The sequence below is a fragment of the Thermobia domestica genome, chromosome 14, assembly GCF_964235325.1.
Source record: "Thermobia domestica chromosome 14, izTheDome1.hap1.1, whole genome shotgun sequence".
Lineage (NCBI taxonomy): Eukaryota > Metazoa > Arthropoda > Insecta > Zygentoma > Lepismatidae > Thermobia > Thermobia domestica.
This window is the reverse complement of record NC_137467.1, coordinates 122328516-122472694: the sequence shown is the minus strand read 5'-3', so window position 1 is coordinate 122472694 and position 144179 is coordinate 122328516. Positions and strand designations below refer to the sequence as shown.

Below are 144179 nucleotides of genomic sequence, written 5' to 3'. Positions count from 1 at the left end.
ATTTGGGAGGGTGAAAAGAGGGTAAAAGAGAAAAAGAATGAATTTAGGATAGGTCAAATTCTACACAGCATGTGCCAGGAACATTCAGCGATGCCCCATCGGTGAATCTCTCAATGTATTATTGTTTTCCTTCAGGAACATGGAGTCTGGGCTCTGGACTACCAGACAGCGCAAACAGAAGCTTGGCCTAGAAGCAGCGAAAATAGAATAAACTTATAGGGCCTTATGCAGAGTCTTTCTGACGCGTGATTAGTATCATACTAAAGAGTCAACTAACATTAGTTTCCTGCGATAGTCAGACCTTTAGTATGATTCTAATCATACTTCAAAACGACTCTGCATAAGGCGGATAGTGTTCAATGGCACGGAGTATGGACACTGTCGAATAACAAAATCATTCTTGTCGTTGATGCAAGAATAAGAAAATATATACGTCATCCTTACAAATATGGATAATGTTTTATATTCCAAAATTAAGAATCGCGGAGTGTTCTTTGCTACATTGTCTACTTTGTCATTCGACGGGTCTTCATTCTAATTTTCTTCCAAGACGTCGGTCATGGAATTACTAGTTCAGTCAATCGAAGGCAGGCTGTTAAAGTGCAAAGTGTGTAGGCTAATGTCAGAAGAATGTAGACAAAGGAACAAGAGCTAACATAAAATAAAAATTCTTTTATGCCTGAACGTGCTAATAAATGATAAGTTGTTCTGAAATAAACGGAAATTAAAATATAATTTTAACATTAGACGTTAATTGGCATATGTATGTTCATATGAATATAGATAATAGAGACATCATAATATTCAATTATTGATATACAGTTCATATACAATGATATTTTAATTTTATTTACCAAATAAAAATTCCGAAATAACATATAATACAACACTGAATGATACATGAATATATATTGGAAAATGAAAATACAGTATATACATTCTATTATTTCTGCAAATGCTGGCAATCGAGAACATTGTTGAGATTCCATTATACATTGTTGAATCATTGTTTGGAATAGAACTTAAATATATGTCATTGTTCTTCGACGTTAAATATGAACACCATTGAATTTTTAAATTTAAATATGTAATTATAACGTCAAAAGAAAGAAAAACTATTGTCCAGGAACTATTATATATAAAACAATTCTTCTCAGAGTATAAACACCTCATCCATTTCCTTGCCAGGTGGTAAAGTGCCAAGGACCGACGAGACGTTACCACGTTGGATAGAAACGGATATGCGTTGTATTAGATAAGATGTGCAGCGGACTTCGCCGGAAACACAAGAAATGCGTCTCCCTACCTCCCTAATGAATTCAAGACTTCTTGCACCCCAAGCACCACTGGTTTCAATAGCGATTGGAGTGAAAACAAACTTTCCGAGAAGGTTGTTGTATTTTCTTTGCTTTTCAGCTTCTCTGCGATTAGCAACAGCTCCAGCGTTCATTACTGACAGAGAGAGACTTGAATGAGCGTATGTACCAGCGCGTGGGAAGTCCCACAATAAACATTTACCTCTTGTCCATGGAACCAGTGTCATCCCATCTGGTCGCTTTCCATCCGAACGACAGCAACCAGAAGGTTCCCGTATTGAAGAAAATCCAGCTGTGTTGAGGGCTCGTAGTATTATATCATTTACAGAGGAATGTCGGGCGAATCTACCAGCGCTCTTCATGCATGAAAGGCCATGCAGGCCACGTTGGTTAACCTTATCCCCACAAGCTGGACAGCGATGAGGCTCACAAACTGCTAAGGATAAACGTAAGGCTACAGCAATTCGAAAGCTTTCATTTGACAAATGAAGGCCTAAAGACGGAGAAGGTATTGCCATCAACCATGCACCCGCTTCGGGAGACGAGGCAGCAAGAAGCCTGGATTTATCTTTCGGAACAACAACAGATTGTAACAAATGATTATGTAACTGACATGCAATTGGTGTATGCCAAGATGACTGATAACACTTTTTGCTAATCTCTGGAAGGCTTGTGTCTGCTAAGTTTGCCCACTTATTAGAGCCTTCTTGAACTGAACCATCGGGGTCCAAACAATAACCCTGTGGAAGGAGAGCTTATATTAAACGCAGAGATCCGTGGTATGACGCTAAGAATATAGGAATCGCCATATCCACAGCTCGTCGAATACCAAGACCGCCCAAGCCAACAGGTAAACATGCTTGTGTCCAAGAGTCGTCATTTAAGGAGCAGTTCAGAATTGATTCAAGGCCAGTTTTCAGGACAGTATCATATTTTTCCAGCAAAGAACTCTCATGCCAAGATGGAAAGCATCGTAAAAAAATAGGTTAAGCGAGGGATTGATAAAGATGCTCGTAAAAGGAAAAAGGCTGAATGGGCTGAAATTGAGGGAAGTCGAGACAAGAACAATTCTAAAGTAGATATTTTATTCAATAGCACGTTAGTGAGTGCTTCCGACGTGAGAGCAGCACCTAGAAGACAAACACTCTGAATTGTTAGAGGGCGTATGCCTGGTGCAGCCTCATTAAATCTTCTAAATATTTCGTGGAATGCGGTTTCATCTGTTCCAAGACAACCAACCTCGCATTTAGAAAAGTTAAGACGCAAGCCAAGAAGTGATGCCTTCTTATTTATTTCTATTAAAGATGAAAGAACTATCTCGGGTTCACCACCAATTGTTCCATCGTCTAAGTACCAAATGTTTAATTCGGTATCCAGTGATTTAACTAAGGAGTGAATGGTTATAGCGAAAAATGCTGGACCCAGGGAATCACCTTGTTGTACACCTCTCTGAGAAGAAATAGTGTTTCCGTTGAAAAAAAGGTCACTTGGTTGATCATAAGATTGATAAACATATGGATAAATTGAAGGAAAATCATTCATCACTGTGGCAAGCATAGTATCCCGGCGAAGCTCATTAAATGCGTTACGAAAATCCAATTTTACAACCGCCTTAGTCGCACTGTGAGTAGAAGAGAAATAAACTCGGGCTGCGTAAACAGCTGCCTCGGCATCATTAGGAACACAAACACCAAGCTGATAGGGGGATAAAAAGTTCTTAACTGGCTCACGTATTCTAAAGCATACAATTTTTGCCGATATTCTGCGTCAAACATTCCGAACCGCTATGGGCCGAATACTACCATCCTTTTCTCTTAGCGCTGTAAGTTTGGCACCGAAAAACAGTGGGCGAACTTCCGTTGATACTTTTCCAGAAATAAATAAATTAAATAGATAACAATAAAATAAACAATGATATGTTAATTGTTGCTTTTCATATAATTTTAAATTTATAACATTAAGAATAAGCTATTGTTATAATCTACTGTTTCATTTAAAATTTTATATTAAAATGAATTATTGAACAAAATCGAAATGACATAATTACACTGAGTTTGCATTCATATAAATTACAATTTAAATATGTAGTTATAACATCAACAGAAAAAATTGTCCAGGGACTAATATTTACAAAACTATTCTTATTAGAGTACAAACACCTCATCCAGTTCCTTTCCAGGTGGTAAATTGCCAATGACCGACGAGACGTTACCACGTTGGATAGAAACAGATATGCGCTGTGTTAGATACATGTATCTGTTTTAGATACATTACAGATTTTAACATTGATCTGATAATGAAAATTCACTGTCCATAATCTATATATATAAAAGAGAACGTACAAATCCTTTGTTAGCTCATCACGCTAGTACGGCTGAACCAATTTCTTTCATTTTTGGGGGGTTATTAAGATTTGGACCCTAGATGGTTTTTATCATATCACTTTAATTTTCAATTACCAGTGTCTTGAGATAATTGACCATTCAAGTGTCCATAACGTACAAATCCTTTGTTAGCTCATCATAGCTAAATCTAACCGTATTTATATGCAACCCACATGACCGTGTCACTCGGCGGGTTAACATAAATGACAGGCGATATAATGTTAACATTTACTGCAATCTTCTATGGTTTTTATCATATCACTTGAAAGCGAAAAAGTAAAAATTATCTAAGTAACAAAGTTTATTGCGTTCCGGGGTGACCCCAGCGAAGCAGGGTGAACGCTGCTAGTTTCAAATAAATAGGTAATGTTTGTCGTTTTCACAGAATTTTAGTCCAAAATAGCACATGTCCAAAACATTATTTCACAACATTCGTCATCCTGGACACCATATCTTCACAGTATGAGAGTTTGGGTTAGGATAGAAATTTGGCCTATAATAGGTTGTTTTTTAAAGTAATTCTGAGAGTAAGAAAAATTGTTTTAAAGTCATTACGGATCCTACTCCTATAAGGACATTGTTTTTTTTTTTTTTTTACGTTTTGAAAACGAGAGTTGTTATGGGCCCCTGTTCGAGAAAAGCTGAGTGCATGGTTTGAATGGAAAGTGCATGATTTGACTTGGCCATGATAAATCTTTTACCTTGAAGTACTAGTTCGTGTTTGGACTAATAAAACCTTTTCTGCGGGATTTTTCTTTCTTTACCTAACATTGCTCCTTAAAGAGTAGACCAGGTTAGCTATAAAAGATGAAGCTAACCTTTCAAAATTAAAAGGTGTATGCTTGTCTTGTAAATGCACGAAAACTTTGTGGTGGACAAACACCATGCTCGTGGTTTTTTCGGGGTTCTCCCGTTTCCTCCCACCCAGACAGCACAATGCACGTACAGTACCCGTATAGCACATGTACAATTGCACGGATGAAACATGTGCATCATCTGTATAAATGCACGCCTGTACATGTGTTGCACATAAGCATTACAGGTCCTATTCAACATCTTCACGTGCGCAGTACATGTGCAATGCACGCGTCCTACACAAGTGATTTACACCTACCGCACAGTTGATTTACACGTAGCATGTATTCGATTTACATGTAGTGCACAGGTGATTTACATGTAGGACAGAGGTGATTTACACGTAGCACACAGGTGATTTACACGCAGTACCCAATGATTGACATTTAGGACAGAGATGATTTAGACGCAGTACCCACATGACTTACATGTAGGACACAGGTCATTTCCTTGTAGTGCAGAGGTGATATAAAAGCATATTCGAGATGCAACAAAAAAATAGCTTATATATTTGGTGCCTTACGCAGTAACACCATCTACAACACCCAGAATTTTTTTCGTTACAGGCTAGCCTGAAGGGCTAGCTGCCTTTCAGAGGGTTACGCCCTCTTTTAGGAACGACATTGGCGGTTAACAATGGAATGAGTATGTTGGATGGACTATAGCAGCAACATTTTGAAGGTGGAGACTTAAGGAACATTAATCCTTTACATTAGGTGCTGGTATAAACACAAAGGAGAAAAGAATACAGTATATTGATTTGAAGAAGTTAATTTATAATAAAGATTATAGACAGCCTTGTAAGAAAGTTGTATTTAGTTTGTATAAATAGACCTATAAAGAAATGTGGAAAATGATACGGCTCAGAAACTGGAATGAATTTGAGATCGATCCATGTAGACTTCGGACGAAAGTGAAGGTCACGAAGCTGTAAGGAAATATTTCCAAAATATGAGATCATTGAATATCAATTCTATTTAAGGCAATCTTGGTGAAGATAGGTTTAGGGAAACAAACACTTGTGTCGAAACTACTTGAATCCGCAATCTGAACTAGGTAAATACTATATATGATTTCACTTTAAAAATTTTTGCTTGTTAGATAATTACAAAATTACGAAAGTAAGCAAAGTCAATTCCTTTACGTCACTGCTTTCAATAACCGATAACAAATCATACCTATTATAAAGTGCCATTATTATTATTATCACTAGACTATAAATTAAATTAGCTTGGATAAGAAGTCATGAATTACCAAAAAAATCAAGGTTTTTTTTTTTTTTTAAATATACATTTACAGTGAAGTACTCGATGCATTTGCAGATTTGATATCAATGGCACCGGGACCGGACAATAAAGCTCTTTACTTTTCCGACTCGAAAATTACATCGAATAAACTAGCAGGTATGTAACATGTTTTTATTTTAATAATAAAATTGTGAAATTTTTTTTAAAAATTAAATTAAAACTTGAAACTACCTAGGAACTTGAAATTTGGCAGGAAGTAGGTGCTCACGAAGAAAATATTTTAGGGACGTGTAATAAAATTTATTTTACATATGGGCGGTGTTATGCAACAACCAGTCAACCCACAAAATGTAAAAAAAAAAAAAAATCAGTTAACCCTGCTGGAGGGTTCAAACATATGTAAGGAACATATTAAAAAATCCTGGTAACTCATTTGCGATCGATCTGCCATCTATGAAGAGAAAAGTCAACACACATACAGTGATATCTCATGGTGTCGAGAAACGTATCGTTGCGAGCGCGCTACGTATAGGGTACTCAAAGGTGTAACGAAAAATCGCTAACGGGGAGGTGATGTACTGTTCACGATAGAGGAACCGAAAAAAGGTGCAGGGGATAGTATGCGTAGCAGACAAGCTGCAGCTGAGTACTACAATTGCAATACGAAAAATAAGAATAAGAAACTGATCAGGTAAAGAGGTAAAGAAATGAAATGAAATGAAATCTCTGAGTTTTACGTCCCACGGTTATGCCAGCTAGGCTAAAGGAGACGGTGATGGTGAGAAATGAATGAAATGGTGGAATGAAGAATGTTGGAGGAAACGGGAGAACCCCGAAAAAAGTCACGAGCACGGTGTTTGTCCACCACAAAATCCAAAGAGCGCGAGCTGGGATCAAACCAGGGACCCCCAAGCACCGGAGGTGAACGCTCTACCATTGAGTCACCGCGCCCCCTAAAGAGATGAAGAGAGTCATACAGTATTGCATGATGCTGAAATGCACAAAAATGGGAACTCACTCTGTAACGACCCATCTTTCTGTTGGACCCTGGGACCCACGAATAATGGACTCGTCCAAGAATGTTGAAAAAAATAAAAAAAGGAAAAATATATGAAAAGAATAGTACTGTATTATTATTAAGGCTATTGTTGTTTAATGATATAATCGAACTTATTCTTTGTTTAATCTGTTTTTAAAATTATTCAATTTGTTGAGTCGGTTAAAAAAAAAAGGAAGAAAAATGTTAAAAAGAACGATTGAGTTGCTCAAAGGGTTGAACTGCTGGAGAAAGAAAAGAATTGTGCGGATGGGGACGTGGCTTCTCACGCGAGGAAGGCTACGTGTCAGCGGAGCTCTTGCTGCTCGCTGACTGTTGCCTTACGACCCGTCAGGAAAGGATCGGATTGTCTTGTTTTCTCTTCGTTTGTAGTTTCAATGTTCCTTATTAGTAGTGGTTCTAAATGGAACGTTATGAGTGTTTGGTTGTTAGTGCCAGTGACAATAGATAGTCTTGTCCCCATAGTATACCCCCGTAAAAATATCGAGGTCCAGAGAATTTGATTTTTGATTTGAGTTCTCGGATCATTATTGAATTAATTTAGCTTGGGTAGACGTTTCTAATCCGGGCCGATTAGATTCTAAACGTCATTTTAACCCTTTCGATACGGCGTGCTTTTTGATGTTTTCGTCCACGAAGTTATGCAGGTACTGCAGCTTCCCTAATTATCCTATTGAAACGTTCTATTGTGCGTTGTGTCGGCCAAAGACAAAAGTTTTCAGATGCTAGTATATTTGTTTCAATCTAGCTAATAAGAGGGAAATTATAGAGAGAAAAATGAGATTTTTTCCAAAATTTTCACCTAAAGTCGGGAATTAACATTTTTCATGGCTGGAAACACTGCTAGTAGATAGATGCAACTCATCTTAAAATAAACTTTGATACACCACTTATATATCCTAGAAATATCATGTCGATATCTAACAAATTAAGCATGCAATTAAAATAAATAACCATTTTCTGGACGTCATTTTTAAGAATGGCGAATATATTTTAATGATGACTTAATACTTCGTGAATCATGAGATCTACATTCAACATTCTTGTGTCAAAACGGTCACTATGAAGGTCAAATATCCTTATAAACACAGGAAATTACCTATCAGAGCAACCGTTTTGTCATTTTACAAAATAGCGAATATTATATAGGAAACTATAATAAAGATTGTTATTTTTTGGTTTGTTTTAGTTTAACGTGTTCGGTTATACCATAGTGGTTAAAGGAGATGTGGACCCATTGATTATAGACGAATCCAAACCACTTTTTAGTTCAACTGTACCCTACCGGGAATCGAACCCGGGACTATACACTCAAGGCATGCGTGCTAGCAACTAGACTAACTGTAGGTCCAATGGAAAGTTATGATGGAGGCTATAATAAAGAACGAATAGACATTTATTGAAATAAACTAAATATAAATAGGTTTCAATCCTTTTATTGTGATCGGCAAAGAATGTCTAACGTAAGATCAAGAATAGAAATAATGAATACAAGTAGATAAAATACAAAAGTTTGCCTATGTGTACACAAGTATACAAATTCAAATTATACAGAATACTCATTATAAGTAATGCATACGTGTATATAAATTTGTTTGATTTACATTTGTATGAAATACGTGTGACATTTTTCTTAAGCTATATTAATTCAATAATGATGCAAAATTACAAATCAAAAATGAAATTCTATGAAACATGATTTCTTTTTTTAGGCGTATATCGTGGAGCCTGGATTTAATTATGTCCATTTGCAATTACGCGTTTTTACAGTTTATTGCATTGCATTTGCAGTATGACGAACATTTCAGAAGAGCGTATCGACAGTAGCATCTTTTCGTTGTGCAACTTTTTGTAGTTATTTTCGTGTAAGTTCACTGGGTAGAGGCTTTAAAAAATTAATAGGTTTAAGAACACCATCAACGTTTTCCCATCCAAACTCACAGGGGTCTTTTGGAACATACGAACGAGTCAAAACATTTACACATCTTCCGAGTAAATAAAATGTTCTTTTAATGTGTCCATGCACGGACGATGACGTTGACGGTAGGTCACTTAGTGGGACCTATCTCTTGAACTCACTATAGCGAAGTTCATCAAAAGTGTCAACATCACACTTTGTTTTCTACACTCGCACAACATACTTTTCGACGTCTTTGAAATCACATTCGTCGTCATTCTCAGCAAAGTCTTTTAGAAACTTCACTGGTTCAGCGGCTAAAGCTCCCCGCTTACTTCCGATTTTGCTCATAATGTCATCACCTGTGAGAATATGGACCTTGATGAGAACATTCCAAATCTCTGAGTTGAGTCTATGGTACAAAATATGAAGAGGGATGAAGCGTCTTTTTTCACCTGTTCCATAACGTATCCATAATTCTTCCAATGCTTGACTTACAAAAAGTGCAACAAATCGAAGTAACAGAATAATTATATCTGTGTCATTCGATAGAACAATTATTCGCTTCAAACCTTTTCGAACTGCCCACTCTACAAGTGGAATGACACAAAGGTCAGCTTCCTCCAATTTGTGGTTCAGTTATTCCACAATATGGCCTGCACCGTTTGAATATATTTGTGCCGGCATCAATTCCTCATTAACAATTATTCCACTAGCAATAATTGGAAATTATGAGTTTGCTGAAGCATCAGCAATATTTCGCCGCATTATCATCTCCAGATTAATCTTGTTTGATGTAGATGACCATAAGTTTTTATGTTGAAAAGGTAGAGATGTAGAGTTTGTTATGCATGCAAGTTCAAGATAACTGTCAAATATGATATGCAGTACTTGCATACTGATTTTGATATTTGTAGAACTCTCTGAACAACCTCTCCGAAGTTTTTCATGGATGACAGCTTGACCGTTTGCAATTGGGACATATAATTCAGAATAACAGCAGTGTTTAGTACAGAGACTTTTTGAAATAAAAATCGTCAGGTGAAAGATATTTTTCTAATTCTTTAACGAGTATGTGTTTTACTGGTTTTGTCGCAGCATCTCCATGAAATAACGCGTTTGTTAGAAGAAGGTCGTGAGACAGAATGTTCTGGATAGATTCCCCCTTTCTCTTGCCACATCTGTCTTTCTGTGGTATTGGGAAAGAATTTTATTTGAGATCACCAGTGGAGCTTTTCTGGTTGCTGGTTCTGTTACACTGTTCGAATTAAAGCGTGGAATGTTAGCTTTATTGAGTACGTCAAACAACGATTTTACTTTCAATACAAACCTCTCATGCTTCAGCTGTGTATATAATTCTGATCCATGTGAAAAGATATCTAATAGACATGTCTTTTCATCATTATTCACATGTTGTTTTGTAACAAAGTTATGCGGCCGCACAGGCTCAATCATTTCAAACGGATTTCCTCGTTGCATAAAATGAACAAGGTTCTCAACATTTCTATTGAAAAGATCTCCTCTCTTTCCCATTAGCTCATGGTAAGGAACAGTTTCACGGTGATCCATTAATTTAGAATTAGTCACCTCTCTGAAATAGAAAGGACGTCGTGGTAAACTAGCTGCCGTTGAACAACATAGTCACTTTTACGTGTTTGACTGACAATTCTCTTGAAGCTTGTCTGTGATCTCTGAATGGTTTGTTCTAATTTCATATCAGGAGCTACAGCATTGAATCGTCCTTCTATGTCTTTGATCACGAAGTGTCCTTGAATAAATTTGTTGTGAAGATACTTGTTTTTTACTTCTAGATTTTTATTCTTTCCAAATATTAGGACCCATATCTCACATAATTTATACAATAGAATTCACGATACACAGGAATGAATGACTTTACTGTTTTCACGTGCAGCTCCCAGTCACCTTTTCTATCAGCATGTACTAGGTCCTTCACTAGACCGATTAAAATTACAACATTTCCCCAGTGCTTGCAAAGCTCTGACTTATCCTGACACTCTTTGATAAACTCTTCAAACTTGGCTTTTAAGGTTTGTGATATTGAACGAAGTGTAGTGAATGTTGCACGGTTTTTCATTATGTCCTTCAAATGAAGTGCGTCCTGTGCCTTGCACGCTCCTTACATAACATCTGGGAAATCTAATTTGTTATTCTTCCAGAAGGCCATCCAACGCAATGTTTCTATAGCCTTGGAGATGGTGAGCATACTCTGTAACGATCGAACATAATGAGTTCTGCTCAATATAGATTGCACAGTTTTGGCTCCAAAGATTTCAATTGCAATGAGTGCATCTTCTATGCCACATCCACTTAAGATAACTTCCTACACACAGCAGGGCAACCTTTATCATGTGAAAAATGTCCACCATTGGATAAAGATCACTAATTTTTTCTGGATTGCTTATACAGATCTCAGCGATAATACGGAAGACACCTTAGTCACAGTATATTGGGAGGATTGGTTTATCTTCAAGCTGAGCACGCACATTTTGGAAAATTTTAGAGCTGTATATACTGATGCGTAGTTTGTGACAGGAGATGGTATTACTGGTAAAAAGCCAACCTTTTTCAATGAGACGGTACTCTGACAGATTAGAGCATGAATTCCATCCCATGGAGGAACTAGCTTGTGCTAATCTTTCAGTCCACACCGAATAAGAGTAATAACAAATTCAGTTTCCTTGGTTTTACAGACTGCAGTATCGGGGACTACGTGATGCATATCCTCAGCCACTTTGAAACTTTCTGGTAAACTGGAACTTGTTTTTGGATTGCAGAGTTTTGCATACACTGACAAGGTAACTGTGTTGTAAGTTTACAACTTCGTTTCTGTATATTTAATGCTGACACTGATTGCTTCCCTGCATCTAACTCATTGGCACGGTCTTGAAAAAGCACCATTTGCCGTATCATGTGTGCAATATGTGACAGATGCAATATGTGACAGACAAAGAAGAGCTGTCTTCAAAATCAACCTTATCAAAGGCTGCAATTCTAAATGCTTTGTTAGAAAAGTGACTGGGGAGTGACGTGCTGTTAATTTCACATGATTTCACAGCTTAAGCTGCTAACAAGTTCCTGCTCCGTATTATGTCTTTATAAGTTGTTGATACACCTATCCTATTCATTGAAGTGATAAGCTCTTTACTTTTGCACTTGTTATACATCGCTTGAGCGGTCACCATGTGTAGTTAAGTTTTCTTCCTTCCGTGATGTAGGTAATAAAACATAATTTGATAAATACAGTACATTTGTACAGCCAGTCGATTCGTGGGAATGTTCTGCCTTTCTTCGCTTATATCATCAAATCCAGCATCAGGTTGTTGACATCTGTTCCTAAGTCAAGGGAATTTGCTTGTAATAGTTTTCCTTTACTGATATTAAACAAAACGAAAAAAATTTCAAGAAAACGTAAGGCATTCTTGTTGACTCCCATGATTTGCGGAGCTCCGATGCATAACAAAATTTGTCCGTAAGTACAAAATCTATGTCTTTCAGGCTTCTCTTAAAATTCTTCCTGCTGATTTCACTGCATCCTGCGATCTTATTTTGGCTCTTAAGGAGTCAGACGGACAAAAACGAATTTTGTTACCATACACTCTCACTAGAAACATTTTAATATCATTGTTATACATACTTACTGTTTCATCAATGTTGGTTATTAATTCCCTGATATCACTGAGTGCGAATCCGTACCCAACACTCAAGAGTAGTTCTAAAACCTCATTTGCTTTTTCAAAAACCGCGAACTTATCAGACGCCTGGAAGCAATGCTTCTGTTGCTGGAAGCTCACGGCACGTTCGTACCTTCGAATATATGCACGCTTACAATTCCCGTGGGCATACAAATCTGTTGGAAATGACGTCCAGAAAATGGCGATTTTTTAAAAGATAGAATGATATGTTTTTTTTTAAATTGCATGCTTAGTTTGTTAGATATCGACATCATATTTCTAGGATGTATTAGTGGTATATCAAAGTTTATTTTAAGATGAGTTGCACCTATCTACTGGCAGTGTTTCCAGCCATGAAAAATTTTAATTCCCGACTTCAGGTGAAAATTCTGGTAAAAATCCCGTTTTTCTCTCTATAATTTCCCTCTTATTAGCTAGATTGAAACCAATATATCAGCATCTGAAAACCTTATCTTTGGCCGACACAACGCACAATAGAAAGTTTCAATAGGATAATTAGGAAAGCTGCAGCACCTGCATAACTTCGTCGACGAAAACATCAAAAAGCACACCGAATCTAAAGGGTTAAAACGACGTTCAGAACCTAATCGGCTCAGATTGGAAACGTCTACTCAAGCTAAATTAATTCAATAATGATCCGAGAACACAAATCAAAAATCAAATTGTCTGGACCTCGAATTTTTTACGGAGGTATACTATGGGCCCTGGACTATAGAAGAGAAGTTTAATAAGAGCGTGTTTTACAAGAAGTTATGCTTCGCTTTTGTGGTTAAGTTTCGTAAAGTAAATTTGTTTGAAGGGCATTCTCCAAGACTGAGATCAGACCTGGACCGGGGAGCTTTTAGTGGGCCTATTTTATGCCCGCAAAAAGTTGAATTTAGAGCTATTAAAAGTGGATATATTGGTTGCTTACGTCTATTTGAATATATTTTATGCTTGTAATATTAGCTGTGTTGTACGTTTAATGCCCGCAGTGAAAAATGAATGTGTGAGCTCTATAAATGCTTTGCTATTTTGACCAGTGTGAATGGGATCTCATTGCCTTTTCTGGAGGGATTTCGTTAAATACGACAAGTTCTATAAAAATTCTTTTCTTGCGATTTAATTTTGGTTGCAAGCAGTTTTTCTGCATTGTGAAAGCTGGTCGAATTACGGGGAAACTTCCGTCTGGCATTAAACAACCAAATTGACTCGTTGTATAGAATTGGAAGGTTCAGATAAAAGAGGCCAGATTGGAAATACGACCGCTACGTTACAAAGGTAATAAAATTCATAAAATTCACGATATTAATTGAGGTGAGTTAAATTTAAATTTTCTTGAATTAAAAGTAGTTGTGTTACGTTCAACTATATGTTTGTGGGGTTGTGTTTTTTGCCTCTCGCTTTGCTGGTTAGGTTCTTTTTTAAAAGTAATTTATAGTTATTATTGTTCTAATTGATACTTTCTTGACTTCCAATTTAACGGAATTAACTTGGATGAATTTTTGGCGTCAATTATTTCAATTCCCGATCGTTGGAGTTTATATGGAAAGATCCAATATTTCTGATAACCTTTTCTTTGCAGAAATTTTTTGGTTGTATTAATTTTGATGTGCCGTGAAGCTTGGTCTCGTAAAATTGTGCTAGTTAAATCTTTTTATTCTCCAGCAGTCAGTTCCTTAGTTGCTAAAAATATTGAATCTTGAAAGAGGCTTACTCAAATGTTTACAGAAGAATTAAGTACAGAATTTTACGAAAGAATTAATTCAAATTGCAACTTATACAGTTTGTTTAGGAATTTTTTGTAGTAATTATTATATGTAATCTTATTGAATTTGATGGGACAAATCAGGATAATTAATTATATTTAATTAATTTATGGCTTAGTTTTTAGTCATTGCATTAAATTGAAGCAGTTTGGAAATTGTATGTAGGTTAGGAAAAACTTCTTAGATAAAGAAATCGAGAATATTAGTAGATTTTACATCGAGAAAGAATAGGATAGCCTATATTTTGTCATTTTTGATTATTAAGATATAAATATAAAGGTTGAAGAACTCATTGATTTTTTTTATGATGAGACCATTCAAATCAATTTTCAAGGTACTTATTGCGTCATCGGATTTACTATATAGAAAAATATTGTTCCTACTGTGTATTTGTGTTATTCTAACGAAATAGCACACATACACCGCCACTGATTTTATTTTTATTATTACTATTAATAATTTTATTATTAATTGAATTTTAGTATTTACTTCATCTATCTATCTATCTATCTATCTATATATATCTATCTATCTATCTATCTATCTATCTATATATATATATATATATATATCTATCTATCTATCTATCTATCTATATATATATATATATATATATATATATATATATATATATATATATATATATATAAATATATATATATATATATATATGTGTGTGTGTGTGTGTGTGTGTGTGTGTGTGTGTGGTTAATTTCCATTTTGTGTGAATAATTGAAAATATTGGATCGATAGGCCTAATCGGCGTCGAGAATTGAACGAGACGATCTGGTCTACCCTGCTAGTCCCTTCTGTCGGGCTTGACTAACTTAGCTCGAATTGACAGTTTTTATATGTATTATTATTATTATTATTATTATTATTATTATTATTATTATTATTATTATTATTATTATTATTATTATTATTATTATTATTATTATTATTGTTTGGAAAACTCGATTCGAGTTAGACCTGAACGGGTCAGACGGAGAGGGACGTTACAACTGGGATCAAAGAATAAACTGGTGATGCTGCACATGCATGACGAAAATGAAATTCGATTATGATAATAATAATAATAATAAAAAGAAGTATTATACGAATAATAATAATAATAATAGGACTAATCCTACATTGTATTTTATAAATAATATCAGTATTGTTAGTATTATAAGCATTATTAATATTAGTATTACCACCGTCACTATCAGCATTGAACTAAGCTATTTATTGTCTCAACCATACGCTGACTTAAAGCAAAGTCCAATTACCTCCATGTCATGTACCTCGCAATGTTCTGTGTGCATGCGTAGAAAAAGTTGATCGAGAAACTCAGCGTGTGTATTGAAACTGTCCTCCATTAGCAGCACTTTACAAGTGACATCGGTTAATAACAGACTGTCTGGTACAGCCAAATACGCCCAGCGTATCGGAAATACGTGCCGCAGCTGCAGTAATACGGGCTACGAGTTTCTCGACTGTTGCAACAGATATTTCATAGACAAGACGTTTCATCTCACCCCAGAGAAAGAAATCCATTGGTGTGATATCAGGCGAGCGAGGTTACCATGATACTGAACAACCCTACCAATCCAAAGATCCCCGAACGTTTCATTCAGGAATTTCCGTACATCTGCGTCAAAATGATACCAAGGGTACATTCCAGATAAGACCTCACGCAGAAAGACAAGATAATTTCCACTAGTAAGACGATTAGGCAAAATGTAAGGTCCAATCAGGTAGTCATGTAGTATGCCACACCGGACATTCACAGCAAACCTGTGCTGATGTACAAGAGTTGCGTGTGTATTTTCCACATCCCAGACATGGCTGTTGTGGCAGTTTAGCACGCCTGCTCTGCTGAATATGCCCTCGTCCATCCATAACATAACTGTTTGGAAGTCCGGGTTAGCAATAGTGCGCTGCAGAAACCACTGGCAAAAATCCATACGAGGCCGAGAGTGGGCAGGGGTTAAGTCATGCACCTCCTGTAACTTAAAAGGGTGCATTTGTTCCTCATGCACAACGCGCCACACATTCATGTGACTTATGTTGAGCGCCTGGCCTATAGAACGTGTGCTGGATTCAGGATGGGACCTAACTGCTTCTAGTAAGTTTTCCTCAAATACAACTATTTGCACAGTTCGAGTCATCCTATTTCTTATCGGGGTTTTCGAAGAGATCCTGTTTCCCGAGGTCAGCGATCGATTGCTAGAAAGAAGATGTGCAAAGGTACCCTCCTATTCGGGAACCGTCCTTCATATAAGCGCCTTACGTCTCGGCTGTTACCTCTAGCCTCTCCATAAATAAGATGCATATCCATTAGCGTCATTTCAGATTTGGCTTGGGAGTGTAAGACCCCTTGATATTAGTAAAATTTCGAGTTTTTCACTGACACTACTATTCTATTGATAAAATCTATAAAAAACTCAAACTCGGGGGGGGGGAGATGCCCCTCCCTTCCCCCCTAAATGACGCCCCTGTGCATATCGGCAAGCTCAGCCCAAGGGTATTCCGCCATTCTATCGGTTTCACTGTCGCTCAAGGTACCGGGAGTACACACTGAACACTGTTGCAACTATTTACATGTGTATATCATACTATCGTTTATACAGTCAGGCACTTACGTGTTAACAGTTGCCCATTTCTATCCCCTGAGGCCCTTATACACTATTCGCGAACACGAACACACACACAAACACGCACAAGAAGCTCAGTTGCTGGAAGATAACAAACTACAACTATCAACGCAGCGCCAAATAATTTGTGGAGTTCACAGTTCAGTTCGTTGCCTGTGTATTCGATACATCATCTCGTGTCAAACCTTAGATTCAGTACAGATGGAACCACACGTTTCGTAGTGAACGAAGCAAGTACGTTACTTCCAGTCCGAGGTCATTTTCTGATTCAATAATGGAAAAAACAGTGTAGTAAACTGTCGTAATCACGTTATTCTGTCGATTACAGTTATAAACTGAACCAGTACCTTTTGCATTCAATCCTAGATTTAATGATTTACATGTGTTTATTTCAGCCATTTACTTCTTTCTCTACGTATTTATTTATTGAACGTTCATTATGGGCCAACCGTAAGGATTATCCCCTTGGCCATCCCATAATTCGTAGAAAATGAATGACCACAGTAGCACCCAGAGCCTCTTCACGTACCATCACAACGTTCAGCGCGTGAGAGTTAGGAAATCTGGAATATCGCACGGAGGATGACGAACCACAGAGTTTCGTCTCAGTAAAGCCCACTTCACAGCTGTCTTTGTTATTATTATTACTACTACTACTACCACGTATTCTTATTCTTGTTATTTTTATTATTCTCATTATTTTTCTTCTGCTTCTTCTTCTTCTTCTTCTTCTTCTTATTATTATTATTATCGTTATCGAATTTAACTTTCTCCAGCATCACCAGTTGATTTTTGGATGCGAGTTCCCATATTTGGTATGTTTCAGCATTTGCAATACTATGTGATTCTCTTTACCTAATTAGTTTCTTATTCTTCGTATTGCAATTATAGTACTCAGCTGCAGATCGTCTGTTGCGCGTACAATATTCTGCTTCTCTTTCGGTTTCTAAATCGTCAACGGTGCATCACCTCCCCGTTAGCCATTTTTCGTTGCACCCCTGAGTACCCTGTACGTAGCGCGCTGTATAACTCTATCCCATTTTCGGTCTTCCGTTTCTGCTTTTTCACAAACATGTGTTGTGTCCACCTGTCGTCCTTGTTCACACAGCGCTTCTTTCCTGTACAGTTATGCAACCACGCACGTCTCCCACCATTTTGAATGTTCTTGAGGAGTACGTAAAATTATATAAGTAATCCATTGTACTATTCACTCCATGTTAAGTGTAACATAGTTCTATTAAATTTATAGCATAATTCTCTTGTTTATAGAAAAACTGGGTCATTTAATTAACAACTAATAAATTCTATAATTTATTGTTGATATAGTTACCTTCAATTTTAATTAAAGATATCTTAAAACTAGGGCTAGAACTTTCGTTAGAGATTTCCGGAAAAAAGTTGAATACTACTGATTGAAGCTAATGGAGACTCATGGTTAATTAAAGTAAATTATTGTAGAAGAATTAGTAGGATAGAAAAGCGGAACGAAATGGGAAAGACCGAACAAAACTCAGGAATACAATCTTGTCTACTAGAAATTAGCATGCAATGCGATCAAACTCGACACATTTGACACTGGAAATAACTGTCTTACCAATGCACTATCATGCTTCTTTAAGTGTTTAAGTATTTTGATTTTGAACCCAACATTTAACAATAGCATATATTCTAACTTTTTAAGTCACATAGGAAACTTGTGTGTGTGTGTGTGTGTGTGTGTGTGTGTGTCTGTGTCTGTGTGTGTGTGTGTGTGTGTGTGTGTGTGTGTGTGTGTGTGTGTGTGTTATATTTGTAATAGCTAGTGGTGAAATTTCGTAGCTACATTAGTAAATAAGCAAAACCTACCATAGCGCAGATTATTAAAATAAGAATTTTATAATTAATTATTGCATTATTTAGGTAGGCCTACGCTAGGTGAATAAAATAAAACTCTCCTTTGAAGAAAACATCTAAAAATAAAATTCAAAGATAAATGTATCAATTATTCTTGTGAAAAATATGTATGGGTAAGTTAAGAAGATGTTAGCAAAAGAAATACTAATAGTCATGAATAATTGCTATTTGTGTATTGCTTTATTTTCATTATATAAGCCCTAAGGAGTGATCAGAAAAAGACTAGACAGTTGTAATAATTTTATTTTGATAGATACAGCTTGTTCAAGCCTCTAAGATGTTCGCTAACATATACACTTCTCCCAAAATGGTTTAATCCAACATTGAAACGCTTCTTTTAGAATACCAAGCCAAGTTATCGTCAACATTTTCTCGATCACATCAAACGTGTTGAAATGGGATCCTTTCAACATAGACTTCGGCTTAGAAATATAAAGAAGTCAGTTGAAGACAAATCTGATGAGTAGGATGGCTAGGGCACAGCTGTTGTTTCGTTTTCAGCCAGAAAAACGTGCACAAAGAGCGACGCGTAAGCTAGTACATTATCATATGTACTTGTAACCGAAGGCTCGTTGCTGTATATGCGACAATTAAGTAGCAGCTTTCTCAAATTTGATGCTAAATTTCACACGCATAGATTGTTCTTTGAACTACTGCATTTTCACTGAATCCAAAAGTCGCCAACCGGTTACTGCACGGGATCACTTCGATAGGTGTAGTTCGATGCGTAGATGGTAGCCTATAGTGATTCCCAGGTTGCCACTAGTTTGAATTCATTTCATTTATTGGTTTGGTTGCTACATGTTCTAACCAGTCAAGCCCTGTATCTTTAGAACTTACAGTTTTTTCATCGAGAGAATGGAAAATGAACTCACTCCCAGGTACAGCTTTACCATATAATCGTAAGGTCACGACCTTCCCAATTACGAAGAAAAATGTTTTAAATGAAGATTATCTTTGTATATATTATCACTACAAAATATTATTAATACAAAACAATCAAACGTAAATTTTAGTTGTTTTAATATGAAGTCTGCAACCTTATAGCTATGAAGTGCTTCGAAATAGCATAAAATTCAAGTGCTTGTCTCTCCGTCCAAATTGATCTAGAACCCCCGCTTGTCTCTCCGTCCAAATTGATCTAGAACCCCCGAAGTGGTTATATACGTTCGTGGGACTTCATGCTATTAACACCGTCTCTCGCTCGCTGAACGTTAGTGTTGTGACAAACGACGAGTTACGAATTTAGTTTGTGTATTGTGCGATTATCTTAGTGTGCTATTCCAGGTCTAATTAGTGTCTTCTACATCTATATACCTTGTTTCTTTGAGTGATATTTGTGGTCGTTGTACGACGAAAATTCAACATGAGATGCTTGCGTGAGAATACCTTACGTGTCAATTTTGGTCAAGTAAGTCAAAAGCCTACTTCCATTTTTGTCCTGAATGGATACGAAACACGTTCAAATCAACAATTGATCAAATCCATAGTATAGGAACATTTACTTCCTATTGATCTCGCTGGCAACAGTCTTACCGTCGTTAAAGTATCTTTGTGCTCCATGGAACTTAGTAATCAACAGTTAACGAGTTTTTTTCTCATTATGGTGAAAAACAGTCAATCCTAGACGAACAGTATTCTGCGGATCATGTATATGTCACCCGTACTGGACGTAAATTAATTAAAATGAAGGTTAAACAAAATATTTCTTCATTTATTACAGTGTATGGTTTGCGCCTCCTCTTCTGTAGTTATTCGGGTCAAATCCAAACTTCCGCGTTGTGCAATTCACAGGACCATTTTGTTCAAGAATGCCCCCGAAAAAAAGGTCCGCCCTTCAAAGTTCACCCGCCAGTTCGAGTTCTCAACCGCCACAGCTTCGTACCCCTTATAATCTCCTACATGAAAGGTGTCTTTGCATACTGATACCTACACGGAATTTCCTCTGCTCACTTCTGCTCAACCTGGAATTTCTTCAAGTCATGACGTTCCAGCTCCTGAAACATCCCAAGATCCCATCATTCGCCCCGACCCACCAATGGCAGGAGTTTGTTCTACGGACCCGGAAATTTTTGCCCCTCTGGATACTACTGAAGTACCCCAGTCTACTCCTGATTACAAGACCCAGGAAATTCTCCAGGATGAACAACTAGCTCAGGTAGGTGACCAACAGTCAGTTAAGGATTTAAAAGTTGATCCTAGTGCTCCCATGGACCACAATAATCAATCTGTCGTGCACTTGGCAGCTGACTCAGACATTACCCTTGACAGGAATGTGCAACCCCTTAACAGTGACTCCACCAGTGTATCTGATCTGAGTGCTTCTGTATACAAAAGACGTAAACTTTCCAAATTCAAGGCAACTGTTACTGAAGTTTCAGAAACTTCTAAAGCAGGCCATACTTCAGATGTTACACAAGTTTCAGGTGCACGAACCCGAGCTACCTTGAAAGAATTAAAAGCTGGTACCCCCGTTGGGACGACTTGTAATTCTCTCCCTTGTATTGTGGTCTCATTTTCAGCCATTAATGTAGTGTTTACCATTTCGTTTCACTTTTTTCGTTCATGTATAGTTTTAGTTTTGCCACCATTAACCTAAATGGATTTACTTCTGTTAAACAAGAAGCGTTAAGATATTTTATTTACAAAGCAGACGTTGATGAGTTGTTTGCTCAAGATGTGGCCCTTCCAGAATATGGTTATTTTTCCAATCATACATGTTATTCTCGTTTTACAGAGAATGGGCTAGGTGCAGCTATTATCTATCGTACTGATCTAGTGTTTAATACAGTTAATGGTCACCCAAATGAAAGAATCTCCATGGGGATGCTTGAACACATCAAATATGTAATGTTTATGTCCCGTCTGGCGCTCATAAAAAGAGAGAGAGGCCAGATTTCTTCAACACTGACCTTGCACAGGCTCTATTTAATGGTACTAACCCTTGTATATTAGGTGGAGATTATAATCAGTTTTACAACGTATTGACCAGACTCCAAACTTTAACTTTTCTCCTTAACTCCAGCGAATAGTAGACACACATAATTTAGTGGATGTGGCGCCATTTTCGATCCATGTGGCGGGTCACTCATTTCATACTTCAAAATCATCTAGTCGCTTGGACCGTTTTTACATAAGCCGCTCACGTGTTGCACACGTACGCGATGTTAAGCTCGAACCTGTTTGTTTCAGCGACCACTATGCTCCTATTATGAGAATAACCCTACCAGTATCCAAATTTTTGAGAAGTAGTTCCCTTTGGTATTTTAATACCTCTAAACTTTTGGACCCTGAGTATCAGCATTTAATTCGAGATGAATGGCGGATCTTGTTTCCGTTAATATCACTATTAGGGTAAACTTATGTATTTTTGGGACAAGCGAGTTAAACCGAGATTTAGATCCATAAGTAAACCATATTGTATTCAACGGAACAAGGAATACCATATTCAACACAACTATTACTCGAGGCTTCTCGAAGAATACATGCAAGAACAATTGCGAGGCCGTCCGGTCAGGCCTCAAATTCAAGAAATCAAAGCATTTATTGTCATTGCATAAACAACGAATGCGCATTTTTTGTTAGAAACTTGTTCCGGCCGATGACACGGAACATGCTAACATCGTACAAATTCAAAAAGAATGACTGAGAGGTAAACAAAAGATGATTTCTTCTATTAAGAGCAAGGACGGCCAAATTGATGAAGGTTTGTAGGCACTTCCCCAATTTGTACAGTATTATAAACAATTGTATGCAAAACTTACGGTTAATAATGTAGATGAATCTCTTTTGGATTTTATTCCTCTAAACTTATATGTAAATGCTCAGGATTATCTCAACAGTCCCTTTACACTCAATGAAGTCAAGCGATCAATTCAATTAGAGGAACGGGGCAAATCTACTGGTATTAACTTCTTACCATTACAATTTTATATTAGTTTCATTGACATTCTTGTCCTGTTTCTTACGGATCTCTTCAATGAATATCGAGATACCTGTACCTTAGGAGAATTTTTCTCCACGGAAATTACTGTATTAATTCCTAAACTGCCTAACTCTAAGTTCATCGACAATTATCGTCCTATCAGCCTTTTATGTGCGGGCTTCAAAATTTTAACACCATGTCTAGCACTTCGTATGAGACACTATGTGGGAAAATTATTAAGTTCCTGCCAATATGAGCATGGGCAACATGCTTTAATACATGAAGCCTTAGCTAACATTAGAGATTTTATAGCCTATCATGAGACTGCTTCTCCTACGACTGTTGCTATTTTATCTACTGATTTCTCGAAAGCTTTCGATAGAGTGTCACCTGATTATCTTTTTAAAGTTCTGCAAAAATTTGGTTTTAATGGCGCCTTTCTGTCCATGCTTCAAGGAGTATATCACAAGAGGACAGCCAAGTTAAAAATCAATGGTGGTCTAAGTTCTGTCATCCCTTTTTGTACTGGTATTCTTCAAGGTGATAACATGTCCAGCCTTTTATTCAGTTTCTCGATTTCACCTCTCATATAAGCGGCACAAACCAGATTCACTGGCATACAAATTTATCAAGCTTTCATCTCTGTCGCGAGTTAGGCTATCTTGACGATGTTCATTTCTATGTCAACAGCATTTCCACATTAGAAGATATTCAGAGCCTTTTACACAGATATCAACAAATTTCTGGAGTGATTTTAAATAAAGAAAAAAACAAAGGTGCTCTGTATACATCCCGAATATCGGACTACGTACAGCACGTACTATATGATTGCTAATTCAGTTAAAATCTTAGGTAGTGAATGGTTCAATAACACTAAGCAAACCATGAACTTCAATTCTGATATAATTGCAAACAAAATACGTGGTCTTCTAATACAGCATAAGCCTCGTAATATGAACCTGTTCAGTTGAATTCTTTTTCTCAAACAAAAAACATGGAGTCTTTTGTGATATTTCTGACAAGTGCTTCCTCTACCCAGAAAAATATACAAATTCCTCAATAGTCATGCTTTGTTCTTTCTGTGGCATCACAAGCTGTTACGAATTGCACGTGATCAATGGTGCTACTACCAGCTCAGGGTGGTGTGCTTATATCAACATTGCCCTACAGGTAAAATCACTACTGCTGATAGAAGCACTGAATTGTCTGCGAACGATAAGATCAGTGTGTCGTCCTCTGTTCTGTCTGCCTGTTTAGGTTGCATTGACCTTGAAGCTCCGATTCATATTTTTCCTTGGGACTCAAATTCCCACACCTGCATGAACCCGTCTTAGATATCGCTTATGCTTTAATGAACGAGCACAAATTGAGTTAATGTCTGTGAAACCTCTCTACTAATATTATCTAAGAACACAACATATCGCCACGCCTCACATTCAATTGAAAGAACCACAGCTTCATTGGCATTTGACGAAATATTAATGCTCCTTTTTTAACTACCCAGAAAAGATCTCTTTGATATTTTATAGTTAACAACAAATACGAAACGCTAGATAGACTATATCAACTCGGTATAGTGTCTTGTAATCTGTGTGACTACTGCCATAACATAGATACTCTTGAGCATCGCTTACAATATTGTATAGGGAACATATCTGGAACCAATTTAGTACACTCATAAGTAAGATTTGTCATTCTTCTCCATCTCATTTTACTGCTACTGATGTTCTGATATATCCAGATTTTAACTATTTTCCTAAAGCAAAAAATAACAGCGTAATCTGGCTCGCTGCATATACGCTTCTTTATGTGCTTACCACACATCGACCATATCATGCCGATGTGTATTTGTCTTATTTACGGTACCATTTGCAGAAAATTAATGTGCAGTATAAACAACACTTTGCAAATTATTTTGTTGTCTTAGCTCCATAACAATTGTGTAAACTTTTCTGATTAGTTAACAGTTCCTTTTTTTATGAATCAACTGTTTCTTGTATTGCTTTTCTAACTGTCCAATGTACATGTGTTTGAACTGTTAATAAAGATTTTTAAAAAAGTGGTTAGCACGCCTAACTTCGGTTCGCGTGGTCCCGGGTTCGATTTCCGGTGGGGATACAATTGAACGACCAAAGTACCACGGATTCCACTATAATCAGTGGGTCCACGTCTCCTTTAGCGTAACAGGCATACCCGTGGGACGTTAAACTAAAACCAAAAATCCAAATTGATGTGATATGCCTCGTTTTCACATCCTCCTTTAGCACAAACTACACAGGGGTACACGGGATCAGACAGGTTCATTTAAACGTCTGGCCGTATGTGTGTCAATCACACATACGTCATGATTTGGAACCTCTTCTGTTGTAATGATCTTATAGGCAAAGGTGAACAATAGAGTTAGCTCAATCTAAACTCCTCCATAAGTTTATTAAGCAACTGACGATGTTCCACTGGGTGGCTTCATAATTGACTCCGACATATATCACAATCACTGATTCTGACAACGTAACATCGATAAGTGATATTCACGTAAATGCTAAGTGATGCCTGCATTTTATGGTTAAGTGATATATTAATGTGCTCGACTGTTCCACATCCTGCTTAGTGTGTCTTTTACAGAGCTCATCAGTTTCAATTTGACAATATTTGTACTATTATTTTTCAATTTCTTTACGCTCCTCCTTGTTCAATAAATAAATAAAAGTAATTATGAAAATAATTTTTATTTGTTAAAGAAGCAGATAAACATTTTGGAAGTTGTTTTTCCTACGTTAACCAAAAGACATACTTATACTAAAACCTGTATTTTTATAAAGTTATAGAAAAGATATGTGAATGAAGAAAACATACTTTTAATTTTAAAATTTATTTATATTGCTAATGCATAATATACATATTTCAATATTTGTGCCCATACAACACATCTCGTAATATCATATAAGTTTTCTTTATTCGTACATAATGTCACATCTCAGTATTTTCATACTAGAGGAATGAAATGTCAGAAATGAAATAAGATGTATTTGATTGGATTCATGGAAGCTATAGCCTTCTTTGAGGTCTAAACAGCACTCGCACTATAAATGACACTTGATCGTCTTTTACGACAAAGAACATTCCATACGAACTTTAATGGTTTCCATTGCTTATATAATGTCATAACAATATGTGATGTTATTACAATTACAAATTGAATAGTAGTAAAGATTGTGTCATCTTGTGACTTCCGGAAGCTATTAACTATAAACATTTACAATAAATACAAGAGTCCCTCTCTACAAAGAGCGTTACAAAGTTTTCTCTAGAAAACCAATATAAAAAGTGTTATGTAGAGGATAAGGCTTTGTTTCCTAGAAATTTGAAAGAAGGAAATTTTAGGAACTAAGGAAAGTTCTTTTGTTATCCTCGTATCGTAATATGGTAGTCGATAACAAATAAGTAACTATACAAATTTAATTTAATAAAAAAAAAAAACTTCAGTAAAAATCCTTTGATTGTACACATTGGTTTTACAAAATAAATAAATATAAATCGTACATCGCCAATATTTAAAAAAAATGGTATTAAATAACAAAAAGTGACAATATATAGATAAACTATACAATAAAATTAATTTTAGAATTCAAAAAACATTTTCAACAGTAAATTATTGTTTCCCAAAAATATGTCTCTATTGAGTTGATTGTCTGTTTTCAGGATTGATTGGAGAGGTCGACAAGGAAATTTTTTATATATATACTTTAGAGTAGACAAGATGAATTTTAAGTTTGATACTTAAGAAATATAAGGTGGATATTTTATGAGCAATAATAATTCTGATTAAGTCGATGTCGGGTATCTGAAGCCATTGAAGATATAAAACTGATAGTATATGGGACAACGGAGGTAATTTTGGAATTAACAAATCCATTGTGAGAGCAAATTATATAGATTCTTCATTTTTTTATTTATTACAACAACACTGATATTTTTGTCAGAATTGTTTAAGGCTAATACAATAACCTCATTGAAGTATAGGGATGCGTCTGAGAGTTAAAAATAACATAGAATTGGAAAATTGTTTCTAAACTCTTGCGTTCTAAATTTTTAAAGTTCGCTCTCTTGCCTCTTGTTTTCTATTATCTCATCATGAAAAGCACATTTATCATCCATTTTCTTTAGTATACAAAAATAATTGTGGAATATTAAACTCGCATAAAATACAAAAGTGATCAGAAAGTACGGCGAATGTAGTTGCACAGCGCCATCTATCGATGTTGATCCATTCAACTAGAGAGCCCGGTAGCGTAAATCTTTGATACAGTCAGTGTCGAGTTTGAACAAGTTGTGACATGTTAGTTGGCTTCCAGAAGCAGAAGAGTGAGGATGTGTTGTTAAGTGTCTGTCGCGCGCCAACACTAAGTTTTGTTCTAAGCTACAAAAAGTGCCAGAGAAGCTCACGAAATGCCAAAATCAGTGTATGGTTATGAAGCGGTAGCATTGAAGACTGCTTTCAAGTAGTATGAGCGATTCAAAAGCAGCAAGGAGTCGGTTGAAAACGAGCAACGATTGAGATGTTCTTCGACATCAAAAACAGATGAAACCGTGCAAAAAGTCGCATAAATGATTTGTTCAAACAGCCAAATGACTATTCGAGAGCTTTTCGAAGAAATAAATTCTCGTATGGGTCCGTGAAAAGAATTTAACAACCAATTAAATGGGCAAACGACTTCCTTCTTCACCACGAAAACGCGCCGTGCCACACCTTGCTTTTGATCCGTGCGTTTTTGGCCGAAAGAATACTCCTGCCTGTCCACATTCTCTGTGCTCACCATGCAACTTCTGGCTACTCCCAAAAATTAAAACCGTGCTTAAAGGAAAACGTTTTGACATCATCTTGACATTGAGGGGGTCACGACAGAGCAGCTGATCGTCCTTTCAAAAGACGTCTTTCAGAAATGCTTATGGTCATGGATTCAACGTTGGAATAAGTGCATTGCTAGCCAAGGACAGTACTTTGAAGGAGAATAAATCAAATTCCATGTAAGCTTATTATTTTGTTTCTAATAAAATCATTCACCATATTGTTTGATGACACCTTGTATAATAAGAAAAATGTCTAGCACATTATTATTGACTTAATAAAACTGATGTTATTTATCAACTTATATAATTTCAAAAAAACTATTCCTTTATCTGTGCTTTGAAAAAACCTACAGGAATGTCCAGCTATTGTTTAAAGATAACAAGATTATCCAGCAAACAACTTCTTCAATAGAAAAGAACATGTATGAATAGGGTTGCCAGACGTCCCGGTTTTAAATGAAAGCAAAGGCTTTTGGGACGCCTGTTTGTCCTGGTTTTCGTTATTCACACTGAAAAAAAAAAAAATCAACCTACAAGAACTAGTATATCTCACTTAAAAACGGAAGGTTTTCGGAAGATTTCTGTAGCCAATTAATTTTACTAAACAAACAACAAGGAGTTTGAAAATCACATTTATTCTTTCATCCTATGGGTAGTTTCGCTTCCAGAGGGGGGAAAAAAGAGTTTAAATATTCAAGAGGGGCATATCTTATGGCAATAATTTCTTGAATATCACTTTGAATAAAAAGAACGTATTTTTCTCGTTGACGGGCTCTAACTACTAGTTATTTTACACTTTAAATGTTTCTTTTTTTCTTGCTAAATGTTAAATTTGTATTTCTTTTACGGTAGTGTTCCTGACTCAGGTGATGACACAACAGAGAAAAAAATATATCTTCAATCATAAATGGGAGGGTGTGTTGTAATTGGCGCAATATTTAGGACCTGTTAAATACAACAAATCGGAATAAGGGACACCAGGCAGGTCTTCTTATGTTACCTTTCTACGTTCTTTATACATTCCTTTGGGGCTTCATTTGTGTTAGCTGTGTATAGAATAAACTGGAAAATTTTTGAGTAGTAACGTGGAAAAGAGAGTAATTTATTCATTCTGACCAAATGAGTAGGAATCCTGACGTTATATATAGCCTGAGATTGGTGTCCCGGTTTTTCGTTTACAAAATCTGGCAACCCTATATATAAATATTACTTCATTAGAACCAAAAAGCCTAAATTAAATCAGGATAAGGAAAATTTAAATACAAATTGGTATAGTGTCATCAACAAGTGCACTTAAAAACTGAAGTTACAATGATGTAATTCACACCTTGCTTTTCTGAGAATTAAAAGCTTGAAGGTGTTCTTCCAGGTGCAACTGGGTTTTGGTAAATGTGAAGTACCACACTGATTTGGTTTATATTCTGTTATTGCTGGACAGAAAATGCTCATCGTTGTTCCTTGTTTATTTTATAATACTGTTTATGTTCAAGGTTTGGATAAACTAGTTATGTGAATTCTTCCTAGGCAGAGTTTATACTTTGTTTTCTTATGAAGATATCATAATTTTTGTGTACTTAATATTGATTTATTAAGTATTGAATTGCTGTCATAAGTTTTTTCAACGCATAGATAAAGAGAACAGTAGAATTCTTAAAATTATATCACTGGATAAATATTTACAGGATAAATATATATTATTTTTCGTTGTCATAGTTTATGTATAATTTATTAGTTCACACATAAAGTGAATTCCGTGCTTCTTAAGCAGTTGAAAGTTATGAATCGTTTTCGTAAAAGAAGCCATAGAATCTTAAATTGATTAAAATGTGGATTCCAAGTAAAATTCAGTATTATATGTTCCAAATTATATTAGTTTTACATATTGTTTTATGACTTGGCTGAGATTGTATGAATGATGCTCTGTAAAACAGGATATAAGAATGTTTATCGATGAAGCAATCATTTATTTTTCTATCTTTATTAGTGCATTTATCATCACCAAAATAAGTGCAGAGATGGTAAGTTTACTCTGCGTCTCTTAATGCAAGATCCTGCATCGGCACATAGTCATCTTTTGTAGACATAAGCTTGTCGTTCTCTGATTTACTAACTAACTCAGAATTCCTCTGTACCACTGATGTATTAACGTAGTTTCTGTCAACAGTCGTGCTCTCTGGATTTTGTTCAACACGAAGATTCTCATAAACGTTGTTCTTGTCATGGAGCTTGCTAGTCATTATTACATAGTGATTCTGAAGCTCTAAATACATCTGCAAGTAATAAAAAATATAAAACTGATTATAGAACAAAAATTGTTGTTTGGAAAGGCTTACTTAGTTCAAATCTTACAAGTTTTTATTATGAATTTTGAGAATTTGTACTCCTTTTCCCTTCCCTGCCCATTTTTTTCTAAGACGGAGAATGCGATTTACTGAAAGAAAACTGCATCCTTAAGCCTAGGAAAGGGATCATGTTAATACAAGATGTTTAAAAGTGCTTTTTATACTACAGTGCCATATTTTTATGTTTCACTAATGCTAAAAGTGAGTTTTCTTTTACTTCTTCTTATGATGTGCTACTTACATTTTCCCTCTTTTGACTTGCGTTTTTTTTCCCCTCACGATATGTATTGTATATTTCTGAATCGAAGGCGACTTCGAATATAAGGCGACCCCTCATATTTTTAACAAAGAAAAGAAAGATACATCTACAAAACATACTGGGTATTATTTCAGAATTTACTATAAAACTACAGTAAAATTCAAACCAGAAACAGACCTCTCTTAGTCTACGTCACTGGAAGGGTCCACTCCAAACATTCAAGGCTAAAGCGGTAGGCGAAGAAGAGGATAAATATAGACTTTAATGGCATCTCGTGATTCTGTTTAATAAAGATAACTGATTATTATATGTCGCGAAAGCAGGATGGCCTCATATTTTCGGGCACAAAATTGCGGCAGAAAAAAAAGTCTTTGATTCAGAAATATGTGGTAAACAAAAACTAAAAGTAACTTGAAATATATTGTAATGGAAAATCTTAGAAACTTATGCTGCACGCAATTTAGCACTAAAGTTGCTCATGGAAATATAGTTATACAATAACTACACGAGAATATATGCTGAATCCGACTCCACATACATTATCGTGTAATTATTGTACTTATGTAGGTAAACTAAACAGTGGCTGTTGTTTAGGAGTGCAACATAGATAAAAATAAAAACTTCGATGTTACCAGATTTTATTGAGGACCCAAACTTTTATCGTTTTCCCCTCTTAATTTGTGACGATAAAATCTTATTATTTAGCAATGTGTCTTCCCTCAAGAGCCACCACTGGAACTAGTCTATTAGATTCTACAGAGTAATCAGAAATCTTACACTTTTCGTATTCTCATCTAGCATGTCCATAATTAATCTGACGAGCTCTGAAAAAGATGGACGATTTTCAGGTTTCTTTTCCCAGCATTTCATCATTATTTTGTACCTGTAATGAAATTAAATAAATATTTAATATACAATTAAACTTAAGTTCCTGACACGAAACCCTGAAAAACTTATGCTGACTACCTAGAGAACTTTTAAATTGGCGGATGCTCGATATACATATCACATGCTCCACCGCTGTTATTACTGGTTTTCTTGACTGAAGTTCGTTACCTTTCAGTTCAAATAACTCTCCACTACGCTCATTCTTGTGTACAAGAAATGCTCGTGTCGAAACAATTCAATTTGTCTTCCATTGTTAGCGTCTTATCTCAACACCGAGGCTATCATCTTCCTAAGTTATCATAAATATCTAGTAATTGACAGGGATGATTTGTATTAATTATTATTTTTAGCTATAAGCAAGCTTTGCGCAGTATATTTGACATTTGTACCAAGTAACGAACAACGTATGACATTTCTTCTAATCCTTCACAAAAATAATTTTGTTTTAGTGCATATACAGGAAGAACTAGGAGAACTTCTACTCATGTAAATGTTGTTTGAAAAGTAAAACACACAAATCTTTTTGGGTGAAGAATTACAGGAAATATCATACGTTGTTCGTTGCTGGCTACAAATGCCAAATATAACGTACGAAGCTTTGCTCATAGCAAAAAATAACAACTAATACACGCTCTCACTGTCAGTTATTAGATATTTATGATGCTCTAGGAAGGTGATGGTGATAAAAATAATAATACACACTCTTACTGTCAGTTATTAGATATTTATGATACTCTAGGAAGGTGATGGTGGTAAAAATAACAACTAATGCACACTCTCACTGTCAGTTATTAGATATTTATGATACTCTAGGAAGGTGATGGTGATAAAATAACAACTAATACACACTCTCACTGTCAGTTATTAGACATTTATGATACCCTAGGAAGGCGATGATGATAAAAATAAAAACTAATGCACATTCTCACTGTCAGTTATTAGATATTTATGATACTCTCGGAAGATGATAGTGATAAAAATTACAACTAATACACACTCTCACTATCAGTTATTGTATATTTATGATACCCTAGGAAAGTGATGGGCTTGGTATTGAAATAATGCGCTAACAGCAGCAGAAAAATTGAGTTATTTTGACACCATCAGTTTTTGTTATGTGGGTAAACATCGAAAAATCTGTGACCCCACCGATTTTATTTATGGATATAATACTGAAATTATATACGTATGTTCTTACAATCTTAGAATTAAAGGCCAAAGTTAGTTATTAGCCTTCTTGGTTTTTAATCGGAAGGTACAAGTTTCTAATTCGGTGGCTAGCCATTTTGACTGCCATTTTCTAAGGTCTTTGTCAGTTTCATCCGCCGAATGCCAAGATGGTATTTTTACATATAAGCCCTGGTCGATTTCCTTTCCACATCCTTTTCCATTGCTGCTCATTATTGTTGTTCATTGTTAATAATTCCAATGTAAATTAGCCTCATAGACTGCATTCAGAAGATAGTTTATAGATAAATAAATAATGATAAATAAATAATTAGATAAATAAATAAATAAATAATGAATAATCATTTATTTCCTGAGAGGATGCAAACAAGAAACATTTAAGATAGATTATACAGTAGTGATCATAATTTAGTTAGATTATAGTGAACGAAGGAAGGAAATGCTCCTTTCAGCCATTTTTCCATCCAGCAAAATACATATACCGTATTTCATAACATTTTCATAGTGTGTACGTTGAAATTCTTTGAATTTCATAATCCTCTTCCTACTGACTTCTAATTGAACAGGTGAGTGAAGAAAGAAGAACATTATTTCACATCGACTTACTTCTTGAAAACAAATCATTTGCCACAAATACCGTTCTTTAAACAAAAATGTTTAAATCAGATTTAAATCTATTAAAAGCAAAGCTTGTACCAAATTTCACACAATTAAATCCCCACGTTAAGCGGGTTTGCATATCCAAGCTCCTAACTATGAAAACATTTACGATCACTCCAACCCCAATCATTTCACATATTAAACCTGTTTTATATAAGTTATTAGGACATAAAATTGAATATAATTTATACGAAAAAGACTTTTATGCATTGCAAGAGTTGTAATGTCCAAATATTCACCACAAACTTATAGTCATATCGACATAAAAAAAAAAAAAGTGTGGAGCAGGAAACCACTTTATATAAGAGTCAAAAGAGGCTCAGTGAATACATACGAACTGGTTGATCGGTTTGGGTCACTAGCCTATCAATCAGAAGTTTATGTGTTCAAACCCTGTAGGAAGTATTCGTTTTGTTTTGTTTTTTCTTAAAAATGAGTTCCCACTTTCATCAGAAGATTGAGAACATTTCTTTGAATAAATCTTTGGCAACTACTTTTTTCTCAAATTCGATTAGAAGCGAACATTATATGAATGGCAAATCTAAAGTCCATAGCTGAGAACAAAATATTAAGTATGTTCAATATTTCATTATTATCCATTGATTTGTAATGAAAAACTAATTATAAGCATTGACGATTTCAGAAGATTCTCCCCGGGGGGAAGTCAATATATGAATGAGAGAAAACTAATAAAACATTATTAGTCCACTTTGAGCATGATCGAAGATAACTTATGTCGACAAGGTCTCAAATTCTACGACAGGTCATGGTCTGAAATCATCACTGTTTGAAAGTTTTCTTAACAAATAGAATATTACATTTATTTCTCGTTCTACGTTTTGAAATGGAAAAATTATAATTTTAAAAAGAATTATAATACGATAAGCATAAACATTTATAGAACTAATAAAGTAAATATTTTTGTGTAAGTTATCGATTTCTAATCGGATTAAAACTCGAATATTCATTTGCATCGCACTTTGAAGTAAATCATCTCTCGATATAATTCTTACTGGAAAGCATGTTTAACTCCAATTACTTAATCAATATTTTTAATAATATATTTTATTGTAATACTTTTACTATTCAATGTCATATGCATTTCATTTTCCAAAGCAAAACCTCGCAAATTTATAGTGGACTAGTAACTATTATCAAATAAATTACCATTTAGTTTACGTAAATACTGCATCGCCCGATTTGAAACTTCGTACTTAAATAATAATAATAATAATAATAATAATAATAATAATAATAATAATAATAATAATAATAATAATGAAATCATAGCCATATATTTATCAGAATTTCAGGCTTAGTCAATAAATAAATTCAACGGGTTCTCTATTCGAGGTTTTATTTAATCGAATCCGACAGAAATACGAAGAGGAACTTCGAGAACAGGTAAAAGAAAAAAGTTGCTTTGGTGGAACTGGAACTAACTTTTAAGAGTTCTTCACAATTTACAGACAAATACTTTAGACACATTTTCTTTTCTTTAAGTTAACTGATTCATCGAACGTATCTGAGTAACTTGTCTCTAATTTCTACTCGGTTATACACGTTTTACAATCATTTCCATTAATCTTGAAAGACAGGAACACGAATACGAAAACATCTAGGAAAATTAAAATTTCAACCTTCACCACCGGGAATTGAACCCGGGACCCCGTACACTCAAAGCACACGTGCTAGCTACTAGACCAGCGGGAAGAGCTAGATGTATTATGTAGTGTCTGAAGTTTACGCCTATTTCGCCCTGATATAATATGTCTAATAAAGTTTTTATTTTTACTGTATTCGTTATTTTGAGGAATGAGATATATATGTTATTCATATGGTGTCTATTAAGTATTCATCGATAAATATTATATAAATTATCAGAATTATTCATGGTCTTCCATGGAAATTCACTGGTGCAAGCACAGTAGACAGACAGTGTAATTGGAAGGTGAGTTCAACAGAGATGATATATTTCGCCGACATATTTAATAGCTACGTAGAAGAGATAGCGAAAAGGAATCTACATAATGAAGATGGAATTTCGGTAGGAGATAGAATGATGATGTGTATACGGTTTGGGGAAGAAAATTAATAAGATGTAGAAAACTTGAGAAAGGCTTCTGAAGAATATGGGATGAAAATAAATGTTAGAAAGACAAAATCCATGGTGATTGAAGCGAAGCGATCGGTGTCAAATATAGAAGTAGGAGCGGGAAAAAAGAACAGGTGACTAGTTTTCGATATCTGAGTAGTATTATTAGTGATGATATGACATGCGAACGTGAAATAAAAGGAAGGATAGAAATGGCGAAAGAAGCCTTTAGGATGAAAAAATACTATTTTGTGGGACCTTGAATAGAGTTGAAAAAAGACTCATAAAATGCTTCGTGTACTGTATTTTACTGTACTTATAGGACAGAAATATGGACATTACGCAAAAATGATGAGAAACAATTAAAGGCTTTCGAAATATGTGCGTGAAGAAGAATGGGGAGAAATAGATGGGTCGAGGGGAAAACAAATGAGAGGGTGTTAGAAATGGAAGGAGAAAAATATTATTAAGAAGAGGAAGAGAAACTGGTTAGGATATTGGTTAAGAAGGAACTGTATCATGAGGGATGTGCTAGAGGGTATGGTGGCAGGAAAGAGAGGGAGGGGACGGATTAGACTATATAGAAACAGAATTAGGCTATTGGAGATGTCGAAACAGAAAAATCGTATGTGAAGATGGAGAGGTTAATAGAAGATCGTGGAGCATGGTAGCTTCTCAGCTGCGGTAAGTGACCCGCTGGTCATAGCGGAATACTACTGATATAATGATGCTGATGATACACGGTAGAAACAGAAAGATCCACTTTACTGTCATTGCTAATACGAATCACAATGCAAATTTCTACAGGCTGCCAAAATGCCTCGCTCTAATGGCTGTAGAAAACTATCTGTTACTATGCGAGGGGAAATCATAGGTCGAGCAACAATGGGATAAACTGCCATTCAGATAGCTAGAAGTATGGGCTATGACGAGAAAACTGTGAAGAAATTGATTTAGCGGTATGAAGAAGGTGGTGAATATTTCACATCTCGGCCAAGAATTAGGAGACCAATAATAATAATAATAATAATAATAATAATAATAATAATAATAATAATAATAATAATAATAATAATAATAATAATAATAATAATAATCTCAGGAATTTATATTTATTTTCAGCAAGAGTTTTGCATACCCTCCTAGCAGTGTTGAATCCAGACATTTTCACCCGAGGGGAATGTGAACTCCTCAGGGGGGGAGGATTGCTTTTCTGTATTTTTGCAAGAAAGCAGCATATTTAACAATTGAATTCACATGCACATCTTAGCTAATATTGAGACTAATTGCTGATAAATATTCAATGTGAGATTATATTAAAAAAAAAAAAAACAATCGTTTCATTTTATCTGAAACATTAAATAAAGACTGGGAAAAATATTTTAGACTAAACTTTAGCTGCTATTTACAGCAGCTATTTTAGTTATTTTTACCTATATTCAGTAGTTCCTGTTTGTTACTAATGTAGAAGTTTTTTTTTAAAGATTTAAATTAACTCAAATATTTTTTGTCCTAAAACAAACATACATAGGAATATCTTAACAAAAAGAAACCATTCTTTCTCACACTTCTGACTCTAAATCCAGTATATTAGCCTTGGTTTCTTCACTGCATACACATCAATAGTTTAGTTTACGAAATCTTCAGTAGGATTAGTGCCGTGTCGTGGAAAATCAGCGCTTGGGGTGAGAGTATACGACGACGCCCCCGTACATATGAGTGAGGTCGACAGACCAGCTGCGAAAGGTGTGAAAATTTTAAAAAGTAAACCCTGCTTTTCCTTGATTTTGAGCACTTTTTATTACTTTTTTCCTTTCATTTTATATATGTGCACATGCCCACTTGTGCATATGTGTTTCATTCCTCTCTTTTTTTTCTTTCCTTCTTTTCTTTTCCCTGCCGAATCGTGCGCCCCTTTCTTCGGTGCCCGGGGCCGTCGCTCCGCTTGCCCCTCCTTCGTCGCCTTCAATATTGACAACCTAGCCACTCAGTGCCTAATTGGGGATGCCAAGTTGAGTGCTACTAGGCGCCTACCACTCACCATCTAGAATGAGTGGGACAAACTATGAAATTAACTTGCGAGAGGTTTCTCATTTGGGGATTAGATAAATAAAGATACGTCCACTTCATTTAAAATAAAACACTGTATTTCGGTAATCTTATGACTGAACTGTAAGATCTCTGAATGTTAGTTATAACGGATATTCGGATTCATTTGCCAGACAGGTATAGAACGATCAAGTATTGAGCTTTGAATTCTGACTCGGTGCCACACATACCTGGATAAAACTGGTGTACTCCCTCGTCGTTCTGGTGTTGAACTCTGCTCCTTAAGCTGAAACTCCTTGTTGGTGGACGACGAAAATGGGCATTGAGGAATGGCTCCTCTCAATGCAAATCTCTGCCGAAGTTCTGCGTCGTTAGAATATGTTGAAGTACAACGAACTGTCTTCTCCTATCATCTGGTCGATATTCAAGTGAAACTCGGTTCTCCAAAATCGAACCCAAGTATGATCACGATAAATTGATCATAGACTTCCAAGAATTGTCCACTGTAGAATCTCGGTGAACTGTCTTCGAACTCCCTGGGAACTGTCCCAAAACCTTCTCGTCCTCCGGTTTTGTTTGGCGGGGTCCAACTACCATCGTCTGCTTTTTCGTCTGCTGCGGCACGTGTAGCACCGTTTTCACATGGAGAGACAAATTCCTTCCATGTGTCAAAACTCAAAATTGCAATCCTCGACACGTTCTGATTTCCCGATTCTAAGCAATTCTCCGTACATCCGTAATCTCAAGAAATTCATAAAATCCTACAGATTCAGTTTATACAATTTCTAGAATCTGGCTAATGTGAGGAAAGACACATTGTCAACATTTCCTTCCTACATTGCCAGATTCTTAACGATGACATTCTTATACACAAGTGTTTACAATAAATTGCTGACACAAACGTTAGCGAGATTGTGCAGCTTGCATTTACTTCACATTTACAACATTAAATTCCCATAACCTTAATTAATACTTTCGCGACATAAACATAAAAATAAATGAAAATATATAAATTATTATCCTCGAAAATCGAGTACTTCCACATGTCCCCCCTTAAAAATTGGTTGCTCCGCAAACCAAATTCGACATCGTAAGAGGGCGATTTTCTATAAACACCCTGTACATAATATATACTAACACCATATTGAAGATAAACATAAACTTGAAATGAAATAAAATGTGTATTATTATGCAAAATAATTATATAAATATTAATCAATATTCCTTCACCTAACATGTATTCAAAATATATATATTTATTTGAATTTCAATTTTCCTCTTACTTCCTAAAATTATAAAATACAATATTTGAAATGTAATGTAGCAAAGTATATCCTCGCGACATCTAGCGAGTTTTTGCTGAAATACTTGCACATCACATTTTGTCAAGAGTGATTGTGCATAAATACATATATATTAGTTTGCAAGTACTCTTGAGTTATCTCCTCTTAGCAACAACGCTTTTAGAGTGTCGTATTACCAAAAACTTCCATTACTCTGACTGTCCATACGTGCCAACCAATAAATTTATTGGCCGTATCAGTAATGTTTTAACTTCATTTATTTCCACCTCTCTGTGAATGGAAATTTAAAACAAAAACTGGTAATATAGTTTTTAGAACATAGTTAATTAACATATTCACAATTGCACTATAAAACTTGAAAATATTAACGTTTTATTTTCATGAAAATTTTATTCACTGACATTTTGATCTGAACAGAAAGAAAATCCTGCAGCAGGGCATTGGAAATCCTGAATCTACTTCCAGCATAGTTACTGCAAAATCATCAGTTTTTCAATCAAGCTTTGTCAAGGTTAATTCGACTTCCTGTCTTTCTGTTCACGCGTCACCGTTGACTGGATAACATCGAGTGCTAATATTCCGTCGCACTTATTACATTATTAGTTTTAAAACACTTTATTTTACAAAACCACTATGTCACATGGACAAAAGAATTCACTTTTCATGTTTTTCGGGCACTCAGTTTTCCCGTGTTTGTCGGAATCATCGTTGAAAACGTCGGTTTTCGTGAATTTACAGTGTCCCATTGATGTATTAGTGTCTTTCTCATCTTCTGTGGTGATGTGGTGCAATTGTGTGTGTTTCCGTTCAGTTTCAGTGCTCTTACTAAAATCTACTATACTACCATCTGGCAAATTCTTAAAAATAGTGATTTCAGTGCTTTGTGGAATAGTTTTTAGTGTAGATTTGTTCTTATTAAAAATAGTGGCATAAATTGGTGATGCGTGGGAAACTGCGTAAGTCTCAGACTCATCTCTACCATTTACTTCTACATCTATGTTTGATTTTACATTATTTCTACTATTTCTTACACTATTTTCGTATTTTCTCTCTATCCTATTTAATTTTAACAAAATATAACATGTTATAATTACTATTATTACTAATACACTTCCTAAAACTAACGCTGATATTAATAATAATACTGTATAGATGTCCATTTCCTTCGCTTTCGGATATTATCTGAAATAGACGAGAAATAGATAAAGTCGGGATAGGCCTACTTAGAATTTGTAGGAAAGTACATTTATTATAGTTAATTTAATTATTAAAACATCTATCTTGTGTCTGCCTTCACTTATTGCGTTCTAAAAATCGCGTATTTTTGAAGCAGTCTTATTTTGTTCTTTCTGTGTCGAGCACCCTTGTTACTTTCCTAGTAATCTTTGTGCATGACCATTGAAACTTTAGCTATGTGTGAAGTCTGTCAAACCATAACTTGGAGACTATATTTCACACTTAAAACTCATGTTTTTACTCTTTTTCTATCATAAATATAGCATTAAATTATACTCGCTATATCTCTCTATATTTAAGCTTTTATTACTTATTTCGTACATGTTTATGTAGTTTAAACCTTATTTTAATCATTTACGTGGTTAAATATGAATAATTTTATTAAATACTAATTTTTCTTGAATTTCTAAAAGTATATTATATGATTTTACGCTTGGAGTAGGATGGAAATTGAAGCTGCGGGCGCTTCAACGGGGCTAAACGAAGCGAATCCCGTTCGTGTCCGCTCGAGTTCACTCGGAACCATTCGAGATTACCATGTGCTCGGGGCCTGGAGTGGAGATTAGCGTAGCCTCGCGCGGAGTTACTCTCTCGCGCAGGTCTCATTTCTCATTCTCACCTCCAGCTGCTCAGAGTATCCACTGTTGTTTGACGCAAACTCATACAAAATAACATGTGAGCCTTGCTCATATCGTTTACCAATTACGTTGTACAATAAAATTAATGCTTTTAATGATTCTTTTTAATCAATATTGATTGATTATTACTAATTATAATAAAATAAATTATTTTCTTTTCTTTTCTTTTCTAAAACTTACAAAAACTTTCGGACTTTAAAATTAATGAATAAATACGTTATTACTACATACACTATACATTCTTTAACACTATTTGTGAATTATTTCTAGCTTTATCTATGCTTATTTTCATCTTTTAATCTTTTAATTCACCATTTTCATACAATATAAAATTCATTATTCACTATTTTATAAAACTACTTGTAATATTTATACATATATACTATCTACTATTACTATAATAGTAACTTATTACTAGTTCGTCTATTCTTATCTATTTTAACTATTCTTAGTGGTGTTATTACTAATATTATTACTTTCTACATTTATTTACCTTATCCCTTCTTGAATGTTTAAATGTTTTTAGACTTTATCTATCGATGCTTGATGTCACTATCCTAGATTCATCTAGGTATCCTATTTCTCATCTATTTCTATCCTTATTTCACAATTTTCTTCATTTTGTTCACACTTTATACGGAAATGGGACATCGTTTGGTACACCGCATTACAATACAACCTATCCGGTTTGGGTAGAATAACTATTATGGACTATCATAGACTATAGACTTTGTTTACATAACTTTATACCTTCATATGGTGATGGTATTTACTATTGGTGATGGCTGTTTGGTGAGTATGGAATGCATGAACTGAATACACTTTGACATATTTCCATGTTTGTTTACATTCGATATCCTATTTTTTTTTTCAAAATTTCCAAAATTACCAATAATTAATTCCCATGTTTACGAACTGGTTTACAACCTTTTCTAGACTTTTTCTCACAGTAGTTCATGGAATACAAACAATTTTTATACAATATGATCCTAAATAATATTATTATTATTGTTGTTATTATTATTATTATTATGATTATTATTATTATGGTTCACTATTTTCTACTTTATATTTTCTTATCGATTTATACAGTCTGCAATACAACGTTATTAATGCTATGACTGAAATAATTAATACAACTATGATTCCTACTATTACATACATTATGTAATTCGTCCTAATTATTAGTAGTGGTACCGTGGTATCCACTTTCAGTTTTAATAAATTTTCAGCTAGATTGTTGAGTTCCTCATGGTGTATACTAAAATTTAGTTGCTTTAGCGTCCAATTCCCTATCAAACTTAAATGCTTATTGTTTACGCTTATTACTTTTCTAGTTGGAATCGCCAATTCTCCAAAAATTAGGTTATCAAATGAATCGTATTCAATGAAGTATGAGCAATTGTTCCCATAATCTACCTTCGTCGATGTTACTTCATGATGTTTACCTAGCTTAGTGACATATCCTTTTACCAATGACGAGTATAATACTCCAGCATGAGTATATCTGTACACTACCTTGCCTAGGTATTTCTCTGTTTGTTGTTCGCAACCACTTAACGACCCATTGAACACAATGTTATTCAAGCATTTAGCAGCATCATCCAATGATATCTGCTCGCAAAAATACAAGAAGCTCTTGAATTCACATTTCGATCGATCAAGTGTGTGATATATTCCATTTGCTAAGTATACCACTTCCGGTAACTTATAGTACGTTCTAAAGTTGTTAGTCAGATAACCCATAGAAATTACATTAAACATTTTCGAAACTGTATTTTCGTAAACAATTGGCGTTTTCAGTAATAAGTCGATGTTGTTTTGATTATAGTCATATTTCATTATTCTAATGTTTCCTTTTCAGTCTTGAATAAAATTCTGGAATTAGTAAAACCCAATATTAATTTCCTGTTACTGTTTATTTATTTATTTATTAGTATTTTAGCCTACTATCAACAATTTATTTATTCCTATGTATTTTATCTTTATTTTATTTTCTAGGTATCAACTGATTTTAATCAATACTTTTAATTTTACATTCCATACATTTATTATTTATTCACAATTCTAGTAACTATAATTCAAAAAGTGTCTATCGATTCGGGAAATTTCCTGATGGAGATTAGCATTTCCTCCAATCTCGGGATTAGGGTTTGGTTGAGAAAGTGCCCCCTTTCTGACACTTCATCGGTAGACCCAATTTGTACCATAGTTACATTAAACCCTATGTTAAATTTTTTTTTCTTTTTTTTTTCACCAAATCGAAATTTTATTCATCACCATCTGATGTTTGATCTGTCTCACCATACCTTTCACCATTTTTACTTTCCACGAATAATTTTAAACGTCTTAAGTCTATAGTATCACTCTTCTTTTCACCATTTTTCGTTTCATACTGTACCTTGTATGAATTATTGTTTATTTTGTCCACTATTACCCCTTTAGTATTGTAACGGTTACCAAAACATGCAGGCAAACCTGCTCTCGGCATCTCCCTTATTAACACTTTCTGACCAATTTCAAAACTCGGTTGATCAAACTTTTTCTCTATTTGCTTCTTCTGAGATCTAAATCTTCTCTGCAAATTTTTGTACGCTAGCTGGCGTGCCTCTTTTATGCTCTGAAGTCTCACCTCATTGTCGACGTATTCGCAAGGAATGTCTAGGTCCTGCTCAAGAAACGTTCTTGGTTCGACTCCATGCAAAAGATAGTATGGTGAAAACCCAGTACCATCATGCACTTGCGTATTAATAGTAAATATCAAACTTGGCAAGATCTCGTCCCAGTTTGAAAAATCCTTGTCAATGTAATGCTTCATTACTTGTTGTAATGAGCCAATGGCCCTCTCAGCACTTCCTATAGAATAATGGGCGCTTGTATTCGCAAAATGCAGTTGCATTCCAAATTTCTCAGCCATTTCTTCCACTATTCGGCTGCGATGAGATGATAGCCTGTCCAGATGGAGCTGAGATGGAACTCCATGTTTCGTAATCAGATCTTCGAAAATTACCTGCGCAACGATCTCTGCCGTTACTGCGGGTACCGCTCTAGCGATAACAAATCTAGTTGCATTATCAACAAACACTAGAATGTACTTATTTCTATTGTTACGAGACAATTTAAAAGGTCCGACCTCATCCATCACAACTGACTGAAATGGAGCATAAGAGGGGTACGTCTGCGCGTGAAATGGTACTCTTCCTGTCTTCCTTTTCTGTATCTGGCAACTTATGCATTCTCCTATCTTCTCCATGAAGAATTTCTTCATGTTTGGAAAGTATATTAATTTTAAAGCACGTCTATAGCATTTCGTGTACGAAAAATGTCCGCCACCGTATACTGAACAATGTAGATTCTTAAATACTTGTTCTCTTAACGCATAAGGAATACATAATAATAATTTTGTACCACCTGCCATTCTTTGTGTTCTATAAAGCCTGTCGTCCTTTACTGTATACCATCGGGCCTGCTTCTCAGCTTTTACATCAGCATCCTCTGGGTGTTCTATTGCATGCATGATCGGTCCGAAAAATGAGTCTTTTCTCTGTAAGTCGCCAACGTCAATATCCTTATCAAAAGTCAAATTAACTTGGAGATCTTCGGAATTCACCTTCAACGTTTCTAACTCAACATCGTCTACCGTCGGTTCAATGTCTGTGTTCCTGGACAAAATATCACTAGGATTCTTTTCTCCAGGACAATGCACCGGTGTGTACTTATATTGGGCTAAGTCCAAACTCCATCTTACCAATTTCGGAGCTAATTTAGGTGACGTTTGCAAATACTTCAATGCCTTACAATCGGTGTACAGCTCAAATTCTTTATTGAACAAGTAATAATTAAATGCTCTTAAAGAACTTATCACTGCCAATATCTCTAATTCCACTATGTGTCTGGTCTTCTCTTGTGGACGTAACATGCGACTGTAATACGCTACTGGTGTCCATTCACCATTAGCCTGTTTTTGCATTAATACTCCACCAATCGAACTAGTCGATGCGTCTGTGTACACTCTCGTGTCCAAGTCTTCCCTAAATGGAGCTAGCAATGGTGCCTTCATTAGTGCCGATTTTAATTGATCGAACGCCTGCTGGTATGATTCATTCCATTCGAACTTATGACCCTTTTTCAAGATTGGTTGAAACGCTGATGTGATTTTGGCATAGTCCTTACAGAATTTTCGAACATAATTAGTTAAACCAAGAAAAGATTTTAACTGCTTCACATTATTCGGGGCCTTACATGCTTTTATCGCCTGGATTATCTTCGGGCTAACCTCGTATCCCGCATCACTAACAATATGTCCAAGAGCCATAATTTTCCTTTCTATGAATTGACATTTTTCAACCGATAATTTGAGTCCGTAATGTCTCAATCTTTTGAAAACTGACTGAAGTACATCTACCATTTTCTCCTGATTGTTCGTATATAAAAATACGTCATCCATATAATAGGAAACTGACTCTGGATTTACATTAGCCAGGGTCATCGCCATTATCTTTGTATATATGGCGGGCGATTGTAAGTATCCCATAGGAAGAACACGATACTGATAAGCTCCTACGCCTGGTATATTGAATGAAGTATACTCCCGTGACTCCTCAGAAATAGGCACTTGATGATAAGCCGATTTTACGTCCAAAATACTAAAATATTTGTGTCCTCCCATACACGTTAAAATTTGATGGATCGGGGGCAGCGCAATGCTATGCAGCTTGACGCATTTGTTCAAAAAACGGCAGTCCAAAACTGCACGAATACCCCCTGACGGTTTCTGTATAAACAACATTGGCGAGTTGTAAGCGCTGGAACTTTCTTCAATTATTCCTTGTCTCAACAAAATATTAACTTGTTCCTTAACCTTATCTCTTAACGCTATGGGAATCGGATATTGATGACGTCTAAATGGTACCTTTGTTTCTAACTCAATATGATGCTCAAAATGTTTTACTTGGCCTAATTCGTCATCCTGCCATGCAAAAACATCCGCAAAATCATAGCACAAACTCTCAATTCTATTCCTAATTTCCGGTTTCGTTTCATTCCCAAATTTCAATCTAGATTTATCAAAATTTCTACGAGATCTTAAAATACTATCAATATCTTCGGTTGACAATCCTTCACTCTTCAATTGATCTTCATCCACACATTCTTCCGCTTTTCCTAATGTTATATTCGGTCTCAATAAAATTGCTCTATTAGATGGATTAATAATCTCGATCTTGTTATTTTCAGCCGATAAAAGTGCACGCGGAATCAACACATTGTATTGGGCTTCTATCTTCCTATCTGGTTCCAACAAGTATTCCCTGTTATTCCAGGAACTAACCAAATTCACTTCTACCGTAGTCTTAGACCTAGGTAACAACCGTACCTTATGACCTAATACCCATCTTGGTCGAATACAATGTTTTATTCCTAACGCCGCATTATCAGACACAGTCACAGATTCCAGTTCTTCCCTTTTCCTTAATCTTGGCTTTCCAAATCTCTGCAATGTCAATTTATTCTGACCGTAATTTATTTGGCAATTTTGACTCTGTAGAAAATCATTCCCGATCAAAACTTGATACGGAAAATCCTTTACTACGCGAAATTCCAAATGAAATGTCTGTCCGGCCATTTTAAATCTAATCACAGCGATCTTGTTTACTACTAACACATTCTGTGTTATTCCACGAATCCTCGTTGGTCTAGGGATAACCTTCGCACTAGGTGGGACTAGTTTTTCGTTCACAATGGATATCTGCGATCCTGTATCAATTAAAGCCTTATGACTTCTACCATCTACTTCTATCGGAACATAGAGCATATTATTATCAGTTAACGTAGAGGCTACTATTTCTCTAACTTTTAATTTACTACCTGTAAATGTGCCTCTGTCATTTACAGTTTGACCTAGTTTAAATTATTTGAAGTTGTAGCCTGGTAATAAGTTGTACCATTTATCTGGTTCGGTACTACCGGAACATACTGTACGGGACTATTTATTTGGCTATGATTTTGGCACCATGTTGGCCTATTAACACCATTCGCACAACAACTATTTCCTCTTTGTTGCCAAAAACTTGTCTTCCTTCCGCCTCTGTTATTACGCCAATTATTTCGAAATCCTCTTCCATTATTATATCCGTTAGAACCTCTATTCCTATTATAATTATTATTACTATTCCTATTCCCATTCCTATTTCCATTATTCTTGTAAAAATTTCGTCCTCCATTCCGAAAACTTCTATTTCCTCTAAAGTTATTACTATTGTTCCTGTATTGCTTCGAATCACTACCGCTTTTATCTTCTCTACTATTTCGGTCTTGAAAATTCGCAGCTAATGTCAACTGTAAATTCTCTATTTTCTTTTCTAGCTCACTCAATTGAGTAATACTCCTTGGTTCCTGCTTAACTTTCACGTCTTCCTTATGTTTAATCTCTTTCTTTAACAACAACTTATCAATTTCTACATCGCTATCTTCCTCTTCTACTTGCTCTCTCATCTTCTTTAACAGGTCTTTAACAGTAACCTTTCCGTTTTCCCGTTTAACGCGCTTCTCTACTTTGCACTTATTCTTCTCTACTTTTTGAAGATCCTCTACAAATTTATCAATTGTCGAATATGAATTTGTACCTACACGTTCCATAAAATACGGTTGAAGACCACCTAAAATTATTCCTATTTTCTTTTTGTCATTCATGTTGGCGTCTAATCTTTCGCACAAAACAAGCATATCATACACGTAATTTATTATAGGCTCATCCTCGAGATGCAACCTTTCTCTTATACGATCTTCTATATCTAATGTTACATTAGTACGTGTGAACTCTTCGATTATGCTTTTCTGTAGTTGCTTATAACTAGTTTCACTAACATTCCTTCTCTTTAAAAATACCTTCATCCACTGTCTACCATTACCTTTGAATACACTAGGTAATAGCTCTTTTCTCTTTTCTTCACTCACGCCTGCCATTTGACACGCGTCGTCAAATTCATCGAAGAAACCTATTATATCGCTATCCGTCTTCAAGTCAAACTTGGGAAGTTTGTTTATATCAGAATAAAACGTTACTCCTGTCGCCATTTTATCCTCTTTTGTACTACTCGACTGCTTAGTACTAATTACGTTACTTTCGAATGGAAAGATTGATGTAAAATCTTCCGTATACGATTTTGCTATAGGACTGGACGGAAAATTCTCCACGGGTCCTAATTTCAAATTTGGTTTCGGACTTTCTTGCTTTTTCTTACTTGAACTTGCAATGTTAAACAAGCTACCAACCTGTACTCCTTTTGCCGCTTTTTGTGCTCTTGTACGAATACTTTCGTTACTCATTTACTTATTAATTAATTAACCTTATTTATTCTTATAATACGTATATTCGAGTTATTTAATCAACTTGTCGGAAGAATCGGATAACTATTTTCTTATTGCAAAAACCTTAAATTCACTATATCAATTAACACATTAAAACTTAATACCTTAACCTACTTCGAGAAAATACGATAACACTACTTAAAATTACACTTCATCGTAGAGAGGGTGGGAAGGGTGGGTTTTAGTTACGTAATAAAATATCATTTAAACTATTGGCGGTTAAGGAGGATTTAATTATTAGAAGCTACTGAAATCGTTACAAAGGCGTAAGCCACCAGCATGTCTCCACCATGACAACCTAGCCACTCAGTGCCTAATTGGGGATGCCAAGTTGAGTGCTACTAGGCGCCTACCACTCACCATCTAGAATGAGTGGGACAAACTATGAAATTAACTTGCGAGAGGTTTCTCATTTGGGGATTAGATAAATAAAGATACGTCCACTTCATTTAAAATAAAACACTGTATTTCGGTAATCTTATGACTGAACTGTAAGATCTCTGAATGTTAGTTATAACGGATATTCGGATTCATTTGCCAGACAGGTATAGAACGATCAAGTATTGAGCTTTGAATTCTGACTCGGTGCCACACATACCTGGATAAAACTGGTGTACTCCCTCGTCGTTCTGGTGTTGAACTCTGCTCCTTAAGCTGAAACTCCTTGTTGGTGGACGACGAAAATGGGCATTGAGGAATGGCTCCTCTCAATGCAAATCTCTGCCGAAGTTCTGCGTCGTTAGAATATGTTGAAGTACAACGAACTGTCTTCTCCTATCATCTGGTCGATATTCAAGTGAAACTCGGTTCTCCAAAATCGAACCCAAGTATGATCACGATAAATTGATCATAGACTTCCAAGAATTGTCCACTGTAGAATCTCGGTGAACTGTCTTCGAACTCCCTGGGAACTGTCCCAAAACCTTCTCGTCCTCCGGTTTTGTTTGGCGGGGTCCAACTACCATCGTCTGCTTTTTCGTCTGCTGCGGCACGTGTAGCACCGTTTTCACATGGAGAGACAAATTCCTTCCATGTGTCAAAACTCAAAATTGCAATCCTCGACACGTTCTGATTTCCCGATTCTAAGCAATTCTCCGTACATCCGTAATCTCAAGAAATTCATAAAATCCTACAGATTCAGTTTATACAATTTCTAGAATCTGGCTAATGTGAGGAAAGACACATTGTCAACATTTCCTTCCTACATTGCCAGATTCTTAACGATGACATTCTTATACACAAGTGTTTACAATAAATTGCTGACACAAACGTTAGCGAGATTGTGCAGCTTGCATTTACTTCACATTTACAACATTAAATTCCCATAACCTTAATTAATACTTTCGCGACATAAACATAAAAATAAATGAAAATATATAAATTATTATCCTCGAAAATCGAGTACTTCCACAATATCAATCTTTCACTTATATACTACTATTACATTGATAAATTCTATATAAATCTCTAACCCAGGAGGAATAACTGTTCCTCCTGTTCCTCCCTGATTCCTCTAAATGACGCCCTCTGAATCTCACCCTTTAACTGACTTATTTTTAGTTAAAGAAAGGTGTGTTTACTTTAACAATCGTAAAACAATTTACGTCTGTTACTTCCGATGCGAGAAATGAGATTTAGACTCTCTATTTCAAATAATGCAAGAACTGTACATTTTCAAGAACTGAAGTCTGCTGACATCAGAGATCATATGGAATGATCGAAAGATCTTCCCTATCTTTCCTTTCCTATCTCAATCGGTGCTAGTGCTACATACTAATATATAATATAGGGCGAGAGTATAGTACCTACTAAAATACAAACCTTTCTTCAACAGTTGACAGTTTCATGTTCTGTCAAACTCAGTCATAGCGTTAAGAAATACAGGTTTTATTGACTATTTTGGTATTCTATCTTAGATGTTACATGTTTAATATTTATATAGAATGGGTCTGCGTCATTTATATGTATATTGAGAGATCGGATTTCGTCTGCACCTGCACGGAAAGAAAAACAATTAATTGGTTTAAGTAATTTCTACATTTGTGACTGGAATTTTGGGAGTTTTTCCGGGGGGGGGGAATTAACTTTTTATGGGGGGACATTCCCCCCGGGCTACCCCCTGAATTCATCCTTGCCTCCTAGTGCAGTATTATGTTTTTAAACGGTCATTATAAAATTGTCAAGCTTAATTTTAAAAGTCATTATAAGTGGTGCTTTATTTATTTATTTCACAATTCATTTCTGCCAGTAGCTTTCGCCCCCTTACTCCCTCTTCATGCTTACTCAGGAGGAAGCTTCGCGTCCCCAGGTTGGGAACCACTGCTTTCTATTAAGAAATTCTGACAGCCTGTTATAAATTTGCATTCTGACTTGTATCAGTAAACTGCATTCTTCTGTTTCTACTGCGCATGCACCTGTGAATTTCCATGGAAGATCATGAATGATTCTGATAATTTATATAATATTTATGGACGAATACGTAATACAACATATATCAATAAACATATATCATTCCTCAAAGTAACGAATACGGTAAACATTAAAAATCAATAGACATATACAGCAGGCTGAAATAGGTATCACTTCAGACACTACAGAATACATTTCCCTCGCTCTTCCCGCTGGTCTAGTGGGTAGCACGTGTGCTTTGAGTGTATGGGATACCGGGTTCTATTCCCGGTGGGAGAAGTTAGGAATTTTTAATTGTCCTACCTAGGTAGATGTTTTTGTGTTCGTGTTCTTGTCGTTCAGGGTTAATGGAAATGATTGTAAAACGTGTATAACCTAGCAGAAAATAGAGACAAGTTACTCAGATACGTTCGGTGAATCAGTTAACCTAAAGAAGAGGAAAAAGTGTTTAAGTCACTTGTCTGTAAATTGTAAAGAACTCTTAAAGGTTACTTCCAATCCCACAAAACTAACATTTTTCTTTAAGTTTCTCTTCTCAAAGTTTCTCTTTGTATTTCTATCGGATTCGATTAAATATAACTTCGAATAAAGACTACGTTGAGTTTTATTGACTAATGCTGCTTGTAGACGATCCAAGAAAGATTGAACAAGACCATTCAATACCTCAAATTTACACGTTCAAAGGAGTATTGTTCGAGACACTTGAACAAGAGTCTCGAACGGACTTGAAAGAACTTTTACACGATCATAGAGGCATTGAATCTGTTTTATATTCTTGTTAATAGATGGTAGTCCAAAACAAGAGACTGTAACTATGAAAACAAATGAAAGCGAAGCTGCGTAGTGATTTAGTTCAGACCTGCGCATAAATAGCTATTATATTTGTATATTTTTCTTAACTTTCTGCAGGCATTTGTAATTTAATAGATTATATTAAATAATTTAGAAAACAGGTCAATTGATTTTGCAGCAATCCCATCGAATTTTCACTAAGTAGTTTGTCCCTTTTACATTAAATGCGAGTTAGGTTAGGTGACGTTAAAAAAGTAAAGTGCTGCTTAGGTATAAAATCGTTCCCTATACTAAGCTTTTTTAAAAAAAATATATGATTCTGCAAATGGCGTGCTGATGACAGAACCACACTCAGAAAGAAAAAATCGAAGTTTCCTAAAATTGTGTGTATCACGAGGCAATGACTGCCTTTTGATGTTATTTATGCTTTGCATCGAAGAGTGTTTAAAGAAAAGGCTGAAATCACAGAAAACCAAACGAAACAATGATAATATTTTTTCAGCTACAGGACTTACCGCCCATATCAGACTTTCTTCACAAATTTATCCCTGTTTTGGTACTGGTTAAGAAAAACCCGTCAAACGAATAGTAATTTTTACTGTTAAAATGTGTGAGTGTGTAAGAAGCAGAATTATCTGAGATACCGTAATAATTCCCACTGTCGAAACATGTCCGCATAATGTAGCAAAACCAGTATTTTATGTATAGAAGTTTAATGTTACCAGTATCAAATCATTACAAGAGCTATAGTTCAGTTCAAATGAGTGAATACGATGTCAAGGGTTTGTTGCACTATTCCAATTTATACATTATTCTTATTCTTGTACTATAACCTCAGTCGATGACGCGCCTGCTCCGTACGGGCTACTCTCCCGTGGACCCCCTTCAATGTTCCTGCCCCGACACTTAAATAGTATTTTGATTTTATTAATTTATTATTATTTTTGCACAGTCTTGTATGTAGCATATGTTAGGATGCACATTTGTACCTTACGGGAAAGCACTAGTAAAATTAATCTGCATACGTGAAAGCAATCTCTACCTTAAGAAATAACTTCTCAAATACTACGTGTGGATTTCGTGATAAAATACTTAGATTACAGTAGGATAACATGTAATCATTTCCAGGATACTTCAGTTTGTGAGTATTATCAATCTGTACGCAATTATTTGATATTATCGGAGATTAATAACCGTACAAAACGTCTTATTAAATCAAGAAAAATCAGTTATATAGTTTTTTTTATTTAATAGACTCTTCTTTCTTAATCTACACCTGGTATTCTTGTATATTAAATTCTTAAATTAATACTTATACTTCTCATTGCCTCAAAATTTAACAAAAATAATGGGCATGCAAGGATTATAACTATATAAATCGTGAATATTATCAACAAAAAATACTAACAATATCTTCCGGCGCAAATATTAGCTTTGTTTATCATAATACACACTTGGAATATCATATAACTATGGAAAAGAGTAACGAAAAGATATTTATTCAACTTCAACTCTGTTTCACGACGCCATCTTACTTGTTTTGTATTTTCCTGCACTCAAACTCGAACGCTGATTGGCTATTGAATGCTCTTGAATTGGATTGTTTAGAACAGGACCGAAACGAAATTTCTTGAACGAAACTATTGAATTCAAGAGAAAAATGACGTCAGTGCTGACGTCTTTTTCATCAAATAGTCTTGAATGGTCTTGAACAAGAGTCTTGTTCAAGCTTTCTTGGATCGTCTACAAGCAGTATAAGCCTGAAATGCTGATGAAGATATGGCTATGATATTATTATTATTATTATTATTATTATTATTATTATTATTATTATTATTATTATTATTATTATTATTATTATTATTATTATTTAAAGTACGAAGTTTCAAATCAAGCGATGTAGTATTTACGTAAACTAAATGATAATTTATTTGATAGTATTCAATAGTTCACTACAAATTTGCGAGTTTTTGTTTTGGGAAATGAAGCGTATACAGCATTGAATAGTAAAAGTATTACAATAAGAATATATTATTAAAAATATTGATTAAGTAACTGGAGTTAAACATGCTTTCCTGTAAGAATTATATAGAGAGATGATTTACTTTAAAGTGCGATGCAAACGAATATTCGAGTTTTAATCCGATTAGAAATCGATAACTTACACAAGAATATTTAACTCTATCCATCACGACTCTGTAACTCACTAAAGCAAAAAATAAACACTTCTGACCAGAGTATATACACTTGTTTATTAAAAACTAAATTCCAGTATAATTTAGTTTTTAATTAACACTGGAATTTAGTTTTTAATAAACAAGTGTATATACTCTGGTCAGAAGTGTTTATTTTTTGCTTAAGAATATTTACTTTATTAGTTCTATAAATCTTTATGTTTATCGTATTATAATTCTTTTTAAAATTATGATTTTTCCATTTCAAAACGTAGAACGAGAAATAAATGTAATATTCTATTTGTTAAGAAAACTTTCAAACGGTGATGATTTCAGGTCATGACCTGTCGTAGAATTTGAGACCTTGTCGACATAAGTTATCTTCGATCATGCTCAAAGTGGACTAATAATGTTTTATTAGTTTTCTCTCATTCATATATTGACTATCCCCGGGGAAAATCTTCTGAAATCGTCAATGCTTATAATTAGTTTTTCATTACAAATCAAAGGATAATAATGAAATATTGAACATACTTAATATTGTGTTCTCAGCTATGGATTTTAGATTTGCCACTCATATAATGTTCGCTTCTAATCGAATTTGAGAAAAAAAGTAGTTGTCAAAGATTTATTCAAAGAAATGTTCTCAATCTTCTGATGAAAGTGGGAACTCACTTTTAAGAAAAAACAAAACAAAATGAATACATAAACTTCTGATTGATAGGCTAGTGACCCAAACCGATCGACCAGTTCGTCGACTCTTTTGACTCTTATATAAAGTGGTTTCCGGTCCACACTTTTTTTTTTTTTTTTAATGTCGATACGACTATAAGTTTGTGGTGAATATTTGGACGTTACAACTCTTGAAATGCATAAAAGTCTATTTCGTATAAATTATATTCAATTTTATGTCCTAATAACTTATATAAAACAGGTTTAATATGTGAAATAATTGGGGTTAGAGTGATCGTAAATGTTTTCATAGTTAGGCCTGAATATGCAAACCCGCTTAACGTGGGGATTTAATTGTGTGAGATTTGGTACATTCGGAGGTAAACGATATGACACACTAAAACTATTATCCTAAAACTAATAACATATAACTTCGCAGTTATCCACAAAATAATAATTTACACAATATATTCAATCATTTTAAATAAACTATCCTATTAAGGCAAATCCTATACAGGGTGTCTCAAAATTCGCGAATCATGATACATTAGTCAAATGTATAATGTATATAAAAAAAACGCTTAGTCTTAAACATACAGTTTAGGACCCGCTTAGATAGAAGATAAAAACGCAACTTGTTGCATTTTATTTATTTATTGAACAAATTCTCAGTTAAAGCATAACTTCGCCATTTTACACATGTTAACAAATAGGAAAAACAAAACAAAAAAAAGTTTCAACAAGGAGTACAAAGGTAATATTATTTTGTCAAAACTCGTTTAATTACACTACTAAACACCGGGTAGCTCGAAAAATGTCCACATCAGTTGTTAAATGATTATAATAGTTCAGTATTCTGTAAAAAAAAAAAAAAAGAAAAAAAGAAAAAAGAAAAAAGAAAAAAACCTCTATAATTTCTAACTTAGGGCGGGCAAGATGGAATAGGTGCTTATTCCGGGTTGTGCGGAAAAGGACACGTAAGGACAGTTCCTGAAGTAGTGTTTCCGATATCAAGTTTCCACTGCCTATCTTTTGAATGAATTTCAGGTCAGAGTTATTTCTGAGTACTCCCGGAATTTGGATATTAAGATTCCTCAAGAGTTCCTCCTTAGGTAATATTGGAAGCGCGGGGACACGAAAGTCTACTATAGCAATAAAGAAATTGAGAACAGAATCAAGTCTAGAGAGATATGTAGATGCTCTCATTGCCCATATGGGAGAGCAATATTCCATCTTGAATGCTCTTTCTCATTTGTTGAGTTGCGTTGTTAACTGTGTGAGAAATCACTTCCTCTAATAATAATAATTAAAAATGCACTAGGCATATATATATATATAAAAAAAAACATTTTAGAGCGTTTAGGACTATCATTTCTCGCATTTATTAAAAAACGTAATAAATTGTTTTACTAAATTAAAACGAATAACGTAGGATGTCCAAGAAAAACGTAAAATGTGCCAAGCCTACTATAACTTATGTAAACTCAATTAGTTTCGGTGAGACTATACTTTTAGGGGGCCCGAATTGTTTTTTTTTAGGAGGGCAGGTCCGCACACCTATCGTTACGCTACTGCCCGTAGCCTCTACACTCTGGACTACTGCCGCAGCAATTATTTCCCTTTTATATTGGACACTATATCTCATTGTTCAATCGAGATCTATAAATAATAGTCTCAAAGCTATGACTATTAAGGATTCAATAAGTTTTACACAACAATGGATTGAAGTATCTAGGAAACATATTTAAAAAAAAAAAAACTAATTTAAATATCAAATCATCGTTATCGGCATGCATCTCTGAAGTCAAGATGTCGTAAGTATGTTTAAATAGAATAGATATGTAATAGTATATGGTACAAAATTTCAAATTTCGAAATTGTTCATTTCCAACTGAATGCAACTGTATACCACAGCATTTTTCCATTAATGACTTAAACTACTTTATCAGGACTTGTAACAATACATGAAATGTTACTGTTATATTATTTTGACAATGGCGAGTAATATACCGGTATTTGTATTAGTCTGTTATTTGTATCTTCCGCCGTGACTCAATAATACAGAACTCGTCTTTCTGAGAAGTGTTTTATGTTCGATTCTAAGCAGGTCCGTGCCCGGAACAGTAAGGTCAGGCAACTGAGATAATTTTCTTGGAGGCACGGAATTAAATTCAGTTTAGCTAACATTCACTGTTTGTACGCAGAAAAATGTTATTATGAAGTAATATTTTGTTTGATAATCTACGTAGAAGCAAAAGCATTTGAAGCAATTCTCGGTGGTCTAATGGCTAATGAGCGTCTTTAGTGCACGTGATTACTGGTCTGATTCCCGGTAGAAGAACTTTAAGATCTGAATGTTTTATTGTGGTTTGGATTCCGCCTTAAATGGTAGGTAGTTTAATGTGGTTTCAACAGTTTCTCAAAATTCTTCCGACAAAATACTTCAATTTCTGGAAAAACAAAGAAGAAGAAAGGGGGGGGGGCTAAATCCATCCTTTCTTCAGCGATACAGGAAATCTCTGTCAAGTCAAAGCGTTGAATGCAAGAACCAGGTAAGTCCACTTTTAGAATTTTTTCCGCAGCTGCCTGCTTCTTGCTGTAACTTCACGATGAACACGGTTTGTAGAAGGTATACCTCCTTTTACATTACAAAACTGAATATAATCATCGAATCTACATGATTCTTGCACACAATGAAGATTTTTTTTAAACTGGAACATGTCAAAATCTCAAATTCGCACCTATCTGGTTCTTGCATCCAACCCTTCTATTTCCGTTCGCATACATTTTTTCGAAATTCTCTGATCTGTCTGCATTTTCTAACGTTCCTAATGCGGTCTATCGTATTGGTAACAGCACTCAATGAGGAACGGAGGAGTTGGCTATCTTACCATACAATCGCTAAGATAGTTTTTTCTTTTTTTTTCTGTTCCTTCCGTATCTATGCTTCCGATTCATTCTGTAAGCTTTGATATGTGAACATATTGACGTATTTAAATTGTTATATCTAAGTGCACTGTGATTTTATAAAGGTAACCAAGAAAGTTCTGTCGGTTTTTACCCACCATCTTCGAACATCAATATATATCCTAAGACAACCTGGAAGATCAAAAATAGTCCCCATCAGCATCGACGATCTTCTGTCAACGTTCTGGAAGGCCATGGATTCCATCGCGGTAGAAGAAGAAGGGGGGTAGAACTTGGTGCGCCGTGAAGCGAAGAAAGTATCAAGTGCATTTTGCACCTCTAGTAGGGATTTGAACTGGCGTCCTCTAAGGTGATTGTCCAAGGAATGGAACAGGTTATAATCGGACGGTGCAATGTCTGGGAAGTATGGTTAATGCAATAGTGCTTTCCATCCAAGGCGTAGAATGGTGTCACGGGGCATCCTAGCCACGTGGAGCTTAGCATTGTCCTGTAACAGGAGAACCCCTTTGCTATTCAGAAGTGCTTTCTCCAGAGTTTTGAGTTTTTCTTGAACACAGCTCAACTGCTAACAGTACACAGTTGCATTGATGTTCTGACCAGTGGTAGCAGTTCCGATGCGCGATACCACGAGCAGTCCACCAAACACACAGGATTACCTTCTTCTGGTGCAATGCTGGTTTCGGCTGTTTTTGGAACCAATTCATGGGATGTTAACCAATGATGATGCGCCGTGGAGCTTTGTACAAGACCTACTTCTCATCACATGTCAACAGTCTGTCCAGAAATGGCTCCTTGTTCAGACGAGACAGCAAAGAAACAGGTGTCTGCTCGCGTTGCCTTCTAACACGGAGTCAAATCATGTTGGACCCATCGACCCAACTTGTAGTGCTTCCCAAGTTGATGGAGGTGCTGCCGAATGGTTTCTGCACTTACACTGAATTGTAGTCCCAGTTCCTCACATGTCTGGCCACTGTTCCCCTCAATTGCTGCCTGAGAATCTTCATTTTGTACATGTGTTGGTCTTCCGGCACGCGGTGCTTCTTCGAATGTTTCGTCACCGTCCTTAAACTTGTTAAACCACCGCTGCACTGTCCGCATAGTCACGACACCCTCACCAAAGGCCTGGCATATCATCCGCCGCGCTGCAGCGGCGTTTGACCCCAGTGTGAACTCGTACAGCATACACGCCCTTGCGATACTCTGTGGAGGTCCCATGTTCCTTCTGTCCTTACACAAGTTCACGGTGTAACTGATCTGCCACAACCAGATAGTATGTTAGATACTCATACCAACAATTGACCTTCGCCTTATCTCCATTCGCGTTCAATTCACGGTGTGAGTGTCAGTTGAACACAAACCTCCACAAAAAGCGACATAACATTCTTGGTTACTTTTATAGTACCCATCGAAGTTCAACGCACGTGCTCCAACGTGTCCCAAGCTTCACGGTTCCTACATGGAAATGAGTTTCTTCGAGGCTTTCAAAGTAAATGTTACTTCTTGTATGATCTCTTCATTTGACTCAAATTTTTGTCGTGTTGAGAAAGTCTTAAATTTCGGGAAGATGGTGGAGCTATATCTGGTGAATTGGCAGGACATGGAAGCAGTTCATATCGCAGCTCGGCCAATTTTTGTTCAGCGACACGTCTTTTTCTCTGCTCTGGAGTGAGTAAACACAGCACCCATCTTTATGATTATGAGGAAGCAAACTTTGTGATTGCATAGACGGATGACGTTAGCGCCATTATCAGCATGTGGACCAAGTTACTTATTAAACTGATGTAGATAGAATGGATGAACCATTTGAAAATTTTTGAAAATAAGACTTGAGTCGGGGTGAGTTTTTAGTATTAGGATGACGCTAGTGGGCATTATAGCATTATGAAGTTAATATCTAACTCCGTTACTCCCAATAACTTGAACTAAAGCGAATTTCTGAATCTGTTTTCTTCGGAATAGATAGACTAAATTGATAGCTGGTTGGTAATTGAAATTTCGTTTGATCTTTTTTACTGCCTTAGCGGAGTTTCTCCAAGCACTATCCACTATCCACCAGTTGAAATAATTGATCATCAAAATATTTTGTTTTTGTTTAACGTCCCACGATTATGCCCTTTAGGTTAAAGGAAACTTGATACCAAACTATCCACTGCATTACAATGGAGCCAGTTTCTCATTGTTGAGCCTGGTCACTTCGCTTGTGCATTGATTTTAATTTTCATAGAGCTTTCACCAACGTTGAGTTGAGTTGATTTTGAAAATGAAAAAAAAAAAATCTTTGAGTTTTACGTCCCATGATTCTGCCAGTTAGGCTAAAGGAGACGGTGATTATGAGAAATGAATGAAATGCTGGAATGAAGAAAGTGGGAGGAAACGGGAGAACCCCGATTAAACCCATGCATGAGTTGATTTTGAGTTTAATGTCCGTTTCAGTAGCGAGGCTATATGAAACAAGCATTAAGCCACACAGTCTGCTCAAAGTTTTCTTGTTTTGCTATTCTCACTTCCAAGATATAACCTAAGACACTCGGGCTATTCTTCCCCAGCAGACGAAAACTCACGTAGTTGTGCAGAGACAGTGTTTCCATCTATTTCTTTTCTGACGAGTGTTTCTGGTGTTAATGTGAACTAGTTTTTCAACGATAAACGATTTTTTTTAAACAAATGAAGCTTTTATAAAACTAATGGAAAATAAAATATAGAATGTTTATACAAAAGTTGTGGCCCTACTAGGGGTACAATATGAAAGTAACGTTCAAAACAAGTAGTGATAATTTTCTAAATTATTTTCAATGATCAATTATAGATGAGGCAAAAATTTGGCACGAAAGAATCATTTATTTTTATTTAAAAAGTAGCGTCTTCAAAACTCTTTAAGTTCTCGTAATTAGTCTTGCAACGAATGTACGACCTTAAAGCAGTGGTTCTCAAACTTTCCGACAACGCGGACCCTCTGTTCATTCGGAAAGTGATCTGCGGACCTCCTTGCAATGCTATCTGAAATTTTACATGGTATTTAAAATATACTAATTAGAATTACCAGTGACAAGAAAAAGATGAAGAAACATAATGCAATAAGTAATTTATTCCAAAGATGCATCACTGGTACTGTTTCCTAGTGAACGAAATTTCAATTGAAAATACAATAACTTTCAAGACTAAAAATCAATGTTTTCTTTAAAAAAAAAATCCATTTGATAAACAATGTTCTCAAATGTAGGGTCACTAATCTGAGGAATGAAATTCTTTCTGTTTTTCCATAATTATATTGAAATCTGGAAAAAGTTCTGTTACCATCAATCTTAGGTCCGATTCCAGATTAAGACGATTTCACTCTAATGTTTTAATACTGCAAAGAGCAGAAAAGATCTGCTCACATAAGTAAGTAGTAGGGAAAGGCATCAAATGTCGCAATGTCTTTTTAGACAACTCTTCATATTTACAGGGCAGACACTTAGTAAAGTAGAGAAATATTTAAATTTACAAGCGTAGGTATAATTTCTAATTACTTTCTTTTTAGTAACTGAAAAAAATACTTCTTGTATAACAGCTGTGATTTCCATTTTATTACAACACATTTCAATTTTTAGGCGTCGCGGACCCCAAGGAGTCCGTGGACGCCACTTTGAGAACCGCTTAAAGAAAAGGAGTAAGGAAAGTTGTTTGGATTTGACTAACTTCTGCTGCTTGTATACATGGCGTTTCAAAATGTCATTTAAGCTTGCTTTAGTAGAATTTTTGTTCTTTGTTCGAAAGAACACAGAAATTCCAATCTGACATAAAGTGTAATGAAAAATGAAATGAAATATTTCAATTTAACGTCCCATGATCATGCCATTTAGGCTGAGGGAAATCTGATTAAGGCAAGTGGGTGATTATGGAAGAATTGGTGGAAATGGGAGTACCCCGAGAAAACCCATGGACACGATTTATGTAAAATAACAACTTTGTTATTATTTAATTGTAGAGCGCTCACCGTTGGTGAATGTTATTCTTGGTCCGATCTCGTTCACACAAGTTAGTGGTGGTGTGGTGTCTGTGGATTTTTTATAAGTTGTCCCGTTTCCCCCCACATTCTCATTCCTCCAATTATTTTTACAATAAATCACTTTCATTAATCATCCTTCTACTTTAGCCTCATACGATGTAAAACTAGAAAATTGATTTAATATAATAATAATAATAATAATAATAATAATAATAATAATAATAATAATAATAATAATAATAATAATAACATTCTGGAAACTAATGAAATTAATGTTTTGTATTAATATTGATCTGGGTAATTGCGTTTTGCTTTGTTTGGTTTGCTTTCAATTTATTGTCTTTTATCAGAACTAAGGCTACATGAAACATGGATCTACAACTTAATGTCGAAATCAGAATCCGCATGTTACACGTGAAGGCGAATGTGCTAACTATATCCACGAAAGACCTCTTTAAAGTGTGTTTCTAATTTCTAAATTAGATCTAAAATCAAACTGTTCTCAGTAAAATGGAAATGATGTATTAAAACATGAAGATATCTTTGGTCTACTCAAAGTAAAACCAGAAAATGTATAAAAGTTTCGTACTACAGTAATTTGATATTCTTTTAATGCAAAACCTTTGAATATTTCTACGAACTATAGTTGTTCCCAATGTTGCAACATCTTACAAAAATGAGATCCCGTGGTTGGTTGTAGACCAGTCCCACTTTCTCTAATCATCATTGCATGCGCCCACCAGTGTCAATCAAACTGTTCGTAAAAAATGTGTTCGTTTGTGCGAGTGAATGTGAGGTTAGACAATACTTTTAGAGCAGAGGAAATCATGACGAGGCTAAAAGATTCTGAGATTTCGAAGGTTGCTCTAAGATATAGTCCCTTATCATTTATGATTCTTTTACTTCGCCTTATTATTTTCTTACCATTTAAAGCTTTAATTTTCATTCATTTTCATTCAACAAACTGTAAGAGATACAGATTTCATAACGTTTTCATTTTTCAACATACTTCTCTTGTAAATGCTGCGATGCTGAAGAGCCCTTATCACAGCAGTATAGGAATATTTAGGTCGTGATCGCTGTAATAATGTCAGCATCAGTTGCGAAACCTCGTGCAGCTTGAGCTTTTTAAATATTCGGGAACAAATAGAAGTATGAGAGGCGAAACCTGGTGAATACCCTGAGAGAAGAACTTAGTTGGAGAGTATTTGAGAATAAAATCCTGAGACGAATATTCGGACTCGAGAAGAACGGAAATGGGGAGTGGAGGAAACTTCATAACGAGGAACTGCATAATTTGTACCGTTTACCAAACATTGTTAGGATCATTAAGTCTAGGAGAGTCAGATGGGTAGGCCATATAGCAAGAATGGGACAAAGTAGGAACGCTTTCAAAGTTTTAACTGGAATTTCAATCGGAAAACGACCATCAGGAAGAGCTAGGTGCAGATGGGAGGACAATATTAAGATGGATCTTGTAGAAATAGGAATAAAAAGTAGGATCCAGTTGACTAAGGACAAATGTCAATTGAGAACTTTTGTGAACGCGGCATTGAACCTCCGGGTTCCATAGGCCATAGAGTTAGTTAGTTAGTTAGAAGATACTACTACAAATGACCATTTAGTTATTATTATTGTCATGCCATAAGATCTGTACCTAAGTTCACTAGCGCCACACGGCCAATTCAACTGACGTTCGCGATCAACTTTGTTTAAACAACATCGTGCCAAACCTGTAGTGCAAACCAGTCCCCAGTTTGTGTCGTTCACTCGTCCAGTTAACATGGATTGAGGTATCAAAGAGAATCGTACCGCTGTGATCGCGTTGCATAAGTGCAACAAGTCGCCGGTAGAGATTTTCAATCTTCTAAAGAATTTGCAAATTACGCAAAAATTTGTGTATCGGTGCATCAAACGGTTCAACAATACTTCTTGACCGATGACAGAACAAGAAGTGGCTACCTACGCACTTCAAGAACGCCAGCAGGTGTGAAAGCCGTAGCTGCGGGAATTCCTCGAAATCCTCTTCGAAAACAAAATCATGGCACGAGAGATGAATATACCGAAGAGAATAATGTCCCGCATCATCAAATAGGCTTATAGAAGAATCACAGAACAACTGTTGACAGCAACATTAAAGAAGATACGAGCCACAAAAGCCAATAGGATACTCCAGCGGCACGCGAACGGAAAACACAGGCGAATCCTGTTCACCTATGAAAAAATATTCAGCGTACAATAAAAATTCTACCGATAAAATTACGGAATTTATGCCCACAGTTCTCCGGAAGCTGCCGAACAAATTCTTAGGATCCAAAGAGACCACCACCCAGCTTCCGTGATGGCTTGGTGGAACGTGTCTTGCTACGGGGTGGCCCAGCTGCAGTTTTGCGAACAGGGAGTCAAGATCAAGGCAGCAAATTAGCAGAACGATATTTTGGAGAAGGGAGTGAAACCATTGAATCACACTGTGTTTTCTGGCGCAGAATGGATATTTCATCAAGATTCCGCGCCGGCACATAAGGCGAAGATGAACCAGCAGTAGTTAGCCAACAATGTTCCCCACTTCATAGCCGTTGAGGATTGGCTTTTAGACGCACAGATCTCAACCCGCTGGGCTACCGCTTTTGGGACTACTTAGAGGAGAACGCCTGCAAGAAATTTCACAACTATATTAAGTCGATTAAGGCCGACTTAGTAAAAGCAGCCGCTTCCATACCCTAAGATGTGGTGCGTGCAGCCATTGACGAGTGGCCTCAACAATTAAAGATATGTGGAGGCCATTTTGAATAGGCTAGTGTTTTTTTTTATTTTACGCTCCTTTGGTACTAAAGTACACGTCGCAATAAAGATTTCAATGAACTATAAAATTTGGTTTTGTTTCGCCCATTAGAATAAAAGACAGAACATATGGCACGACTATATACGATGCATGCAAAATAATAAACTTCGATATGGAAACCATCAGCATTTGCGAAAGCGTTTGGGCTATCATTATACAACTGCAACAAAGCAGAAACAAAGATACTTTTTAAGTCTCCTATATGGGAGATGAGTCTTTCCTACAATACAATTAAAAAGAATATCTTATACTTCTAGCACGGGAGACCCGAATTCGACTTCATTTAATTTGGATTCCACGTTAAGTTGTAAATCCACGTCTCATATAGCCTTGGTGATGAAGATGAACGCGGTGTTGAAAACTAGTATAAAATAAATGTTTCCAGAATTTTCCTACATTGGATAGAAATTAATCCACTTTGAAACAGATTTCCCTTCTATTTTTGTTTTATGTAGATTGAGTCGATTAACTCTCAAAACACCACACTATGATGGAAAAAGTGGCGTAAGAGAAGCGTGAAGAGGAATTGTCTACCGTAGACCTGGTGAATTACTATAATACTTGGAATTTACAATTGATAACAATCGTTAAATACATCGTCAAATGAAAGATGTATTGGATGGTCTTCAAACAATATTTTCTGCTATGCTACTGGGAAGAAACATAATCTACTTTCGTGTAATTGAGGCCATAATTACTGAATTGTATTATAATTAATTTTAAATCAAGAAATATCAATCAATACGAGTATCAATATCAATCAATAGATGGACGAAGATTGTTAGAAGATTTAATATAATTAGTCAGAAGTGTTGGACGTAAGTACTAAATAAACTATCATGTATAAAGAATAATTTGTCTTTGATAGTATAACCATTACAAAGTTCAGAGGATGATAAAGCCTTTTGTTGCGTATCACGTTCTCCCTTGTTTGTGATCTAATGTAAGCCTTCAAGTTAAAGACAAATTACGTAAGAACGGTAGTGTAAATCACTTTATCGATTATATTTGATAATTATTGTTTAATATTTTTACGATTACTCTTTTAATTTACTACGATTTACCTCTTGTGTATCAGAAACATACATTTAGACATCATATCACATTTATAAAATGCATTTTCCTTGGTATAATAATGGCTAATAAAGGAAATAAGTAACGTTGTTTATAACACTTAACAAAATCATGTATTGATAGATATTAATACCTATATTCCTAGGAAAATCACATTTTAAAAAATGAACAGATTATTGGTTGCCATAGGAGGAACACTTTAAATTTTGGATTACAACGATTATTTTAACAAAAAAGATATAAAAATTCTTATTGCTCAAACTTCTCCACACAGAGCTAGAAAGTGGTCTTCCACAAACAAAATTATTTTATACATTTCAGAAATAGTTTTCAATAGAGTATTTTTCAATAAAATCTGCTTAATAAAACACCTCTCAAGTATAAATATACTATGTACATCGACCATGTAAAAATATTGCAAGCAAACCAAAATACTAAAATATAACGAGCCATTTGAGCATCTCCTCTAAATAGTAATAGGTCATATATTTTAATATAAGAATAAACACAATGTAAAATATAAATTATCAACTGTACTTTGTTCCTTTTATTCAAACAGCTTTCTAAAATAGAAGATCACCGAAGGAAAAAATAACGACACATAATTAAACAACTGATATTATAAACATCAGAAGATAAACAAATATGGATCATTCACGGGAAGTGAAGATATTAACTTTATCAAAAACAAAAAAAATGTAACAACAAAGTGAAACAATCTCTACAGTTCGAAGATTATATATATGGATCTAATCACAAAACAGGAAGATTCTACGTTTAAGTAACTGCAGAGGACGAGGACTGAAGTCCAGAGAATCCTAGCTTCTTCGGAAGCGAATTAGGAGGAGGACCAAAGTCTGTTGACGCCTCATTATAGAAGCAATAAGGACGAGGGCAGGCGTTCTGAGACTCCTAGCTTCTGTAGAAGCACATTAGGATGAGGACAAATGCCCGAAGACTCCTTGCTTCCAGTTACGCCATTTCAAGAAAGAAGAGGACATTTTATATATAGAAGAGGAAGAAGAAAAACATTAGAAGATTCTACGTTTAAGTAACTGCAGAGGACGAGGACTGAAGTCCAGAGAATCCTAGCTTCTTCGGAAGCGAATTAGGAGGAGGACCAAAGTCTGTTGACGCCTCATTATAGAAGCAATAAGGACGAGGGCAGGCGTTCTGAGACTCCTAGCTTCTGTAGAAGCACATTAGGATGAGGACAAATGCCCGAAGACTCCTTGCTTCCAGTTACGCCATTTCAAGAAAGAAGAGGACATTTTATATATAGAAGAGGAAGAAGAAAAACATTAGAAGATTCTACGTTTAAGTAACTGCAGAGGACGAGGACTGAAGTCCAGAGAATCCTAGCTTCTTCGGAAGCGAATTAGGAGGAGGACCAAAGTCTGTTGACGCCTCATTATAGAAGCAATAAGGACGAGGGCAGACGTTCTGAGACTCCTAGCTTCTGTAGAAGCACATTAGGATGAGGACAAATGCCCGAAGACTCCTTGCTTCCAGTTACGCCATTTCAAGAAAGAAGAGGACATTTTATATATAGAAGAGGAAGAAGAAAAACATTAGAAGATTCTACGTTTAAGTAACTGCAGAGGACGAGGACTGAAGTTCAGAGAATCCTAGCTTCTTCGGAAGCGAATTAGGAGGAGGACCAAAGTCTGTTGACGCCTCATTATAGAAGCAATAAGGACGAGGGCAGGCGTTCTGAGACTCCTAGCTTCTGTAGAAGCACATTAGGATGAGGACAAATGCCCGAAGACTCCTTGCTTCCAGTTACGCCATTTCAAGAAAGAAGAGGACATTTTATATATAGAAGAGGAAGAAGAAAAACATTAGAAAATTCTACGTTTAAGTAACTGCAGAGGACGAGGACTGAAGTCCAGAGAATCCTAGCTTCTTCGGAAGCGAATTAGGAGGACCAAGGTCTGTTGATGCTTTATTCTAGAAGCAATAAGGACGAGGTCATTATAGAAGATTCGACGTTAAATAACCGCAGATAACGAGGTATTTTTGACTCCTTAATAAGCCAATGAGAAGGTTGACAGGAAGATTTTTATGTTTAACTAATTCCAGAGGATGTAGATCCGGAACGAGGAGAGAATTGGTTGTTAGTAAGTATAAAATAGTATTGTATATACATTTATGATTTTGTATTTTATATTTCGGTTTCAGTTATGCATGTATGAGCCTAGGGATTATTATTAAGGAGAGAAGTATGTTAGAATATTTTGTACTTGACGTTGACCTTTGTCCCCTTTTTACATCCCTTCATACCTCAGAGGTGTTTAACAGAAATGATAAGCCCGGGAAAAGCTCTTACAACCTCTGGGATACAACAGTCTGAAGTGCATTGTGGGTAACCTAGGGAAGGAGCTGGCCGCCTTATTATAACCCTAGACAAGAACATTTTCTGTACTCAAACCTCAACTTTGCTTAGAGGTTCTGTTCTTCCCACTTTGCATGGAGACTGGGGCGGTCAGGGCTTCAATACAGCTTTGGATATATGTATTTTTTCTTGAATATCTTTCATTCATTGAGTTCTGGAATACTTCACTAGAGCTGTAACTTACGCTATTGTGTATGTAAGTAGAGTATTAACTACTTTCCCTTTGAGACGAGACAAAACAGAATTTTCCCGACGGGATAGAGACGAGGCAGAGTTCTTCTAACATAAAACATTTCGACGGGACACTACTTTCAGGGCGCCTTAACTGCTTTCTTGCAGGGAATCCTGCAGGGCATTAACAGTGATTTCTTTTTCAGTGTTTGGGATAAAAAGATCTCACTTGCTTGCTTCAAGGTGTAATCATGGCCGGCTCTACCATATGTGAAACACGCGCATTTGCACTTAGCGGCAAATTTTGAGGGACGGCAAAACCTGCCACAACTATATTATCTGAAATAAATATTTCTTGACGGAAACAGACTTCATGATGATGGTAGTTTAAGTTACTAAGCTACCTCTACTTGAATACTACATTTATAAATCATGTTTAGGTCGCATTAGTTTAAGGTCACATAGACAGTGCTAAAACAAATGGTCAAATAAATCCCAGCATGAATAGCTTAATTGATGTCCAATACAAGAACTCAATTCTCGAACAGTAACGAACACTTGTTTCACTTAGTTAGTTATCACAATTTTCATATGAAAACTAGTCTTGTCTTTGTCACAAACAAATGCTTTATCATTGAAGGTGGAAACAAGTTTTAAAACATTAAAAGATGTATTAGGAAGATCAAGAAATAAAGATAAAAGAGCTAGTTGCACTGGGATTGCAATCTGATATATTGAGATTGAAGCTCGATATTGAATCCTATAAAAAGGATTACCATCTTTCCTCTGCAGGCGTGTTTATTTTTCACTAATATAATAGATTATTATTTATAAAAGAAAAAGCATACAACGGGGTTGTATTTGTAATGTTTAGGTCTTTCTGAGTGCGAGTGTGTTTTTCCTCCCATTCGTTGTTCATGTGGGGGTAGCATACTTAAAATTGTGGCTTTTAAGATTTTTTTCTTTCTAGAGAATGGAGGAGGCTGCAAAAGATGCCATTGCACGGACCAGCAAATTGCCTAGGGCCGACCCTGGGTGTAATTAGTTATAATTCGAGATAGTATCATGAATTCTTACTAGCATTCACTCTACAAATGCCCATTGCGTAAGAATATAATATTATTACATAATTAAATTATTATTAAATTATGCAAATATTACACTTGTTGTATCGTTTCATTTTCGGAAAGAAGTTAACTCCATTGGAATACCAATCCAGAGTGAATATTTGCGACGTCTGTATGCCTTATATAACATTCTTTATAAGACATATTTGTTCTTTTTGCTCAGTTTCAATTGATCATTATAAAATCAAGACATGACTTCCAGTTGTGTGCCTACTGAAATGAAATATCGTATTTACTAAAATCTAATTCATCTTTTAATTTTATTTATTTATTTATTTTGTTCATATTAGTATCCAAAAGAAAGGGCTGCATTAAAATCGATTGCGTAGTTAAAATTAACTCCCTAATTTTATTCAAATTAATCTTTTCTTACATAACAATGCAATGGAACAATTCTCGATATCGTTACGTTTATTGTTGGCCTATTTTTGCATACAGCCAATGGCGGTTCTAGAAGAAAAAACTGGGGGGCCAGCTCTCAATATCGTATATATATATATATATATATATATATATATATATATATATATATATATATATATATATATATATATATATATATATATATATGTGTGTGTGTGTGTGTGTGTGTGTGTATGTAGGTGGGTGTGTAATATAAAGTGTTTCTATTTTGATGCTGTCCTGCTGTCCATAATCTAGATTCTCTTTCTTTCCTCTTTTGCTTTCCCACCAGTCGTTCCAATGCGTTTTTCCGTAAGCTCTTTTCAGACAATGAATCAACAAACACATTAGTCATTTTTTAAAATTGCTTATTAATTCTCCTCAGGTATATCTATGAAGGAAATACAAATATGTACCAAATTTCACAATAGTAAATCCCCACGTTAAGCGGGTTTGCATATCCAGGCTCCTGACTATGAAAATATTTACGATCACTCCAACCCCAATCATTTCACAGATTCAACCTGTTGCATATGTTTTTAGGACGTAAAATTGAATGTAGTTTATACGAAAAAGACCTTTATGCATTGCAAGACCTGTAACGCCCAAATATTCACCACAAACTTATAGTTAGAGGTCTGCGCGGATGCGGATATCCGCGGATATCCGCATGAAAATGGGTATTTGCGGATATATATCTCTTTTCTGTGCGGATAGCGGATAAAGTTGCGGATAATGTTTCCTACACTTTTTCTACTTAAAAAAATGCTGTGAATTTTCTGATAATGGTGGAAAGAGCACTAGAAACGTTCGTTTTGAATTTAAAGTTTTAAAACCAGTTGAAAAATACTAAAATCAAAATACAAGAGTGTTTGAAGCTTGTGACTCAGTGACAGCAGAAGGACAAAAAATGACACGAGAGAGTTGTCCTTATACTGCTGTTTTCAATATTTTTAGCAGCCGTTTTGTAGGTGAATGACATCTCTGACCTAAACAGAAAGAAACGACAGGCCCCATCGCTACTCCTGAAGTACCGCTATTTGCTGTAGAAAAGAATAATTGCCGCCAAAGCCCCTTTGATAAAGCTGTAAATTTTCAAACCATTTGCCTTGAAGAGGAAGAAATGTCTTCAAATAAAGTTTTTTTCTAGCCTGAGAGGTCAGGAACCAAAACCCTAATTTAAAACACCGCATCCCCATCCATAAACTGAAAACTGGACAGCAGAATTATCTTTGCCTTTTGTGACAAACTGGAGAAGCGCGTAGGTCACCGAAATAGTAAACAAATCACACCATACGCTCATCTTCCTCTCTCCCTCTCTCTTAAAAAAAATCTTCTTCACTGTTTCCTTTGAAGTACAGCAGATACTGAATGCACATTTTCGACCCCACAGATTTCTCTCTTCGGAGAGGTGCCACAGACCTCAATGAACATTCTGAGGGATTGGAGTTTTATAACAGCAATTGTTTCTCTCTCTCTCTCTTTCTTTCTTTCTTTCTTCTTGTGTGTATGTGTATATGTATGTATGTTCTGGGCCTCTGGTAAAGAAAGAAAGAACAACCAATACGTTATTTCTCCTACCCTAAATGTGTCCAACAATGAGTGGGGGCTGCAAAGAAACGCAGTATATTCTAAACTTCCTCTATTGCCTCTTCCCGAAATTAACGGTATAGACTTCCTATTTGTATTCGAAGTTATTTTCACTTCTTGTTTCAGTAAAAGCGTGGTCGTGAAAGCTTGAGTTGTTTTTGAGTTTAACGTCCCGTTCAGCAGCGAGGCTATATGAAACGTGGACCTACTGATTAACGTGGAATCCAAACCGCATGAGCTCCCGCCTGGAATTGAACCCGGGTCTTCCACGCCAAAGGTTCGTATGCTAACCGCTTAGCCACGAAGGAGCTTGGTCATGAAAGCATGCATTGTATTGTGTTGTTAGTTTCGTCACTTATTTTTTAAATTTAGTGCAATTACTGGTGCTAGTGTCAGTTCGGGATATGTGGATGTGTTTACGGTTCTGTGATTAATTTTTATTTCTTAATAACAATTATTTCTATTTCGCCTTTGTGTTTAGAACAAATGCCCCTTTTTTTAATGAGTAATGATGAAGTTTGACGTGCTCTAAAATTAGTCGATTGAGGGGATATTACCTATGTGGCATTATTTTGGTCCGATATCTGCATTTGAAGATTTTGGGTAAGTACATAAATCGTTCATTAATTTCTAATTTGTATCTACACGGTTTATATTGCATTTTATTTATCATAGTTGGTATTTGATCACGAGGAAATTGATATAATATATTGTTTCGTTTGATTCACAAAACTACGTGTATTATAGAATATGTAAGTTGTATATATTTGCTACCTCCTTATCTGCGGATGCGGGTGCGGATAGAGATGTTGCGGATGCGGGTGCGGATGCGGATAGAGATGCTGCGGATGCGGTACGGATGCGGATGCGATATTTTGTATCCGCGCAGACATCTACTTATAGTGGTATCGACATAAAAAAAAATGTGGAGCAGGAAACTACTTTACACAAAAGTCTAAAGAAACTCAATTAAGACGTACGAACTGGTCGAGCGGTTTGGATCAATAGTCTATCAATCATAAGTTTATGTGTTCAAACCCTGCAGGAAGTATTGGTTTCGTTTTTCCCCCCCATAAAAGTGTGTTCCTATTTTCATCAGATGACTGAAAACATTTCTTTGAATAAATCTTTGGCAACTACTTTTCTCTCAAATTCCATTAGAAGGGAACATTATCTGGATTCCAAATCTAAAATCCAAAACTGAAAACAAAATATTAAGTATGTTCAATATTTCATTATTATCCGTTGATTTGTAATGAAAAACTAATTATAAGCATTGATGATTTCAGAAGATTCTGCCCGGGTAATGGTCAATATATGAATGAGAGGAAATTGATAGAACATTATTAGTCCACTTTGAGCATGATCAAAGATATGGCCACGAATTTATGTCGACAGGGTCTCAAATTCTCCCACAGGTCATGCCCTGAAATCATCACTGTTTCAAAAGTTTCCTTAACAAATACCTAGGTAGAATATTACATTTATTTCTCGTTCTACGTTTTGAAATGACAGAATCATAATATTAAAGATAATTATAATACGATAAGCATAAAGGTTTATAGAACTAATGAAGTAAATACTATTGTGTAAGTTATCGGTTACTAATCGGATTAAAACTAGAATATTCGTTGGCATCGCACTTTAAAGTAAATCCTCTCTATATATAATTCTTACTGGAACGCATGTTTAACTCCAATTACTTAATCAATATTTTTAATAATACATTTTTATTGTAACATTTTTACTACTCAATGTCGTATACACTTCATTTCCCAAAGCAAAACCTCGCAAATGTATAGTGGGCTAGTGAATATTATCAAATAAATTATCATTTAGTTTACGTAAATACTGCATCGCCTGATTTGAAACCTCGTACTTTAACTAATAATAATAATAATAATAATAATAATAATAATAATAATAATAATAATAATAATAATAATAATAATAATAGTAATAGTAATATAATAATAATAATAAATCATAGCCATATCTTATAAGAATTTCAGGCTTACTCAATAAATGAATTCAACGTGGTCTCTATTCGAAGTTCTATTTATTCGAATCCGATAGAAATACAAAGAGAAACTTCGAGAACAGGTAAAAGAAAAATGTTACTTTGGTGGAACTGGAACTAACCTTTAAGAGTTCATTTCAAGTTACAAGTGCCTTAGACACTTTCCGCCTTATGCAGAGTCGTTTTGACATATGATTAGTGTCATACTAAAGAGCTGACCTACTGCAGGAAACATATGTTATTCGAACTCTTTAGTATGGCACTAATCACACGTCAAAACGACTCTGCATAAGGCCCTTTGTTTCTTGTCTTTAAGTTAACTGATTCACTGAATGTATCTGAGTAAGTTGTCTTTATTTTCTACTTGGTTATACACGTTTTACAATCATTTTTTTTTAAGCTTGAAGTACAGGAACACGAATGGAAAAACATTTAGGTCAATTAAAATTCCTCCACCGGGAATCGAACCGGGAACCCCGTACACCAAAGGCACACGTGCTAGCCACTACACCAGCGTTAAGAACGAATGAAATCTGTTTTGTAGTGTCTGAAATTTATGCCTATTTCGCTCTTATGTAATATGTCTATTGATGTTTTTATGTTTACCGTATTCGTTACTTTTAGGAACGATATATGTTATTTATATAGGTTTTATTACGTATTCGTCCATAAATACTATATAAATTATCAGAATTATTCACAATCTTTCATGGAAATTCGCTGGTGCATGCACAGTAGACGGACAGTGTAATTGGAATGTGAGTTCAACACAGATTATGTATTTCGCCCACATTATTTAATAGCTATATAGAAGAGATAGCGAAAACGAGTCTACCTAATGAAGATGGAATTTCGGTAGAAGATGAAATGATGAGGTGTATACGGTTTAGGGTTGATATAGTTCTTGTTGCAGCATCTAAAAAGAAAATTAATAAGATGTAGAAAACTTGAGAAAGGCTTCTGAAGAATATGGGATGAAAATAAATGTTAGAAAGACAAAATCCATGGTGATTGAAACGAAACGATCGGTGTCAAATATAGAAGTAGGAGCGAGAGTAAAGAACAAATGACTAGTTTTCGATATCTGAGTAGTATTATTAGTGATGATATGATATGCGAACGTGAAATAAAAGCAAGGATAGAAATGGCTAAAGAAGCCTTTAGGATGAAGGAAATACTATTTTCTGAGACCTTGAATTAGAGTTGAAAAATCATATAATGCTTCGTGTACTGTATTTTACTGTATTTATAAGACAGAATCATGGACATTATGCAAAAATGATGAGAAACAATTAAAGGCTTTCGAAATATGTGCGTGGAGAAGAATGGGGAGAAATAGCTGGGTCGAGAGGAAAACGATTGAGAGGGTGTTGGAAATGGAAGGAGAAAAATATTATTAAGAAGAGGAAGAAAAACTGGTTGGGAAATTGGTTAAGAAGGAACTGTATTATAAGGGATGAGCTAGAGGGTATGGTGGCAGTAAAGAGAGCGAGGGGACGGATTAGACTATATAGAAACAGAATTAGGCTATTGGCGATATCAAAACAGAAAAATCGTATGTGAAGATGGAAAGGTTAATAGAAGATCGTGGAGCATGGTAGCTTCTCAGTCGCAGTAAGTGACCCGCTGGTAATGGCGGAGTACTTCTGATATAATGATGCCGATGATGCACAGTAGAAACTGAAAAATCCACTTTACTGTCATTGCTAATACGAATCACAATGCAAATTTCTACAGGGTGTCAAACGGAAGCAGTGGTTCCCAACCTAAGAACGCGCAGTTTCCTCCTGGCTAAGCATGAAGAGAGAGTAAGGGGGCGAAAGCTACTAGCAGAAATGAATTGTGAAATAAATAAAATAAAGCACCACTTATAATGACTTTAAAATTTAGCATGACAATTTTATAATGACCGTTAAAAAAATAATACTGTACTAGGAGGGTATGCTAAATACTTGCATTAAATAAATATAAATACCTGACATTATTATTATTATTATTATTATTATTATTATTATTATTATTATTATTATTATTATTATTATTATTATTATTATTATTATTATTGGTCTCCCACTCTTGGCCGAGATGTGAAATATTCACCACCTTCTTCATATCACTACATCAATTTCTTCACTGTATTCTTGTCACAGCCCATACCCCTAGTTATCTGAATGGCAGTTTGTCCCTTAGTTACTCGACCTATGATTTCCCCTCTCATAGTAACAGATAGTTCTCTACAGCCCTTAGAGCAAGGCATTTTGACAGCCTGTAGAAATTTGCATTGTGATTCGTATTAGCAATGACAGTAAAGTGGATCTTTCTGTTTCTACTGTGCATCATCGGCATCATTATATTAGAAGTATTCCGCCATTACCAGCGGGTCACTTACCGCGGCTGAGAAACTGCCATGTTCTACGAACTTCTATTAACCTTTCCATATTCACATACGATTTTTCTGTTTTGATATCGCCAATAGCCTAATTCTGTTTCTATATAATCTAATTATTTCCCTCCCTCTCTTTCCTGCCACCATACCCTCTAGCACATCCCTCATGATACAGTTCCTTCTTGACCAATATCCCAACCAAGTTTTCTTCCTCTTCTTAATAATATTTTTCTCCTTCCACTTCTAACACCCTCTCATTCGTTTTCCTCCCGACCCAGCTATTTCTCTCCATTCTTCTCAACGCACATATTTCGAAAGCCTTCAATTGTTTCTCATCATTTTTGCCTAATGTCCATAATTCTGCCTTATAAATACAGTAAAATACAGTACACGAAGCATTTTATGAGTCTTTTTTCAACTCTATTCAAGGTCTGACAAAATAGTTTATTTTTCATTCTAAAGGCTTCTTTCGCCATTTCTAGTGATGTTACATATATAAGTGATGACCAACTCCCAGCAGCCAGAAGGAGTGGAAGTCTGATGAAGGCACAGTTATTGTGTTGAAACTGTTACGAGATACTTTTTTTTACATATCACATTGCCTTGCTCAGTGTGTTATTGTGTATTAGTACCAAATGGAAACAAGGCCTGATAGAATAATACTACTCAGATATCGAAAACTAGTCATTTGTTCTTTACTCTCGCTCCTACTTCTATATTTGACACCGATCGCTTCGTTTCAATCACCATGGATTTTGTCTTTCTAACATTTATTTTCATCCCATATTCTTCAGAAGCCTTTCTCAAGTTTTCTACATTTTATTAATTTTCTTTTTAGCTTCTGCAACAACAACTATATCAACCCCAAACCGTATACACCTCATCATTTCATCTTCTACCGAAATTCCATCTTCATTAGGTAGACTCGTTTTCGCTATCTCTTCTATATAGCTATTAAATAATGTCGGCGAAATACATAATCTGTGTTGAACTCACATTCCAATTACGTTGTCCGTCTACTGTGCATGCACCAGCGAATTTCCATGAAAGATCACGAATAATTCTGATTATTTATATAGTATTTATGGACGAATACGTAATAGAACCTATATAAATAACATATATCGTTCCTAAAAGTAACGAATACGGTAAACATAAAAACATCAATAGACATATTACATAAGGGCGAAATAGGCATAAATTTCAGACACTTCAAAACAGACTTCATATGTTCTTACCGCTGGTGTAGTGGCTAGCACGTGTGCCTCTGGTGTACGGGGTCCCCGGTTCGATTCCCAGTGAGGGAATTTTAAATGACCTAAATGATTTTGCATTCGTGTTCCTGTCGTTAAAACTTAAAGAAATGATTGTAAAACGTGTATAACCAAGTAGAAAGTAAGGACAACTTACTCAGATACATTCAGTGAATCAGTTAAATTAAAGACAAGAAACAAGGTGTCTAAGGCATTTGTAACTAGAAAGGAACTCTTAAACGTTAGTTCCAGTTCCACCAAAGTAACATTTTTCTTTTACCTGTTCTCGAAGTTTCTCTTTGTATTTCTATCGGATTCGAATAAATAGAACTTCGAATAGAGACCACGTTGAATTCATTTATTGAGTAAGCCTGAAATTCTTATAAGATATGACTATGATTTATTATTATTATTATTATTATTATTATTATTATTATTATTATTATTATTATTATTATTATTATTATTATTATTATTATTATTATTATTATTATTAGTTAAAGTACGAAGTTTGAAATCAGGCGATGCAGTATTTACGTAAACTAAATGATAATTTATTTGATAATATTCACTAGCCCACTTTCCATTTACGAGGTTTTGCTTTGGGAAATGAAGTGTATACGACATTGAATAGTAAAAATATTACAATAAAAATATATTATTAAAAATATTGATTAAGTAATTGGAGTTAAACATGCTTTCCAGTAAGAATTATATATAGAGAGGATTTACTTTAAAGTGCGATGCCAACGAATATTCTAGTTTTAATCCGATTACAAACCGATAACTTACACAATACTATTTACTTCATTAGTTCTATAAACCTTTATGCTTATCGTATTATAATTATCTTTAAAATTATGATTTTGTCATTTCAAAACGTAGAACGAGAAATAAATGTAATATTCTATTTGTTAAGAAAACTTTCAAACGGTGATGAATTCAGAGCATGACCTGTCGTAGAATTTGAGACCTTGTCGACATAAGTTATCTTCGATCATGCTGAAAGTGGACTAACAATGTTTTATTAGTTTTCTCTCATTCATATATTGACTATCCCCCGGGGAGAATCTTCTGAAATCGTCAATTCTTATAATTAGTTTTTCATTACAAATCAAAGAATAATAATGAAATATTGAACATACTTAATATTTTGTTCACAGCTATGGATTTTAGATTTGCCATTCATATAATGTTCGCTTCTTATCGAATTTGAGAAAAAAAGTAGTTGCCAAAGATTTATTCAAAGAAATGTTCTCAATCTTCTAATGAAAGTGGGAACTCACTCTTAAGAAAAAACAAAACAAAACGTATATTTCCTACAGGGTGTGAGCACATAAACTTCTGATTGATAGGCTAGTGACCCAAACCGATCGACCAGTTGGTATGTCTTCACTGAGCCTCTTTTGACTCTTATATAAAGTGGTTTCCTGCTCCACACTTTTTTTTGTTTAGGTCGATACGACTATAAGTTTGTGGTGAATATTTGGACGTTACAACTCTTGCAATGCATAACAGTCTTTTTCGTATAAATTATATTCAATTTTATGTCCTAATAACTTATATACAACAGGTTTAATATGTGAAATGATTGGGGTTGGAGTGATCGTAAATGTTTTCATAGTTAGGATCTTGGATATGCAAACCCGCTTAACGTGGGGATTTAATTGTGTTGTTTTGGTACAATGGAAAATATTACAAAAATATTTAGTTGATTTCTATCATATGTTAAGACCGTTCATTTCGAAAAATGCGAAAAATGTAGTGAAACTAGATATTTAGTTATACAGATATTGCTACCTCGGAATGTTCTCCTTTATTTTTGTGATATTATCCTTTCTCCACTCACCGACTCAATTATTTGTTACTGATTTCTTTGTCCTTGCATCCTTTTTTGTACTTTTGTTCTTGTATCCTTGATAATGAGACTACTGAATATCGTCGAAAATTGGGACAATGTTTTGGCCCTTCATTTAATGGAACTGTTATTTGAACCTATGCTGTCTACCCATATCATCATCCTAATATGAGCATGTATATGTTTCCCACTTCCTCACCATACGTACACATGTCTCTTTACAGACAAAAGTTATAGGACGGGAGGACTCACAGACGGAGTAAATTGCTATAAAGGAACATAAGAACGTTGCATTTTAATTTACAGATGTTAGGGTGAGTTGATGGTAAACTTGGAGAAGTGATAGGTGATATTAAATAAAATTTCTTTTTCTTATAAATCCAAATCCGAGTACCCTCGTTGTGGCTCTACTGAGCTTTGGAGTTGCAAGCATACGATAGTTTTTGCCATTTAGATTAAAGTAAAGCGCCTACAATGTTCGTTAACCTGTTATGCGTAACTTCTTTACTGGTTACCTAACACAAGGATATCAATCTTAGCAACGCCCTCAGGGCCGGATTTAGTATTTTGGCGCCCCTAGGCCCAATAATTTTTTCCGCCCCCTAGTCTGGTTAAAGTTACTTTCCTAAAAACCTTTATTAAAAAATTATATCAGACCTATATGTTAATTGCTTAAACACCACTTCACGATGCAATTTTATCATTGCAAGTGTTTTGAGGAATTTACTTGGTTCGGGGCTTAACAAAATACCGTTAATGTATTAACAAAAGATTGGTGAACTTATGCTTTATTAGTCTGATTTTCAAAAATCAATTCAAAAAATATGTTAAGTTATGGCTTATTTATTTTTATTTCTAGATATTTTTTAAATTTTTTTCTCTCGGCCGTGCGCCCCCTGGGAGCTTGCGCATATAGGCCCGGGCCTACTGGGCCTATTGGGAAATCCGGCCCTGAACGCCCTAGCGACAATATTAATTGTATGAGCTCAAAATGACACCTACTACAACGTTGAACAGATAAATAACGGCGTTTTTTTTTTTTTTTTTTAAGTTTTGTATGAGAACTGGGAAATCTACACAAAATTTGGAATCAATAAGCGAAAACGGCACGTTTCTAGAGCGTTGTAATAATTTATTTGTAATATTGCAGCTACTTAGTTCATTTCAGAGGATCAGTTGTGAATTGTACAAAACTGTCGAAGATAATTAACTAAATTTGAAATTATATTTATCATTATCTTATTTTTATTATTTCCAGTAATGTATAGTGTGCATATTTTCTATTACTACAGGGTATTTCAAAATGAATATGGGAATTTTAAAGCTTTATAATATTTATTACATTTAACGTACAATTACAAATAACACAACGAAACAAAGAGCAACTCAAACAGTTTTTGTTACAAACATTCAGCACATCGAGTCGATAGGCGAGAAAGGCCCATAAACTTTCCGCCGGGATATGGCACAAAACACATTCAATTTAGGGCAGTCTCGTTGCAACTGTACAATTTCGTGAGGATTTGCTGACCCCTAGATACGAACGTTATGAGGTTCACATCGCCACTTAAGTGAAATGTCGATTCATCACTGAAAACGACACGATCCAGAAAATTTTCATCATGCACCAACATTTCATTTGCAAAATTGGCACGTAAATCGTAGTACCGGTATGTAGGCTTTAGAGCTTATAGAAACTGCAAACGATAAGAACGTAGCTGTAAGGTCTCCTTAAAATTCTCCACACAGATGAGTGCATTGTAACTACAGATTTAGTCTTTGCAAAATGTAAAACACAAAAAGTTATCTTTGCCAGGCCCGTATCCAAGGGGGGCCTAGGGGGGCTGCCCCCTTTAAATTTTTACCGCCCCCTAAAATTTTTATGGTAGGCTTGCAAATGAACAATAATATGGTGATAAACTATAGTATGGTTGGATCGGGCCCCCCCTAAATTTTTGGGCTGGCTACCGGCCTGATCTTTGCTACTAGCTGTTTCTAACGGCAGGCAGAGGAAACAATGTATGCGCATGCGTGTGTACAAGACTGTTTTTAGTTGCTCTTTTATTTAATGTATTATTGATAATTATAAGTTAATTGTAATAAATACTAAAAATAATCTTAAAACTAGTGGTGGGCACAAAAACCGGTTTTTCGGTTTTTAGAAAAACCGAAACTGGTTTTTGAAAATGTTCAAAAAACCGGTTTCGGTTTTTCACAGGAACCGGTTTCGATTTTCTTCAAAACCGGTTATCGGTTTTCTCCAAAACCGGTTCGGTTTTCCACCTGATCCGGTTTCGGTTTTCAAAACCGATTCCGGTTTTTTTCCAAAATTTGTTCTATTTCTGACCAGAATGGTGTTTCGTTGTTCTCCGGAAACCGAATCCATTTTCACAAAAATAGTTTTATGTGTTTTCGAGAAGTTTTCACCGAAACCAGTTTTGGAGAAAACCGAAACCGGTTTCGGCGGAAAATCAAACCTGTTTTGGAGAAAACCGAAATGTCGGTTTTTCGGGTTTCGGTTTTTATAGAAACCGGTTTTCGTTTTTTTTTATAAAAACCGGTTTTGCCCATCCCTACTTAAAACCCCGATATTCATTTTGAAACAACTTGTATTTTGTTAATACAACAAAAACTTTAACTTTTTCTACCTTCGTACTTTCACAATTCCTAGTTAGCGATCGAATTCATCTAATTTTGCTAACAATATTCTATATGCTGAAATTATATTCATCTAGCTTCTTTTAAAATTAATTTTTTAAGCGTGCTATAATGCAAGCGACGATTATGTACACTAAATCTAAGAATGTAAAATACATCGAGATTGCATATTTCCTATAAAAAGAAGGAAAAATACGGAGTGTTTTACAGACAGCAAAAGGAAAAAAACAATTTACATTTAGGTATTTATTTTTAAAAAAATATTCTGATATAAACATTTAATTCTTTAGTCAGTTAAATTATCTTGTACGTGAAAAAGCGTGTATTGAAAGAAAATATTGCCGTATGTATTAAGGGTAGCCGAAATGCCCGTTATTCTCACGGGAAAATAGGTTTGTGAAAAGTAATGTGAACACCTTCCTCCCCCTTGAAAGTGTAATTATAAAAATAAATACTAGTACCCCCTTTCCACCTCACCCCTCAATCCCATATCTATGGGTCTGAACTTCAACGATTTCGAGTATGTCACTATTTATCTCAGGGATCCAAAAACTATGAGCTGAACAGTAATATGAGTTGTTTTCCGTTATTTTTACATGTCAATCTCTTCCCACCCTAAACTGTATGCCGATAAGGGATGAATTTGGATTTTAATGGCATTGAGAGTGTCACTATTCATCTCAGCGACCCCGAAAACTATGGAATTGACAGTAATATCAGATGATTTCGATTACAAGCCAAACACACACACGCACACACAAATAAAAGTTCTGTGCACCGGACCCCATATGGATTCGATGTATGTCGTTACGCAGAATCCAAATTACGCAGAATCCAAAATACGGTGTTCATCAAGATAATCGACCGTGTCAATTTTTTCATGGGTGAAAAACTTTAGCAATTTTGCATAGGGAGAATACACGTAAGATAGCCATACAAAAAAAAAAAAAAAAGTTCTGTGCAGTGAGCTCCAGAGCAACGTTTTTTCACAACCGTGTGAAACCAAACATATCATCTAAATCTACAGACCTTTCTTTCACTTTTCCACATAGTCTCCGTTTTTTTTCCACAAATTTTCCCATAGTTCTGCAAGTTTGAAAATTCCCTTGCGATAGAATTCCGTTCCAACTGCCCGTAGATACTGACGCACTGCTTTCTATATTGATTTCACTGTCTTCGCTTTCTTCTTCGGGGGCGAATTCAAGTGGTGCCATTCCATACTCTGTCGTTTTGTTTCAGGTTCATAATGATGGAACCAGCCTTTATCTCCAGTCACAATACTCGTCAGAAAGTCATCACCTTGATGTCGAAATCTCTGAAGAAAGGTTTGGGCAATGGTCCTGTGGTCCCTGACCTTTGTGGTTCTCGGTTAATAAACGTAGAACCCAGCGGGCACAAAGCTTCCGCTAACCTAAGCTGTGAATGATTTCTTGCACTGCACTATGTCCAATACCAAGTTTTGATACGTCTATCTCCCCTAATCAGTTCATCAATTCTTACCCTATTGCTTTCCGTGGGGGCAATTCGAGGGCGCTCGCTCCGAGGCTCATCTTCGATACTCGTGTTTTCATCTTTAAAATATTTCATCCACCTCCTAACACTGCTAGCACCCATGCACACATCTCCATATGCACGGTGCAGTCTGCGGTGAATTTCAGAAGCAGATTGGTCCTCTTTAACAAGGAATTCAATTACGGCACGCTGTCGAAACGAAACATCGCTCCCTGCCATTTTGGAAATCCTGTCTGTGATCACGTACTAGCAACAAATAGCGTCAACATGTGGAAAGAAAGAAAGAAAGAAAGAAAGAAAGAAAGAAAGAAAGAAAGAAAGAAAGAAAGAAAGAAAGGTGTATAGATTGAGATGATATACTTGGTTTCACATACAACTAAAGAATATGGTTGTGAAAACATGTTGCTCACGACTTTCAGTATGCCCCTCGTACATCGAATCCATCCGGTACACAGAACTTTTATTTTCTTGTGTGTGGCTGTTATTTTTCACATGCCACCCGCCCTCTCTCCTTTTCTCCGCTTGTCAAAATGTGCTAAAAGTTTAAGTTAGGTCTGGATATACTCGTACCAAAAACATATCAAAATAGGTGCAGCAGTCTAGATGAATTTACGTGCCAAACATCGTTAGATTCATTTTTTTTATTTATAGCGATAATCGACATCACATGTGGAGCTGCACCGTGATTGAGCACTCACTTTTTATTACCTCCATTTTTGCGTCATAAATTAATTTACTAATGTTTCTCTTTACATATACATATTGCTTCAATTTCATACGAGTAGTTTAGTAGTGTGGTCACAAATAAATGTCATACACACTATGTATATAATTTAGCAACAGTTAGGTCAGTTTAGAAGTTTGATAGTTCTTAATTAGAATTATATAATAGATTATATTAAGAATTATATTATATTATATTATTTAGTCTTATTTTACATGGCGAAGTTAAGGCTAATCATGCCTTGTCTCCCACTTGACCATGCAAACATCAGCATTAATATGATAATATCAAGTACTTATAGAATGATAATTGAAAAAGCACACATTGAAATGATATGACACTCCAATCATATGCACACACACACACACAAACATTATATATATATAGTTCGAGTGGAAAGTATTGACACGACACAAGTGAAAGCTAGAACCACAAATAAAAAGACGCCGAACACATCACAAAATAAAAGTTAGAATACTTATCGGATAGTCAGTATTTTGTTGAACCTCCTTGCATGCTTTCAGTCCTACTGAAACATTCAAGGCGAGATTTTGGAGGGTAGCAAGTGTCAAATTGTCTCAAATCTCCCTGATGGCAGCTTCCAGCAGAGGAAATGTAGAGGTGTCGATATCCTGTAAACATCTCTTCATGACAGACCATAGGTTTTCTGTGGGGGTTAAGTCTGAACTTTACCCTGGCCAATCTTCAAAAAATTGGTCACAAGCATCTTTAAGCCAAGATACCACACTTTTGGCTCTATAACAAGGAGTTCCATCTTGCATAAAGAAAGACGCACCAGTTTTTTCAAAGGACGATTTCAATGCATCGTCTAAGCTCAAAAGAGGCAAACTGATTCATGGTCTGGTTTCTAGGTGGAATAATTAACTCTCCTACACCACCATAACTAAAGGAACCCCATACAATGATACTAGCAGGGTGTTTCACAGATGGACAGGTGTACTGAGAAAGTGTGGGATCAGCACCAGGAGGATGATACATTCGCTGGCAACCAGTGCCACTAACAAGAAACGTGGCTTCATCAGTGCACAACACTTTTTCTCCAGTCCAAGTACCATGTTTTTTACAGAATACCAGTCTCTTCTTACGATCTTTTTCTGTAAGAAGGGGTTTCCGGCGAGGTCTGTAACTTCGTTGCTCTAAATCCTCATGAAATTTCTCCTGCACCGTCCAAAGGGACACATTACTAAGCAATGTAGGATTGTTTTCTTTTAATTCCCTAGCTGTTAAAGAAAGCTGCTTCTGCAGGTGCCTTTTCATGATCTTTAGCGTTCCTTTGAGACACTTTCCTAGGTCTCTCAGACTAAGGCATTGTGACTTCTCCTTCGCCTTAAAGCGTTTAACCAAACGGTGTTCTGTCCTCAGCTTCAGATTCGTTTGCCTACAGATATCTTTGATTTTTTACCAGCTTCAAACAGGACAATCACCGCCTTAGTTTAACAGGCTTCAGCACGTAGTAAGGCATCTTGTCACAAAGTAATCAGATCCCAACACACACAGAGCAGCAACAAAATTACACGAAATACTAAGAGCACAAGCACATACCAAGTAATTGTGTCAACCCACCAGAGCAAGTTAAAACTTGTTATTCCACAGCAAGAAACACGAAAGGTGGGTGTTTCCTGCCAGCGAGCGACAATATTAAGGAAATATGCGGATGGTGTATAAAACATATATATATATATATATATATATATATATATATATATATATATATATATATATATATATATATATAATTACTAATTAACACACAATATATTCAGATACGTTAGATATCAATAAGTCTCGAAAGATTCATATATATTACATTTAGATACATACCTTTCATCTAATGATTATTTTTATTTCTTTATTATTACTACTCTGATTATTATTATTATTATTATTATTATTATTATTATTATTATTATTATTATTATTATTATTATTATTATTATTATTATTATTATTATTATTATTATTTGGAGAGTCTTACGAACAGAAGAGAAAATTTTAACAAAGTATGTATGCGAAAAATACTACATAATGTTTATACAAGTGAATACTGTTTACGAAACATACACTAGGTTTTAAAATACCAAATAATAGCATAAGAAATAGCACGATTTTAGTTTCTCTGAATTGAAAATGTGAAATTTCCAACGGTTGACAGATTCTTTAAGTACCTAGGTATATAAATTTAGACTTACTGTATTAAGCAAGTGAAAATTTAATGAGATCTAACATAGTTTTTAAGCAATGACGTTTAGAAACATTAAGCTAAAATGTAACTTTAAGACTGCTATTCTTAGCTTTTCGTTGTTTTAGATAGATAGAGAGTTTGATAATTTTTACAGCGTTGACACAGAATTATTTTTGCCTAATTGATTTAATTTACATCATGGCTTATAATAATGTACTTCTTTTTACCATTTTCTTATTTATTATTATTATTACTATTAGTAGTAGTATTAGTAGTATTACATCGTAATGTAGTGCTCTGAAATTATACAATGTGCTGTATGTATTTTTGCTAACAAGCTGTTCGCGGCACTGAAATAAATATTATTATTATTATTTCATTATTAATAATAATATTAATAACCTATTCCAATATTAATAACTTCAATTATATTTATATATTTTATTGTCTATTTCTACATGGCTTAGCGTTCCCTTAGTTGTTTACTTACAAATTGTCAGTGGCATATAATGGCTTTTCCATCCTGTATCCTCCAAGAAGCTTCTGAAAAAACACTTCGTTTACTTGTACACCTAAAAAGCAAAATAATTAAATGTAAAGAAATTAATATTTGATAAAAGTCGTCTCAGGTAATAACAATAAAATATTTCATAGAATATTATAAATTGCATACAGCTGGAACATTTCAAGTGATACTTTCCAAGTATTTACTTGGTAAAAGTATATGATCTTATTTTTGTGAAATAGGTCTTTGCTATCTCATTTATTACTACAGCTTTTTATAATTGAAAAATGTAGTATCATGAATGACTTAATGTAACTGTTATACGCGTAAAATGTGATTCGCTAATTTTAAAGAAAGAATCGAATTTCATCGTAGTGTAATTTTTCGGAAGATATTTTGAGATAAAAGGAAAAAAGTAACATGGAATTGTAGCATATAGCTATGCTGTGTGATTCTAGCGTTAGCGGTTGGTAATTTTAGTAAATTTGGGTAGCTTACTTGTTTATATTTACATTATTTACAATAATATTTATATAAAAATTCCAAATGTACTTCCTTCGTTGAGAATTTAATTCCGGTTGTTGCCTAACATTGTATCTTGAATAACATAGCTAACACATAAGATGAATAACAGGTAGACTGCAGTATTTATATTTCTAGCAAATCACATATTCTAGAAACTTCCCCAAAAGGCTTAAATACTATTAAGAGGTATATACATAGTATTTAAAATACTTTAATTGTATTTACAGTGGCGGCGATTGGACGTTAAAAGTGGGGGGAGGGGGAAAGACATGATCTGAATATTTCTATATCAATCTTAGTTTCACTGGTTGTTTCTAACACTTTGTTTGACGAAAGATTGTTTAACCAATAGGACAGCATCTTTTTCGGTTAAAATATCGTATATCGTATTTCATATTTTATTAAGTAAATTGACAAGAGCAACGCAAGTAGGTACTAGACCTTTGTACTCTTAAACAACGAAAGTCTAAGAAGAGATTTGATTCCTTGCTCATGAACATCTTAAAATTCTGTCTGGAAAATTATGTGATCAGACTATTTAATAACAACTTTGCAAAACAAATAAATAGAAAGGGCAATATTAATCATAGTCATGAATAATGAGGCTTGTTTTTGCAAAAGTTACATTTAAACTGAGGATTAATTAACAACTTATATTTTTAATTCCATACATGCTATTAAATGTATGTTATTACTCTTAGAAAATGAAAGACAGTAAATACTATAAGCATATGCTACGACATTCCTTTTGTAGCTTCCCGAAACATGTTCATTGCCATTAGGTGCAGTTTTCACTTTCTTCGAACATATCAAAACACAACAATACTTAGAATCCCTCCACACTCTAGTTATACAAAATAATCCTAAATCTTGGAATTATGTTGAATTCACTAAATTTAATTGTATGTACACTCGTACACCCCTAAACAAACGACTTCACTCGTATATTACACTGCAAAAAATCAATGGAAAAGGTAGAAGTTGTGAAAGACTTTTTTTTTTTTTTGTGACATGTTCTGTCAATTAGTCTCAAAGCGGTTCACTAATGTTATCAACCCCATGTAAGAAATGAAAGTATGTTGGAATTGTTGTGCTCCAATAGATTAATTTTTGGGTTATTTTCCGTGGCAATTAAAACGCAATTCCTGTAGCTTTCTTAACTCCACGAGAAGACAACCAATACGTACTCGTGCAACAGCAAAAATTATATGGTACCATTTTTTTTCTATGAACCAGTAATACATACAAAAACTTTACATTTCTAAATGAAACTATATACATTAATGGGTTACTTAAAAAAAATGGGGGTCAACTACAACCTTTGCCCCCTAATCGCCGTCCACTGGTATTTAAAATAATATTTTATTGTAAAATAGTATTAACAGTATTTAGATATAAAAATATATATCTTGCGTTAGTTAATAGTATCAGGTCCCTTACCTGGGTAAGGTACTTCTCCAAGTGAGAAAAATTCCCACAAAACAATGCCAAATGACCAAACATCAGATTGTGAGGAAAATACGTTGTTACGTATGGATTCCACTGCCATCCACTTGACTGGTAACTTTTCCTATAATATCAATGTAAGGAACGTTAGTATGTGAGCAATGATATCGTACCGTAAAGTGATCATGCTATACGCCACTTTTGTCATGTTCTCTTTCAATGATATAAATTAATTTACTATTTTGTATAATCCCATTATTTGTTTATTAACATACAAAACTAATTCGTTTGTAGCTTCCAATACAAGATTCTTGAATAGGTATTAAAACCATCAATTGGAAATATTTTCTAGATAATTGCAAACAATGGAAAGTATGTCAAAAGTGAAGTAACGAATATAATTCGAAACATTAACTTTCATTAGCTGCTGATAAAAATAGTATATATTTTATTTATAATTTAATTTGTTTGGGTGACAAATTTAAGCTTTAATCATCATTTATTAGTGCAGTTTAAATGATTTCAATATTCATTATGTCGAAAATTATCCGGTACTTTGAACAAGTTCCTTTTCATTATTGAAATATACTTTATTCAAATAATTTACTATGAAATAATAAGAATTTACCAGCACTAATAATAATAATAATTTCTAATGCGTCAGAGCCATTTTACTTATTGTATATAGTTCGAGGAATTTGTTTTCTTTTGTCTTCTTTCAGTTCTTCACACAGTTTTTTAATGAAAGCTTACGTAATTATAAACATTATTTTAAATTTCAGGATCTTGAAACGCAACAGACAACTATAACATTTCACAATTAGCTGATATTCCTTGCACAAACGTTCTATATAGTCTTCTTTACGATATTTTGACGTCTTTATGTTGTTCTTTGATCTTGATATAAAGGTAATCAAGAAAATTCTGTCGCCTTTTGTAGAGGTCTGTGTTCCATTAGCCCTCACACCTTGAGTTGAATGCCAATGGAGATAACACCAAGGTCAGTTGTTGGTGTGGGTATATCCAACACCCTACCTGGTTTTGGCAGTTCAGTTACACCGTGAATTTGCGTAAGGTCAGAGTGAACATGGGACCTCCACAGAATGTCATAAGGGCGTGTATGCTGTACGAGTTCAAACTGAGATCAACGCCGCTGCAGCGGAAAAGAAGATATGCAAGGCCTTTGGTGAGAGTGTCGTGATTACCGGACAGTGCAGCGGTGATTTAACATGTTTAAGGACTGTGACGAAACACTCGAAGACGCACCACATGCCAGAAGATCAACACATGTACAAAATGAAGATCTTCAGGCATCAATTGAGGCGAACAGTGGCCAGATATCTGAGGAACTGGGACTACAATTCAGTGTAAGTGCAGAAACCATTCTGAAGCACCTCCATCAACTTGGGAAGCACTACAAGTTCGGACGATGGGTCCCACATGATTTGACTCCGGGCTAGAAGGCAACGTGAGAAGACACCCGTGTTTCTTTGCTCTCTCGTCTGAGGAAGGAGTCATTTCTGGACAGGATGTTGACATGTGATGAGAAGTGGGTTCTATACGAAGCTTCACGGCGCCGTCATCATTTGTTAGTATGTCATGAACTGGTTCCAAAACAGCCGAAACCAGCACTGCACCAGAAGTAGGTTCACATGTGTGTTTGGTGGACTGCTCGTGGCATCGTAGATTCGGAACTACTACCAGCTGGTCAGAGCATCACTACAGCTGTATACTGACACCAGTTGAGCTGTGTTCAAGAAAAACTGAAAGCTCTGGAGCCAGCACTTCTGAATCGCAAAGGGGTCCACCTGTTACAGGACAACGCTAAGCCCCACGGATTAAGATGACCCGGGATACTATTCTACGCCTTAGATGGGAAACACTATTGCATCCGCCATACTCTCCGGACACTGCACCTGTTCAATTCCTTGAACAATCGCCTTCGAGAATGCCAGTTCAAATCGCTAGTAGAGGCGCAAAAGGCACTTGATACATTCTTCTCTCACCACCCACAAAGTTCTACCGCGATGGAATCCATGGCCTTCTAGAACGTTGGCAGAAGGTCGTCGATGCTAATGGAGACTATTTTTGATCTTCCAGTTACGTCTTAGATGACATATCGATGTTCGAAGGTGGTGGGTGAAAAAGCTACAGAACATTCTTGGTTACCTTTATAGATTTGCTGTCTCTTAAGAGTAGTCGTTCAGAAAGATGCAATGCTCTCCGTCTCACTTCGCCGTCATTAGTTGCTCCTTTATTGCTTTATGTATAGAAACAAATGGGAAAGTTTGTCTTAAATGGAAGTTCTTACTAATTTTCTGTAGTTCTTACAAGATATGACCATCTCATCAAATGGCGATCCTAAAGGAAATCAACAGAGTAGAACAGAAAATTATATTTAATCTTGTGTTACGGTGTTGTAATCAAACATTTCGATTCTTTCTTTAGGTAATATTCTTGTAGTCGATAATCAATATTTACTAGTACTTTTACCCAGTGGTGTTATTCTATTTTTTTAACCACCGGTTCTGTATCTACAGGGTGTTTCAAAACAACACCGACAACGTTTGGAAGGTGATTCCTGACACCAACAAAAGACAAAAAGTTTAGCCCATCCTGAGTGCACAAATGCTTCCTTTCGGAGTTCTAGACTGCCGAAAACATGAAAAAATCAACTTTAAAGGTCCATAGCTCTCCAATACTATGGGACCTATCGTAGTCGGGTCAAGACCTTAATCCAGCAATGGATCGACAGTTGTTGATAATAGTATGTATGCGTTTCAAATATTGTAACCCTCACGACTACACTCATAAGAACCCAGTTCTCATTCTTGATATCCGAGTATTTGAGATTAAGAAATAAATGCTTATACCTTGAGCCATTCTGAGAGATCATATGTTTAACCCTGTAGCTGTAAGAACTTCTAAAAACAAAGACAGCTAAACTAAACTTTACTTGTTCCTGAGTATAACTGGGTAAAATTTACTATGTCTGGGTGTAACAAACGGTTCTGCGAACTCAAAATCTTTTAACAACTGGTTCTAGCGAACCGGCTGAATAGCACCACTGCTCTTATCAACTAAAGGGCTATGTTAATTATCATAAATAGAAAACAAAAGTTATTGTAGATTGGATAGTATGATGAAAACAACTGATCTGAAACTAATTAATTAATACTTCTATTTTTACTAATTTCTCCAGAAAAGTACTTTATACTTAAAGTTGATATAGTGACCATTCTGAAAATGATGAGTAAAAATTATTAGTAAGTATTAATCTGACTATTATACGAATATTTTTATAGTTGTTACTATATAAGTATAGCTTTGTAATTGTTATACAGTATACTGTAACATCATTTAAAACAGTATCAAGTTTCGTTTGTTTTTTAACACATATTTGTGTTACTAGCATTTTTGTACGGAAATATTTTAATGGTATGTATAAAATATTATTCACATGTGCCTGTTAACGTAAGATCTTATTATGAGAGGCTATGGACATCCAAGGTTTGAAGTGATTTATTCATGTATCTTTAGTTCGATGTCCTGTTTGAAAGTTGATACTATTACTCTTCAATTATTCTACTGCGCTAGTAAACACCCAAATTTGGTCACCGGACTTCGAGATCCGATGCTTTCAATTACTAACAATGTCATTTTCTCTAAGTACTCCTGAACTTGGAGATTCTATGCCTGCAATTACTAGGAATACCATTATTCCTAAATACTCACCTCAGATTTCTTTTTATAATTGTTTTCCTTGTAGGTACGCCTGGATAATCCAAAATCACATATTTTCACAATGCGTTCATGGGTTAGTAAGATATTTCGTGCAGCAAGGTCTCCATGAATTACCTAAATGTAGAAATCTAGTTTTATTCAAAATATCCAAAGACAATTTTTGCCCCTAATCCTTCACGTACTAGCAAACTAAATAAATATAACAGTTAATGCAACACATGTAAGCTATTTTCATTAACATGACAAAAAAAAATCTTAACAAAGATTATTTCTGTTTACACACACTACTCTATTAAGCAACGCGAGTTAATTGAAAGGATTAGAACCAAAAACACTCTGAATGCTGTCGTACTATAATGTGTGAGGAGACTAGGAATAAGTGGAAATCAATGCACAAGGTATTTTAGTACAAAATAATATTTTATTTACATAGACACAAGAAAATGAAAGAGAGATGTGTCAGTAGTAAATACAGGATGGAGAAGAGGAAATGCATGCTTTTTAAACCACTAGTACTCGGCGACGAGTAGAGGTATTGATTTGGAGCAACCGTTGGCAGACAGCTCAGACAATAGTGTTGCAGTCACTATGAAGCATTGGAGCGTAGAACAGTGCTATACATTAACATAACCATCCAGATGAAAATGTTTCATCACTCATGAATACTAGGACATCAGCATCTTCCGTAAGAATAGCGTCCATTTTGCCACAAAATTCTCAGCGCTGTACAAAATCCGTTTCACTTAGCTGCTGGACAATCATTATTTTGTAGGGATGAAATTTAAGATTATCATGTAAGATGTGATGAAGCGAACGACGTGACATACCCAGCGCGACAGCCTGTTGCCTAGCGGATCGTTTCTGACCAGCAAGAACTTCCCTTTTCACTCTCTCTACGCTTTCCGGAGTTCGAACTGAACGGGGAAGATCAGGGTTTTTATTTTCATCATAGATCAAATACTTCTGAAACCCATTGAGGTATTGTGTTTCGATTTGGGAATATACCTCGATGTTCGACATTAAACTTTTGACGGAAAAGACGTTGAACCATGGCCACAGAATCATTATTTCTAAATAATTGCTCTACCGCGAACACACGATGCTCTACGCTCCATAGTGACTGAAACTACATTGTCTGAGCTGTCTGGCAACGGTCGCTCCAAATCAATACCCCTACTCGTCGCCGAGTACTAGCGGCTTAACAAACATGCGTTTCCGCTGCTCCACCTTGTAGAAAAAATGGAGAGACTCAAAGTATGTGTATGGATTATGTTGTTATGAAGACACGAATGGACAAAAATATTAGTGACTAAATTCGAAAAATGGAGAAGAACAATAACAAAGGAAAAAAGTAATACGCACCGGAATTAGATGTAGAAAAATTCCCTTAATTGAATCGTTAGGTTGAAGAAGAGAACAAGTGCAAAAACCAAAATGTTAAGAAATCGAAGAAAAAACTGTATAAGTGGTAAGTTTTCATTGATTAACCACCTTACTTGTACCGGAACTTGAGAACTATACAGTACATATGTGTAACGAGGCTTGGAAATAATGTAGGAGATAATGAAAGTAGAAAAACTAATTTTGACATTTTTTGGTCTTCATTCTCTTCTCCAAATTAACGATTCAATTAGGAATGCCAGAATCTTGTTAGCAACCACACTTCCTTCGCAGATATCTCATGCACCAAAATATAGATACGCACATGCTAAATAGGTGAGAATATTATAAGTAAAATATGAAAGTAAACAAATTTAAAACCACAGGAGATACAAGGAATTTATCTCGGTTCAACTAAAATGGAGAATACACGCGTAAATTTATTAAACAAACAACTGAAAATCAACATACCTGATGGCAAAGAAAAAGAAGTTATCGAAATATGCATTTGTTAGCTTCCTAAAAACAGTTGATGAAGTAACAAATAATTGCCAAAAAAAAATGAATTATCCATCTTAAAATTAGGTATTAAAATACTTTCGTTGATGGTTTAAAAAATTTCATGCTCGTAGTTATAATGTAAAAATATGATATACATGTTATCCAGTACGTATATTATCGATAAAATTCGTAGTCAACAATAGCGTGATGAAAATACAAATATAAACAAATACTCCAACTTAATATACATACAACGAAGTCATACCATTTTAACCATTTATCCTTTTTGACTTTTATAATATTTGTGCCGTTAATTTCATACAAAGATTACAAAGAGTTCTACAAACATACACAAAATCAAATAAACTTTATACTAAATAAAAAGTATGCATAATCAAAACTGTTATTTAATTCTGCTGTTACATGTGAACAATAGACATGTATTTAGTGCCAAGTAATATTTGAGTACTATAATACTTGGCTGATCAGGAAATAGCGTTATAAACCGAATCTAAACTTTTGTAAAATTAATGTCGGAGCTGAAAATGAATCACAATTAAATATTATTATATTTCAAATGGGTGACTAGAGTGTTCGAAGAGAAATAACAACACTTTTTTTTTTTTTTTTATCGAGGAACACCTTCATATGATAAATATAAATAGAGCAAAATATATAGCTTGAAAATCATGCAACCAAAATTTCCCTACTGTATGTTATTTAAACAATTTAATATAAATGTATCGAATAAACATAACAGAATTAAACACACTTTCACCTTAAACGCTTCACACAAATTATCTATACCACATACAGATGGAAATACAAAGGAACGGAAACCAAAAATTGATCAGAAACTACTGATGGTATACTGCAATTCAATCGCAGCTGACATCGAAAAAGTAACTTGATTTCTGTAAGCAATTTTAGATTTCCCAAAAGAACTACACTAATGAATATAAAACAAGTAAATAAACAATTGTTATCAAGCTAGAATTGAATCAAATTAGAAAAGTATTGTAATGTTCCACGTGCTTGTGTGTTTACAAACACCCAACATATGCTCCTATTTATAAACAACAACTACATGCACCTTACTATGGGGTACTACAGCTCCAGATGAGGGAACAGCAGCGCCAACGACTTACGTTGTGCGCCTATATAACCGAGAGGGTTTCAACGACAGCTACCAACCTGCGATTGGCCACCTCCTCCTTTAGCTTGCTCTTGAGTTCTAGGAGATACCCAACCCAAAGCCTCTAGTTTGCTTCGGAACTCTAGGTTATTCCTTCCTCCCGCTTAGCTTGCTTCGGAGTTCTGTGGCTTTTTAACCCCCTCTCTGCTTGCTTCGGAGCATTGGGGATTCCAAATTCACTCCATCTAGCTTGTTGCAGAGCTCAGTGGAGATCTTGCCCCAGGCTGCTCGGACCTTGGGCCACTTTTCTCTACATTGTATTAGAGAAATTACATTATTGTAGTATTTCTGTAAAATACTGTTTATAGAGGATTTTTGTAATAAACATGTAGTGGGAAATGATTCCGGACTGTAATTTGATCTGCCTGTGCTTCATCTACTCCTGCACAAGTAGAACTTTATAGTATAAACAAAGAAGGAAGATTTCAATATTGGAACCAAGAACATTGACATAAGTCCGTTATATACTTACTCGTTTCGATGCCAGGTACTCCATTCCTCGTGCTACTTGGTGAGCCCATGAAATGAGGTCCTTTGTGCAAAGCGGGTTAATGCCATGATATCTTATCTCCACATCATCCATCCCTTTATTGTCATCCATGCTCATGTGTTTATAGTCTACTTGAAGACATGATAAACGAAGGATGATATTTTAATGGAAAATGACAAAAAGACGAAATAGAATCTAATTTTAAGATTATATCATATATTAACACTAATTCGATTACTTTAAGATATTAAATGTTATTTTCCTGTGTTACAACATTTTGCAACTAAGATACCTAAAACCAAAAGAGGTCAACGTACCGCGTGTAGATATTCTGAAGATTTAAAAAATGAGAAATAAGAATACCAACAAAGATAAGCTAGGTCCAAAATCACCGCCTCATAGACTGCCAGGTGTCAGAAATGCTGTCAGAACTTCCAAACCTATTTCTATATTTAACCATTTTTTAAAATATCTTATTTATAAATAATGGATTATCGAGAGTACTTTCTCTTCTTCCTGTAATACATCTTCACTTAAACTCATTTTGGACCTTTTACTTTCAGTAGCAAATTGTGTTAATAAACTTTTCTCTATTTCAATCTTTGTCGAGCTCTAGTAACATTTCTGTTCATTTATCTTGATATTGGTGTTCTTTATAAATATTCTGACAATTCATATACAAGTCTCTTATTCCTTAAGCACTCTTTAAATGTAGTTTATACATCGTTTGAATGTAGGTTTTTCAACGTTTTTAGTTTACTCGGTACTATCATTGAATTAAACACATTGATTATATTCTTAATCGTTATATTAATTAGTGTGACACAATAAGCATCTGATAAGATATGAGAGTGAGATACTAACAATAAAATGTCTAACTTGAAAATTAGTAGGCATAATATTTATCTATCTGCGAAATATGTCATAAATTTTAAGGAAACATAAAATTGCAAGTTCTGTCATTTAATTAACATATAAACTCCGACTATTCCGAAAGCTAAATATAACTAGGTACACTATATTTTCTAGTAATAGATATGATCATTTCTCCTGACAATATTCTAATACAGTTATTATGAACTTCAAAATGTACAGTAATTCCTTTATTCCATGATAACGGATAACCATAAATACAATAAAGTTAAACTGAATTTATAAATAATAATATTATAATATTGTGGTACAAGAATTGTATTAATCTGAAAGTTTCACTTTTCTCCTTGTTATTGGTATACACAATGTAGGGATTAGCTTTGCTTTATTGTGGTATCTTTAAAAAATCATGGAACATTTTAAAATTAATTCATTTTCTTAATTTTTGTAAAGTAAAAGTGTTTAAATGAAATCAAAAATGATAAACAGAATTTGGGTAGTGAAAATACTGTTCCGCCCAAATTGATAAAAATATGGCTTTATGAAGATTTCCTTTTAGATTCAGGTGGTAAGACATATAATACATTGAACTTTTGTTTCAGCATGTAACTAAAGTCTTATAGAAAGGAAATATATTAATCCAGAATTCAATATTATATTAGATAACAAAAAATGGGAAAACATGGAATATTTAAGTTCTACGTCCCACGATATGCCGGCTAGGTTAAAGGAGGCGGTGATGATGAGAAATGAATGAAATGGTGGAATGAAGGAAGTGGGGGCAAACGGGAGAACCGCAAGAAAACCCACGAGCACGGTGTTCGTCACCACAAAGCCCACTTGGTGCAAGCTGGGATAGAACCAAGAACCCCATGCACTAGAGATGAACGGTCTATCACTGAGCCACTTCGGCCCCTTAGATAACAAAAAGTGAACCACAATTCTTTGAGAACTGTTTTCAAAAGAACAGTACATAGCACGTACAAAAGATATCAATGTTCTCTCCTTTCCACTTATAAATTATTAGAGACAGAGTTCTTATTGAGAGTGCTACCTGAATCGAAGACAAATAGATTATTGGTTATACTAATTAAGATAGTTTAAAGCTAAATGGTTAATGGTCTTGTCTTTCGTGCAAAGTCATGGATTTTGAAGTATGTATATGTGATCATATTTCAAGTTATACTGTAAACTCAGTTATGAAAAGTCTTTGTGGTAAAATAAGTCGTAAACTTCTGACCACATAAACAAATTAGAATGCTTCTTGTTGCTCTGTACAACGCACTTAAATCAAGAAATGGCATTTTGATTTTGAATAAATTAATCATTACAAAAGTACAATTGAAACCAAAAACTATATTGTAAGTTTTTACATATTAAAATTATTTTATGAGCATCAATACTCATTTAGTTCTCCCGTTTAATACTATTGCTTTAGTCCGATGAGACCTAAAACTTTTTTATCAATTATCTAGCATCGTAAGGACAAGCAGAAGACTGTAAACTCAGAAAATTCCAAATAGTAGCGTTAAGAGTCAATGCTAAACCCAATGATGTACCACCTAGCTTTTTCTATCCCATTATGAACTGCATCAAAATGCTTTCTTTCTGTTATTTTGTAAATGATTGTTGTATTTAGAACCTGGTATTTTTTTCATCTGTTTGTATTGTCTATCCTAGGTTAGTTAATACTATATTTTTAATACTTCAATTAAATATGTGAAATATTGAATTGCTTAGATTAACAAGAAGTAAACTGTATTAATAAGCAAACTAATAAATAAGTGTCCTATGAAATCTACAAAATAAGTTAAGTTGTCGTACCATTGTTGAATTTCTTCGTATCACTAGCTCTCTTATCTTCTAATAATGATGAGTTTTCTTGAAAGTCCCTGGAATTAAAGAAATTCGTTGTGAAAATGTAAATTAGACTTAATTGGGCTTAGATTAGACTTTAATCCTACCTATACATTGACATTTTTACCATTAATTTATTATAGTTATTTAGAGACATTATTAGAAAATTACATCCAGAAAACAACTTTGCTTATCTCGATAATGAAACATTATCTATAAGTAACATAATTTGACCAATTCTTCTTAATATATTAGCTTGATACTGAAAGAGTAGCTTTTCTCGCTATAGATATGGAGTTCCATGATTGTTTTCACATATCATGATGAGAAATTAGGTATCGGATTTTTACGTTTAAAAGATCTTATGCGCATGCTAACGAAAGAACAAACCTTAGCAAATGACGGAGATATCTCATATCTCTCGGAGAAGTACACCCTTATAGCAACGTGGCACTTTTATATCCAACAGTAGTTTGGTGGTGTTCTGCGTAAAGCAACTGCTATACCGATCAACAGAAAAGATCTGTTCATCATGTTAATACCATCAATAACTGCAACCAAATATTTGTTTGCCAATTAAAAATGTTTCTGATGGAAGATTGCTTGTAGTCGTGTGGTAAATTAGAAAGCAAAATTTATTTATCTTATGTCGGTGTTCTGGGTCCTTAGAAAAGAACTAAATAGATAAAACGATAAACAGATGGGTTCCTCACAATTTGACTGGCCTCCAAACGTAGCATCGACATGAGGTTACAAAGATTAGTATGGCGCATTCAAAGAGGAGTGGAAGCAATAAAGGAGACATGTGCAAAATTAGAACACAAAGAAAAGTTCAATCGGTAGAATAACGGCATAGCAATTCGCCGAAGTATGGGAGTTTCGATAAGTACTCGGCAACATTAAATTAATACCTGTTGCCTATCGTTTCAAAGATGTTTTCCTTGTCGGAGTACTGAAGCGAATTACCGTAAAAGATAAGTGTTTCTGTTGCATTCTATATAATTCTTTCCATCCAAAGATTCATTGGAAATGACTAACACTTGTGGTATCTGATTGTACTGTATGGCAATGAAAGTACTATATTACAAATTCAATGGCATAACTGCTTCAAAGCCGTGGTTAAAAAGTGTTACACAGCATTCAACTATGCATGTGAATATTATTTATTACGGAAAATAAGGGATCTAATACGGGAACGTAACTTCAAGATGATAAATGCCATGGAAGAACGAGTCTATTCATATCGTGAGAAAAGAAAGAAATTGGCTATATTCGCTACGCTCGGACAGAGACTTTTATTAAAGAATGTAGTAACTTCATCTCCACATTAATCTAAGTAGATATCTTCGTATTTTCTGCAGCCTCGCTGCTCAAAGAGACGTTAAACTCAAAATCAACTCAACTCTTTAGAATGACACTAAACACGCTTCAAAACGCGTAAGACCCATAATGTTATATCTTTTTTTTTTAAATTGAAAACTACTTACGTTAGAGAATGGCTTTCAATTGTAGACAATTTAATTCCCTTTACTGTAGAAATCCTACGCTTTTTTTCCTAGGGTAGATAAAGTATCCGTCGGTTCAGCGAAGTCTTTCGGGCACTTCTCTTTTGTAATTCTTTTCACAGTTGTAGGGCTAATGTATAAAGCTGAATCTACTCTTTCAATCACTTGATTCAATGGTGATAAAGGACCGTCGTTACGTTCCTTTTCGAAATATTCCCTAAGATTAAACACAAATTCCTGTGCCTGACTTGTCAAGGGCACCCCCTTTCCGGACTTCTTACGCATTTCAGGCATTGTGTTCATAAACACAAACACACACACATACACATACTAAATTTATATTTTAGATCTATGTGAATAATACGAATACAAACTATGTTCCACTGATGAATGAAAATGACAACGATTACACCACAATATTCACACCAATGCACTGAGATGATAACAAAAAATCAAAACAACCTGACAACACAAAAACTTTCACAGTAATGAGTAGGTATAGATGCGACAACACTGTTCTGATACCATGGAAACAATCTAGTGTTTTCAAATGTATTTTTGTTGGTCTAAACCAATCCTCCCCTTCACATATTGGTGAAAAAAAGTCTTCTACGAAAAGACAAACATAGTTGGATCATGTTCGTTACTTTCCAACTACTCAATTTCTAAATCAGTCCTTATGAAAAGCTCATTATAACGGCCTGAGTAATATGTAGACTATGTACATTTTTTCCGATGTCAACAAATTTCCTCCAAAGACCATTGGAAATTCTACTAATTTCAGCCTGACATTCCAAATCACGGTTCATTGCTCTTGAACTTTAGAAGAGCCTACACACTCACTACCTTCTTCGCTTTCAATTCCACGAAAACCTACTCCCTGCGGCGATAGGGAGGTGGACCGGTTGTTGTTCCGTGTAACCCCACTTCTATTTACGTAGCAAACTTGTCAAAAGGACAGAGTTGTGTCGATAAGTGGGGGGAAAAATATTCATTATTCTGGCAATAACGTTAATCCTAGTGGAACTGCGTTATGCTGGAACGTTGAGGAGTAAAGTGAAGTACGATTACTTTTTAAATATCTAGTTTGTAAATATTTCAGCTTGTAGTCTGATTCAATCAGTGATAAAGTAATTCGATTCCTTCATCGTTCTGTCAAGTGGTCGCTTTGATTCTTCTTGCTATGACAGTTCGCAACACTGTCGTCAACTTACATGATGTTAGATCTGTCAGAGCTCAGGTTATGATGGCCTTAGAATAGTATGTTATGCTCTTGACATGTAGAGAAATGACCTTGTGCTTCTAAAATTATCGGCAATAAATAAAACCATCTCATTTCTTGAATCAGAAAAGGCAACAATTTTGTATTAAAAGACATATGGCTTTCTTTGAGGTTTTTTTCTTTTTAGTTACCATGATGCTTGATATAAATGGAGGTTGCATTGCACATTTTCCTCATCGAAATTGATAATTCTTATTAATATGACACTATTCTTACACTTACCTTTTCAAGTGTGTGGATCCAATTTTAAAGTTTATATTTCCGCTGCTTTTGTCTATTTGATCAATAAAATCCGGACGATGGCGAATAATATAATTGAGAATGTTTCCGTGCTTGCAGAATTCCACTATAACTAATAGCTCTCCTATTAGAAAAAAAGTAATATTTTAACTTAAAAGTAACTGTAATCATAGTAATAACTCTTTATCTGAGTTCGGTAATAACATATAGTAAATTATTATTGAAGAACAACACGAGAAAAATTCTAATCAAACTTGAAGGACGATTAAAAGGTGTTACTATAAGTTAGATTGTCATTTTATTTATATCATTTTTGTGTGTATGAAATTGTTTAACTAATGTGTTTCTAAGAATGATTCGAAAAATTCATTACGACTAACTATTATATAATTAAATATATTATTATAAATTTATCAGTATTCGATCCAATCAGGGATTTTAAAGAGAAAAATAAATCAGTAGAGTGAGGCGTGTCTTATTATGTTATAGTGACGATTCAGTAGACAAGGTGGTGGAATTCAGAGTAAATGATACATAGGTCATGGACTTCAACATGAGTATATTTAGTTGTTTGACTGTTGGCTGTCAGAGCTGCAGCTTGTCCAGCAAAGACATAATTTCTAACTTCAATTGACAAAAATTGGTTGTGATGAAAATCTGTTAAAGTGAAAAGTGAAAGTGCATCATGGGAGAGTTGCAACTTACTTCTTCTAAGACTATAGAAAACTACGTGAGATCTGTAAACAATTGGATCAGTCGATAACCGTAATATATCTTGGCTTCCAAGAACCTCAATGTGTCAATTTTCATTGGAAAATTGTGCACTGACTCTTACTAGTTCAGATATATAGTGGTAAATAGAGCCACCGGAAAAGTTTCAAGGAAAGGTAACATCGCCACTTCACAATGCCCCGCCATGGCAGTGAACCAGTAGAAATAAGACCTTTCGAGCAATGAATCAAGGTATATTTTCGCTCGAATTGGTATGTGTGAGCGTGGTGTCTCAGAATGAAAACTGCTGCTAGAATGTCTTGTGTCGACCATACAATACGTTGTAGTGGAATTACGTTTAGAGTTTCTTCAACTGGTTTGATGTCAGATCCCAAGTGGTCGTTCGTGACACAACAACATCATAGATCTCTACTGTAACATTCCGCATGATGAAATGCTATTTTTACTTAGGTTGATTTTACGGTGTAAACATATATTACTTCTAAAATGATATCATGTCGTCACAGTAGATTATAGGCAGTAGTATGTAGACATTAATATTGCATATTGGCCCATTCCAATCTTCCTTGATCTGCAATACTAAATATTTGGATAACTTGGAATGTAGAGTCATGACAAGTGTAATGCATCGCCCTACTAAATAAAGCATTGTGTGAGAAATGACGAAATATAATCGCTCACATACTTCTAGAAGATATACCTCACAGAGAGAGCACGGAGTTCACTAGCTACTGATTTCACCAAGACCTACAGAATTATTATTAGGATAGACGCCCAATTTTAGTTTTCGTAAGTAATATATATTCTTATGCGGTGAGAGAAAAACATAAAAATCAAATAAAAGATACTAGAAATTTATATGATTCGTTAGAACATGCACACTAAAGGCATTGAAAGGTACTTAGCTTTCAAGCTTCAAATGGTTCATAGACGAATATGGAAAAAGATAGAAAAAAAAGAAAGGAAATATTGAAGCACTCTTTACAACATAATTTTTATAATCTTCTATCCCTTTACATTGCATCGACAAATGATTTGAGGCTTGTAAGATACGTATTTATAAAATCTTCTATATCGTTCAACGTTTATCATGTATGCTAAGAAGAGTAATAATTACCAAATACCAGTTATTATCGAACTTGAGCTTCATGATTATTCAATCCGATTAAGATTGTCTGGTTTACACATCAAATAGAGATCTCATAAAATTGCTAATTTTGATTCACAGTACGGAAGTAGAATGTTCAGAACCAGAAGACATTATAAATACTTATTGTTGTACGCTCAAATCAATATCCATATATTGTCTTCGATACTGCCATTACAGAAATGAAAGCGATCTTCCTTGCAGTTTGGAAGTTTGTTATTTACATAGGTTTTCCTAAAATTACATTCGTAGTAGCGAGTTTTATTTTATCTTCTCATGGTAGCTGCGTATCTATTGTATAATTTAGTGTAATTAATAGAATATTAGTACATCAAAATGGACAAATGAAAGAACGAAAGCTGCATATTTGACGCTAATTGCTTAAAGGAGCTTACACCCTCATTTCGGAGTCTATATATGGACGTGTGCTCAAAAGTGGATAATTTGGGAGTTATAGGATGCTGAAAACGTGAAAAAAAATTAACTTTAAGGGCCCATACTAGTTCCTCAATGATGTCTTGGCCCGAATACGATCGATCCTATAGTAGTGCAACTATGGACCTTTAAAGTTAATTTTTTCATGTTTTCGGCACTTTATAACTACGAAACTATGCGCTCCCGACCATAGGTCCATATGAATTTTTTTCTTATTTTGATGTGAGGAATCTATTCCCAAATTATTGTGACAATTTTTGAAACACCCTGTACAATAGGTGATGACTAAACAGCAATGTCAAACATCATAGCTGTCATGTATCTTTCTCTTATTACAGGGTATATGGAGAATTAATATATTTTCTACCCAAATTGCTCAACAGGTATTGCTAACTGGTTTCGGAGTCTAGCAATGATTTTGTAAGTTATAACTGGGACATCTCTTTCTTATTTACGTACAAACTGGATGACTGACATGAGATAGTTAGCACCATCTTATTGATATATTGGAAATAATTTCGTGGTGTATGACCTATCCTGGTTAACATCGGTGTTTCTGTTATATGGTCGTTTGATGTCCCAAATAAAATGATGGTATCTGTGTAATTAACATATAATTAAATGTTAGAATACTTGCCAACGAAGTAACAATTTCTAGTATGAGTTTGAAATCTTTTCTTATATAATAAATTTAAAAGAACAGTGGTACTACGTCATAATATATATTTGTTTAAAAATAACTCCAATGATCTTCGTAGGTACAAAATTAATCCATAACCATCGCTATTAACCATCCATGATCTCTGAGTTTTCAAAAGTATAAATATAAGGTTCATTTGTTTGGCGGCGGCTAACTAGTATTTGCAGTAATTAAATGTTTAGAAAAACCGACATTCTCTTAACTCATTGATTTGTTCTTACTTATAAACCGACCAAATTTTAATTCATTCATGTTACTAATTGAGTCTTCCAGTTTCAAAACGGTTTTTGTCCATTTATACCAAATCCCAGAAAACCGAGAAAAACTGTGGAATCGATGCGTTTTGGAAAACTGAAAATATTTGAGGATGTTCAAGTTTTTCCATGAACATACTGAAGTATTCCCAATTATACAAAACATTCAGATTCTACATTTTTTTCTAAGTTTTGTGGGATTTGCTATAAATGGACAAGAATCGTTTTGGAACTGGACGACTCAATTATTATACCTATATCGTATTATTGGTATATTAGTAAATTTACAAAGTTATGCTTTTAGACTAATAAGCAAATCCAACTTAGGAATTAACGTTTTAATTAACATTGAATCAATAGAAATTCCAAGAAAATAATTAAATCCTTAATTAAAATGTAGTATGTAATTACTTTTAAGAATATTAAAAAAACTACGGATGTATGCAATCTATTCTAATTGTGTAATATTACTTACCAAGATGATTTGCAACTGTGATTTTGTTTTAAAAGTAACTTTCCTGAACTGTGTAAACGAATGTAAAGCTTTTAAATAAAATTAAAAGCAAATTCTAGGTGAAATAACTAGTGCTCTTGTAACAATAGATGCTTAATTTATGGTAATACCTGTTCTTTATTCATTTTAACTTAATGAATGTGTTTAGCATTTCATTATCCCATTTCTAAATGTAAATAATTATATGTGCTAATAGTTAATAAATTACATTTAAAAAATTGTATTCCAAAGAATTGAGAACAACATGTATTAAAAATGAAATGGCAACCATGAAAAATTTAAGCAGTAACATTAATTGAAAATTCATGCTTACGTTGCCGAATATTAGTTGTGCAAGCTCCTAGAAGGTTTATTACATTTAAGTGTTTTCCCAAATGAATAAGTATTTTCAACTCTGTCATTAAGGCCTTAAGTTCTGAGAGATCAGCATATGGCTTAATCATCTTTACAGCAACCGTTGTAGTCATCTCACCAAGAACAATTCTTTCAGCAGTAGCCTGTACTACTTGACCAAAAGCTCCACTACCAAGTTGTTTTCCTGTAAATAGAAGTAAGTTTTCATTATTTTATTTAAATATTAGACGGCATTTCAGTATGAGATAGAATAATTAGGTGTATATGGTTTGCAGATGATATGGAGCTTGTTACGGAGTCTGAAGAGAAAATCAATAAAATGTTACAAAACTTGAGGAAGGGCTGTGAAGAATATGGGATGAAAATAAATGTTAGAAAGACATAGCTATGGTGATCGGAACAAAGGTGTCGGTGTCAAATATAGAAGTAGGAAGGGAGAAAATAGAACAGGTGACTAGCTTTTGATACCTGGGTAATATTATTAGTAATGGTATGAAGTGTGAACGGAAAATAAAAGCAAGAATAGGAATAGCGGGAAAAAAACCTTAGGAGAAAGAAAATTGTATTTTGTGTAATTTTGAAGAAAGAGCTGATGAAAAGACTCATAAAATGGTTGGTATGAAATATTGTGCTGTATGGGCGAGAAACATGAACATTACGCAAAAATGCTGAAAAACGACAGGAAGCTTTCGAAATGTGGGTGTGGAGAAGAATGTAGAGAATTAGCTGAGTCGAGCTGAAAACTAATGAGATAGTCTTAGAAATGTTAGGGGAAGAAACAACAATTTTAGACATTATTAAGAAGAGGAAGAAAAACTGGTTGGGACATTGGCTAAGAAGAAACTATATCATCAGGGTCGTGCTAGAGTGTATGGTGGCAGAAAAGAGAGGGAGGAGTCGGGGAAGGAGACTACAATTAATGGATGATATCAAAACAGAAAAATCGTACGTGAATACAAAGAGGTCAGCGGAAGACCGTAAAGCACGGAAGCTTCTCAGTTGCACCAAGTGACCTGCCAATAGTGGCAGAATACCTATCATAATGATTCAATATTTCAGTACTTACAACGTAGTTGTTTATTCCATTGGAAGATTATAAGTAGTATGTGATTTATGTAAAAATTATGCGTGTAACCAGGGATGTAATGGAGGGTATATCGCGTATACCCACCTCTAATTTTTGGAAACTATCGTATAGCCATTTAAAATTTAGGAAGCATGCGGGTATACGCTACATTCGATCCATAGTATACTCACTTCACTGGAATAAACAACAACTGCTTTTCATGTACTGTTTTAAAAAAAAATCTCACTAAACAGCTGTTCGTCAGGCTGTTGCCGCGAATGATGTCTAATTTTTTTTTTTTTAATGTTTTCGTTTTCGGGGCGTGGGAATCGAATTTTTTGAGAATTCCTTCTATAATGGAAACCAGCATTCTGAACCTTCAGTGGTTTTTCCTTAAGAAGTCCGATGCGCAATCCCTACCTTCTGAAAGCTGACCTCTGGTATTACTATATAAAGCCAAGCTATTCCCAAATGCTTTTTTTGGAAACTCTTAGAAACTCTTTTGTTTCTAAAGATCAGTGGGAGATAGAAATGAAGGTGAGGAGAGGGCATATATTCATGTGGTAACATTGAAACTTTTCTATTTTAACATAGGAATGACCACAGTTTTCACGCCCTCTTTGATTCAAATTCAAAGTCTGCCAATGGGATACAATTTGAGCGAGGCAATATGGGATGGAACCAGCTCCTTTCTAATCGCCGAAGGAGGTTCTGAAAAATGTGAACTTCACTTTAGTTCAAGGTTTAAGAGGAAATTAAATAAATAAATTTGCGCCAAGAAATCGTTGACCTCCACAAAAACAACAAAACATGTGACCTATCGTCGGTCTAGTTTGAAGCATTCACTGTCGTTCCCAATACCATCAACTACAACAGCGACCCTTGGATAGGTACTGTTCATTTGTAACCGCAATTGGCATCAAAGAAAGTGGCAATTTATATCTATAAATACTCAGCAGCTAGTACTGTAGTAGTAGTTTTCCCGCAGCTTGCTAGTCAAAAAAAGTAGGGGATAAAAATAAACATTTTCTTTGTTTCGGTTTCATTCAGATAAAAGATATTTGAAGAAAATTTGTTAACAGGGGGAGATAGGAAACAAAAGTCAGGAAAGACTTGTAGCGTACGAGCATGTCATAGCAATCTATGATCTAGTAATGTCTAAACTTCCTATGTGGGGTGACGAATTCTTGCTTCGCAATTTGCAAGATGTTCAAGAAGGTGCTAGAAAATTGGTTTAAAAAGGAAAAGAGACAATACCTTTGACTTGAGTTGATTGAGTTGATTTTGAGTTTAACGTCCCATTCAGCAGCGAGGCTATATGAAACGTGGACCTACTGATTAACGTGAACTCCGAACCCTGGGAATCGAGACAATACCTTTGTAAATTCCGTTGATGAAAATGTAAAAGCAAAAACATCGAGAAATAGCGAAGAAAAACCGAACGAACATGCTAATTTGCCAGCTACTACTTCAGAGAATGACGTAAGCATATTTATTTATTTATTTCATATAACGTTCATACGAAGCCGACACATCCGGATCTTTATCTCAACGAAACCAGCTTCCATCACAAGTCACAACGTCTTACAGTGCTGAAAACCTTGATCTACAGAGCAGTCTCCGTAAATGACTACGAAAGTTTACAAGCGGAATTCAACCATCTTCGGTAGATGCTATAAGAGAATGGCTACCGTCTTACAGATATCAACATAGCCATATATAGGGCCGTTACTTCCCAACACAAAATGATGTAAGAAGTTAAGAGTGAGGATTATCTCTACTACAATATCGCCTTTTATCGGCCGCAGCTCCGTCAAACTCAGCAGAATACTTGCCTTGTTTAACATAGTATAAGAGTTATTCATAAATCTCCAGCCAATTGATTTTACAAATACCATCATAGTAGCCAAGTGCAGTAATTTTTCGAACAGAATAATAAAGAAAGTCATAGCTATCTCACATGAAAGGAAAATTCTCAATATAGACAATGGGTTTCAACTCAGCTCTATCTGGTCGGCCCTTTTCAGGAACAAGAAAGTCATTCAACAAAGCAATTTCTCGTAGCTACAACAATAGCCATTCAGGAGCCAGCACCACTCAGCCAACTAGAAGCCAGCATTTACCTCAGCTAATCACAAGCCCCCGTTCATAGCTCCGCCCCTAAATAGTCACCATATTTTTGTCTGCATGCAACTCTTCACGAATTACAAGAGGCAAGCACAGTCCACGCGAAACTTGGACCACAGTACACATGACCAAGATGAGTTTTTGGAACAGGCAGTAGACGGATAGTTCGCGTCAATTACCAACTTCTGGTTAGGCTACAAATAACCAATGTTAATTTCCAATAATCCTTAAGATCATATGACTAAGACTACAGGCTTTGCCGGTCTTTATTAAGACCAGACTTAGACTCGAACAAAGGATCGCTCTGTTATTCTAAGAACAGTACTTATGCGGCTCTTCTTAAAGAAAAGAGCTAATGTATTTCCTCTCTCCCGACGATGCTGACGTTTTACAAGGATCGTTCTGTTCTCCTAAGAACAGTACTTATCATGTTCTTTCTACAAAAAGAGCAAACGTATTTCCTTCCTCTTGACAGTACTGACGTTTGACAAGGATCGTTCTGTTATTCTAAGAACAGTACTTATCCGACTCTTTTACGGATTCTAACCTTACCAACGTTCGGTTAGGTTATATGGCTAAGACTACAGAGATTGGCGGTCTTTATTAAAATCAGACTTAGACTCGAACAAAGGATCGTTCTGTTCTTGTAAGAACAGTACTTATCTGGCTATTTTTAGAGCCAAGAGCTAACGTATTTCCTCGCTCCCGACGGTGCTGACGTTTGACAAGGATCGTTCGCATATAAAAACTTCTGGTTTCTAAACCAGAGTATTCAGTCACTCAGTCGTATCGATGCGGTTTTTTCAATTGCGTTCAGTCGGTTGAAGTTTCGTCTCGATTCGTCTCGTATTGTCAAGTTGGAGATTATTGGGAAAGTGGCGCAATTGTAATTGACCACCGTAGTAACGCAAATATACAGCTGTATTATCGTCGTTGCTGACTAACATCGATGGACCAGAAAATGTAAGTTGTATATTGCATGTTTTTTTATACTCTTATGCATAATTATGGCAGGGCAGTACAAGTCAATTATATCCTCATAACCGCAGGTTTTGATAAACCTTTAACAATTATTACAATTATTACAATTAATTTTGTAATTTGCTTGAAAGATAAATAATTCTCATGAAGCATTTTGATGTTTGTTCACAAGCACATAGCTTATAAATTCACAATGTGTAACTGTGATTTGACAAGGTATTAGATCTCAATGTAACAATTAATGTTATCCATCTTACGTAATCTGTTTAAGCCCATTGACATACGAGTATCATTTTCTCGCTGTGGATGACCCATATACTTATTAATAATTGTATTTTAATTAAAATAACCCTGTAAGGTGCTCATCCACTTTGTATTATTAATATTTATTACAATAAAATGAGATAGCCTAAGTTAATTACCGTGTAGTCATTGTGTTTGATCATAGGTTACTCTTTTAACCCCTGTCCTCCTGCAATTAGGTTAAGTGATAATTGGTAAAATTACGAATATTCATTACTATAACACCGAGGTAACAACTGATAATGTTAATGGTACTTCTATCATTTTAATATCACAATACCATAATTTATTATCACTATACCGTGATATTAAGATCAGACTTAGTCTCAAAAAAACGATCGATCTGTTCTAAAAACAATACTTATCCGGCTCTTTTTAGAAAAAAGAGCTAACATATTCCCTACCTCCCTACGGTGCTGACGTTTCACAAGGATCATGCTGTTCCTCTAAGAACAGTACTTATTAAGCTCTTTTTAGAGCCAAGAACCAGTGTTAATTACCCAGAATTCTTGACCTGAAATAGACTCGCAACACTCGGAAGAAGGAAGCGACGATAGAATTAGAAAACTCAGCCAGACAGTACACCGAAAAGGCCACAACCCAGAGAAACCACACACAACCTAGAGAAACCAAACAAACTTGTAAACCTAGGATGCCAAAAGCAGACAAAATCCAATGTGAGCAAAGGAGCAAAAACTCCCACAAACAAGAACAAAAAGTCTAATCTATCGCTATATTTAATATAGATCCACAAAAAATGGCCCTAAAAAGGAAATCAATTCCAGAATACCTAATGTAACGGTTGCCATCTATGATCTAACTCGCAACAATGGTGTTGAAGTCATTTTCCAAAATAAGAAGGACAAACTACGATTTCTTGATTGATTTTGAATGTCTAGCTTCGGTCAGCATGTGCAATGGAACTCCAATGACTATTACGAGTGCAACTCTTCGAAGACATAATGAGGAACAAATATGTGGTAAATTGTACTGAACAACAACGTACAATTGCAAATCATAACGAAGAAATCAAAAACATAATACATCACCACCTCAACGTGATCGAAGCTGATAAAGCAGATATACACACAGGGGACCATGACACACTGCTCAATGAGATAACACACAGAGAACTGAGGTACTCAGAAGGAAAAATGCACTGCCCCAGTCTCAGACAACACCACTACCATACAAAGAAATCACCTGAAAGTTTTACCCACAAACTCACAGAACTCTACAATGCAAGCCTGAGAACAGGATACATACCTTCATCCTGGCACACACCATTTTGTTTCTCAAACCTGGGAAATTTTTCAACCAATCGAAAAGTTCAGACCCATCAGTTTAAGAGCAATATTTTCCAAGTTAATGAAAAAAATATGGTAAACAGGATACATGAATATATGAAGGGCGGTGGACAACTAAACACAAATCAAGTAGGTTTCAGACCTACGCATACCATACAACACATCATCAGAATATACAATGAAGCACAAATTGCTATCAAATGGAAACATAAACTAGGAGTCCATTTGTTTGACTTAGGAAGTGCATTTGATAAATTGTGGCATGATGGATTAATTCATAAATTGTCCAACCTCAATCTACAGACTACAATTATCAAGTGGGTTTATTTCTTCTTGCTACAGAGAGAAATCCTGCTGAAATTCAACGAAGAAATATTAAACGCAATCCCCATCCAAAGGCCACACCTCTGGCAAACTCAGCAGAATATATGTCTTGTCAGACATGGTGTAAGAGTTATTCATAAACCTCCAGCCAACATCAGATCATTACTCAAATCAGTGAAAGACGACCTGCACTAGAGCACTCTTGATGTATATATTATACCATACTGGATGTACAATAGAATAACAATTCAAGAATATAGAATTGATTTTACAAATACCACCATAGTAGTCGAGTGCAGCAATTTTTTGGGACAGAACAATAAAGAAAGGGATAGCTATCTCACGTGAAAGGAGCAGTCTCAATAGAGACAATAGGGAAGAGCAAGAAGACCAAACGAAAGAGACACCAAATGCTCTCTTCGGAACATGTGCATCCAGTTACAAGTGCCACACTCCAGACTTTGCAATAGGATCTGACCATGCCATTCAGATATATGAGAAACACATTAAAAGCAGAAATAATAAATCACACATATGTATCACAAAACGAACTGGGTTGAATACTCAATACTCCAGAATACATGGAAGCTGCCGACCAGTGCCTCACTGAAGCCTTACAATAAACAGCATAGAAGCACATCCTGACAACAAAAATTAATCCCACAGAAGTTAGACTTTTGGATTTCATCATTCATTAAATCCAAGAAAAAAGATAACTTCACCGAATGCATAAGGAACAACCGAGCCCCAACATAAAAACACTATTACTAGTCTACAGAAGGAAATCCATATCTGTCTCGCGTGAAAGGGACATTCTCAATAGAGACTCAATGGGTTTCAACTCAGCCCTATCTGGTCGTCCCTTTTCATGAACAAAGAGAAAGATATTCAATGAAATCATTTCTCGTAGCCACAACAATAGCCAATTAGGAACCACCACCCCTAGGCCAATCACGGCCCTTCATTCATAGCTCCGCCCCTAAATAGTCACCATATATACATGCTCAAATCTCCACCCAGACCAAACCAAGACAAGCCCCTGTTTGCTGACATGTCGAACTTTAGCTGACACCCTCGAACTCCTCACCACTCTGTCTCAATGAGTTCTCCTTCGCTCGCTGCATGCGTCAGATGCCTAAGTACTCACACTAAACAAAATAAAAACACAATCACTGGACAAAGTAGCCGTAGGCTAGACGTCCATCCTTCCCCTGCCACAACAGGGAAGGAAAACCGACGACTTTTCATTTCATTTCATTTCATTTTTCCGGTATCATCATAATGCAAGTGCTCCACGGACCGAGAGAGGGAAGCTGCAGCCCACACGACCACGAAAGAATTATCTGCTACAGTGTACAGGAGCAATGCAAGTCTATGGAAGAAAGCAGCAGCAAGATAGGTGACCGCACTATGTCCGCGTAAGACTCTTAAATCGCAAAGAAAATTGAATGTTACCATTGACTAAGACAAGGCTAAGGAATCGTACCGTTCTTATAAGAGTAGTATCATTCGGTTTTTATTAGAGCTACCTTACAAGAGATTTCCCTCCCCAACAGCATTAGCGTTAAACAAACCGAACAGAGAGGTTTAACTATTTGCTTCCCTGTCCCTCTTGAGTGACAGAGGTTAGAGTAGGCATTCTTACATATACAGGCCTTGCCGATAGTCGGAGAACAAGTAGGCTGAGCTTTTCCCAACGGGACCTCACTAGTTATACCCACAGACAACTACACATACGCACACACCTACAACATTGTAGCTCTGGATACCTCGTGATGTTATATCAAGGGGCTGCTTACACCAAGAAAAACACCTACCCACCTTGTAAATTACTTCAAGCAGAGCGACAAAGTGTTAAGGCCCTTTTTAGGCCCATGCAGGAATAAAAAAAGGAAATATGAAAACGCCACGGAACACAAGGAGTAGAAGCCTTCTCAACAAAAACAGACAAGAGAAGTTACACGTAGAAGACCAACCAACAAATAGAAAAAAAAGAAGGTCTTTCCAGCTATCGTCAGAGAAATAGACGCAAATCACTCCTGAAAGGGAGCAACCGTCTCTCCAGTTGCGGGATCACCTAACTCCGTCTATAGCTATTCTGATGCCGCCAAATCATCAACACTACGGGATTGAAGCAACTGCTTACTTACTAGTAGACAAAGAAATACTCAAAAAATGGCTGAGAACAACTGCTGATACACAGATATGCCCATAAAGCCACACTCACGAAGATCGCATAACCAAGACAAAATCCAAGGAAAGGATGTATGTAAAGATGAACAGGAAGAAAACCATGAACAGAAAGGAAAAGAAAACCATGCTATAGAGAGAAACGGAGTGCTATATCCTGAAACAACTACACAACATATTCAGAAGAAAACTCAACAGACAATAATGGTCACAAAGAGAAATAATAAAAAAAAACTTTTCAGTGGCAATTTTTAACGCAAACCGACAGAAGACAGGACCACTGGCCCTGAAAGACCGATTACGTAACGACTTCCCAGCACAAAAGTGACTATATAAAACCTAAACCGCAATAATGGAGTGAAAATAATCTTTGAAAGCATGAAAGACAAGAGAAGATTTCTAGACGGCTTCCAAGCAACAGATTTTGGAAACATGCACAATGGAACACAAACGACTATGTGAATATCAACAACTTCGACAAACAGCCATAACAAGCGCAACCTTGCAGTGCGTTGTTGGGGGCGTCCTAGCATATGAAGAGATTGCTGGAATCAAAAAGGACCTCACTGAGAACATGCAAAGCTATTAATCACAGAAGCGGAAGTAGCCGATGCCCACACAGACAATTCCAGAACGCTGACAGTCAGATCAAAAAGGTCATCACACCACCTAACACCAGTCTCAACGCTGCAATATAGGAAAGATGAAGAACATAGGAACCACAGTAGTGAGAAGCCTAAGGATGATAAAGGTGCTACTCAAACCCAGTCTACTGAGCGACCTAGTCGACAGATTAGAACTAAATTACAAATGTTAACGGACAACATCCTAACATGGGTGAGTAGCAAGGGCGCCGATTTCTCTGTAACTTTAGGGGGGGCCCATTCAGATGCAGAAAGCATATATGAGGATTTTAAGACAAATTTCATTCAAATTATGCCAAATATTGTAAATTTACAAATACAATGAGGGGGCCCACATGAGCTTTGGGGGACCTCGCCCCCCAAGGATCGGGGCCCTTGGTGAGTAGCACTGTCACGCTACTGGACAAAGACGAACCACATGACCTAATAAATATCCTAAGAAGAACGGAGGACGTCTTGAATGAAAGAATCAATATTATGTTGTAGATATTATATCAATATCAACAAAAATGTTTCAGCCAACATATATAGCAGAATATACAATAGGAGGACAATGATAGGCGGAAACGTAACATATGGCTCCCCACTCTTTACACTTCAGGAAATACACAACTACAAAGCACAGAAAGATTCTGGGTAAGAATGATCAGAGAATATACAGAAATGTAGGAAGCGTATTGTATATGCAACATTACAAAACTAGAAGACTTGATAAGACACCTTAACAAAAAGTTCGAAAACAGATTAGTAGAATCAAATTTCTACAAGGAGAATTACAGAAAACTCGGGAACAATAATCGAAACAATAACCAACCTCGCAAAACACTAAAATAATAATAATAATAATAATAATAATAATAATAATAATAATAATAATAATAATAATAATAATAATAATAATAATAATAATAATAAAGTATTTCAATTAAATTCCATGTTCTGGGCTTTGCCTGTTCTCCGCGCGTATGGGCGTTAAATCTGGATGAACTTAAACGATATGATTCAGAACTATCTCAGATGATTAATCCTGCTTACAGTGTAAAATCCTGTCTAAATAAAATATAATATACCTTAAATTCCATAGCATTCTGTCCGCAATAAACACTTTAACAGAAAATATACACGTTGGACAAATAGCCGTTTTCAGGCTAGACGTCCCTTCCCCGTTTGTGGTGAAAACAGACTTGACTTGGCTTGACTCCAGTCTCTTCATCACAATCCTTGTACATAAATGGAAGGATTGCATTCGGATGTCAATACCTTCACCTGGCTGATAGCCCGAGAAGACTTACTAAAATTATAAAAGTTGTTATGGCATCTCTGGCTTGATGACGAACATGTCAGAAGAATATGTAATGTATCATTACAGTCGGAGTAATGAAATTTTTGTTTCGAGGGGCCAAATACTTTTTGAACGTATTGTGTACTGTAGATTTTTCAATGTATATTCTTCGGTCCATGTAGTATATTCATTTGTTCCTTATTGAACTCAAAATTAATGTGGAAGCTTTGAATAACCCAGTAGGAATTATATTTTGGGGAATAATATCTTTATTTATACATTATTTTAATGTAAACCCTGTATATGGGCATTGCAAATGGATGAGTATTAGAATTGTAACTTTAATGCTATACGAAAACATAGGCCCGCAATTGGACAGAAATTCTTGATATTATCCACCAATCTGATATTTGGCAGAATAATTTAGACCCCCTTCGCCCATCTGAGATGCGCATATCCTCCCAAAATCCGGTTTCATCCAGTTTTTACTATTTTCTATTCGCTTTATATTTTTCCGCCGCCAAAACTCTTTGTTCTGATTGGAACCATTTCCGACGCTAGTATTAAGGCGCGACTCACTTCGTCTTTGGCTGATAGCATTTCGTTTCGTGGGATCAACATCTTAGTTCAAAGTGATGCAGTGAAATTATATATAAAAAGGACAGAAACACCATTTAATAACCAGGTAATATTAGTTTCAGTAAGGTAATAAATATTTCAGAAGCTGATGGGAGTCTTAGGATTTTGAAATTATATCCAAAAAGGACAAAAAGCAGTAAGATATGGAATTCCGTAATGCAGACGCCATATTTGGTACAGTCATCGTCCAAGGACAGACAGAGATAAATAGTGTATTGGTTTCTTGATTTGATGTGATCGGCAAACTAAGATTTGGGGTTTAAAAAACGTTCACTATATTTCCTTTTACCCTCCTAAACTAAGTTAGGTTACGATAGGCCTGTTCAGATATAGTTTCGTGTGTGTACGTAGTATATGGGATTTTTTTGTACATGGCGGTATTCATACTCCCCTTTATAGTTAGATTAATTTCCATAATGTCAATAACTTAGCACAGGGACTCTCTCTTTTACTCCTAAATGACCAAAGCTTCCAACGGAAATGGGTTGAACGATTTTTTTGTCAGGGTTCTTTTCCCATCAGGACCTTTCTTTCTTTTCATTAACAGTAATTGGAAAACATGATTTAATTGGTAGAAGGGCCATTGGGCTCTGTTTATTCCATTTCTTTTTCATAGAGCATAGAGCCGATTTAATATGGTGAAATCTAGTGATTGTTTGATTTACGTATAGTCGAGTGGTGTGATAATATGATTTAACATGTGTAGTAATATGTGTTAATATTCGCTTTCTTAGTTCATGTGTGATATAGCATGTATATGTGTAATTTATGTGTTGTTTGTGAGCATGTATAACTAATTTACTTACGGACAGTGTATTGTTGAATTATTCATCTCTTTCGGACGGTTCAAATAAGTCAATTAGTCCGCAATGCAGTTTCATAGTAATTCCGTACTATTATTTCGTGATATACAGTGTATAGTTAACTTTCCATATAGCATAGTACAAAAGGGTATTTAGTAGTGTAAAGCTTGTTTTCATACTACTAACTCCATCTCGTGTCGGGCTAATAAGTATTTGCCGCTAGGTTTTTGTTACTCTGATACTTATTTACATTGTAAATTAACTTTCCTGAAAAGCACAGTCATTTATATAGTTCAGTAATCAAATTATTAATACAGTGAAACCTGTCAACTTGGCCACCTCTCTAAGTTGGCTACCTGCTTATCTTGGCCTAGTTCGTCTTGAACCTGCATTTTCCCATAAGACTTCGTTACTTAATACTCTATAAGTGGCCACCTGTCTATCTTGGAAGTTGGCCACACTGAAGCAATGTTTACCCTATGATGATAATGATAATTTTACCTGCGTATCTTGGCCACGAAAAATACAGTTTTGTTATTTTTCTTAACTCTTTCGAATTCCCATATGAGAGGCAGATGTTCTGTATTTGTGACTGGACACAAAGAAGCATAGATTCGCAAGATTTGTTCTTGGAGGTCAATGGCCAGAATACTACCCTCATAAAGGGGTGGTGAAGGAAGATGTGAATAAGAAAAAGCACGTACAGGAATTCAGGAAATGGTTGTACGTATTTGTTTACCCTGTCTGTTTTGGTAAAACCATTAGTTATATCAACTCCTCTCATCAGTGGGGAGCTTTAGTAATTCCGGAAAATTCTCAAGGTTAAAACTAACCATCTCAATTGTCAACAATTGGCACCTGTCGGCTTGTCAAAAGATAGCGGAGTTTTTGAGATATGAATTCCCTCAAGAGTTTCACAAAATATCTTTTGCTCCGAGGGAAACACTTCTAGCTCATTAACAAGAGGTAGTTAACTACAATATTAGAATGTGCATATCTGCCAAAAGAATAAAACAAATACGTCTAGAATGAACCACCATTCAGTAACAATTGAAAAGAAGTCATATAAGTTGCATATGAATTTCTCAATTTATAACAGCTTTTTCTTGTTTTCAATCTGAATAATTCAGTGTGCTATAATATCAATTTCAATAAACTGCGTACATACGCTTCTATTTCATGGTTGTTTGTGTTATTGTGTTTTCAATCCGAATAATCCAATGTACCAGACTAGTTTTCAGGAAGAGAAAGGTATGCACATACAGTATATTAAACATACTATCAAGGGCGCCGATCCTGGGGGGACCGAGGGGGACCGGGCCCCCCAAAGCTCATGTGGACCCTATTTTATTTATGAGTATACAATATTTGGTATAATTTGAGTGCAATTTGTCTTAAAATCTTCATATATATACCTTCTGCATCTGAATGGGCCCCCCAAATGTACAGAGAAATCGGCGCTCTTGCATACTATAGTAATATTTTCTAGCCCTGCATATTTTTGATTACTCTATATACATTATTTATAAGAAGCTGTCGTGCCACTGCTTATTAAAATTTTACAGTCAAGTAATACTAGAAATCCTATTCTAAAAAGTACACAAATCACACTTATTTTCTGTAAGTTGGCCACCTGTCTAAGTTGGCCACTTTTCGATGGAACCGATGGCGGCCAACATAGACAGGTTTCACTGTAATAGTAAACTTTGCAATTTTCCTTAACCTGAAGTTTGTCTATGTGGCATTTTCTGCTGTCAGGCTGCAGTTTCGAAATTCTCTCTTCGCTACGTTCGGTAAACGATAGCATTGTTGACACTCTCAGAAGATATGATTGCATGTAGTTAACAGGATAGTTGATGACATTGAACTTTCATTGCATATAAAATAATTCGAAGGACTGGAGTGAAATATACTGTAGTTCGCTTTGGTAGAATCTAATATCAGTTCACACAAAACCACGCGTATAATTAATGTACTATAATAATTTTGTTGACTTTAATATATAATAAGACTGCTTTGAAGAAGTCTTCGGCGTAATGGTAGAGTATAGGGTGTCTGAAAATAAATCGACGTTATAGAAAATGAATAAAGATATATAAGTGAGTAATGATAATATTAATGATATATATATATATATATATGGTAGTGAGTATGAATAAATAAGAGGACCCAGTGGTAAACTTTGCTACAAAGTATTCAATTTGTTTATATAATGATAAATGCATTACTACATTAATTATTACGTTAGAAATTTGTGTGAGGATAGTGTGTTATGTAAAAATGATGGACGGTATTTTCACTTTGTGGCTTGATATTTGATAGTAAACATACAGGGCATATAATCAACCGGCCTGACAATACGAATAATGGTCATATATCAAACGATTCCAGACATTTTCCAAACGATTCCAGACAATCACAGAACAGTATAACCGTTTGCAGATTGTTACAGTTTAACTATACGCGTTCAGGTTACTTTTGCGATACTATTCTCCAACTTTGAAAAAAAAAATCACGTTAACTGATTAAGCTAAGTTCACTACCATTCGCAGAGGTGACGATGTGGATAGGATCTATTGATATAGAAAATTTATTACAGTGCAATTTCGTCATTCCGTATCAAGGTGTCGATCCTCCCCCTCCAAATATTTTCATTTTCCTTAGTTTTAAACTAGGTAGCGATTGAAATTAAATGGCATCTCAAAATTGGCACCTTTGCAGATGTGGGAGCTACTAGTAAGATTTGGCAGATAACTTACTAGTACAAAATTTATTTCATTTTTTTTTTTTTAATTTTGGTAAAACCTAGTTAGAATTTTCTCTATTTTATCGACTTTACTCTAGTTTTTCATACTTTACTCGGAACTCTTCTCAGTTTCTGAGGAGTCGGATAATTTTTTATTTAGAAATTCTAAATTATGAGACCACACTGACTTCCCGGTAGGGCCGGAGTCTTCAAGGTCTCAGCCGGACACAGTGCGAAGTGAGATTTCCATAAAGCCACTGTTTTTGTGGAATTCTCGCTCAGGACACGGACTACCTTGTGGGCTTGGAGATATTTATCTTAGGCCACGCATTTTAGTAGGCCACCTTTTTCGGCATATGAAAGCATATTTGGCTGTGGACTGTTGTATGTCTAAATTCGACCACTTATCTTTGTAGTTTTAGTGTCCTAGCTTATTTCTTTGGTGCCGCGTTTGCCTTTTCTTTCTCTTCTCTATCTATCCCTCTATTCTCTCCTTCAAGATTTTATTTTATTTTTCAAACTCCCCCCCCCCCAGTTTTGAACTTGACACATAATAAACATTTAACATATATCTTTTAAACCTGAAATACCAGCTGAGATGTCACGAGACACGATTCGTGGAGGTATTCGTTGATGTGAAATATTAAGGAAACGTTTTACCATCATATTTTGACCCACTGCAATAGCGAGTGATAGTTCAGCATACGATTAAATTTTACTTTTTTTATCATTATCTGTTCAAAATTCTCCGTTGGACCAACAGTCATTACTACTTTTGTTTCCATTGGTAATCATAGACGTAAATGTTGTAGTTGTTTTGGGCCCAAAGTAGTATTAACAATTTTAGAATCATATATTCATACATATTCTGTGTTTACATGCCTGCCATGGGAATTAAATGTCTACTAGTTTAAATAAAATGCTTGAGAATGTTAATTTTATCATCATATGCGGTCAGTTAGGTAAATTTGCGATATATATTTGGATTCTCTTATGTGAAATGTTGCAACCTAAAAATGTAATTTCTTGGGGCTATTGAGTTGAAAATTTAAATGATTATTGAGTGTATATATATATATATATATATATATATATATATATATATATATATATATATATATATATATATATATATATATATATATTGAGAGATAAATATGTGTGGAATAAATATGATATTGAAGTAAAATGTATAAGGGTGAATTGAATAAATAAATATGTGTAAAGGGTCTCGGTACCTTACCCCGAACGGTCCTTGGTTGCTATAGTTCCGAAATATCCAACAAATATAAAATGTGAATGTTAGAAGATACCGCTGCATGTTAGATATTCTCTTCAATCTTTGTAATAATATTAAGTAACTTATGTAACAGTTAACATCGTCTGTAATACACTAACTGCATGTAGCATGGGATTTAGGCAGGTCATCGTAACCCTAATGTATCCTTAAATTTACCCTCAATTTAGTAAACTAAAATTGTTCTGTAAAACTATATTTAGATTCCATCCCTCTCATACGAATCCTCAAACTTGACCAGTGTTTCCACGTCAGTAGTCGTGTTCTCAATATAAACGAAAGTAGTTCTGAACTTGGAAAATTCTCGTTCCTACATATACATTGTGTGAATCTAGCATTAAATGTGTGCACCTGGTAGTATAAGGTGATATTAACTGAAAGATCGTCAATGAATAAGATAGTAAGTGAATGACAGAATAAGTAATATTAGTCACCGTGATATCAGTGGCAAGACTTTGATCTCTTAATCCCAGAAATGGGAGAAATGTTTTCGATAGATACTTCGACGAACAGAATATGTGTCAGTTACGATTAGTAAACGTAATCTTATGTGTGTATAAGGAATGAAATAAAGTTAAATGCATGGACACAAGAAAGGATGCTGCGATAATACATATGATATTATAGCTCGTCTAGAGCTACGAGAGAGGACTCGTATCATTATTTTAAACGTTTTTACATATGAGATTAAGACTCATTTCTAATCCTCATCTTAAGTTTTTTTTCTTTCACTCATCGTATTGTATACTGTACTTATTCACGACCTATATCATATTTATCAAAAGTTAAATATTTTTTGCCTTTCTTTTAATCTGACTGTTATATATATATATATATATATATATATATATATATATATATATATATATATATATCTGTGTGTGTGTGTGTGTGTGTGTGTGTGTGTTTATGCATGTTTATACAATTCTGTGTTTAATTTCCTAATAGATGTAATAAATGTTCACCAAATTGTAGTTAGATGGTTTCTTTAAACTAGTTTCACCCATGTCGATACGGTGTCCTGTATGTATGTGGGTGGATGTGAATGAATGATAAATCTAGTTTTAAGTGGTAGCATTCAATATTGATTTACTATGATAGTGTTCATAATAAATGTGTAATAGCATGTTATATGTATTAGTGTATGACGAAATCATGAACGATAACTAGTCCTAAAGTACTTTAAATCGGCTCTGGGAGAAAAGCCACAATAACAGGATGAGCCTGAATAACGACAGTCTTTTCAGAAATCTCGAACTTCTATTGTTGAAGACTACATTACCTTATTTTTTTTCTCGATCTCCATTATAAAAATTCAAATAGTGGATACAGGTTATTTAACATAATAGACAAACAATTAAATTAAAACTTTTCGTCGCCTGGGCTGGGTTAGGGCAACTCCTACTTGTGCAGTTGCCTGGATCCAGGTCGGGATCGTATGAAGGAACATAAGTCTCTTCGGGATCACTTCAGAATTGATCCTCAAGTAATAGCCTTCGATTATGAATCACCATTTAATAACTATTCAAGTTTCTTTACCATATTTCCATAATTATCCAGTAATCCTTTATCTCTAGCTCCTTCTTTTCTCCTTTTCCTCTTCCTCTTTTCCTCCTTTCTCCTGCCTCCTTCTCTTCTCTCTCAATCTTTCTTTTCCTCTTTCTAATAAAACTGAAGAGGGGTCGTGACTGGGAGTTGTCGCTATAGACACGGTCATTAAATTCTTTTGATGTTTCTCTTCGGAAGTCCGATAAGAATTAGTTAATTTTAAAACATACATATGAATCAAGAATTTCAAAATTCATTTATTTTTTATTTCATATTTGGCTAAATTATCATAATTGAAAGATAATCAGTTAAAAATAAGGCGGCGACATTCGCACTCACGATGTCAATTTTTCGTCTTCAAATAACGTCCTTCGTTAAAGGCATTGGAAAGGAGACTACTTGGGGCCTACAAGTTAGGTATCATTCCGACATTTGCCTGGTGCGAATGAAGGAAACTTCTCTTAAGATAGCTGATCTGTAAAGGTTTTTTCACACCACCTTGACGATGTATTATTATTATTATTATTATTATTATTATTATTATTATTATTATTATTATTATTATTATTATTATTATTAATGGAATTTGCATCTGTGTGAATAGCCTCGGTAGATAAATGGTGCAAGGTTTAATGAAATCTTGCGTAATTTCCTGAACATTTTGAATATGGCATCTTTCGAAAATATATGTAAGGTTTGCTCTGAAATTCACCATACTGCTTCTTCTAACACTATTAGTCTTTGCGCTATTAATGCTCAAAGTTCAATTTTCAGCACTTTCCCGCGCTCATAACTCGCAAAGGACGACGCTTTTGATTTCGGTGTAATAAACTTGTTTTTGCATGCTTTGCTGTCTACTTTCAACCCCCAAGCACTGTAATAGTAATTATGGAACACCCTATGATATATACAGTATGGCGCTAAATTCGTTGTACAAAAGCAGAGGAGTGATTCCGGAGAGTAAAGCAAAAAAAAAAAAAAAAAGTTCCAATAAACATAGGGCGAAATCCCGATCGTTTACGTGTTAGAGGCTGCCGAAATCATGAAAAAATGAATTTTAAAGGTCCATAGCTCCAAAACTATGGGACCTACTGTAGTCGGGTCAAGACTTCACTTAGGAACTAGTATGAGCTCTATCCAAAAATGCGTGTTTCAGAATCCTGAGGTGCTTCCACAACAACTTTTATAGAGGGAGTTTGACTACGGGCCTATGATATAAAGTACTCTCCAACTACCTCCGTAAAAACTGTTGCGTGAGTACCTTAGGATTCTAAAACATGTATTTTTCGATAGAGCTCATACTAGTTCCTAAGTGAAGTCTTGACCCGACTACAGTAGGTCCCATAGTTTTGGAGCTATGGACCTTTAAAATTCATTTTTTCATGATTTCGGCAGCCTATAACACGTAAACGATGGGGTTTTCGCCCTATGTTTATAGGAACTTTTTTTGTTTGTTTTACTCTCAGGAATCACTCCTCTGCTTTTGTACAACGAATTTAGCGCCATACTATATATATATATATATATATATATATATATATATATATATATATATATATATATATATATATATATATATCATCGGCAAACAACAACAGATACAAACTGCAAATTATCAGGTATTTTGTTGCTTAGACTACATAAATAAATAACCGTTCATAAATAAATATGAAACTTTGTTAATGCTCGACATGACCTATCGACTGATGTATGCTTTACGAGTTGTGTTCAAAAAGTAGCGAACCTCTGGATTGATTTGGAACTCTGACACACTAATCCCCTTCAAAGTAGTCTCCTAGGTAATGCACACACTTCTCGCACCATTGTTGGAAACGCTTCTGGAATGCACTTTGTGGAATGGTGAGAAACCGTGCTGTCACATTCCCCATGATGTCTTCTCTTAACTCAAATCGGGTGCCTTTTAGTGGTATTTTCAGCTTGGAAAATAACCAAATGTCACACGGAGCCATGTCGGGTGAGTAGGGAGTCTGACGACACACATGAATATTGTGTTTGGCGATGAAAGTCTGAATCAAATTTCGCGGACACTCTCCTCATTCTCAAATTCTTGTTCAAAATTGAATGTACCGATTTGATTGAATGGTTTTTGCTTGGGTATCACCAAGCTTTTGACAAAATTTGATGCAATATCGCTGCCCAAGTTTTTCTGTCATTTTACAAAAAACTGAAATCCGACGACCGCTCATTACACGTCCTCACTCGTTGGCCGACTGTCAGCGACTGACGTTTTCAGCTGGCGGGAAAAAGTTCACGACTGCGCATTAGTGTCCCCTCTACATTTACACTGAAGAAAGTCTCCCGCACTTCATTGGTTTACGCGGGAAAAATAAGGGTCGATACTTTTCGAACACACCTCGTATATTCATCTTGTAAGTGTGAAAATGAAAAGCTTAGGGAGGTATTTATGTATATTTATGTTTAACCTTAAAAACTGGCATAATTGTCGTACAGTATCAATTTTTTTAAATTTACAAATTAATTGTTTTTTCTCCATTTTTCTCGAAAATTACGCATTAGCTTTTAAATTCACGAATACAATTGTGTTTAGCTCAATAAGATTTATTGATTGGTAATTATTTGTCTATTAGTGATACCATTGAATTTATTAACATGATGTCAATATTGTAAGTATGGACGTTGTATAGATAGTGCTTTATAAAACACGTATGTATTATCCATTGACGTTGTCAGTTACCTAATCATAGAATTAACGAATATGTATGTATCAGAGTTCTTTAAGTGTTGTCGTATCGCAGTTTGAGATGAAAAAAACATGGAAATGCGATACAAATTGAGAAATGCATCGCAAATTGCGATGCATCTGTCATTATTACCACGAAAGCTAAAATAAGGAGCAAGCTGAAAAAAATACTACTATTATAATTAAGAAATTTTTCTTTGAAGGGTCTGTTGCTGCAAGAAAAAATGCCTCGACTTTCGGTTGCAAAACAGTTTTTCACCTTGTTCTTCCTTCCCTTTGTCGGTTTATTCCTAGTAAGTCATTCTCCAGACGTTCTCAGACTTCGGCTTCTCCTATCGTTCTTTCTAAGTGTGTAATAAAAAAATGTCTCTTGAAGAAAAGGCGCATTGGCAGCAGAGAAAATATAGAAAAATACACTTTTTTCTTTCTTTTTATCGCTTTTCACTTGAAGTACTGATATACCGACTGATATACCAGATGCCATTAACGCTCCTTGTAGAAATCAACATACAGTATTTGCAAGATTTCTCCTCGCGAGACGTCACGAACCTAGCTTTAAAAAAAAAATCCCGATTGAAGGGACTCTTTATAATATAATAATTCTATAATTACTCATTATAGTACAGAAAGTGCTATACAAAATTTACAAATTGCGATATAAATTGAAATTTGTACCGCAATTTGCTACACAAAATGTAAATTGTAAAAAAAGAAATGCTGATATCAAGGACTTTTTTTCTCTCTCTCTCTCTCTCATTCTGACTCATTTTTGAATATATTTTCCTTTATATTCTAATAATATTGTAGAAGTTTTAATATTGTTTCAAAATAGACTTATGTTAATCTCCCTATCCTATATTTTAACAATAGAGCACTAAGTTTATCGGCAAAACAATGTTCTTCACAGTCTTTTATAATAATGTTGACTAATAATAATACTTCTAGACGATTTTATATAACGACGCTTCTCTACCAATAAAGAGATAACAGCAAGAATTTTTATTTTTTATCGTGAGTTCTCAGTTTGTCTAAGACTGTTTTTTGTGATTAACGAGTGTCAGGAGAAACTGATTTGGAAATAATGATTATGAGAGTTTATTTTACTAGTACTAAGTGTCATTACTTTGTCATTAATCTTTTTTTTCCCTGAAAAAAGAATTGAATTTTTCCCGGCGACGTGATTTTAGTAAGTCTTCTTGGGCTATCAGCCAGGTAAAGATGGTGATATCCGTCGTTTCGAATGCAGACACTGCATTCATCTTCAGGGATTGTGAGGAATTTGTGAAGATGAATGCAGTTTCATTCGAAACGTCGGATATCAACACCTTCACATGGCTGATAGCCCTCCCCCCAAAATAAAAGACTTACTATAATCTTCTTTTCCTCTTGTGTTCATTACAGTACCCATGTGAAAAGCACTAACATAAAACAGATAGAAAGAAATGGGCTACTAAAATTAAAATGACACATCATTCACTGGCGTTGTCTGACAGTAAATAATGATTGTTCATTTTTATTTTCCAATGAAGATAAGAGTGAAGAAAATACAGAGTGGCTCAAAAGTAGGTATACAGACTGCATCGATCAAGTATTACATTTTAATTTATTAAGATAATGAATTTATTTGCTTCTGTTTGTTCCGATCTTAAGGTATAACTGAAAATAAATTAAGAACAGATAAGGAAGAAACTAAGTCAATACCTGTATGGATAACAATAAGTGAATGATGTAAAATGTCATAACCGAACAGTACGGGACTGTATACCTACTTTTGGACCACTCTGTATCGATTAAAAAAACGACAAGTTTTAGTGGATTTGCAAATTTCATAACCTGTATAGACGGTTATCCGATTTATATCCACCAAATTGGCAACTCCGCTATAATCCCTGTAGTTGAACCACAACCATAAAACCGGCATGGCTACCAGTATTATGTTTAAGCTTGCAGGTGCTGGAGTTTCGTCTTAGTGCTAGAGAAATGCTACAGAAACAGAGCCGTTATTGGGAAGGGTACATCACGGATGCGTTTCAAACAAATAATACTGAAACACTGTCGAGAATATGACTTAAGTATCGGAGTGACCACAGGTAAAGATATCTTTGTCAAACGAACATAAATGAGGCCCATGCAGAAAATTCGACAACAAAAACGATCCGCTCTAGATTATCTGCAAAAATGTCTGGTTCTGAGATCAAGGATCAATCAATCACGTGGCGCCACTCCAGATCTCTGTGACCAAAGCTATTTCGTACCCAGAAAACAGCAAAGAACGACATAATTATAATTTTCAGCGACAAAGACGGTATTTGTTGGTATGGTGCAATATCGCTGTACCAAGTGTATCAGTCTCAGTGGGAAATATGTTGAATAACTATTTAATTTCATTCTTCTAGTTCTACTCTATTCTGCGCAAAACCAGGAGTTTTTAGCACTTTCTCGTATTCTTGTATTATACGGTATTAATATTGGAATCCCTGGACTTCTGAATTCTCCCCGTGGATTTTCAAAACTTCTCCCTCTGAAAAAAAAGTCTTCCGAGGTAGACTCTTGAAACACAATAACATGTTCTAAAGTTTTGAATAATAGGGTAGCGTTCTCTAAACTTTCCTTATAACAAATTTTGGTGACGTCTATATTGGTACAATGGTTTGGTATTGGTTGGGAATTAATATAAACATAGGCTATTAATATCATTGTAATGGGTTCGTTATTTACTACTTTTGGTAGAAGAATTTAATAATTTTATTGGAGCAGATAATTTTGTAATTTGCATTGCGAATGGATAGAATGCTTCATTTCAAGACATTATTGTATTGTTTATTTAAACATGCTTCTACAATATACTCTCTACTACTGCTAAATTTGAATTTTTAATCTGTATGATTCTTATGCCTCTTAAGAAATTTCAACTGATTTTTCTTTGATTTATTTTTTAATTTATTTTTCTTATTATTGTTGCTGTGGGAGATCTCTACGATATTTCAAAGACAACGACTCACTGAGATTGCAAAACAATGCAAATAATGCGGTTTGATTCCTTAATACTATTAGATATACTAAGATAAAAATTAGTTAGTACTGCAATAAAGTACCTTTTCCAAGTATTTTTAACTTAATATACTCTTGTACTTTATTTTTATGTAATAAAACTCACATTATCTCTTCCCATTTGCTTTTAACTCGCTTCGCTCCAGTAGCAGCTCATGTAGTTCGGATCCCACGTTAAGCTGTAAGTTCATGTCTCTTACAGCCTCCGTGATGAAAGAGAAGCTAAATTCAAACCAGCCACAACGCTTCGCTATTGGCGTCGTCATTAATTTCTTAAATGAATAGAAACTTACCAAGATACAATCTTTCTCTTGGGAATTCGTACTGTGGGTTGTAAGGCAAAAAATCTGCTTGTTCATCCAAGTGTAATTCCTTGTTAATGAAGGATGTGGCACCTTCGAGGAATAGTTTCACATCTTGTTCACTCAGTGCTTGCTGTTTAATACAGAGAAACTAAAGTCAGAAATCATATGCTTCAAATAAATCAGATTTAGTTATATTTACAAACCTTATATTATCTATCATCGAAATAATTAACAAGTAAGTATATTACATAGAAATTCAGTATTTTATTTCTCTCTTAAAATACAGTATTTCTTGAAATAGTTTTCAAGGCAGTTTATGTTCGAAACAAGTAACAATGAAGTTTGGAAAACAACTTTTGGAAGGAAGTTTCTAGAAACTATATAATAAAGTTACCATCTCCGTACTCGCCTAGTGCGAATGTATTGAAACTATGGACAAATTCACTCACAATGTATTATTACAACACTCATCACATGTAATAAATTCTTCACGCTAAGTGAAAGTTCATTCTCTTTTTTTATTAGGTACATGCAGAAGTTATACTCGTTTTTGATATGAAAATTGTAGTACTATGGGTAATTGCCATCATAGTCAATCATACTTTTTCACTTTGCCAGTTGGAGATGAACCCGACACTGATAAAAGTTCTGAGGCATGGAATCGAAAAATTGTTGTAAGGCTATTTTCACAGCTTGCAATCATCAAAGATTATAATATAGTATGGCCATATAGTACTGAGTGAGGCTTCAATTTCATGTTTTCGTCAAAGGCAACCATTACACATTTGAAACAACTTTGAGTTGTTTCAGAATTCGTTTTTACCGTTTTGGAAACATTACTAGAATACAATTTACAGAATATTGTTGGCCTCAAGTAGGAAAATTTCAAGTGTAAAACAATTCTGAAAAAAAAAAAAAGCCGATGTATATGTGAACAAAAATAAATTTTCAGACAGTAGAAAATATTTGACTCTATTGGAAAAATCATTTGATATAATTTTTTGTGTTCCAATTCTGATTTGTTGTTGAAATAATATATTTCGTTGAATTATGTTGGCATTTTGAAAAACAAAGGGAGAGAAAGAGAGAACTATTTAGAAAATAAACGACCCAAAAACTTATTTGGGTTGTACGCAAGAGTGCTAGGATTGGTTCCGTTGTGGAGAAGGGTTTTTATTCCTATGCCAGCGAAAAAAAATATTAACAATCATAAGCTGATTATTCTTCCTCAGAGCAGAAGTAACCCTTGTATGTCCACTCCATGTATATCATGACACATTTTTCAGTTGTGTTGGGACTTAGAAGAGCTCGCCCCCATCAATATAAACTATTTTGTGGACTTTATGCGCAATTTATTGTGGTTAAATTTGGTTAAGTAAAGCTCAGAAACCAGTTTATACATTGAGGAGGTAAGCCCTTCAACTAACCGAAAGCATAATAACATTAATATTGTGATACTAATTTTTACTATGTTTAACAATTCAAATATAATAACGACAATGATCTACGTCACCTATCTACTTTAGTAACAACCGCCGAATAATACTATCTAAATTGTAATTTAGTTTTCTTCTTGGGTCGGGGAGAGGGAATTACTCTTCTCTAAGAGATTTTGTGAACTCTATTGTATGCAGTTAAGTTAAATAATTTGGATAAATTGGTATAATATGTTAATGTAAATCTATCTACTTTTTTAAATTTCTAAGTTCTAAGTTACATAAAGCATTGTCTTAACTCGTGCTTTAGTACTCTGGCTTGCATAGGTCGGCTACGGCAATAAGGAAGTTGTGCAAAATTCTTTCTCTTTTCGTTGTTAGTTTGAATAGAAATTCTGCTATCTACATTGGAAAACGTTCTTCTTTCCTGCCAGTTGATGTCAAGTTTTTCCGTTAACACTTTTCACGTACTTCCGATGTTCTGTGTTTGCACTTGTCTATTCTGATCTTCAAGGAGTTCCGTGTGCGTATTGTGGACTGCCCTTGATACAAACTCACTTGAATGATTCACTTTCAAGTGTTTATATCCTTCCTCGTTTAAGCAATCGTATACTTTCCAAAAGTCTGATAATATGGTCATTCCTGGTATTATTTTGTCTTTTGTGATTTTGAGTATTTCTTTGTTTCGTTCTTCAACTGGTTGCAAGAAAAGTTTTGTTTTGTCATTCCCTTCAATGACTCTGAAAACTCATTAACTCTTCATCTATCTTCCTCGGTTGTATTTTCGTTTTCCTATTTTCACACCTCATCTATCTCTACTATTTTACCTATCTCCCCTATTTTTGGGGGAATATTTTGTTGCTCAATCCAAGCACTCTTAGCGAAAATAACTGCACTAGTCACTTATGACCTCGCATCATAATTTTATTTCATGTTCTATTATTTCGAATTTTGGTTTCTTTGTCAAACACCACAAAACTACAAACGCTATTATTTTCCACACAGATGGACATGTTCTTTCAAAACAGCTATTTTTTTCACTTTGTTCCGTCGTTTATTTCGGCCAAAAAACGTAAACCTTCACTTCGGTTTTGTATTTTCACTCTTTTCCCACACTTTTTGCAGTAGTTCTTTCTCGTTTAGGTATATTTGCGATACGTAACTGTATTTAGATATGTCATATCCCATGCATGTTTGCTCAATCTTCTGGTCTGGTATCTTCACACACTTTGCTACTATGTGTCTCGTGGTTTCATTCTGACTTTCTGGTTATCTTTGTTTTATGTAATTTTATTGGCTGGTGGTGTGTCATGTTTGTGTGTGACGTGCTTTTTGCCGGGTGGTGGCGTATTTGTTTGTTTTGATTTGTGTGTCGCTTGTCATTTGTTTTGAAACAATAAATAGATTGGTTATCTTCTTTTGATTTTGTTTTGCTTTATGAAGGAAAGTTGTGGTGTTTTATTTATGTTTCTCGAACGTAATCAATGAATATTATAACTTGATTGATTATATATTTGCTTTATTACAATCTTCATCATTGTTTACCGCGCGACTTGGAATCAGTTCTCCTTCTGTTTATAATTTTCTTTTTTTTTCTTTTTTTTATTGATTTCTTTTAGAAATATAATTGAATTCTTAGTTTATTTCCTTTTTTAAGAAAAAAAAATAATTTTAATTTATTTTTGAGGGATAGCAACTAAAGAACTTTACCTAAAAACTTGGATGCATGTGTGGTTCGGCGTTTGAAATTTATCATGTCTTTTTATTTAGATTAACTCAATTATAAGATGAAAGCTGAAAGTAAAATCTCATACAACAAAAATTCTAAGAAAGATATTTGTCGTTTCATTGTCTCCGTAAGGAAGACTTACTGCTTTTGACAAAGGAGCATGAGCACCAAAACTGAAAGAAATTAAGTATTCCATCCATTAATTTTTAAGAGGGAATTTTTACTTTTGTAAACAAATTTTTGTCAACGTGATCCATTAAGATAAATTGTACTTCAAATGAAAACAAAAACACTTAGCGCTTAAATCTTTCAATATCTTTAGTTTATTTGTTTGAAGTCAGTGACATAACTAGCAGAGCGCAAATGGGGCTTGTGCTCGGGGCGCCGGATTGGAGGGGCGCAAAACTGGGCAAATATTTATTTTCACATAAGACAACGAAAGGAGTTTAAGCAAACTAAAGACCATAAAAAAAATAACTGAGAAACTTAACAGAACAACAATTCGCCAACCTTAGGATCATATCCACAGAGCATAAGTTAGTTCCAAAGCTATGTTTTGAGGATTGTAAAAACCTTTGCAGCCAAAAGAGCTCTCAAAGTTAAATTTTAATTTCAGGTTAACTTTCGATTGAAGAGATTTGCAAAGTATCCGAGTATAATACTCAAGACAATAGCTTGATTGTTTCTCATTATTAAAAATTCTATTCTAAAGCAACAGACTGTTATAGTACTCGCGCCGAGTCGTGAAGCTTGACCTAGATCTACCGACTTCACCGCCCAATAGAACGCGAGGGTGTGTTCCGGTCGTCAATCCCATCTATCAAATTTTGTCAGTGTCGTCTCTCGCGCTACACCGAGAGTACTGTGTTGTCGGATTGGCGTCAAGTTCCGTTTTGTTAATTCTTTTTTGTTGCGTCATATTTTCGTTGTTACTATTTGTGCTATTGTGCAAATTTCACAGATTGCTAACACACATGTTTCCAGTATGCTAATACATGCTTTGTCTTTATGTTGTTATTTGTACTTCATGCAGTTCAAACTAGGGCAGTTTCTATAAATATAAAGAATCCTGCTCATCATTTCCTTCTGCCAATTTGTAAAAGTCATCGAATACCTACTACGTATTAGTAAGTTTTCCTAGTGGCCTTACAAAGAAGTGATTTTCTAAATATGGATAAATGTTTAGTTGAAACCCACTTCAAAAATATATTGCAGTGCGAATTTGAACAACTCGAGTTTTGCTCTAAGATTTTTACTATTACACATATTTACGAATCGGCAATGAGTTTGCCAATTCACAATTTTAGAAATGACCAAATAAAAACAGTATATAGAACGTATTCGTGTATAAATGGAAATACTCTACAAGTCGAGTCAAGTATTGACTTGTGATATGACGATATTGACTACAATTGAAGAATAGGGGCACGGAGGCTCAGTAGTAAAGCGCTCACCTCTGGTTCATTTCCAGTCCATGTGAGTTTCTGGTGGACAATATTGTTTCCATAGATTTTTTCGATGTGATCTCGTTTCTTCCCACATTCTCAAATCATCAGTCCCTTTCATAATCATTAATCATTCACTTTCATTAACCATCTGTCTCCTTTAATCTACAGAGCATACTGTGGGTCGTAAAACCGAAAGATTTCAATTTTCAATTACGATTGACGAAATATTCTTGTTTTAGCTTTATACAACTTTTGTAATTTAGAACATATGGGACGGAGGTATGTACCATGACGAAGCGAAATGAGAACATGCTCCGAATATTTGAAAGAAGAATCGTAAGAAAAATCTACGGACCTGCGAAAGATGGTTATGAATGGAGAAGAACTAATGATATACTGAAATCAAGATATGGTTAGATTCATTAAGGCTCAACGGTTAAGATGCTTCGGTCGTGTGGAGAGAATGACGGATGACACACTACCGAAGAAAGTCCTGCACGAAAGAATGTATGCAGGTAGAGGAAGACGCAAGTTACGATAGATGGACGATGAAAGGAGGAATCTGAGCAGATGAAGATAAAAAGGATGGGCTAACAAATTGAAGAACCGAGACGAATAGAGGCTAATTGTTGAAGAGGCCAAAGCTTATAATAGGGCTGTAGCGCACTGTGGTAAAGTAAGGTATATATTTAAAAAGATTTTATGTATTATTTTAGTATATGCATTTATTTTCAAACTGTTTTATATCCTAAATTTTGTGATGAAGAAATTTAACTTCATCCCATTGTAGACAGATCTCGAACAACACGATTTTGCATGATGTGAACTTTCTGGAACCAATTACCTGCCTTATACAAAGTATTTCTATATATACTTTGTATATAGATCTGTATCTATCTATATCTATTTATCTATTTATCTATTTATCTCTCTCTCTCTCTCTCTCTCTCTATATATATATATATATATATATATATATATCGAAGGCCGCATCAAGATAAATGGTCCACCCTATATATATTATAATATCCCACGTGGTATTGTGTACAAACAACACTTTACGCTTATGTTTATAAACACTACCACATGGTTTTGCGAGAAGATATTATGCACCACGTAAATCCACTATAACGAGCAGACGACGGACTTCTGGCTCCTCCCACGAAGCAGACGACGACATCGGAGCAGCAACGCCACCGCCGTCTGGGGATCTATAAATTCGGTAGCCGACGCGGATCAGTACTATTTGACTGATGTCCCTCCTATTGTTTGCTTCGGAACATTAGGAGTAACCTAATCCCAAGCCTCTAGTCTGCTTCGGGACTTTTGGCTTTTCCTTTCACCCGGCTTAGCCTCCTTCGGGGCTTTGTAGGGAATCCTACACCCAATTGCTTAGCCTGCTTCGGGGCTCTGCAATCACTAACTCCCTCATTGCTTGCCAAGGAGCTTTGGGGAACCCTTTGCCACTCTGCCTAGCATGCTACGGGGCTTTGTGGAGATCCTGTCTGCGACCTCACGGTCAAAGACTACCTGTTTTTAACCTCACAAGTATAGAGAAAATATCTTTGTAGTATTTTTGTAAAATACTGTTAATTACTGGAATTTTATAATAAAAGCCGATAGTGGGAGTCGATTCCGGACACTCTTTTTATTACCTCGCTCTACCTGCATCCTATATGGGACAGAGTTTTACAATGTATATATATATATATATATATAGGGTGGACCATTTATCTTGATGTGCCCTTCGATTTTTTGAACTAATGGACGAACAACGCTGAAATCTTGTACCGTGCAAGTATTGGCAAGGGGCCATTTTTTCGCATACTCTATGATACCACAAGGCTGACAGTGTTGTCACCCAACCTAAAGTTGTATTTTTTCACTAGGCATTAGTCGGGTTATTACATATTTTAAATCTACATGTAAAACGAAAACATACAATTCCACATTTGATATTCGGTGTTGCAAACTAAGGACACTATAGTATCATAAACATTGAAAAACAACCAAATTTTGGAGGTTTCTACAACAGTAATAACGCAAGTAAGATGGACTCGATAACGCATATCAAAAGTAACTTAATGTCGAGTACTAGTCATGAAATGATGTATTTTAAACAAGTAGAAATTAAGTTACAAGAAATTGAAAACTTATCTTTTTCAAAGAACTTTGTTTAGATATGTATCACCTCGAATTACATACATGGTTGTCAATAGAATAAAGATCATAATGCCGGTTACAGCAATTTGATGTCTCAAACCATTTGGAAAATATTAAAGAATGGTAAAATTTTAAATATTACGTAAATGATGTATTTGTGGAAACGTTTCAAAACAATTTTTGATTTATTTTCCTTCTGTTACATTATAACAGTACCTTTTGATAAGTGTAATTACAATAAGTTCTCGGAACTATATACTTTTGAGCAACTTTGCAAACTTTAAGTTTTTTTTTTAAATTATATCTCCATAATAATTTGACATAGCAAATTGCTGTGAACTGAATTGTAATCTTCCCAAATGTTGAAAATGATTTATACAATTGGATTAGGTATTTATCTCAGCAGTTTTTAGAAATAAAGGCTTTCTAAAAAGTTAAATTTTCAATCCCTTGTAACGTTGTTCGTATTCATTCGAAATTCATCATATCATGATCATAATACTAGATACTAAAGTGTTTTGGATGTGTATTGCGCCGCCAGTCTCATTTGTATTATTATTGGTGTGGAAGGCACCAAAATTTGGATGTTTGTGATAGTGTAACGTCCTTAGTTTGTAAGTTTGAATAATAAATATAACATTGTGAGTTGTCGTTTAATATATAGATTTGAAATGTGTAGTAACCTGATGTAAAGCCATTTAAGAGAATACAACTTTATGTTGGGTTGCCAACACTGTTAGCCTTGTGGTATCATAAGAGTATGGCAAACAATGTCTCCCTGCCGATTTTCCATGGTACAAATTTTCAGCGTGTTCTGTTCATTAGTTGAAAACAAGGTTGTATCAAGATAATGGTCTTCTCTCTCTCTCTCTCTCTCTCTATATATATATATATATATATATATATACAGAGAGAGAGAGAGGAATATTATCTTGATACAACCTTGTAACTTTGTAGGGTGTTTCATAATTCCTATTACAGCGCTTGGAGATTGAAAGTAGACAAAAAAACAAGCAAAAAGATATTACACCGAAGTTGAAAGGGTGTCCTTTCGGAATTATGAGCGCAGAAAAGTGTAGAAAATTGAAGTTTGAGCATTAACAGCACAAAGACTAATAGTGATAGAAGAAGCGGTATGGTGAATTTAAGAGGAAACCATACTTGTATTTTCGAAAAATGCCACCGGGAAATTACACAAGATTTTATTAAGCCTTGGCCCATTCAATCCACAATTATCTATGAGACCTTGACTTAGTTTGTGAAATTCTGTTTCTACTTTCACCATACTCTTGAATTTGGTATTTACTGACAACAGTGGCGGATTCAGGGGTGCGATCGGGGCGATGGCCCCCTTCCCCCAGAAGAGGAAACTTTTCTTAGTTGTATATATAAATAAAATCCATCCCAGAATTTGGAGCTTTTAAAAGTAGCTCTAAGTATAAGTATTACAACCCACCGCCCCCCAGAAATCCGTCCTGGATCCGCCCCTGCCTGACAACACACGTATGGTTTCCTCTGAAATTCACCACACCTCTCCCTCTAACACTTTTAGTCTTTGCGCTATCAAGATTCAAAGTTTAATTTTCTGCATATTCCCGTACTCGTAACTCGGAAAGGACACAGCTTTCAACTTCGGTGTAATAAACTTTTTCGCTTGTTTTCGTGTCTACTTTCAACCTCCAAGCCCTGTAATAGGAATTATGAAACACTCTGTATATAATCAATTTTGTTGATTGGCTCATAATATATTTAAAAAATATGTAAATATAATATTTTCCAATACATAAAAGTATGTAGAAACCATTAATTTGATTCATAGTGACATTGATCAGATTTTAGTTTTTAGCGGTTCTTTGACACTATTTATATCAACAAAATATTGAATTACCTTTAATCTTGATATTCTTCTGTACATAAAAATTAAAATCAGAAGAATAACCAGAAAAACCACTGAAAGAGATGCTGCAATTACGATCGTCGACTTGGAAGAATGTGCATCTGTAATGTAAAGAAATAATTAATACTTGTAATAAACAAATTTCCTCATTAGTTTTTATTTTTATTAATTTTTTTAAATTAGAATTATATTTGACATATATGTATTGTGCTCTGTGTTGGATTCGTCTAATAAAGTGACTACATCTGAAAATACAATTTACCTTTAACTTTCCAATAACATACAGTAACTTTTTTTGTAAAACTATTTGTGTGTTAGTCTCTTGGCCATATGATAAAACCTATTGGGATTGAATGAAATATTCTGGCCTTCCCATCTCAAGAATTGGTTTGGTAGGCTTTTCATTTATACAAAGTGTATCAAAAAGGACTTTACAACTTTCAAAACTCATTTTGATTTGAGTTGAGTTTGATTTTGAGTTTAACCTCCCTTTCAGCAGCTAGGTTATATGAGACATGGACCTACTGATTAACATAGAATCCGAACGACATGAGCTCCCGCCAGGAATCGAGCCCAGGTCTCCTGCACTGTAGGCGCGCATGCTAGGGAGCTCTTGATGCGTGACAGAGTTCAATCATATGAAATAGATATGATTATATATAGTAAAGAATTATTACACCAATCTTAATTAAAATGGGATAAATTCTACATCTTCAAATAGACACTCGCACAATAAATACATATCATATTGAACAGTGGAAAGTGTCTTGGATAAAGTACGATAAAATGATTTTGTAGAAACATAACTGATAATTTCATCGTTCAAAACTCCAGGTTTTAACGCTAAACGAAAGCTAGAAGAGATTGTATAGGATTTTAAATTCCTATACACACGTAACACATGAACATGTGAAAGAGGAACTACCTGATACATGAAAGTGACACAACAGAAAGTTGGCTCGACATCTACACTCGAAAATCCATTTGGAACATTCTTGAAACATTCAGCCGTGTTCCCGCAACGATAAGACAAACAATGTTGGACTGAATGTGGAGAAAAAGTTTAGAACTTGCCGTTTCCCTCCTTTAAAAGTGGAATTTTCTAAAACGCTGAAACATGTTTAAATTTATTTTTAATGGGGATTTTATATCCCAAGTTTCGTCTCCCTAACTTGAGGTGTTTCTAAGATGCTCTGTTTTTGGTGTAAATTTTGATCTCCTTTCCCTTTCCTTATGATACGCATTTTAATGAAAGTGACATGGTAAAAACTCAGTTAAAGATAAGTACTAACAATGTTCAAAACTTTTCTTCAAACGATTCAGCTGTTTTTCCGCTAAGATGTAACAGACAATGTTGAATTTATTTTTAGAACGTACATATATAGATGCAAATTACATTCGATTACAGTGTGCACTATAGTAGTTCCAAAAACAATCAAGAGGAAAGTAGTTGTATTTAATCACTATTCTTTTTTCTTTATAAATTATCGAAACAAATTAAAAACCCAGCGCTTCTTGTTGGTCTAGTGTCTAGCGAATGAGCCTTTGGTTCTGCACGTCCCGGGTTCAGTTCTCAGTGGAAGAGCATCGGACGTATTACGGTGGTTTGAATTCCACGTTAAAGTGCAGAATTACCTGGATAGACTTATATAACCGCGGTGTTAGAAAGGGACGCTACAAACAAACGAAAAGCTAAAATAATAAAGTACAAAGAAAACGGAATGATGAAGTAATTCTGTCTTCTTAATAGTTTAACGAGGTGCATATTTTAATTGTTTTAAAATTTAAATATTTTGCATGTTTTTTAAAATAATTTAAGCATATTCCATAAGATTTTCGTGGAATTAAAGTTAAAATTATAGTTAATACTTACTCCTTTTGTCAACAGAATAAACTATAAGTTTAATCTTGCCAGAAGAAGTGATTGTTAAAAGCAGAAATTGATATATGTTATATTTAAAAGATAAATAATAATTAACATAAAAGTATACTGTAATATCTCATATAAGTTTAAATTATGTGTCTTATAATATGAAAAAAAAAATACAATAAGTTAGTATTTTTAATATACTTGGATTCTGTTAGTTGGAAATGAATTGGTTTCATATGGAAATAAGAAGATGCGGATATGCCTAACTTATAAGCCTATTAAAAATATGGATTTACCTATATGAAAATTTGGTACGTTTATATATATACATATATCAATTTCTGCATATACATATACATATATATATGGGTGGTCCTTAATTTTTGATTTCCGAATTTCTTTCGACTCACCCCCTTTTGCTTCTACTGTAGTACATTCGCTTAAAGAATGGAACTTGGTAAAGTTTGTGCAGGCAGTTTATTGTGACACTACTCCCTGCAATAAGAGTCATATTAAGGATACTTGCATTCTGCTAGAGCAGTAGCTCCAAAATAACCTTCTACATCTTCCTTGTAGACACCACATTTATGAAATAGTTTTAAAATCTGTATTTGATAATGTTGTTTCGTTTGCATCTGGACCGGAAGTTCTCCTATTGAAGTGTTTCCAGAACGAGTGGTCTAAAATAGATTGCACTAACTTTATTCCAGGAATTGATGATGATGATGTAACAAACAATATTTCCGATGTAAGAAATGAAGTGTTGAGTTTTGCTATCAAACTTGTAAAAGCAGGACACCGCAGAGAAGATTACAGGGAATTTTTAGAACTGACCATCATATTCTTGGGTGGCATACGTCCTTGAGGAGTTTTCTTTCGTTTGCCTGGAGCAATTCACCATGTAAGGTGGATGGGAAAAGCAATCAACTATTTAAAAATCTTTCTCTTTCGCCAACAATTTCGTTTAACGAAGCAAATAGAAACGGATCTTCGGAGAGTATGCATTTTCTGATACGACTATATGTTCAAGCTTGGCTTAAATGTGATCAAGCATCCCATTCACCATTACAAGACCTGCAATTTTTGAAAGGTTTGTACAATTATAGACAAATACATGCTGAATTATCTGAAGTGTCTCTTTCTAAATTTTCATGCCAACTCTGATACTTGACGGAGGAACACGTAGCATTGGGATTTTTTGACGATGGAGTTACCATAATGGGAAAACAGAAAATGGTTGAAAGAATTAAAACTGTAAGGGAAAACCGTGAAGCAGCAAAGAGACGCAAGAGATGATACCATAAAAATTTTTGTGAAAAGGGAAAACTGATTTTGTTACAACAAACACACAAATTTTCCTCGAGAGATTTATAATACCCAAAGAGTTTCTTAAGTGTGATCCGATTTCATGGCCAAATAACAATGACTATCTTCAAGGAAAGACAATAGTTAAATTCATCCACGTAACAAACGGTGCAGCAGAAAGGGGAGTGTAACTAATAGAAGATTACAACGTTCTTACTTAAAATGAGGAGCAGAAACAGTTTCTTTTGCAGATAGTGAAGGCCAACAGACAATCTTTTCCTAGACGCGACAAAAGTGAACTATGTAGCAAATAAGATTCATAACTTACCAAAAAACTACTACATAGATAAGGAATATTTCAATTTCTTCCAAGATATAATTGTTCTTTTTCCTCATAATGGTCTATGAATCACCTTGATGGAAAAACTTATTTGTAGTTCATAGCGAAACAAGTAGTTCGTTTCAGTTTATGTAAAAGACCCAAAATTCTTACAAATCTGTGTTCCTTAACTACAATAAAATAACATTACATCGAAGCATTATGTTTTCACACGTAATAAGTCTTACATGAATATAGGTAACTTAAAAATAATACGAGATTTGTGCTTCTGGTGAAATGGTACCTCAAAAAGATGTCACATGACCCTCTTCCTATTTAAAAAAAATTGACGTGAATTCAAGATGGCCGCCATGATAATACTATATAAGATTAGGTTGGTCTCTTCCTCTAGTTCCATTATCCAAGGTATCTTTTCATTCCCTTAAGCCGTTTCTAAATTACAAGAGTTTATTCCAGCTTTCCCCCATATACTATGTATTGTAAACGCATTCAAAACTTTAGGTCGTTTGGGGCACCATTTAAAACTATTCAATGGATCTAATTTTTCTGCTGGCTTAATTTGGACCCATTATTGGAACCATTTTAGGGGGTGAGTCCAAGGAAATTCCTAAATTTATTTTTTCCCATATAAATAAGGACCACCCTAATATATATATATATATATACAAAGAAGTGTTGTTGTTAGTATTTGTTTTCCTCTAGTAAACCTATCGACATAGATATTTTAAGATCAAGAAGCTATCTATAAAATTTATTAGACTTGAAGAACGTGAAAGAGATGTTTTCAAAATGACATCTTTCATTTAGAGTTATCTAAACATCTGAAAGGTTGTAAACTCACTCATACATAGTCTGCCAAATTGAGAAAAACAAGAAAAAAACGTTACCACTAAGATAGATTTGAAAAGTTTTTCCCCAAAACTATAATATTGGGGAAAAAATAAAAACCTTGGCAACTTGAAAATTAAACTGCATCAAGTCATTTATGCATTCACCAAGGTTTCCGTCCTCTTTCGTAATTAAAGCAAAGAAATACTGGTTTCTGAAACAAATGGTGTCACAGACGCGAAGTGGAAGAATGGTGCTGTAATCGTAGATGTCAAAAATGTCTACGTAAATTGTGACGGTAGGTTCTTCGTTTCTTCCTTTTTTCTTTATTTTTTTTCATTTGTATCACTTTTCTCATTTACGTGTTATCCACTTTTCTGTCAATTATCTAATTCAGTTAATTTTCCACTGTCAATGATGTCTGCCAATCAGATGAAAATATTTTAGCTGCAAAGAAGGGTTTCCAACTGAGGATTATTAAGATATAGCATAAGATTTCATTTCGCTACACTCTTTCACTTAAATCTAATTTTAATTAAACAAACAAACTCTTTGCAAAATGTATACTTCCATTATATCATATATAGCAGACTCAAAGTCTAAAATGTACCACCTATAATTTTTGGGAAATAGAATATATAAGAATTGGTATATTTTCTAAATTTGGCTGCAGTACATCATTTAATTCCAAAGTAATTATAGTAAATATAGAATTAATAACTCCTTCTTGGTCATGATATCGCTGTGTATGGTGTTAAGTGATCTTACCGTTAACGTTAAATGGTTTAGACATCTTTTCACACCCAACTAGAGTACAGCCTTCACAAAATATATGTCCAGAAGACACTGCCACTATTTCTTTAACAAATCCATGTTCTTCAACTTTAATATTCTTCTTATCCTATCAAGAAAGAGTGGTGATTATAAGTAGCCGTAGTGAAAGATATAAATAGCTCTTGATGGCAAAATATGTAAGAGAGAAAAAAATCTTAAGCATAGACTTAATATTGCAGTATTTTAGGATAAGATTTTCTCAGGAATTGCAAGAATTATTTGATTTTTTAAAAATATTATTACCTATTGTTTTTTTTCATATGTTTCATACGTATAAACCTCTTGTGGAAATTGTTTATTTGATTAGCGAAAACTGCATCAAAATATGACAACAGTTCTCGATATAAAGGCGTACAACTCTACATACATACACACAGAAAATCAGAAAATAATTTTCTAAGAACAGTTAACTTTCTTCAACAAAAACATTAAAAACTAATAGAAGCCCAAAAAAGCAGAATAATGATAATAATAAAGTACTTAAAGCAGAAAATAATTCATTATTATTTTCTATAAAATATTGAAGTCTATACCAAGTTAAACTAGTAATTCCTTACCTTCGATTGGTATACGTGTCAGCGCGGCGCTAACTTGCTTGAAAACTCGTTTATTTCTCATATGATATATTACTAACAGTAGCATTGTGAAATTATTTCTAGCTGTCTTTTGTACTTTCTGTAGTCAAACGATGTAGCCACTTTGGGTAAGCATCCAGGTCAACTGAGGATCAAGCATTGTTAAAATCGTATGTCAGCATGGCAATCACACGTATACCAGCGGCGAGAATACTTTTTTTCGAGACTCATGTTTCTTTATTCTTTTGACAGTTGACTACTTTTACACTTTCGTGCGATATGAGTAATAAGAAGGATATCCTAGCATGGATAGAAGAAGTCAAAGAAGTTTAATGTGTCATTTTCAACGTGTTTAAGTAACGTGCTTTAAACTAAGATTTCCATATGTAATTACGCCTTAGTAAGTGAGTGTTCTGCTTTCTTCTGTGTAGCAAAAAGCGTTTGTTAGCATTATTTAGCTATTCCCTGTGTTAAACTACACCTTATATCTAATTTCTGATACAGAGAAAACCATTTGGTCAATATAACGCAAGTAATACGTATTTTCTATAACATTAAAACTGTATTTGTGTTTGTAACATAAAAAATGTATCTGTCTTTAAAAAGAAACCTGAGTATATTTAATAACAAAAAAATATTGTTTCGTTTTATAAACAAAAATGAAATGAAATGAAATCTTTAAGTTTTACGTCCCACGGTTATGCCGGTTAGGCTAAAGGAGACGATGATGATGAGAGATGAGTGAAATGGTGGAATGAAGAAAGTGGGAGGAAACGGGAGAACCCCGAGAAAACCCACGACCACGGTGTTTGCCCAGAACAAAGTCCACACGGCGCGAGCTGAGATCGAACCAGGGACCCCAAGCACCAGAGGTGAATGCTTTACAACTGAGCCAACGCGCCCCTATCAAACAAAAATGTTGGACTATAGTACGTTATGTTGACTTTTTTTGAGTGAGTATGTGCTGCTAAGTCAATATAACAGTTTTTTTAAACATTAAGTGATTTTTTTAGGTTGTAAGTATGTACTAATACTATATTTTTCACATTAAAACATTAAAAAAATAAAATAACATTGTCAAAATACGTTTTTCTCGCATTATTAACGGTTCTAATACCTTTCTGTAGATACCATGGTTGACAGAAGATAGAAACAATACTAAAAAGAAAAGAAAAACAGACGTGAGCGCGGCGCTCACAAGTATAGGCTAGTAACCGTATGACATCAGAGACTATACTAGTACAGGGTTAATATCAAATTAGTGTCGATAACGTTACGAAGTGTTAATTTAAAAAAAAGCCTATTTACATTCATTCGAATAACAAGAAATTCTATTGATAACCTTGAAACACGTTAATTAAAATCTGATTGGTCATGTACGAGGGTGATTGATAATCTTGTAGATTCCAAATACAGTATTAAGGAGAAAAATATTCAATTAATGAGAAGAATAATGTATAGTTTTCTTTAATGATCTTATTCCCAGCCAAATAAGTTTGTGGTGGACAACATCGTGTCCGTGGGTTTTCTGGGGTACTCCCGTTTCCTGCTGCTTTCTCATTTCACCAATTTTTCCATTATCATTCACTTGCCTTAATCATCGTTTCTCTTAGCCTAAAGGGCATAATAACGGGAGGTTAAACTGAAATATTTCATTTCATCTTTAATGATCTTTATGTGTATATGTTTTACATGTAAATTTATTTAATAATTTTGTTTTCAGTTTCAGACCAAGATGTATAATTTTTAGTCTATCTGAAAATTATTGTGTTAATACATATCCAAAATTATTAAAACGATTCTTAAAACAGAACTTACTGCAAGATCAACAATCTCGTGTTCTAAGCATTGACCTACTTGACTACAGTTCTGGAATTCAAATCTCAATTTCAGAAATGGACCTCCTTCAGCTTTGCATTGTACGAGGTATGTTTTTCCGTATATGTGGTATTTATCAACACCAGATATAGTTATCTTTGGGATTCCTAGAAAATTAAGAAGAAAAGTTAATTA

At 35.0% G+C, this 144179-nt stretch overlaps 2 protein-coding genes across 2 annotated transcripts; both read right to left on the bottom strand.

Moving 5' to 3' along the window:
- Positions 1-29219: 29219 nt before the first annotated feature.
- LOC145670702 (platelet-derived growth factor receptor alpha-like) lies at positions 29220-100388 on the bottom strand. The gene is made up of 8 exons (XM_081739484.1): positions 100253-100388; positions 97211-97278; positions 94496-94641; positions 90939-91061; positions 87198-87327; positions 85218-85299; positions 30901-31006; positions 29220-29792 (listed from the first exon to the last, which is right to left on the bottom strand). The coding sequence occupies exons 3-8, from the start codon at positions 94628-94630 to the stop codon at positions 29547-29549; spliced, it is 822 nt and encodes a 273-aa protein (XP_081595610.1). The 5' UTR covers positions 94631-94641; positions 97211-97278; positions 100253-100388; the 3' UTR covers positions 29220-29546.
- Positions 100389-104330: 3942 nt separating this feature from the next.
- On the bottom strand, positions 104331-134025 carry LOC145669985 (mast/stem cell growth factor receptor Kit-like). Its single transcript, XM_081738326.1, has 3 exons — positions 134020-134025; positions 127730-127871; positions 104331-104590 (listed from the first exon to the last, which is right to left on the bottom strand). The coding sequence occupies exons 1-3, from the start codon at positions 134023-134025 to the stop codon at positions 104331-104333; spliced, it is 408 nt and encodes a 135-aa protein (XP_081594452.1).
- Between the last annotated feature and the right edge of the window lie 10154 nt (positions 134026-144179).

Excerpts from the sequence above, each read along its gene's own strand:
- LOC145670702 (XM_081739484.1), bottom strand. The coding sequence starts at position 94,630 with ATGAGCATGGATGACAATAAAGGGATGGATGATGTGGAGATAAGATAT. Across the intron at positions 91,062-94,495 it reads AGTACCTGGCATCGAAACGA|GTAATTCATGGAGACCTTGC; the intron begins GTAAGTATATAA and ends TTCTACATTTAG. Across the intron at positions 31,007-85,217 it reads TTATATGCCACTGACAATTT|GTACAAAATAATGATGAAAT; the intron begins GTAAGTAAACAA and ends ATTTCATTACAG.
- LOC145669985 (XM_081738326.1), bottom strand. Across the intron at positions 104,591-127,729 it reads AAGAGAAAGATTGTATCTTG|GAAAACAACTTGGTAGTGGA; the intron begins GTAAGTTTCTAT and ends TTCTATTTACAG.